This window comes from Myxocyprinus asiaticus, chromosome 3, assembly GCF_019703515.2.
Source record: "Myxocyprinus asiaticus isolate MX2 ecotype Aquarium Trade chromosome 3, UBuf_Myxa_2, whole genome shotgun sequence".
NCBI classification, from domain to species: domain Eukaryota; kingdom Metazoa; phylum Chordata; class Actinopteri; order Cypriniformes; family Catostomidae; genus Myxocyprinus; species Myxocyprinus asiaticus.
Window position 1 is genome coordinate 20,058,171 of NC_059346.1, and position 102,122 is coordinate 20,160,292.

The following is a 102,122-nucleotide window of genomic DNA, read 5'->3' on the forward strand; positions in this document are numbered from 1 at the left end:
ATTATTAATATCACCATCAAGATCACCAAACGAGTTCAAGTCTAGACTCGAGGTCCTTTCCCGATCATTTCCCCCTTTTCTCCCTTGTTATTTCCTGTCTCCCGCTTATCAAATAAAAGCAGAAAATAGCCAGAAACACACACACACACATATATATATATATATATATATATATATATATATATATATATATATATATATATATATAAAGTGATTTGAAAATGTTTCTTTTTTTTTTTCTTTATTTCAAAATGTGCTGTTGCCCACAGCCACTGACCTAGACTCAGCTTTTCCCATCCCACTATGGTTAAGGTTTGGGTATTGGTAAGAGAAACTGATAGTAGAACAGCAGTTACAGACAGCTTTTCAAGGAGCAGCAAGCAGTGGATTCAACTGAGTGAGATCAGTCCACCAAGCTATGTGTATTTAGCTGTATACAGTATACACAACATGCCCGTGACCAGTAGGAGGCTTTCCCAAGCCTTAAACACCATTTGATTCAGAAAATACATTACAGAGAGTGTATATTGAAAGGCTACAGTTGCCAAAGGTATGCAGTGTGTGTAGCCCAAGGTGGGGGCGTCAAACAAAATAACTTTCTGTCCGAGCTATACAGGCTGTCTCTTATGTGAACCATCTGAGCTTTTTACTGCCTTTAATCACCAACACTGGGTTGCACACATTTTATTTTTAGAATCACAGTTCAGTAAATATGAAGAAACATTTCTGGTTACATCAGATTGGTAAACTGATAAGTTAACTGCATTTGTGAGAAAAGGGCATTCGAGAACAAATAGAAAGACAAATGTTGTGCTTCTGCAACGTTTCTGGTTTTCCTACATTCCTCTATGCAACACAAAGTAAAAACTAATTGATAGCAACGAGACAACATAGCTACCTAGCAATTCACATTCCTAAGACAAAAGATTGACTCTTTTTCACAGTCCATACTTGTCAACTTCTTGAAGTATTGTGAAGACAGGCCAAGACCTGTAAGCACACGCCAATGAGCAGCACTGACCTAACACTGGCTGAAAAATTTTTGTCATGTTTTTTGCCTTTTATATTGTTTTCATTATTTCCTCACACCTTCTGCTTTACCATGTGAACCTCAAGCCTTTTAAACTGTCATTTAGTATTTACAATTAGGCCTTGCTACTATCAAATTTGTGGTGTTCAACATTTTAAATAATTTTCTTCCTAAAAGCAGCTAACACAAACGTGTGATGTTAATTTACTACTTGCTCAGAGTGATGTAACAAAAAAACTGTTTCTCCATATTTATTGTTAGATGATTCATTTGAATGTAATTTGACATTCTCAATGTACACTCATTGAGCACTTTATTAGGAACACCTGTACACCTACTTATTCTTGTGATAATCTAATCAGCCAAGCATGTGGCAGCAGTGCAATATATAAAATCATTCATATACGGTCAGGAGCTTCAGTTAATGTTCACATCAACCATCAGAATAGGGAAAAAATTTGATCTCTTTGATTTCGAACGGGGCATGATTGTTGGTGCCAGACAGGCTGGTTTGAGTATTTCTGTAACTGCTGATCCCCTGGTATTCTCACGCACAACAGTCTCTAGAGTTTACTCAGAATGGTGCCAAAAACAAAAAACATCCAGTGAGCAGCAGTTCTGCGGACAGAAGCACCTTGTTGATGAGAGAGGTCAACAGAGAATGGCCAGACTGGTTTGAGCTGACAGAAAGGCTACGGTAACTAAGATAATGCCTCTGTACAGTTGTAGTGAGCAGAATAGCATCTCAGAATGCACAGCTCGTCCATCCTTGAGGCGGATGGGCTACAACAGCCGAAGACCACGTTGTGAACTTTATTAGGACCATAGTGTTCCTAATAAGGTGCTAAGTGCGTGTATATTCCAAATTAAAACCTTCACTGAGTTTTCCACTATTAAAGAAATAGTTCCCCCCAAATTTTTATTCTGTAAAAGTAGTCAAACCAACTTATGCACTATATTCCATGTTTTCTGAAGCCATACAATCACTTGTAAGTCAAATCATTGATCAACTCCAGGGTTTCCAGGGTCCCCTTGATCTGGGAAAATCTCACGAGAGTCGCATTTGATGCTACTAAAGCTTCATTCACACGTGCACTGAGAAAGCGGCTTGATCTCATTCATTTTCAATGAGAGTTGGTGACTCCCGGCAACATGAGCGACAGCGACCATTGGCGATCAAGTCTTAGACTTCCGAAAGTTAAGAAAAGTTTAACTTTGTGCAGAAAAGGAGCGACTTTCAGCAGCAACTACCAATAGGAGTGAAGATGGTGTCAGTGGAGCTCACATCAAATGTCTCCTGTGAGATAAAGCCGTTGAGTGCAGGCAAGATGGAAGACAAATGAAAGTTTCTTTAAGTGATTTCAATGTTCTGTGTGATTTGTCTGTAACCACATACATAATTTTTAAAAAAGGATGCGTGGAAAAGAAATTATCAAGTTTGCAAGAGAGCAAGGAAGGACCCAAATGCATGGAGGAAAGGATATGGTCTTTATTTACAATACCAAAAAGTATAAACTGATGTTGTTCTGGGCTGCGGCCGACCAGTTGCAGGATGGCTTTCTTCAAGTCCTCGTACACCAGGAGGTTGGATGCAGTGAGTTGTTGGGCCGCGAGCTGGGCTTCCCCAGACATAGTGGCAGTAGGCAGGCCGCCCACTGGGTGCTCAGCCAGTTCCACGCTCCAGCCGTCCGCTCAAAGAGCTCAATGAAAGCCTCTGGGTCATCCTGATGTCCCATCTTCCTGAGCGTGACGTGAGGCACGGCGGCTGATGATCTGGTGTACCAAGCTCAGTAGCACCTGCCGGTCCTCTGCTTGAGCCTGAAGGACCACCCGGAACTGCTGCTCCTGTTCCATACGCAGCTCAAGCAGAGATTGACGTAGGGCTTGGTGGATGCTGGCGAGGGTCTTGAATACTTCGGCCAGTGGCGAGGACTCCATGACGGCGTTTTCTTCCTCCAATTCCTGGGTTTCGGCACCACTGTGACAGATCTCTGCTCTCTTCGTGAAGGAGAAAGCGAGGGCTGGGTAAATGTCCAATGTAAATTCCTTATTTTACACACTTTTCAGTGTAACATCAAAAGATTTGATTTTCAGCACAACATAAATGCACAGACGTCGCTTGTCTTTTTCAGCAAATTAAAAAGCATTTTTTAAAGAATTGGTAGGATCAGCTATATGCATTGTAAAGTCTATATTCTAAGCTTTAAAATTACACCTATTTTGTTTAGATCAAGCAAGTTTTTATTTTAAAAAAAACTTTTATTTTATTTTTTATTCAGGGAGTGGCCCCCACTAGCCCAGTATAAGCTCAATTCATTGAATCCTTCTAACAATAATACTGTATATTTTTAAAATATGTTAAAAAAAGTAAAAAACCATAATTACTAAAAAAAAAAAAAAAAGATCTAATGCAATATCTTGGGATAATATAAGCAACATGAGAGATTTATTATCAGTCTTAGTGGGCTGGTCATTTTTGACCAGGAACACAAAAGGTGTTAGCACAAACGAATGCAGATTAACTAGTCTAGACTACTCTTTTACCCTTTCCTTGTCTTCATACAGGTCTGATGGCTGAATATCAGGCCTACACAAACATAGGTACAGAAAGCAAGCAGATCATGCGCACATGATGTCTGATCATGTCATTATTTTCAATTAATGAAAAAAAAAACAAGTCTTAATTAATGGAAGACGGTCATTCATAAACCTGACAGATGACCACAATATAGGTTTCCATTAGCATTGTCCTAGAGAGACAGACCTATGTGGATCTAGTTACAATCTGTATCTTACACATTGGAAACCTGATGACAGTCTGCAGCTTGTGTTGGCCAGTCAAGCAAACTAATCCCCACTGAAACCTCATCCACAGATGTTAATATTTAACAAGTATTGAGAGTTTGGTTCCTCGCAAAAACAAGCATCTTTCCAGTTTTTCTCTACTACGTTTGCCAGCCACGTATTCGTACAGCTGCCTTCAGTCAAGTGTCATCTTTGAATTAAGGTAATACCTCGGAATCTATGTCTGTGTGTTATGTAGCCAGATTTGTTTATATGTTATATTCTTTAATTAGGCTGTTTAGACTGCTAACATTAAAATAATGTTAGCCTGGGAGGCTGTGCATTTCATCAGAGATCTGTCTAAACAGATATCTAACCAGTGGTGGTAAACTGCAGCATACCATACGTTTATAATTCTCATCATCTGATTATTGTATATTAGCTAGGGTGATGCTCTTAATTTTCTATTCAAGATATCTTTAAAAAATGGACAGGAGGGAACAGAATGTATTTCTCCATTTGAAAAGCTAACATTTAAGTTGAATTCACCTTATTGGGTAGTTTGCATCTTTGTCTGGTTCCAATGAGGGTAGATACTGTGGAGAAATCTTAGTGTTTTCATGTAGGTACAGTCAGCTCAGAGTGTAATCTACAAACAAACGCTGCTTCAGTGTTATCATTGTGACATATGTGCCTTGTTTCTTGCCCATTGTCAAACAAAAACAGAGATAAAGGGACTCAGTCATCATGTATGTCAATTCTGGAGCAGAAAATGTGTCCATGTCTTTCAACTTTATGGGCAGGAAGTTACGTAACCATACCGTTGCCCCGGCAGCAAAACAACGTACGTAAATAGCACACACAAGCCCCTACATCTACCTAAAATCGTAATACATCACTTCAGCCATATTTGACATTGTGTCATCGCACACAATTTTTTTTTAGATGTTGAGCAATAAAGGATTTTCCAAAACTGTGTTCAGTAGGAAGTCTTTTTCTATATGTGTGTGTGTGTGTTCATCAGGATCTATGTTTTGTTTTACCCATTAATTAAATGTTTTTTGTTGAAAAAGTTCTGTTTTTCCCATAATGTAATGTGTTTGGTTGAAAACACAGTGTTTTCTTTTGTTATCTTTAGGTGCATGGGAGACCACTGACTGTTCTAAATCTCAGGATGATCCGGTGGGCCCCACCCCAGTGGTACATTCCCATCCCATTATGTCGGCATCAGAGGAACTGCCAGGCAGTGTGCCAGACCTGAGAGAAGAGGTTCAGTGGTGTAGAACATGTAACATCCACAACACACTCCTAGATCAGTATAAAGACAGAGGTGAATTTAAAGTTGCAGATGAATCCTATTACCTTCCAAGACCTCAACATATCCTAAACCCTTAAAATTGTCTAATATTGTTCTAATATTTAGACTAACACTTATTTAATCTTAACAACTTAACAATATTAATAATACATACCTAAACGTACTTTTAACTACGATATGACTGATTTCAACTTAATCACATTTTTACATTCTGACAACAAACACAATAAACATACAATCACTACTATTTTTAATGTGTATTCATTTATTTACATAGCTTTTTCTCTCTTTTTTTCTTTTAAGAAAGAAAGTCTGGAACATTATGTTTATACCACTTCTGAAAGCATACTGTATTTGAAGAGACAGAAAAATTATGCTTGCACTTAAAGTAACTAAGTGAAAGTAATTTCTACATTTGAGTATTTACTGAAGGATAAACACAATATATAAACATGGATAATATACTGTATTTTGTCATGTAAAGGCTACTTTATATAATTTAACATTTTTATTCAGGGATATTATCCAAATATTGCAGTAAATAGTGATATAATTACGTATAGCGAAAGGCTCCTTAATATAATGCCAAATGTTTATTCAGTGGTATTGTGGAAATATGGTTAATAGTGATATAATTGTTTATTATGCTGCATAATTACTGTTCAGCTATCATCGAACTGCATGTTTAATTAAACGCCATAAATCTGTTCATGTAGATTTAAATAAAGGAATAAATAATGAAGAAAAAGATGAATGTGTTCTCTCATTGTATTTATTTCTGTAAAAAATCTTGCAAAACTGTGAGAAATAAACCAATATTACGAATTAATATAAATTATAATAAATGTAAGATTAATTTAATGAATTCATATACAACCCCAATTCCGAAAAAGTTGAGACAGCATGAAAAATGCTAATAGAAACAAAAAGGAGTGATTTGTAAATTATATTCACCCTTTGCTATATTGAAAGCACTACAACTAAACATTATATGTTTTACCTTGTGAATTTAATTGTTTTTCTGAAAATGTACAGTAATTTCAAATCAGATTGCAACACACTCCAAAAAAGTTGGGACAGTCGAGTGTTTACCACTGTGAAACATCACCATTTCTTCTAATAACACTTTTTAAGCCTCCTAGACTGAAGAAACAAGTTTGTTAAGTTTAAGAAAGTGGAATTTTCCCCCATTCATCCATTATGCAGGTCTTCAGCTGTACAATTGTATAGGGTCTTCCTTGCCATATTGTGCGCTTCATAATGCACCACACATTCTCAATTGGAGATGGTCAGGACTGCAGGCAGGCCAATCTAGCACCCGCACTCTTTACTTATTCAGTATGAATAAGTAGAGAGTGCTTAGCCAGTTTGTGGTTTGAAGTTGTCCTGCTGAAAATTCCAGGATGTCCCTGGAAAAGACAGTGCTGGATGGCAGTATATGCTGCTCCAAAATTTGTACATATCTGTCTGCATTAATGGTGCCCTCACAGATGTGCGAGTTACCCATACCATGGGCACTGACACACCCCTGGCCCATTCAGACACTGGCTTTTGGACCTGATACTGATAACAGCTTGGATGGTCCTTTTCCTCTTTGGCCGGAGAACACGACGGCTGTGTTTTTCAAAAACTATTTCAAATGTGGACTCATCGGACCAAAAAACACGGTTCCACTGTCCTACTTTACATCTAAGATGAGACTGAGCCCAGAGAAGTCAGCAGCGCTTCTGAACAGTGTTGATGTAGGGCTTCTGCTTTGCATAGTAAAGTCTTAACTTGCATCTGTGGATCTCCTGCAGTGGCAAATGGTGTTGACTAACAAAGGTTTACTAAAGTAATCCCAACCCCATGTTCATGATATCCATTACAGATGAATTATGTTTTTTTAAGACAGTGATGTCTGAGGGATCAGACATCATGCACATTCAAAAGTGGTTTTCGTCTTGCTCTTTACGCACAGAGATTTGACCATATTACTTGAATCTTTTAATTATATTGTGCACTGTAGAGGGTGAAATGCCCAAATCCTTCCAATTTGTCTTTGGGGAACATTGTTCTCAAAGTGCTGGATTATTTGCTGAAGCATCTGTTGGCAAAATGACAAGTCTCGAATGATTCTTGCTCGTGAAGGACTAGGCTGTTTTTGGAGGCTCCTTATATACTATGACATGATTGCCTCACCTCTTTAACATCTCCTGTTTCACATTGTCTTGTTATTTTAATTCGTCAAATTGTTATTAGTCTTAAATTGCCCCGTCTCAACTTTTTTGGAGTGTGTTTCAATCATCTGATTTGAAATTACTGTACATAAAAAAATAAATGAAATTCACAAGGTAAAACATAATTTAATGTGTAGTTGTAGTGTTTTCAATTTAGCAAAGGGTGAATATAATTTACACATCACTACTTTTAGTTTTTATTAGCATTTATCATACTGTCCCAACTTTTTGGGAATTGGGGTTGTCCATGAATGTTATTGTTACAAAATGCATGATTCACTCAGTTCTTCAAGTGTTCACAGACATAATACTCTGAAACTGACCTGTTTAAGAAATTATCCAATCTAACATAAAAGACATAACAGATTTTAAAGTACAACATGATCTATAACCTGGATTGTATGGATTTCCTAAACTAGAGCACACAGTTATGGCAGAAGTCCTAATACTCCTAATGATATATAAACTTTTAAAGGGAACTTAACACATTCATCTTCAAAGGATGAATACCTGTGAAAACAAAGAATCTGACTTTGGTGAAAAAACTATAGCATAAATACCCATCAGTACATTCATCACAGGCTATCCCCCATCTAGATGGGAGATATAACACTCTAATACTGATCTAGGTACAGTACTCATCAAGGTTGTGTAAAATAAGCTCTAGACTCCCCAACAGAGCTTGATGAGAGAAGTGTCACTGTAACTGCATGTTCATTTTTGAAGTTGCAGCTAAACGTGAGGTCTCATGGCTGAGAAACAGTAGACTCAAATGGAACACATTCAAACGCTGGATCGGCATAGACCGGCATCGTGATCCAAAATCCACTGGCAAAGGTAAGCTCTGGCATAGGTGGTTGTAGATACTGTGTAGAAGTGCAGATAGAAGTTCATTCTAAAAAAGATTTGCAATTTCATTCATAGCATCCAATGTGTCTTCTGTGAGTGCAAGAGTAAAAGAATGTGAGGATGAAGCTCCAATGGATGTCAAGATGTTTATCCCATATGATTCTGCCAAGCTATGCATAACCCAAGTATGTTGATACCACTCCTGATGCTTTCTTATAGGGAGCATTTTCTTTTGGTCAAGAACACAAAGTTTTTTTGTTAGGAACACAGTTTTGCACTAGTCACATGTCTGTCACTCCCTCTGTTGCCAGGAGGCATTGGGTGGTAATGGTTCTTTCATTTGATGTCATGTGTTTTTGCTCCTTCAAATCCCATTCATGACTAGACATTATCAAACATTTCCTGTTGCAAAGCTCTCACAGCCACCTTTCAAAACCCCAAATTATTGAATCTCATAAGGACAAGTCTCAACAATTCCCAGTACACACCCTGAGTCATGTTTACTTGGTGTGTCAAGTTCAGAGCAGTAAGGTGTAATGTATCATGCTTTACCCTGGTATGCAGAATGGGACAATAATCCCATGAATACCAAATTGGGCAGATCCATTTGAATTTTCATCGCCACTATGTATTTTTAGTTTATGGTTGTCACCATGCCAACAGATGACAGATGATATGATGGCAATGAAGAACAGTCATCGGGAGATGATTCAGGAACTGGAGAAGAATTTTCTCATTGCATCAAGGGAGAACCAGGTGACAAAGCTTGTTTACCACTGATCACAGTCGAACAAAAATCAAGAATGCGATGCTTTTATGGATGTTTAAGTGTATTTATGGCTGTATCAGTAAATGTGTGTCTGTGTAGGAAAGAACGGTTCTTAAAATTAGGACGTATTACCAAAATAAGCTTAACACCCTGAAGAGGATACTGGATATTTACCAGGAAAAGGTGGCCAGAAAAAATGCATACTGGGAAGAGAAGGTCAGGGTAAGTCACAGGCATCATCAACTTTTTAATACTTCCTCCAATTTCCCAAATTCTCCTCACTAAATACACTGCACACCTGATCCACAATTCAGGTTCAGGCAGGTCTAAGCAAGAGGATCAACTGCTCAGCCAGCTTCACCAGAAAGGCTATGCTGGTTGACAAGCTTTACCAGCTGAATTTTACTAGTCCAGACCAGCATTAACCAGCTGGTAAATTTATACTGGTGTAAACAGTCTTTTCAGCTGGGTGGTTCACCACAACATGGGTTTTCTTTAACTTTGCAGATGATATATGATTATATTCTGAGTAATCGTGTCATTATGATGTTGTCTGGCTATATGATCTACTTTGATTTCCTGTGTGATATTTAATTTTCCTCTGATCAGAGTCTGGAAAATCTGAATTACCAACTTCAGGAACAACACAAATTGCTTCAGGAGGGGAACCAAGAAGATTTAGCAACATGGAACAGAGAGAAGGTATAACAGTATGATAAACCTGTCAGAAAATGCAGGAGGCAGGGCCCAAATGTAGAGTTGAAAAATAAAAGGGAATATATTTAATAACAAGGGCAAAACACAAACCAAAACTCCCACAAACATAAACTACCCCAAAGGGGGAAAAGGGTAAACCAGGCTGGGGCAGAGGGAAACCAGACCGACCGGACCAAAACAGGAGTCAGGTGGGAGAAACAGAACCAACAAGGAAGACTGAAAACACAAGACTGGAAACAAGACCGATTAACAAGACCAGCGAACAGGACCGACTGGAATACATACTAGACTGGAAACAAGATGACAGCAAACACGAGGAGACTAAAATATGGAGAGAAATCAAATGGGTTAACAGGGGCCAGTTGAGGCAAATTAACTGATAATAAGCAAACGAGGAGGCGGGGTATGACGTAAGACAGAGAGACACGTGGCGATACAGAAACAAAACAAAGCCAAGACAAGACAACAAAACACCCGAATGGCATGAGCGCACATCATCAAGACAATAAGGCAATATATGCCCATGCCAACCGACAAACAAGACGAGAGAATGCGTAGCAACAGCAAACAAAGCGATGCCACGCATTTTAACACTAAACGAAACCTGAGGGAGGGAAACGCCACCCAATGCATGCAACAGGCGACAAAAACAAGACAGGACACCTGTGCAAGAGTTCGGCCACACACAAACCCGAAACCTCAGACCGAAGTGACCGAACCTCGGCACAACGTGAAGACAGCTCACGACCCGGGAACGCAACACAAACAGAGCGGGTTGCGAGAGACAGACATAGATTATTGACGCAAGTGCATGCCACCAAGATGACAAGCACAATGCACTCACGCAAATACAAGACAAAACATGGAACATGAGTTTCCGGATCCTGACACCGAAACCGAACCAGACAGAAGGGTCAGGATCCAGACACCATGCTCCGGACATGAAACACGAGACCGACCGAAGAGTGCACGGTGGGAAATCACAACTGGCCCTGTGCACTCACACAAAGACAGACAGTGAAACACAAGGCAGACATGGGACGATGATGCCACGGTCCTGTCAGACTAAAACTCAGACTGACAGAGCGGCAGGACCGTGACAAAACCAGTGTTGGGTAGTAATGGGCTACATGTAATCTAGATTATGTAATAAGATTACAAAAAGTAATTAGACTACATTACATTTTTACATTACATTTTAAATGTGTTTTGTTAAAGTACACCAAAAAATGAAAATTCTCACATCATTTACTCACCCTCAAGCCATCCCAGATGTGTATGATGTTCTTGCTTCTGCTAAACACAAAGATTTTTAGAAGAATATTTCAGCTCTGCAGTTTCATACCATGCAAGTGAATTGTAACCAGAACTTTGAAGCGGCAAAAATCACATATATGCAGCATAAACGTAATCCATAAAACTCCAGTGGTTTAATCCATGTATATTTTGGGTGAGAACAGACCAAAATGTAACTCCTTTTTCACTGTACATCTAGCCACTGCAGTCTGTTGGCACCAAGGTTATTATCGTAAACTAAAACGAAAATGAAAACTAAATGTAAAAAAAATATTTTCGTAAACCGAAATACAAATAAAAATCAACACAATTAGAAAAACTGAAACTAAACTAAAATACTTTTTCATGGCTCAAAAAAAAAAATAAAATAAAATAAAAATAATCGTAAAAAATATTTAATTTTCGTTTTTGTTGCCGTAGTTTTTTAAACCTTTAGACCCGCTATCACCTTAACATGAAGATGCCACTAGGAGGCGATAGCACTAGCAGATGGGCTATTGCCCTCATTACATTAGCAAAGCCAGAGTGGGAGGGAATGACTACAGTACATCTTGGAGAGAAGCAAAGTTGTTAGAAAACTAGGGTGACCAGAAGTCGGACCCAGTTTTACGATGTGTGTCCCGGTGTCCCGTCATTTCTCTAAAAAATCTAATAATGTCCCGGTTTCAGCTGTTAGCCTCACTGATTTTTTTTCTTTGAAATTAAAAATCCTAAACGTACTTCTTGGTATCGTGTTTGGTATCGATTGCAGAGAAGGGAAGATATTTTATTGCACTGCACAGTGATTTGATGATACTTTCATTCTATCAATCCGCAACAATCTGCTAATCTATCTGATTACCATGACAACGACTCACGTGCTTTGCGCTCTCTTATTCTCTGTCATCATCCTAATTAGAAATGAGAAATGCCCAAATGAAAATGCATGTTCAACAAGCTGAAAGATGCAGATTATTTCTTTGCACAACAAGTGAAAATGGAATTGAAATGTTTTGCTGTCACTGTAAATGTTCACTTTCCCATGGCCACAGTGTTAAATAAGAGATTGCAGGTCATATTTATACAACACTATTTGTTTTTTATAGTACAAGCACTTAAATGTGGAATTGTATTTTAACTTTTAAGTTCCAATGTTGCAAATTTTGTGTAAAAATATGTAGCTGACAAGAAATTTCAAACACTGTCAAGTCATATCATTATTACAAATGCAATATGACATCATATGGATAGAATAGGCTATATGGAATTTGTACATTTTACAAATATCTAAAATGTGGTTAAAATTGTATAAAACAATATATAATAAAATAAAATAACATTTCACATACTAAAGATGTTATATTGAATTTAGCCACATATTTTAATACAAAGTGTTATGCAAATTATATATATATATATATATATATATATATATATATATATATATATATATATATATAAAGCAATATCACACGAGCAAGAGTGTGATATGGCCCTACATCAGTGATGTGATTCGGCTGCAGGCTGAGTGCCGTAGGTAATCACCGCAGTGCTGATTTAGGGCCATATAGTGTTTTTAACGTGTATTTTGTTTTACTGTACTGGCAGAATTTTTATAGTCAAAACAAGTGAAAAAATCTACCAGTGCTGAAGAAGTAATCCAAAGTATTTAGAATATGTTACTCACCTTGAGTAATCTCTCTCTCTCTCTCTCTCTCTCTCTCTCTCTCTCTCTCTCTCTCTCTCTCTCTCTCTCTCTCTCTCTCTCTCTCTCTCTCATATATATATACAGGGTTGGGAGGATTACTTTTGAAATGTATTCCATTACAGAATACATGCTGTAAAATGTAATTTGTAATGTATTCCGTAATCTGTAGTGGAATACATTTCAAAAGTAACCCTCCCAACCTTGTATATGTATATATATACAGTACTGTGCAAAAGTCTTAGGCACATAAGATGCTTCACAAAAACATTTGTCTTAAGATGGTTATTTATATTTTCAGCTTTAGTGTGTCAAAAGGAAATATACATTTTAGACTCCCAAACATTTCTTTTGCAAATAGAATAGAATAGAAGAACAGGGAGCCCTGCAACAGATGTCATGGCCCCTACAAAACCCCCCACTGAACATCGTGTCAGTCTGAGATTACATAAAGAGACAGAAGCAATTGAGACAGCTGAAACAGACAGAAGAACTGTGGCAAATTCTCCAAAAAGCTTAGAACATCCTATCTGCCAATAACCAAGAAAAACTGTGTCCAGGTGTACCTAGGAGAATTGGTGGCAAAGGTGGTCACACCAAATATTGATTTAGCTTTTTTTTTATGTTTACTGGTCTTTGTATGACTTTAATTGATAAATTTTTTAAGACATCCTCACTATGCAACATTTTCCCCAAGTGCCTAAAACTTTTGCACAGTACTGTATATATATATATATATATATATATATATATATATATATATATATATATATGATGTATCTCAAACCCCTCAGGTGTCCCAGTTTGAGACTTTCAAAATCTGGTCACCCTATAGAAAATGCACCAGCTGTGTCTGGGACTTTAAATATGACACATTTGAACGTTTATTGGAATGCCTGTTCATTGTGTTGCCAGTGCATGATGTTAAAACAAAGAGAACAGAAACAATATAATATCCAGTAATTTATTCTCTCTCTCTCTCTCTCTCTCTCTCCCCCCCCCCCCCCCCAACACACACACAGTCTTTTCACTCATTCGGTCTTATACCGTCTATTAGTGATTTGTTTTACATTTCATTTTGAATTTGTATAGAGTTTTGTTTGATGTTCAGTTTTCAGAGTTGTGACAAGACTTACTTTCTCATGTCAAATGCACTAAAGAGGACTTTTGCTAAAGTTCAATAAAAAAAGATGCATTCTTAAATCAGAATTATGTGTTTTCTTCTACTGTAATATCAGTAATGAAATTCAGTTGGTCTTATTAAAATGAAGATTTTTAATATTATAAGTATTATTTACAAACTGTACATTTGGGTGTCCAACTATATGACCCACGTTGCACAAATGCCTGTTTTCCCCATTCTATATGTATCACTTGATATAAAAACTAAACTATAAAATATTTAAAAACTAAAACTAACAAACAAAGCGAAAACTAAACTAAATTGGAGCTCAAATTTTTAAACGAAAAAGAAATTAAAAAGAAATTAAAAATGTAGTTATATCTATTATAACCTTGGTAGGCACAGTCATGATTTCAAGCTCGATTACATTTCCTAGAGTTTGATGCATGTGCAGAGCACTAGATGGCGCTAGGAATTGTAATCGAGCTTGAAATCATGATCGCCAAGCAAACAGCAGCTGTCAAGATTTATAGTGAAAAAGGAGTTTGATATTTTGGTCTATTCTCACCCAAAACTGATTGGATTGCTTCAGAAGACATGGATTAAACCACTGGAGTTTTATGGATTAGTTTTATGCTGCGTTTATGTGCTTTTTAGAGCTTCAAAGTTCTGGTTACAATTCACTTGCGTTGTATGGACTTACTTTAAGCTCAATCGAGAGCATTTGTGGCATAATGTTGATTACCACAAAAATTGTCCCTCCTTTAAAAAAAAAAAAAAAAAAAAAAAAAGTTAATGGAAGTGAGTGGGGCCCATTTTTGGAAGGTTTAAGGCATAAATGTGAAGCTTATAATTTTTAGAGAATTAATGCACTTGCATTAATTCTCTAAGAGAAGTCAAAATTATTTGTTGTGGTAACCAACATTATATCACAAATGCTGTCGATTGAGCTTAACTTGTATTGAACACAGAATATTCCTTTTAATGACAGGCGTGCACATGGTGCTCAGTACACTTAAAACTGGATTTTCATCAAAACATGCAATATGTAATCCAAAAGTAATCAGATTAGATTACCTAAAAGTGTTATCCAAAATATTTTAGTTGTGTAATTTGTAATTAATATCAGATTACATTTCAAAATTCTACTCAGCAGTGTTTATAACACATTACTCTATGCACGAGAGACTAGTTGTAGATGCAGCACTAAATCAGTATACTGTGTCATTGGAGACTGAGGCTTTTAGTGGACTAAAAACTGATGGAAAATGTTTCCAGAACAAGATGATGGAATTGTTCTCCTCCCGATTGGACCTCCTTAACAACCACCAGGCATCAAGTAAGAGCTATATACTGTAGTTACTGTGCTTTTCAGATTATTTATGACACAAGTAAAAGATTTGAATAATTTGTAAAGTGACAATGAATCTCTGTGTCTTTGACAGCATTGCAGGAGCTGCAGTTGGCCAGGGCAGAGATGGGAAAGGTCCAGGAGATGCTGGAGGCCTCTCAGGAGAAGAACAATCCAGAACAAACCTCTGAAGGAAAGGTAGAAAGATGCTGTCATCTGGTAACTAGCTATAAGTTCTATTATTTCGTGTAGCATTGACCAGACATTAATGTTCTATGGTGATGGTGGGGAACCAGGCATGTATGATTTCTGTGAGATGACATTCTTGAATTGTGCTGTACTTCCCTGTGCCATCAGGGCTGCAGTGACTCAGATGTACCACTAGATGGCGCACAAGCTCGTCTGGAGGTTCTGAAGGATAACTTATTGAGGAGAGAGAGGGAGATCTCAATGCTTATGGAAGGAAGAGAGAGGGTGACAGATCTTGAACAATCAGCATATGCTAACCTCCTCAGTGCTGTTATACAACAGGTGCTTTTGAATAATATGTGATGCAGGGGCGTAGATTCCAGGTGTGATGGGGGGAGGTACATCTATAACATGCATTATGACAAAGAAATGTGTGATGCAGCAGTTTCCTTCAGAATAAAAGCACATGCTTATCATGTTCTACTAAAAAGAGGGAAGCCTCATTTTTTGGGCAACATGAAGTGGTGTAATTCCGAAAATGTACTGTGATACACTGATAATAAATTTCCTCCCAATAATAAAAATAAAGCAAGTACAACCCCCCATGATCCATGATCAATGGGATATGTTTGAATTCTTCACACTGTAACACCCCCTATAACTAAAGTTATAAAACCATACTCATCTGTACTACAAATTAATTTAATGCTAGCATGCTCCATATTCTGAGGATTTGATATTTCAAATTGATTGACTTGGCCATTATCTAAGCCAGTGATTTCTAACCAGGGGTACGTGTATTCCAGGGGGTACTTAAGCGGTTTCCAGGTGGTAGGCTACTTAATTTTTTTTATTAGATTTTTTACCTCTAAAACAGTACTTTTTATTACTAAAAAATATTAGGGCTGTCAATGGATTAAAATGAATTATTAAACAATTAATAGGTTTAAACATGATTATGATTTATCTCAGGATTTTTCAGTTAGTCTTTATGAAAAAAATGTGTACATTATATCCAAGTTTTATACATTTTTGTGGATGTCACTTGTAGCAGAATGTATGTACCACTTAGTGAGTCTGTTTTTCCTCCACAGTATTGAATGATTATTGAAAGTTACTTTGATAATATTAATGATTATGCTAAATGATATCCAGTATAATGAGTTAAAGGAACACATTTCTGGTTTACTGTCAATGAAAAGGTACTTGAGCATTAGTGATGGGGCTGTGGGAGTACATAAGACAAAAAAAGGTTGGGAAACTGATCTAAGCCATTCATAATTGGTATGTTACGGGCAATTTCTCTCTGTATTCCAGTCTCATCATGTTTATGCTGAGTTAGTAGAAGCTAAGCAGCAGTTTGACCAAATGGCAGAGGACAATCGAAAAACTATGACAGAGATTAAAGAAAGTCTAGAACAAACCATAGAAGAGTCCAACCAGAAGACTGATGAGGAACAAGATCATACAAAGCAGAAAATGTGAGATCATGATAATGGTTTCTATACAGTCAGAATATAACTTAAAAAAAAATAAAAAAATTCCACAACTCTGAACATATGCATCTGCTAACTGACTGACACATGTTAACTCAGGGCAGAGCCAAAGGAGGATGGTGGATCACAGGTCAGATTACTCCATCATGAAGTCATACAAGTGGCTTTGGAGTGCATCAGAGCAGGAGCTATACCCACCGTCATTGGTAAATTGGTGACTGTGTTAATGATTAATACTAGTCTCTATATGGGGGCCTGGGTAGCTCAGCGAGTATTGATGCTGACTACCACACCTGGAGTCGCGAGTTCGAATCCAGGGTGGGCTGAGTGACTCCAGCCTGATCTCCTAAGCAACCAAATTGGCCCAGTTGCTAGGGAAGGTATAGTCACATGGGGTAACCTCCTCACGGTTGCGATTAGTGGTTCTCGCTCTCAATGGGGCACGTGGTAAATTGTGTGTGGATCGTGGAGAGTAGCATGAGCCTCCACATGCTGGGAGTCTCCGCGGTGTCATGCACAACGAGCCACGTGATAAGATGTGCGGATTGACTGTCTCAGAAGTGAAGGCAACTGAGACTTGTCCTCCGCCACCTGGATTGAGGTGAGTAACCGCACCACCATGAGGACCTACTAAGTAGTGGGAATTGGGCATTCCAAATTGGGGAGAAAAAAAAAAAAAAAAAAAAAAAAAATATATATATATATATATATATATATATATATATATATATATATATATATATATATATATACTAGTCTCTATATGGATTAAAGCATGGATGTTTACTTACAATATTCAGGTTGTTCTGTTTTATTCTTAGAGTCTGACACTAATGAGGCTTGCGCAGCAGAGCTGGATGAAAGAGTCAAAGTATGTCACAAACACAAGCAGACACACATTTTACTTTGCAATAAGTCTCCCCACGGTTTTTTATGTAGTTTTTAATTTTCAGTGTCCATTCAATTAAGTTTTCAATAGTTTACACTCTGTAAGTTTAGTTTACAGTAGTCTTTTTGTGTGTGTTTTCTTGTTTCAGTTTATTTCATTTTTATTTTAGTTTTAGTTTTAAGATTTATGGTTGCCAAAGTTAAAGGAATAGTTCACCCAAAAAATGAAAATTCTCTGATCACCTTCATGCCATCCTAAATGTGTATGACTTTCTTTCTTCTGCAGAACATAAACAAAGATTTTAGAAGAATATCCATACAATGCAAGTGAATAGTGACCAAAACTTTGAAGCTCCAAAAAGCACATAAAGGCAGTGTAGAAGTAATTCATACAACTCCAGTGTTTAAATCTATATCTTCAGAAGTGATATGATAGGTGTAGGTGAGAAACAGATCAATATTTATGTCCTTTTTAACTATAAATTCTCCTCCCTGCCCAGTAGGTGGTGATATGCAAGAAGACAGTGAATCGACAAAAACAAAAGAAGAATGTGAAAGAGAAAGTGGTGATTTATAGTGAAAAAGGACTTAATTTGATCTGTTTCTCACCCCAGCTATTATATCACTTCTGAAGATGTGGATTCAACCACTGGAATCATATGGATTACTTTTATGCTGCCTTTATATGCTTTTGGAGCTTAAAAGTTTTGGTCACTATTCACTTGCATTGTATGGACCTACAGAACTGAGATATTTTTTTGAGAATCTTCATTGTGTTCTGCCGAAGAAAGAAAGTCATACACATCTGGGATTGTATGAGCATGAGTAAATGATGAGATATCTGGGTGAACTTTACCTTTTAATGCGTTAACTGACATCATTTAAATATGTTTAACAGGATTACATTTCTCAGGGCCAGCTATTGCTACCGCTATCTAGTGACATTTTCATATTTTCACTGTTTATTAAAGTCTAAAATTAACATAGGATAATTTTGATAATATTTCAATTTTGGAGTTATAAAAATATATTTTAGTTTCAGTTTTTCGATTATGTGGAAGTCAGACTGTGACATTGAAGTTTTTATTTTTATTTCAGTTGAGGAAAAGATTGAAATTATTTTCATTAAGGGCAATAACACTGCTTGATACTCACTTTCTACCTTTCTTTTTAGAAATTTGAGGAGAATGTCAGACGAAATGGATTCCTAAATGCTGAAAATGAGAAGAGTTTAGGGCAGCAGCTGTTATTACTGCAAGCTGAGGTGAGAACAGCTAAGCAAAATATATCTTTCAGTGTATAAACTAAACTGACCTAACTCAATAATCTTAAACTTCATTATTAATCCTTTTATATTAGACTAAATATATAAATATATTTAAAATATATCTAAATGTGCCACAGTGATTGTATCAAATGAAGTCTATTCATCTGATCTCATATTCCTCCTCTATCTGTTAGTTAAAGCAACTCAAAGATGAAAATAAGAAGATTATTGACAACTACACAGCTGAAAGGACCATGAGAAAGAAGTACTACAACATGATGGAGGATATGAAAGGCATAGTACATCACCCTCATATAGCTTGACAAATACGTAGAAATTAGTTAGCATCGGAACTGTTGCCAGACACAACATGAACTGGAATAGCCATTTTTGGGTATCCACAATTTAATCTGAGACTTTGGGCCAAATATCTCCAAGACTCTTGAATGGTTTCCCAGAAATTCTTTTTTCATTCTTTTTTATCAGTTGTATACAAATCCAAAAGTAATACAGATGAATGCCAAAAAAAAGGAAAATCGGCTAAGAGCATTTTAGGTTCATGCAAGGTTTTTAATGATTTTGTAAGGCTTAACATGAGAAACATTTTTAATGGATATCTGTCCACATGTAAATAAAAAAAAAGTGATGTTGTACACTTATCAAAAAGGTGTATATCGAAATTCATTAGACTTTTTAACCTATAAATAGTACATGCCTAACTTTATGTATGGTAATGTACAGGTAAGATCAGAGTGTTCTGTCGAATAAGACCGCTGACCCGCGCAGAGCAAGCAAGAAGAGGTCACATCATAGTTGCTTGTCTTGATGACTACTCTGTGATCCTGGAGACTCCTCGAGGACCTCGCGAGTTTCAGTTTGACAAAATTTTTAACTCAGACTGTACACAGGAGGAGATCTTCCTGGAGTCCAGTGGGTAAGTGTGCTATTACTGTCATACATGGGTAGTTCAGTAGTTCGTATGTTAATGCAATCTTGTGTTGAAGCAGTAAACGTATTTGGCTTACTGTCCCCGGACTTTACTTATTTAGATAATGAATCTAGAGAATAGGTGGAGATGGGGTGGAGGCGGGATGTCAGGAGGGTTGTCACAGGAAGCAGGTAAGCAGCGGCTTATATACTCCTGCTCGTGGGCTGTGATTTGTCAGATAAAAAATTAACATGCTCCTCCCGAACCTCTGTTAATTAACTCCATTTGACATGCTGTGCTCAATCTAAAACTACTTTAAAAAGTGTTATTCAGCACTATTATGCATGCAGCTTTATGACCTCATATAAAAAAAAAAAAACTTAAATGAAAATGGTCAAATACTTTAAAGAAATAGTGACCAGTTGTAGAACCAAAAACTCTCAGAAAAAGAGGTACTGTTTAAGGTACAAGTCTGTATCTCAACAAAATGTATAACTCGTTTTGGGTACATAATTCAGCCTGGTCTCATCAACATTACGTGACCATGACAACATTTTTGCAATACGAAATTACATGCCTTATTTCATGTTTGGCTGGAGTTTTCCACTGAAATGTCCAGTGGGGGGCGCCAAAAGCGAGTGAAAAGGTGTCGTAATCAGACAAGGTTTTTAAAGGTGCTGTAAGTGATTTTTACACTTATTTCAGTGAAAGATATCACTGAAATAAGTGTCATGAGGTATCTCACCAGTCTCTGTGACAGCTCTACAAAAATGAGTCCGCGGTCTCTGACGCTTTCTGCCTGTCGATCATTTTGTGCTTTCTCAAGGTGTTGTCATTGCTAAGAATTATTGAGGCTTAATGCCATATTATGATTTATTATTTGTCAGTTGCTATATGTCACTATTTCACTACTGTTGTGTTTGACAACCGTGGGAACATGTTTTGCGGTGTTTTGGAAAGAGGGTGGCCTCGTGGAAGTTAGAACGTCTAAAATTGCTTACAGCACCTTTAAAGTGAATATTAGATGGAGGTTTTAATGAGTAAAACTTACCTCCCTAATCTAAAACTTTAACCTAAACCTAACCAATAGTGATCTGAAATCAAATGAGAGGTAGACACAAAACAGATATCCTTACCCTTAACCAATACCTAAACATAAACGATAGTGTCCAAAAACAAAATAAGTTTTTATTTTCTGAAGCAGTTTTCGTCTAAGAATTTCATCTCACATGTCAGCTTGCATGCTTGACTGGTGTAAAAAAAGATGTATTTTTTGTCTCCTTAAGGGTACAACTATGTACCCAACAGTACATCCACAGTGACGGCTTTGTTCTTTAAACAGTGCAGTACAGTTTTTTTTTTGTTTGTTTTTTGTTTTTTGGAGAGTAAAGATATACACTCACTTAGAACTTTATGAGGAACACTATGGTCCTAATAAAGTGCCCGACGTGGTCTTCTGCTTTTGTAGACCATCTGCCGCAAGGTTCGAAGTGTTGAGCATTCTGAGATGCTATTCTGCTCACTACAATTGTACAGAGTGATTATATGAGTTACCATAGCCTTTCTGTGAGCTCGAACCAGTCTGGCCATTCTCTGTTGACCTCTCTCATCAACAGGAGGATAAGCATTTACTGAAATACTCCAAACCAGCCCGTCTGGCACCAACAATCATGCCATGGTCGAAATCACTGAGATCACATTATTATTTTCCCATACTGATGGTTAATGTGAACAGTAACTGAAGCTCCTGACTCATATCTGCATGATTTTATGCAATGCACTACTGCCACACGATTGGCTGATTAGAAAATCGCATGAATAAGTAGGTGTACAGGTGTTCCTAATTCTCAGTGAGTGTATCATTTCCCTAGACATTCATATAAATTTTAACCTAAAATCTTGATCTTGAATTCTGCCATCAGTTATTAACCCTCACGTTGTGCCAAACCCAAATTTCTATCTTCCGTTGGACACAAAAGGAGATGTTAGGCAGAACAACCTAACAACCTCAGTCACCATTCACTTTGATTGTATGGATAAAATATGCAATGAAAGTGAATGGAGACTGAGACTAACATACTGCCTAAAAGCTCCTTTTGTGTTCCACAGCAGAAAGAAAGTCATATGGGTAAGGAACAACATGAGGATGAGTAGATGATGACAGAAGTTTAATTTTTGGGTTAACTATCCCTTTAAGCAATGTCTTGTGAGATTTTAGCAGATTTGAAGAGATGAAGAATGCTGAATAGATGCAAATTTCCCTTAGGCTAATCCAGTGTGCAGTTGATGGCTTTAACATATGCATCTTTGCGTATGGCCATACGGGTTCGGGGAAAACCTTCACAATGGTTGGAGATAGAGATCGGAGGAACCCAGGAATCATCCCGAGAACCTTCACCAAGATCTTTGACATAATCCAAGAGAATGAGTCTAAATTTGAGTTTAAGGTATGGTATACTTTACATGTTTAATGGTAGTCTTTAAACTCTCCCCTCTAATCTTCCTTTCTTCTCTCCTTTCCTCCCCTCTTTTGTCCATCCTCAGGTTTCTGCCTACATGTTGGAGCTATACAACGACCGATTACAGGATCTCTTTGTAAGCCCCACTGAAGCATTCTGCAAGCGAATTGAAATTAAGAGGGACAGAAAGGGGCTTGTGTTTGCCCAGGGAGCAGAGATAAAGAAGGCAGCCAGCGCCGGCGAACTCTTTGCATTATTCGAGCAGGGCTGTGCAAACCGTCACATTGCAGCCACAAGTATGTGCTTAATGAAACTTCAAAGGAGTCCAGTTAAATGGTTTGGATTAATTGCTTTAATTACAGTCAGTATGAATGCTTACTAAGTACATTACGACTTGGCAGAACTGCTTTTGTAGAGACTGTTGCCAAATGTCCAAACAATTGAGGAGGTCCTTGAGTTTAGCTGTCTGTGTGGCTTCCATGAGCAAACACAGATTTAATACGGTTTCTGTGTGTCATCCATCCATCTTTCAAAAAGTTTTCCCCATAAAATGCCATAAAAATCCATTTAAGCCATGTCCCACATAGCCCATACATATTCCCCAGTGCATTTATTCAGCTAATTGTTATTAATAAAAATATAAAGTAAGTAAACTTTGTTTACTTTTTTAAATGAGACTGCAAAGTGCCTGTAGTTACAGAATCATCCCAATCTATTTTTGGGTTGTACAATTTTGCATGAGCAATCTGTGCCTTCAAAGTCAGTAATTTAGAAATATTTTTCATTTTCATTCTTCTTTTGTTAGAGATGAATGTAGAGAGTTCACGCTCTCACCTGATCATTGGCATCATGATTGAGAGCCAGAATCTAACCAATGGGAGTGTGAGTTTCGGAAAGCTCAGTCTGGTGGACCTGGCAGGAAGTGAGCGAGCAGCAAAATCAGGAGCCAAAGACGACCAGCTGAAGGTTTTATGCAGGACTTATGAACAAACAAAATACAAGCTGATTCATTCATTTAATCACTTAGATTAAGTCTTGAAACCGCTTCACCTCCAATGTTTTCTCAAATATATAATTTACATCCAATACCCCTCCTGACAAATTGTGTGTCTTTCAATTTGTGTGTTTTGTTCTAGGAGGCAAACTCTATTAACAAATCCTTGAGTGCTTTAGGAGATGTGATTTCAGCATTGTCAATGGAGCAGCCTCATGTGCCCTACCGTAACAACAAGCTGACCCAGCTCATGCAGGACTCACTGGGGGGCAATGCCAAGACCCTCATGTTCCTAAACATCTCACCCTCTGATTGCAACCTGGATGAAACTCTCACCTCACTTATGTGAGCACCAAACAACCTGAGAAAAACAATATGCACACAGTAACTCTCACACTTTTATAACAAGTCTGAAATTTTCTGTGTCCTAAGTCCTCCAAATATTCTTCTCCTCTAAATCTAAAGCAATAATCTCTTATTTCAGAGTCATTCATGAGGTCATGACTATTTAGTTTTGTTGCATAAAAGCTCCTAAATAGAGTTTTCTGCTGTTCTATTATAGGGATTATAAGATATTATATAATGAAAAGTATTTGGGCACACTAAAATGGCATTGGAAGCAGTTTGTTGAAAGTTATTTCAAAAGTAACCTTACTGATCATTTTAAAAAGTAATGTTAAAGCTAAAATTGATTAAGTTATTTCTGAGAAAATGGCTAGAATTATTTGTTTGCAGATGCACCTTAGTTATATATTTTGTTTCCAATGCAATAAAATTCACACATTTTAAATGTGACTTAGTGTCTAAAATATACTTATTGGGCCACTGTACATTGCGTTTTTCTTAACACAGCTATGCGACTCGAGTGAAAGCCATCACCAATAATGCACAGAGGAATGTGGACAACAAGGAAATTGCTCAGCTGAAAGAGGTGTGAACATCATTTGACAGAGATCACATATTTTCAGCTTGTGAACAAAAATCAACCTCATCTCTCGTTTTTCAAATATGCTCTTTTTTCACTTCACAGGTGATATTAAAACTTAAGTCAGGCCAGCCAGTGGAAGAAGAAGTCTGAGCTTCCATAACATGGGGATATGGTTTTGTTATCAATAAGGCCATATTCTTGTATTTGCATGTTTGATAAATGTAAAGCTGCAATACTTAACTTCTGCACCTCTGAATGGAATTGCAAAAATAAACACTTGTTTTCAATGAGCCTTCTAAATACGCCCCTCGACTCCTGTTGGTAAAACAAACAGTTTCCAAACTAAATAGAGCAGGCGAATGAGAGCGAGGGGACCCTGCTGACTGACACTGTCACGCAGTCAGATCTCATTGCAATAGACATGAAAGACCTGTGTTGTGATACTTTTGAGGATGATGTGGAGGTCCCTAAATTTATAGTCCTGTTTTATGTCCTGTATGTGAGAAATAAACAAATCTGAGTACACAGGGGGCAAGAAAATATCAAGAAGCACCATAAGAGGGAGGTCTCATGGGCGCCATGCGAGGGTCGGACATGTGAACGGCGAACTCTGCACACTTTGCTAGTTTTAATAATATCTGTGTCACAAACCATTGAGATTCGATACACCCTGATCCTTAATTGTTTTGGGAAGACAATATGTCAAAGAATTCAAAATCGCTTCTGAAGATATGGAGTTAACCACTGGAGTCACTTTTATCCTGCCTTTCTCTGCTTTTTGGACCTTCAAAGGTCTGGTCACCATTCACATGCATTGTATAGATTCATATATACAGAGATATTCTTCTAAAAATCTTTGTTTTCAGCAGAAGAAAGTCATACACATCTGGGATTGCATGAGGGTGAGCAAATGATGAGAGAATTTTTCATTTTGGGGTGAACTATCCCTTTAAGTGTTTCAAATAAAGTGCAAACAGATGGAATGGATTTTTTGATGGTGAAGTTTGAGAAGTTATATGGAGTATGAAGCTGGATTACTTCAACCTATATTAACCTCAGGTCCTGTGATCACCTCTCTGTCTGTCCACTCATCTGATCTCCCCTCCATCTCATGAGGAGAAAAAATCTGCCAGATTCCCTGCCGCAAAGATGCGCAGCACTTCATTATTGATGTGGACAATGGTGAGGAATTCTTTATCTTTATGGACATATCACTTCCCAAAACAGAGAGAGCAAACCACACTGGCAGCCAAGGTCACTAGCAGCTTGACAGGGTCAAGCCCTGCATCTCAAGCCTCATCTCCCTGTTCCTTCAGAGCCTCCACCATCTCCACTGTCTCTGCACAGATACACTCCTCCAGGAGACTAGAGGCACTTGAGTCCCGGGCTTCAGCTTGGAGAAGTTCTTCAGGGCATTTCTGCAGATCTTCTTGTGAAGTAACCAAGCTTCACCATACCTCTCACTAAACATCATACTGGTGACATTAGCAACTGCAGAGAAGGTGAAAAGATCAGGTCGTCCAGCGAATGCCTCTCCTTGCTATACCAAAGCCTCCTTAATTGTGGAATAGCCACTCAAAACCACCCACAACAGAACCCATCTTCATCTGGAACACATCTCCGTACTGAACCCTCAGGTTAGTTAGAGACAAATGGATATGTTCCCCCAGTTGGAGATGGTTGCCCACTAGTGGCCAGGGTCTGGGACATGGGGCAAGGAGCAGCCCGGTCCTCTCCACCAACTATGGAGAGCCAGCAAGAGCAGAGTGAAGACACAGAGGACCACAGTCATTCCAGATGTAGGCACCCTGGAGACCTTCTCAAGTAACATGGCATGGCTTACACTGCAAAAAAAAGATGAAAATGACTGCAGTAGCGGATTTTGGCGTAGGCGATATAGGCAGCTGCCTAGGGCGGCAGTGGTTTCTGGGGCAGCAGGACAGGGTACCGATTTTTTCTTTTCTTTTTTTTTCTCAGAATACAAATGAATATTTTTAGAAGAATATTTCAGCTCTCTAGGTCCATAAAATGCAAGTGAATGTTGGCCAGAATTTTGAAGCTCCTAAAAGCACATAAAGGCAGCATAAAAGTAATCCATAAGACTCCAGTGGTTAAATATATGTTTTCAGAAGTGACATGATAGATGTGGGTGAGAAACCGATCAATATTTAAGTCTCTTTTTACTCTAAATCTCCACTTAAACTTTCAGATGTGAAGGTGAAACTAAACAGGCATCAGATGCAAAAGTGGATATTTAGAGTATAAAAAGGACTTAAATATTGATCTGTTTCTCATGTTGTTGTTGTTGTTGATATTGAGGCAGGCGCCACGTTGGATCTCGCCTAGGGCACCAAGTAAGCCAGAAGCGCCACTGAATGACTGACCTATTCAGATATTAATAAGGCTATTTAAAGGTCAATGTTGCTGGGTGATTACAGGTAACCTGTTACATTTTCTGATTATTTGTCATTTCAGTTATTTTAAAATAATGCCACATTGATTAGCCGCTTATACAATACCAATTTAAATAGCTAAAGATCTTCATTATACTACACAGAGGAAAAACAAAGAATTAAACAAAAATGTAACTGTCCCATATTTTACCAGCTGTCACCCTAAAACACAAAAATATGCAGAACTGTTTTAAACATCCCATCTCTAAATAGAAAGAAAAGATACATTAAGGGGGAAAGCTTTAAGGAAAACAAGAAGCTTTACGGAAAGGCAAACTTGACAATTATTGCATGGATGTATACAATAAAGTATAGTCCTATAAAAATGCATCCAGAATTAAAATACAGTGCATCTGGAAAGTATTCACAGTGCTTCACTTTTTCCACATTTTGTTATGTTACAGCCTTATTCCAAAATGGATTAAATTCATTATTTTCCTCAAAATTCTACAAACAATACCCCATAATGACAACATGAAAGAAGTTTGTTTGAAATCTTTGCAAATGAAAAAATAAATAAATAAATCACATGTACATAAGTATTCACAGCCTTTGCTCAATACTTTGTTGAAGCACCTTTGGCACCAATTACAGCCTCAAGTCTTTTTGAGTATGATGCTACAAGCTTGGCACACCTATTTTTGGGCGGATTCTCCTATCCTTCTTTGCAAGACCTCTCAAGCTCCATCAGGTTGTACGGTGAGCATCGGTGCACAGCCATTTTCAGATCTCTCCAGAGATGTTCAATTGGGTTCAAATCTGGGCTCTGGCTGGGCCACTCAAGGACATTCACAGAGTTGTCCCGTAGCCACTCCTTTGTTATCTTGGCTGTGTACTAAGGGTCGTTGTCCTATTGGAAGATGAACCCTCATCCCAGTCTGAGGTCCAGAGCGCTCTGGAGCAGGTTTTCATCAAGGATGTCTCTGTACATTGCTGCATTCATCTTTCCCTCGATCCTGACTAGTCTCCCAGTTCCTGCCACTGAAAAACATCCCCACAGCATGATGCTGCCACCACCATGCTTCACTGTAGGGATGGTATTGGCCAGGTGATGAGCGGTGCCTGGTTTCCTCCAGACATGATGCTTGCCATTCAGGCCAAAGAGTTCAATCTTTGTTTCATCAGACCAGAGAATTTTGTTTCTCATGGTCTGAGAGTCCTCAGGTGCCTTTTGGCAAACTCCAGGTGGGCTGTCATGTGCCTTTTACTGAGGAGTGGCTTCCGTCTGGCCACTCTACCATACAGGCCTGATTGGTGGAGTGCTGCAGAGATGGTTGTTCTTCTGGAAGGTTCTCCTCTCTCCACAAAGTAATGCTGGAGCTCTGTCAGAGTGACCATCGGGTTCTTGGTCACCTCCCTGACTAAGGCCCTTCTCCCCCGATCGCTCAGTTTGGCCAGGCAGCCAGCTCTAGGAAGAGTCCTGGTGGTTCCAAACTTCTTCCATTTATGGATGATGGAGGCCACTGTGCTCATTGGGACCTTCAGTGCTGCAGAAATTTTTCTGTACCCTTCCCCAGATCTGTGCCTCGATACAATCCTGTTTCGGAGGTCTACAGACAATTCCTTGGACTTCATGGCTTGGTTTGTGCCCTGACATGCACTGTTAACTGTGGGAACTTATATAGACAGGTGTGTGCCTTTCCAAATCATGTCCAATCAACTGAATTTACTACAGGTGGACTCCAATCAAGTTGTAGAAACAACTCAAGGATGATCAGTGTCATGGCAAAGGCTGTGAATACTTATGTACATGTGATTTATTTTATTTTTTTCGTTTTTATTTTTAATAAATTTGCAAAGATTTCAAACACATTTCTTTCATGTTGTCATTATGGGGTATTGTTTGTAGAATTTTGAGGAAAATAATTAATTTAATCCATTTTGGAATAAGGCTGTAACATAACAAAATGTGGAAAAAGTGAAGCGCTGTGAATACTTTCCGGACGCACTGTAGATAGAACTGAACAAAAAGACAAAAAATGTAATATCTTATCAAGTGTTGTGTACGACAGCACCTGTAGTAGCCTACAATTTTCAGATAAACTGACTCTTAATGTGCGCAGGAGCTCACGACCTACCGAGTGTCAGAACTCGCACCGTGTACGCCCGGCCATGTTACTTACCAAGATCTGATCTAATGTTGTAAATTGACAAGCATGAATGTACTGCATGGATGTAAGCCAAAGAAATAAAAAATATACTAATGAAATAAGAAATGTCATAAAGAAAAATTTTATCTTATAAAAGAAAAATAATGTGCTTATTTCCACAGATGGCAGTGTCCTAAAACTAAATTTTCTGAAAACCAACAGCGTATTCAAATCGAGGAATCAAGAGTAAGCTGTTTCGATTAGAAATAAAAAGTAAATGCTTATATGATTGCTTAATCCACTTTTATTGTCAATGCAAAAAAATGTATATGGCATGTGCATTGCTAACTTCAGCAGACAACTGTCAAGGAGGGAAAAACATAAAATAAAATAAAGTAAAATTAAATACAAAATAAATTCAAATAAAATCAAACCTTTTACTTTATGGTTTTTCTCAATCGCTTTGGCTCAATTCGATATTTTTTTTTTTTTTTTCAAAACAATAAGTTTTCTGAACAATTAGTTTCTTGTTCACACCAGATTTTAATTTCTTATTCATTTAAGCAAATTGCATGTGTTTTGGCATATGTGTGTAAAAGAGTAAGTACAATTGTCTACAATTTGCACAATAACTAAATGCACATGGCTTGCTGATCAAAACTGATAAGCTGATTCTCAGTGAAATTGTCATACGTTTCACAACTTTTACAGTTTTTCTCAATTGATTTGGCACATTTACTGAAACAAATTTACAATTGTCAAAGCTCTAAGTACAATCCTCACATCATTCAGCACACCACTCTATGTGAACTGCAAATGGTGATTACTCAATCAAAAGAATTTACTCATGTTTCAATTGTAAATAAATCCATCAATGAATAAATCATTGTCATCAAAACAAAAGGTTCCTTCATCATTGCTTAGACCAAGACAGTCAAAATGCAAAGACATCATGTCAAATGACAGTGTACTCTGAAAGTGTGATAGTTAGATACCCACTATGTAATATTGTCCAATTGCTAACATTGTATATGTAGGTAGCTGAATAGTATTGATGTCAAAAAGTCATGGCACACACTATACTTTCAACAAAACATTTATTCAAACATTTCTCATCATTGGATGTACATACTTTACAGCCAACCGAAAATACATAAAGAAAGCTTGTACAGAAAAAAATATATACAACAGCAAAATTCAGGAACTTACAATATGTGCAAGAAAAAAGAAAATATGCTGCAAGTTTATCAACCTCATGGGTCTTCCAATCTCTCCTCTCTGTCTGGCCACAACATTTCATCTACATCACACCTGATATCCTCCCTTGCAATGCAACGAGGGAAAAATCTTTTGTCATTAAGCAGCCACCCCCTACAGCAATCTGCTGTGAAATCCTCACAAACAGCATCCATTGCACCCGGTAAGGACAACTGGTCATGAGGACGGTGATCATAGACCTTCCATCTCCATGCAGAAAAGAGCTCCTCAATGGGATTTAAGAATGGGGAGTAGCCTATGGTGGGAGAAACTCCATCAAAAAACATGGATGGGCAACAAACCATTCCCTGACTGTATTTGAACAATGGAAACTTATGTTGTCTCAGACTATAACACACGTTGGCAAGTCATTTTTTACCAACCCCCTCTCATTCTCAGGAATGAGATCCCTATAAAGAGTTTCCAGGAAATTGAGGAGACGTTGTGTGTTATAGGGCCCAAGGATGGGAATGTGGCTGAGTACACCATTCCCACATATGGCAGCACACATTGTAATGTTCCCTCCACGCTGGCCTGGCACATCAACAGTGGCTTGTTGACCAATAATATTACGGCCACATCTCCTGACTTTGATCAAGTTGAATCCTGCCTTATTAACATGCACAAAAATGTGTGGGGATTCATCAGCCTCCAGCTCCATCACTCTGTAAAATATAATAAAGCAATTTAGCAATTTAGGAAATAATTTACAGTAGATATTGTAAATCGTACAGTTACACTTATCCCACATTGTGTAACATATTCTGCATATACAGTTTGTACTTGTCAGTACTGAAAGATAAGGAGATTACAGCACTGTGTAGTGTACAATGATGAATACTTACCTGTACTTACATTGCTCTAAATTGTGAGGAAATTGAATTGTTTCCCATCTAGCCTAAGTCTATCCATCTGACAACTATTACAACAATACTACATAACTATTATGTATCTAATATATGTGTGACATGTTATTGTGATTGTTGGTTGTTCTGTTTAGCATGTAGAGATTTACACAATGAACATGTGTAAAATTGCATTTGAGAGTAATATCATTCAATAGCAAATGAATGCAAACTATTTTGATCTGCAAGGCTTACTCAATGCATTTTGTGCCAAAGCAATTATAAATAACCATAGTCATGTGAACAAATGACCTAATGTTCATATTGTTAGTCATATAGTTTGACGAAGTTTAATAGTCATTCGACGATTATGCCAAAGCGATTGAGAAAAACTGTAAACAATCTTTCATCGTGTAAGCCATCACATGCAAAATTATCCATTCAGTTACCAAAATCTGTCGGACATACATGTATATTCCATAAATATCAGTGACATGGAATGTTTGTGATGTCTGCTAAATCTCTGGCCAGACCAACAATAGCGACAGGATGTCCACCAAGAATATGGGAACTTGTAGTATTACGTATTGTGAGGAGGTACAATTGATTGTTTTTTACAGAACTCCCACAGGTTTTTTCATTGTTGCGTTTTTAATTTTCTTTTATTTTTATTTTTATTTTTTGCATGGATGTCATTTTGTGACAATTTTCTGTTCACAATAAATGACTTTAAATGTAAGAAATGTGTAAAAAAGGTCATGCAAATGTATATTTTCTGTTTACATGCAACACGTTGCTACAAAAATACATTTACTGTATACATACAAATGTTCACATCCTTTTTCTGTGTACTGCAGTATTGTACAGACTTTTCCTAGTAAACTTTTACCTACTGTTGAAATCAGCATCTAAAAAGCTCAGTGTAATACACAATAGCATTCAGCTAGACAAAACTGACATTCTTGTATAGTACAGTAAGCAGTTAGTGTCAACAAAAAGGTAAAACAAAAATGAAATTTGTATCTAACAAATATTTCCAGAGTTGACTGCCATGGTGAAAAAACATCTAAACATTTTGACCAGTACGGCTCACACGATGACAAAAAAACTTCTCATTTTGATGGCCTTGGCCAATTTACTTACACAATAACTAGGTTTTGAAACATGAATTAAATGTTTTGGGTGAGGTACTACATTTTGCAGACATGCAATAGAGAAATTAGCCAAAGTAATTGAGAAAAACTGTAATATATGGAATGGATTACATGAATAAACCACCACAGATGTGTTCAACAAAATACTTTTTATTACAGTAATATAGAGAACATACAAATACATTAAACATAATAACTACAGAGCCTCCTCAGACTGTGATTTATTTATTTATTTATTTTTTTGACAAGTAACTTTAAAAAAAAACATTGTAATATGTAATATGACTGAATCGGCCTGACTTCATTAGGTTACACCAATGAAAATCATTTTAAGGGTTAGATCAAGATAAGGATCAAACTCCTTAACTGCATTTTTTAAATGTTTACAGAGAACAATCAAATTTGGTTTGGGTTCCATATGTAATGTACAAATGAAATGATTGTGATCAGTGTGCATAATAAGTGTGTGTGTGTGTGTGTGTGTGTGTGTGTGTGTGTGTGTCTACACACATTCTTCAATAACTATCTTCGTGGTGGAGGTCCATCTCTCCCTCTTCCTGTCCCTTGACCCGGTGGAGGTCTACGGCCATTACCTGGGAGAGGCCCGGGTGGCCTGGGACCAGGTGGGCGAGTCACTGGTGCCCGGGGATTTGCCGCAGCCAAAGACACATCCTTCTGAACACGTACCCCTTTCCCACTGGCTGCAGCACCGGGTTTTCCTGTCACCTTAGGTGATTTTCTGGGCTGTCCAGCTGGTTTCTCTGCAATAAAAATAAAGAGTTTATCTAAGGAACATAAATTTCTTTCTGAATGAAGACAGCTGCACACTCTTATCAAGTTTAAAGATAAAAAATGTGTTACAAGAGTGGTTCCTTTTCCAAAAAGACTCCTACAATGTTGGTGTGGTAGGATCACTACCAGTACGGGTTCCCCTATTAATATGAATATTATTAATATAATATGTAATATTACATATTACAAATTGTACTGTTACAATATTCTTCAAGTGTACAAGAACAGGAGAGACACAGCAAAGTCATGGCTAATTAAACTAGATATTTAGCCCACTAACCAGTCTCCTCAGCCGGTGGAGGTGGAATCAGAGACTTGTTGGGCAGAAGATCCTCCAGGTCTTTGATTACCTGGTTGGTACTGTCCTTGTTGTTCCTCCTGTTCTTCTCCTCATCTCTTTGCTAAATGATAAGTGAAAAAAAAAACAACTGACACTGTTGATGTCAAACCACTTTATCAGAATTTACAAAGAAGTTTACCAACCATTTGCATTTTCCGCTTTAAGTCCATGTTAGCATTCTGATATGCTTTGGACACAGCATTCAGGTAATAAATAGCCAACCTGTCAGGGAGCAGATAAATAGATAAGACAGACAGACAGAGAGACAGAGAGATAGATAGATAGATAGATAGATAGATAGATAGATAGATAGATAGATTTGTTAATTAAGCAAGTAAATCATCCAACATTTTACCTATAAGTAAAGGTAAAAGTTAAGTGATAACTCACACCATGAGCAATACTACAGAAATGATGAGGCCTGGATTGGACGCATAACTTAATATGTCTCCCATAAAGGCAGGCAAGTCTTTCTCTACAGTCTCTATGATCACATCATACATCTTTTCTTTTCCACTGTGGACATAAATATTTCATTCACAAAGGGTCACATCTTTTCTTATTATATATTGCTCTGGACATTGGTGATGCGTAGGAAAAATGAGAATGAACAATGCTTGTGTGTGTGCGGGTGTTGCCTGAATGGTCCACAGTCAAAGGACGGTGACAGGGTCATGATAGAGTAGACCACAGGCATGAGACTCATGAAGAGGACGAGGAGGAGCAGTCCCATGTAGAAGTTACTAGAACGTGAGGCTTTAAACACTCTCTCATGTGGAACATTACAGGCCATCACTGCCCAACACTGGTAATACATGGAGCTCAACAAACGTAACACATTAATGCCCACCAGACCAGGGGCGTAGAACGCACCCATCCTGAAACACACACCCATTTCTATCATGTTGGGTATTTTCCATTGACTTCAATTATTTTCATGCTAAGCCTGAGCTAATCATGTTTACCGCACCACTGAATGACATCATTACACTATCAATGACTTAGATACTGCCTTTTCACTCTCATGATTTTCTTACCAGATCATTCCCTGGTTGAATATGAGCCCAAGTACGTTACCACTAACGTCAAACTCTGCATAAGATGGCTGCAGAAACACAAACATGCACACACATGCGGATAAATATCTGTATGCACTAAGAACAACCGTAAAAGATGTCACAGTAAAAGATACATTTCGCTGTCTCTCTTTCTTTCTCTCTCTCTCTCTCTCTCTCTCTCTCTCTCTCTCTCTGTAATTAAGTGCCCTGAATGGTGTAATGTGTCTCTCTGTGTCTCTGGTTGTAAAGCAGCCCTATCGCCTATCCTGCCACCTCTCATCTTGTTCAGTTGACCTTGGATGAGTGAGTAGTATGTTACTGATATCGAGTGACAAGAAAATGAGGACGAGAGGCCATAGCCATATAGAGCACAGTCATTCCTCAGCATAAAAATCTCTTTTTGTAAATATACCTTATACCGTTTCCTTATTACAAGTTCCTGTTCTCTACCTTGTTCTTGATGTGGACATCTTAGCATTGCTAAACTAAAATGTGTGATTAGATGAGGTCATCCTGTTTTGAATCAGCAAGTTTCCACAGTGATCTTTAACATAAGAAACAGGAGCAATAGCAGGGTGTGAGGATGAACTTACAAATCCGGCTTCCAAGTCCCAACACCAGCAATAGTTGAGGAATCGCACTATCACGGCCTGTAAGAAGTCCCCAATAAGAATAGTCAGATATGTCACCTGAATATCGGATACTGTGAGCTTCACAAACTCCTATGATTAAAATAAACAGTGAGACAATTACATTTTAAGCACATGAATGAAAATCACTGGCTGTTGCAACAGTTTTGAAAGGCTGACAGTGTGAACACCCACTTGGCCAAATGTGGGTAATTTTGCACAGTGGTGAGTAAAGTTGCCTAACTGCCAGTGCCAGACACTGTGGCAGGTGAACGTCTCGGATTGACATTTGACAAGAAATACCAAATTAAATGTTTTTCAGATTAGCTCAAACCATCTCAGGGGTTGTTCTGAGTTTAGTCCATGCTGTGGCTGGTAGGCTAAAAAGTTGATTTCATACCCTGATTGTGATTGATATTGAAAATGGTGGTGATATTGGTGATGATAGAACTTACAATGCCAACTGCTGTCTCTCAGCAGGGCCCCCTGATGACATCAGCAGGGGCGATGTCTGGAGGGGGAATGTTTTCTGTAACATTGTGCTGTAAGGTGTAGTTGGCGTAGTATTCATTAAGAGCCCAGATGGTTTCGTTTCTGATCACTTTTTCGTTTTCCAGCTGTGAACATAATTTTATATAATACCAGAGAAATGATTCACATGAAATGTACCAGGATTGGTAGGTAAACTAAGGGCACATCCCAAAACTCTTCATTCAAGTAATATCACCTTTTTCTTATATTCATGAACACAGCTACACCATCTGTAGAGAACAATCTAGTTATACCTTAGCATTGACCTCATCAAACAGCGCAAACAAGAAAGTGTAGAGGTTGCCCAGAAAAAGGGCAAAGATTCTAGCCAGCTGCCACTTCAGTGCGATTTGGGGGTGATAGTCTTCTAGCTCTGCTATAACCTCAAATAGAGGTGGACATACCAAGCCCAACAGTGACATGACAATTTCAACCTGATGGGCGGAGAAAACATGGTTTTAAAACTTTTATAAATATAAAACATTCTTCCATCTTGAGGACATCTCATCATTATTTGGCTCTTACTGCTCAAATTTAAAGGGTAAAACTCTGTCATCATTTACTAACTCATATGTTGTTCCAAACCTGTATGACTTTATTTCTTCTGAGGAAAAAAAAAGGAGATATTAGTAAAAATGTTAGTGATTGACAGCCTCAGTTCCCTTCCACTTTCCTTGTATGGAAAAAGGCCAGTGTTCACTTTCTTCAAAATTTCAACTCTTGTGTTCTACAGAAGAAATATCATGCAGGGTTGGAACAACAAAAAGGTGAATAATTGACAATAGATCAATTTTTTGTTTTTGTTTTTTTTGTTTGTTTTTTTTTTTTGGTTGAACTATCAATTTAAATAAAAACAGACACAATTTAAAGGTAACTTTAAAGGGCACCTCATTTTTTTGAAGCCATGTCAATTCATTCCTGTCCTTTTTGGCAAAATCTTAAGATCTTCTGACCACAGCATAGATTAGGTATCCACTCCCACCTAAGCAGCACAGGATTAGAACGTTGGCTAAGACACATAGAAACCTGCACAGGTGAATGTTCTCATCCTTTAGGTTTTCCTGCTCATCCACTATAGATTCCTGGGAAAATAAAAAGAGAAAACTCTGAACTTTTCCACCTTTTTAAGTTCAGCCAATAAGATTAAACTTTATCAAGGAAGCCTTGATTTGATCAATCTGGTTGTACAGATAAGACGACTCTTTGACTCTGTCATATGGTATATCAAAGGCAGAATCCATGATGTTGTCTTTAACCTTGAAGCTTGTGGTGATGGAGGCATACTTGTTGTCAGCTGTCTCAGGGTTTCCTATAAGGAAATCCCAGCTCGTGAACAGCTTCCAGCAAAATGTGAAGGAACCTTCCTCTGCTCCATCTCCTCCCTCATTGGCATTTCTTGCCATTCTAAGAGAAGAAAGCAGGTGATTTGTTAAAGGGATAGATAACCCAAAAAATGAACTTGCTTGGGGGGGGGAAACATGCCTGAACATGAGACACTGAACAAGCTTCTCTCATGAACATACAACAAATGTAAAAATCTTCACTGCAAAATGAATTTTGGGTTGTTTCTCACCTAAACCTATTGTACAGTATGCCTATAAAAGACTTGCAGTATGATGCACAAGCTGCATGGACTACTTTTATGATGCTTTTTGGTGCTTTTAAGCTTGAAAGTTGTTCATTTAAAGATATTTATGAAAATGTTTCCATTTGTGATTCCCATAAAAAAGAAATTCATATGGGTTTGGAATGACATGTGTAAGAGTAAATTATGATCAGAAATTTGATTTGGGGGTGAATTATTTTATTAAGAAAAGGAAATTAGCCATTAAGTCCACACCATCAACAGCAAAGAGCTCTATGTCATTTGGAAAACATAATCATAGAGGGTTACTTTATCAAGTACAAAAGGTTTTCCTATCGTCATTAGACTCATGTTCTGATAACCACCATCAGACTGTAGCCAAATATCCCAACACCAACCAACAGATATGACTGGGGTAGCCGGAACTGCAGGAAACCAATGGTTCGCTGATCATTGTAGTAACCATAAAATAGAATGGAGTATGTGCAATAACCCTGTAAAAAAAAAAATAATAATAATACAATTTTAAAAGATGCAATCCACATGAATCAATAGTAACCTCACAGATGTTTGACATAGAAGCCAATAGATTGCTATGAGATAAATAATAACTGAAATCCTAACTCCAAACTCAAACAAGACAGAGAAGTCCATGGCACTGTCCTGCTCTGCTCTAGGGACTGTTTTTCTGGGTTGGGACCCATAAGGCATGCCCATCAGAACCTCCAGAGAGAGGGAAAATATTTTTAAAATGTACACTCACATGAGATTTACTTCAGTCAAATGTAGTGGCCTAAAGTTTAGACAAAGATTTTTTATTCTATGTAATGAACGTTGCAAGACCCTATTAAGGAGGGCTTCAGCCGCCCTAAAATTTACCTCAATCCCCTTAAAAATCTGTAACTCTGCAATCAGCCCACAAATCATCGACAGCCGCAGCACTATTTTGAAGCCCAAGACTGCTTTGGTGGCTCCCTTAAACTTAAAACTTCTGCAGTGAGGAGGAAAAAACAATCTGCCAAAATGACTCATTATCTACTTCCTCCACAATGTGATGTCACACTGTGATAGATATTTGCATCTGACCGCCTCCATACAACACATCAAAGCCCGCTCAGTAGCGTTGAGCAGTAGTGATGGGTCGTTCATGAAAGATTCGTTCATTTTGAATTAATCTTTTATGTGACTCAGAAGAACGAGTAGTCTCAGAGGGTGATTCGTTCATTTTGTGTTGACCGCGCATGAGCATTGCGCAACCTCTAAAACCACATAGGCGCTGTACAGGAAACAGAAATTATTAAATCACCTCTCGAGTATTCTGGTCCGAGTCATTCGTTCTTTTGTCACGTGACAGCTGTATACGCTATGCACTCACGTGACAAAAGAACGAACGACTCGGTCAAGAAGATTCCAGAGGTGAACTAATCATTTGTTTCTCATAATTTGTCCTTGGCTGCATTATCAATTTTTCCTTATTCGGACTATAATCAAAGTTTGCGTAAGTAGACGTGTTGGGGGGATTTGGCTATTGAAAATGTAACATTTGAATTTAATTCTGCTCAAATGAATGAAATGAACTAAATGACTTGCAAAAAGATTCGTTCATTTTGCTGAACAAGACTCAAAGATTCAAGTCAATAAAATGATCCGATCTTCCCATCACTACTGAGCAGTGAGATGGCAAGAAGAAAGCAGGTCAGTCAAAAGTGGGCATTTACTGTCAAGTCTTAAAGGAGAAGCAGCACCAATACCAAGCCTTTCTGACAGAGGGTCAGAATGAGGGTGGAAAATGTGCACAACACTTACTAATATTCTAAGTAAACCTTAAGGATCATTTCAAATTAATAAAAAAGGCATGTCATGACCCCTTTAAGGATTTTATCACATCTTACCTTAATAACAACAAGTCCAAACATGAATCCAAAGAGTACTAGGTTTAGTCCTTACATCCATCGAAGGAAAATTAAATAAGAGGCAACAGATGACCCAAAGTGACCTGTGAGAAAGAAACAGATGAGAGGACTGTCCTACATCTATATAAGTAATCTTGATAAATAGATAATTGAATATAGAGATTAACTGACTATCAACTTCTTTTATCCTACTCTCCCAGGGAATGCAGGCCATCTTGAAGTTTTCAAAGTCTCTGTTGAACTTGATTAATTTCTGGAAAACAAGGAATGAATTATGGCTAAGTTAGGAACAGTAAGAGTTTAAAATGGTCATTAAGTGAAACACATCATTATGGAATAGGGTTGTACCTTGGTTATCATGACTTTGAATGCATAGAGTCTCTTCCCTTTTCCTTTGCCTAATGCCCCTTCAAACTCCTCAACAAACTCCTGGGCTTCTCTAACAGTTAATATAAATTGAGAATTGTATTAAAGGTACAGTTCACCCAAAAATGAAAACTTAAAGAATGTCAACCTCACCATTCACTTTCATTGTATGGCAAAAAGATGCAATGAAAGCGAATGGTGACTGTGGCTAAAAATCTGCCTAATATTTTTTTTGTGTGTGTTCAGTAGAAAAAATTATGTCATATGGGTTTGTAACAACATGAGGGTGAGTGAATGATGGGATTTTATTTTTGGGTGTATCCTTTTTACAGAAATGAACTCAGCTTTAATTGACTGCATTCTCACTTGTATGCATGGGCTTATTAACTTTCCCTTTAAATCCACATGGAGAGGATTCTTAAACATAATTTTCTAACAACTACAGCAACTGAATTGCAGTGTAATTTATGTAAACCTCCAAAACATTTTATTATAACCTGTAGTAGGTCATATCAACAGCTGTGCAGTGCTTTGGTAGACCTTTTGACCATGGCACTTTGTACAAGTGACCTCTGAAAGCAACTATGCCCAAACATGCATGCCCTCAAGCAGAAACATCAGCATGTATGAAACAGTGTGAAGCTCATCAAATTGTAACATACCTCTCACCTCTACCAGAGGTTACCCCTCCAGAACTCCCCTAGAAGCTTTGCCAAATGTGTGTGATCTTTGTCTGGGACACAGTTTCTTTCCCTACAACACCAGTGCCCAGGCTACTGTTGCTTTCTTGGGTAGTGTGTCTGTCTCTACCAACTTCGTAGGGCAAATGCCCAAACTCTTACCCAGACTGGTCTATTCCACGGGGCAGTCTGAGGTAAAGGTTCAGGCGGAGGCCACTGGGCAATGAATGCACTGGCATAGTCCCTGTGTCAAGTGTTTTATCGCAAAGTACAATCAGATGCATTTTGGATGATGGAGATTCCTGTGGGACATCTTTTTAGTGAGTATTAGGCTTTCTGTGATTATATTTAAATTTAAAGTTAGAGTTCACCCAAAAATGAAAATTCCAACATCATTTACTCACCCTCATATTGTTCCAAACCCGTATTACTTACTTTCTTTCTTTTGTGGAACACAAGAGGAGATGTTAAGCAGAATGTTAGGGACTGACAGCCTCAGTCACTATTCACTTTCATTGCATTTTTTTTTTTTTTCTTCATTTAATGAAAGTGGATGGCAACTGAGGCTGTCATTTTGCCAAACATCTCCTTTTGTGTTCCATAGGGGGAAACATTTTTAACTCAGCTTTGGAACAACCAGCATGATCACACAAGAAATTGACATGTTTTTAAAAGTCCATGTGCCCTGAAATCAACCCCATTCTGCCAAATTACTGACAAGTGCCATACCCCATCATACATGAACACATTTCCTTCTAGCAGTACTGATACAAGTTGTGCGAGAAACTTTCAAGACAAAGGTTCTGGTCCAATGGGAGCCACGAAGTAATTGCATTCACATAAACAATGGTGAGCGCAATGCGAAGATTGCATTTTTGCTTTAAAATTAAATTTTTTGATTTTAGGTTTAGGGTTTGTGTTAGGGATAGAGTTAATAAAATATGTATTTCTGTTGACTGCATTATATCATTTACAACAAAAAAATTAGGGCTGTGAATCAATTAATTTTTTTTTTTAACTAATTAATCGCACAGATTTCTACATGGTACATTAAAACAAACATTAAATATAATCAGAAATGTACTTGCAAGAATTTGGTTAGTCAACATTTATTTTAATTATTAAATATAAATATGTTTAAATGTTGTTGTTTTTTTTTTGTTTTTTTTTTGCGGGTTGAGTTAATTAGACTTTTTTAATAATAGGATCAAATGGGCAGATTCAATTCATATCGAGCTTTATTGGCAAGATAAACAAGTGTACATTGTCAGTGCATTATTAGACACTATACATACTGATACAAAACAAATTCAGTGCTGAAGTCTCAAAACTATTATTTTCTCTAGCTGCCATTCAGTCTCTATCAAGCAAACGATGGGTTGCTCTCGCTCAGCTTCGCTTTTGACACTGGTTCAGATGACAGTGAGTGAGCGTTTTCAGGTGATACGAAGAGATGTGGTAGCTTACCCGTATCTCTCCCACACCTGGCTCACCACTTGCGGGTGAAGTTTCCATTCTCCATACAGTACATCTGCTCCCATGTTAATTATGCCCGGAACATGTGTCTTGCGTAATTAATAAGTGTGAGGTGCTCCACAGAAGGCACACAATCAGTTTCTGTGCTAGAATGTGCAGTCGAGTCGAGCGTGTACCTCCTGAAAATTTATTTATGGCAATTTTAGCCAGAGGAAGTGGGGGAAAACATTAGTGAATTGTCAGGAAGTGAAAAAAACAGATACTACATTAATTGCTTTAATTTTTAAAATGCCTTAAACAGTTAACCTTTTCATGAGTAGGGTCTAAATTCCTCTGCAGTGCCCCCTGGAGTGAGTTATTTTTGCATGTGTCACTGCACAGCCGGTAAAGGGGGGCAGAGTGTAGACGAGTATTTATTTTATTTTTTTTATTTCTTGTTATAAAAGCAAATTCTGTATATAATATAGTAAACATGTGAACAAATGAGTTATGTCTGCTGTACTGTTTTTGTTTTATTTATTTAGTTTTTATAGCTGTAAAAAACAAATGAACAAATAATATAAGCAGTCCGGTTTGGGCAGTTGAAGATCTCGTTTGATGTATTGACTGTGCATATAAGAGCTGTACATTTTTTATTGTGGTACTTTGGTGACGAGTTGGATGTATATATTTAAATTAAAATTATTCTGTGGTTTAAAAGACTGTATGAGTAACTGTTTGAGTGAAAATAAATAGCAGACACTTGACCAGCGCAGCCTGTGTCAGCACGAAAGCCAATTTGAATCTGGCAGCTTGTAACGTAACTGGCTGTTGCAGAAACACATATGTGTGACGCTACTCTTTGGGGCCCAGTTAATAACACATATGTGTGACGGTACGTATGAAAGGGTTAACTATTAATCGCAGAAATTAGGGTGTTAAATTTCCCAGCCCTACTTAAAATACAACATGCTTTTGGTACCACTCTACTGACATTTCACCCAAAAAACTGGAGCTCTTCCATATTCCACCACTAGGGGCAGTGTTTCAAATTTAAGCACAGGCCGATTTCGGCAGCAAAACTTTCCAATATTTTCGAGGTTGAATTTCACCTCTTTAAAAACAATACAGCATACCAGCTGTCATTCAAACTACTTTCAGACACATGCTTTCTCAAAAAACATCTATTTTTCAAAACCAGGAATATGTAGCCAGTAACAGCACCTTTAAACCTCAGTTTAAAGTGCATCAAGAGATGTGAAGATTTAAGAAAGCAGCAGCACAGCAACCTGTAAGCTTTAATGAGGCAAAAAACAAACAAACAAGAAACTCATGCTTAACAAACAAACATCAGTTGGCAAACACTACCTCTTGGTGTTTGCCAACAGAAGAGCCGATAGTATCATAAACACAGATTGAGAGAACAATGAGTGGAGGGAAATCCTTTTTACTTTAGGCACTTGAGTCTCCTCTTCATGCACCAGGGTTTGTTCCGAAGTGTTGCGATCAGCTTTTTCTTCTCCTCCACCTCCTCTTTTAGTCGTGCCATATCTCCCTCAGACATAGACTCGTCATCTAAATTGCTGTCAGAGGATGAACTGCTGTAGAACAAAGCCGTCAGAGACCCCAGAGTCAGCAGTCCATAAAGTCCAGTTTAACAGTAAAGTCCACAAGGATATTGGTGTTGTTTTGGTGCATAAGAATTCTAGTCAGCAAGATGATAATGATAAGCAATTCCAGATCATCAGTTGGAAGGCAAAGAATGAAAAAAAAAAAAAAAGAAATGTCTTAACCAAAAACGCATAACTTCTGGCAAAATAGTGTATTGCATTGTTTGTTGGAGTGGGGGGAAAATGTCTGCCTCTATAATATTTTTTTTTCAAAGATCATTAAATCAATCTGTCAATCAATCAATCTATCAGTACTATACACACTATAGTCAAAAGTATGTGGACACACAAACACCCATATTTGCTTATTGAGCATTTAATTTCAAAATCCTGGGCATTCATAGGGAGTTGGTCCTCCATAACAGCTTCCTCTCTTTTGGGAAGTTTTTCCACTAGATGTTAGAACATGGCTGTGGGGATTTGCTCTCATTCAGACACTACAGAGCATCAGTGAGCTCATGCACAGATGTTGGGTGGAGGGGTCTGGCTCTCAGTCAGCATTCCAATTCATCCCAAAGGGGATGTCCACATACTTTGGGGCATGTAGTGTATATATTACAAACATACAGTATATACAGTACGTATCACTTACATATCGACAATCACAGCATATCTTTTGCAGATGCTTAGAACTAGAGAATACTGCACCTGCTCTGTTTGCCTTTGTTCTTTTTCCTATCCTTATCATTCTTTTCCTTTTCTTTCCCTCCTTTGCCAGCTGCTTTGCCATTCCCTTTCTTCTCCTTGTTATACTCCTCCTCTTTGTGCTTCTTACTTTCTCCTTTTTTCCCTCCTTTTCTTGTATTTCCCTTCTCCTCTTCGCTCTCGTCTTCTGAGTCGTCTGTCTTGGCAGCCCTCTTTTTCACACTAATTGCTTTCGTTCTTCTGCCTTTCCGCTCTTCCTCACTCTCCTCATTTTCCTCCTTCTTCTTCCTGCTTTTCCTTTTCCGTGGTGCCTCCTCTTCCTCACTATCCTCACTATCTGCCGGCTTGGCTTTCTTTCCCCGAGCTACAGGCTTTGGTTTCCTCCTGCTTTTTGCTCTTTTATTTGAATCCACTGGAATGATATAAGAAATGTGTATATATTGACAAAATACTTAAAGGGATAATTCACCCAAAAATGTAACTTCTGTTGTCATTTACTTATCATGTCGTGGCAAACCTGCATGATTTTCTTTCTGCCGTAGAACACAAAAGGAGATGTTAGGCAGAATATTACAGACTGACAGCCTCAATGGTCATCATTTACTTTATTTGTATGGAAAAAGATTAAATTAAAGTGAGTGGTGACTGAGGCTGTGTGTCCATAATGTTCTGCCTTACATCTCTCTATGTGTTCTATAGAAGAAAAAAAAATCATAAGGTTTGGAACGACATGAGGGTGAGAAAATTATAAAAATATTTTCAGTTTTGGGTAAACTATCCCTAAAGAATAATTTGAAGGATTATGTAAAACTGCGTACATGACATAAATTTATGAATTCACAAAAAATATTTTAAAATATTTTTCAAGACTTACCCTCACTTCCACTATCAAATTCTGCATCACATTCTATCCCAACTGTAACACAGACACATACACTTTACTAAAAAAAAACATATTTCACAATAACTCTGTTTGTTGTTGCATAATAGCCTCTTTTTCCACACCTGTCTGATTTTTTATTAGAGCTAACTGCATTTTATGGCATATATTTCACACACTTTGTTTGCTTTGTTCACTGAAAAAATAAAAAACATTGTATAATACATATAATCGTGCCACTTAAGGGCCATTATTCAAACACTGACTCAACAAAACCAGTGTACACAATAGAAAATATATATGTGCTTTTCAGGATTAAAATAGTAAGCAAAACCAACTGTTATAATATAGCTAAATGGTGAATAACTTAAGCAGTAATGATTAGTTCCTTATTTCATCCACATGTAGATATGAAACTACTTGGCACAGTTCACTAATCCACTTGAAATTCTCCCAACAATACACAACTTGAATTAAAACGCATCAGAATGATTCTTGTCTGACATTAGAATCTACTTACCATCATCCATGGTTATTTTAATGTCATTTGTTTTGCGTGGCATTTTGCTGGGTTGAGTTGTCCTGTTTTTCAAACTTGTGAGGCATCTAGAGCTGATGATGATACACCCTGACTGTCAGATGGGTCTTTGTAACAGGTGCTCCACTCTTAAAAAAGGCATCAAATATCTCCTTGACTATGGTGAATTGTAGTCAATATCTACAGCCCTGCTGTGAGAGCCAGTAAACAAAACACCAGTATAACGTATGGGGCAGATAAAATAATAAAATAATCAGAGAACAATCAAAGTACCTTTCCAAAAGAACGTGATCCCTAAAAACACAAATAAGCCACAGCTTCCAATGTACTAAGCTACTTCATTAATTAATGGGTTACTTTACTATTTTCACAGCTGGAAGCCAATAATCTCATGGGCACTTCCTGTATATGCCAAATAAAATAATGTGTCAATACTATAATGATGATTTACAGAAAGTGAGCTGAACTAACTTAAAATGCTCTCATTATACCTTCATGACAAATTGATCATATTTAGTTCATGTTAGTTCATAGTGCATTAACTAATGTCAACATATACAACTTTTGATTTTTAAAATGTATAACTATATTTTAAAATTAACATTAACTTTATAGTGGTTCCACCTTATTTTAGGTGTCTATAACTTATTATGTAAATATGTGTTGTTGCATTGTACTTACATTTAGAGTACCTGCATTTAATTACACCTGTAGTTACACTGTTAACCTTACCCCTAATCCTAAACCTAACCCTACCCCAACCCTGAACCTAAACCCTAACCCTTACCCCAACCCTAAACCTACCTGTACCTAAACCTCAGTAGCAGCAAATGTGAATCTTGTGAGAATTTTGCAGAACAACATGTAGTTACTCAATAAGTTCATTGCATTGTATGTATTTTAATGTTAGCGCATAGTAGTTAAAGACATTTATTATTAGGTGGGACCAGTGCTGTTAACTGATGTTAAATGGAACCTTGTTGTAAAGTGTTACCAAAATGTTCAATAGCATCTCATTTAGCTGAAAAAATAAGTAAATGAAATAACTGCAGGACTAATTGCAGAGCTCTAATCACATATGTATATAAAATCTAAATGATGTTTCTTGAAATAGGGCTATGTAAACTTAAATGTGGATACAGTATAACCCCTAAATAACTCAGTGAGAATTTGACTGTAAAATAATATGTAATGCTGATCAAATCATTCTTTATTGAAGTTTAGTACATTTTGACATAGTTGGTAAACATTAAATGCTTAATAATTTCATTTTGGACCTTAGTAGATGAGCTAATCTGTTTAGCAAGCAAATAGGATTGAGCTATGGAGTTACATCTGTCTTTATCTTCAATAATACAAATATTTAATCTATTTGTCTAATGAATTTGCAGCTATTGTGTGTAAATGATGAGGCATGATGTCATCAGAAAGTTCAGGAACATCGTAGGACACTAACCTCCTTGTTCTGACACAGCACCCGAATGCCATTAATCGATTTGTGTTAATTATGTACAAGAGGTCTACTACTAACATCCAGTAACAACTACATTCACACAGATCAGATGTCCACCACATTAAACAGGTTTCTTTGTGGCGGCAGCAGGTCAACCTCATTCAGGTTCACAAGGTACACAGTAAACGCAAAAAGTTCAGCTATTAAAAGTATTGATTTAATTAATGAAATTATTAATCAATACTGTTATATGTTATAATCAATTAATGCTATCTGCATTCTTGATGTTTCAGCAGAATCAGGCCTTCAGAGCATTCAGAGCAGTAGCTTCAATTAACTATGGCTCCCTAAATGAACAAATAAACAAAATCTCCAATGTCCACTATAAATAGTTAATGAAGTGTGCCCATAAATTATGAATGCCCATTTGCAATGTCAGTGAAACTTATGTGCCGATTCTCTAATAAATAATCGTCAAGATTTTGTGTAACTGAAACCAGGATACCATAACATTCTTAGAATTGTAAGACATCTGCTCCATCTTAAGAGGAGACACTCAAAGGATATTTTTCAATGTTGTAATAATCTTCTAGTGGGTCTGAAACAAATGCCCTTACATAAATGGTACACGGATTTGAGAATACAGTACAGTACAGTGCATGAATATATTGTGGGCCTCCTAACATGCTGATCAGGATCAAGTTTTTATGAATTTGAGAACAGGTAAACAATTAAATGCAGAGGATATTATGATGGGCTATCTACTACAGACAATTTCATTTCATGGCGTTGGGTAAATGATGCATTTTTTATGGCAGGGAATTCGAAGAAATGTCATATAGAAGGCAGGGAAACTTCGATTTATTTAATAAAAAATGGGGCAGCTATTTGGCATTTTTGGAAGGCTCTCGGGGAGGGGAAGTGGAGAGAGATGTGTAGTTTTAAATGTGTGGTTTTTTTATTTTTATACATATATATATATATATATATATATATATATATATATATATATATATATATATATATATATATATATATATGTTTTGTTTTGTTTTTTTGTTTGTTTTTTGTATTGTGTGTATTCTCAAATTTCACCACAGGGATATTTGTTAAGGGTCAGGTTGGGGTTGGGGGTTGGGGATTGGGAGGGGGAAAGGTAATAATGGGGGTATATATTATGAAACAGAAAAGCAAACATATATACACCGAATGGGGGTTCGGTGTATATATGTTTGCTTTTTTGTTTCATTTGTCTGAATCAATAAAAAGTGTTCATCGGAAAAAAATGATGCATTATGTAGCTTCTTATCCTTTCTTATTAGGGCTTGGGCCATATACTGAAACAGAAACTTTCTATCTTAAGGGAGTTAGTTCTCCCAAAAATGAAATTTCTGTCATCATTACCTCACACTCGTAGCACCAGAATGGTGACTGAGGCTAACAGACTGCATAACATCTCCTTTTGTGTTCTGTGGAAGAAGGAAAGTCAAATAGGTTTAGAATCAAACTTGAGGGTGAGTAAATGATGACAGAATTGTCATTTTTGCATGAAGTATCCCTTTAAGACCAAGGTTAAGTTTTGACAATAAGATTCTAGAGTTACAGTACGATGTTTCTGTAATACATCCCCAGAATGCTATGTAGAATGCATGGAGGGTGCAAGTGTTCTGTTGGTGAGAGAATGTGAGAGCCTGACTCTCAGAAAAACATGCATAATATTCAAACAAATTCTCATTTATGTATCCCTCATTTTAATATCTAAAAGCTACATTTGGCAAATCAATCGAGCAAACATTTTTAAAACTGTCTAAGGCAATAAATATATAAAACATGCATCAAAGTATGAAACAAATGACACAAATCAAGAAATAGTTTGGCCCTAGATTGGCCTATGTGTAACAAGAGCAGTCATTTCTCTTTCACAGAGATAAGAGTTCAATCAATCTAAAGTTACATAGCCACTGAGCCCTTGAGCCTCATTGAGACATGCAAGACAAGCAGGGCAGTGTGGACCTGGGCATAGGATTTGTATTGTATCACATTATCAGCAAGAAACAAAAATGGTCATATATATGCCTAATTTTTTGCATCCAACAAACAGTACAAACAGCAGGAGGCTCTAATATTTACATCTCCTGCTGTAGCCCTACACTTAGACAACTGTCTAAAGAAAATCTGAAAGGAAATTGCATGGGAAAGCTATGGTATTTATCTTCGGTTTGAGTGAGAGTTTCTCTGTGGTTGCTGTGGGTGTCCTGGAAGATGTCCAGATAATGTGTGGCCCCGGGATTCATGCGGTCTGGTATTTGGGTGGGTAGAGGAGATGCCTTGAGCATGCGGACCCTGTGATGGGTGAATAAAGCGACCATTCTGTCCAGCCTGTCTATGATGCCCTGTTTCATTTAAGCTACTGTTCTCTTCATTCATTCCTGAGAAGGGGGATTTGTAGAAAAAAGACAGAGACAGAGGGAATAAACAAATTCCGATAATAAGCTAGCAGGGACAGACTGTTGTTAGCAGACTTAATCAGTGTCTCGGAATTAGTTTGATAGATATTTAAAGGGATGTTTTTATTAGTCTGTAGCCACTTGTTGTCCAAACAGCATATTAACTCTTAAAAAATTATGTAAGGTTTTCCTGCATTTGTTCCAAGTCACTGTCTAGTGTCCTGATTGATAGAAGCTGTGACCCGTTCTCTATGCTCTCACCCAAATCAGAGGTAGTGTTGCTGCGTTGTTCTCCTGCATTCCTTGCCTGCTCCAAATCACTGGCTGCCTTCAAGGCTGCAAGTTTATTCTTCTTCTTGTTTTCTTCATTTTGCTGTAAATACAATATTATATCATTTAGAAAACATTATAAATGAACCATATATTGTAAAACTTTAATAAATTAAGTTTAAATACATATTTTTGTAAAGTGAATACATGTGAAATAAAAACATAGAACCTTTAACACACTTTTTATATTTTAAAACATTATTTAGAGTTGTTTTTAAGCCAAGGTTGCTGCTTCCATCTTGTGGAGTGTTTACATTATGTAATTTGCTCATAGACTCCTTTGAGGATAGTTCACCCAATTTACTCGCCCTCATGTTATTCCAAACCCATGTGACTTAATTTCTTCTTTAAAACACAAAAGGAGATGTAAGGCAGCGTGTTAGCCTCAGTCACCATTCGTTTTCACTGTATGGAAAAAGATATAATGAAAGTGAATGGGGACCGAGGCTAACATTCTGCCTAACATCTCCTTTTGTGTTCCAGGGAAGAAAGTCATACAAATCTGAAACAAGATGAGGGTTAGAAAATAATGACAGAAGTTCCATTTTTGGGCTAACTGTTCTTTTAACGTTTGACATTTTTAATACCCAACTTACTGTTTGAAGTTTCTTTTTCAGCTCCATGTTTACCCGTTTGTATGTTTTAGAAGTGGACTGCAGATAATATATTGCAAGACTAAAATTATAGAAAAAGATTTGTCAGAACATTCATGCATATTCATAAATAGAAAACTCATGTGGACGCACTAAAACACACTTACACTAAGAGCAGAAGGAAAGACAGGACCAGTCCGGGGTTCGAGGCATAACTGAACACTTTCCCGAACCATGGAGGAAAGTCTGACTCCAGAGTTTCCTGAATCACATCAAACATTCGGGTTTTCCCACTGCAGGAATAGTAAAATATAAGTAAATGATGTATGTAAATGTTTTATTGCTTTATTTATTTCTACATTTTATCATTGTTAAACTTTCTGGGGAAGAGTAAAGGATGCGAGAATTTTTTTTCTACTTGCTCTCTGCTGACGTCTAGTGGTAAAATAAACCATTACATGACTTGCCGTGGCACCTTGGCAATCCCTTCAATTACTGTATCTTTTCACACGCTTGTTAATAAGCTTTTTTGTGTGATAGAAATACAGGTACCAGGTCCAACTACTCTCAAGTTAGTTATCTGATTCTTTTCCTCCAATATGTTCCATTAGAACCTCCTACAGAGTGATGTGCTTTAACCACTTTGCATCCTCTGAAATTTTATTTAATGCTACATTAAAGGGATACTTCACCCAGAAATGAAAATTCTCTCATCATTTACTTATCCTCATGCCATGCCAGATGTGTATGACTTTCTTTCTTCTGCTGAACACAAACGAAGATTTTTAGAAGCACATCTCGGCTCTGTAGGTCCATACAGTGCAAGTGAATGGTGACCAGACCTTTTAAGCTCCAACAATTACATAAAGGCAGCATAAAATCAATCCATACAGAAGAAAGAAAGTCATACACATCTGGGATGGCATGAGGGTGAGTAAATGATGAGAGAATTTAAATTTTTGCGTGAACTATCCCTTTAAATTACTTAGTTCTGGATATCATTTCAGATTGTTATTACGCTAGACAAGATCCCTAATCCCCATGCTTCTCCCTAATTCAGACACTTTCTCTCAGAACCTGAAGGGTCCGCAGTCAAATGAGGGGGGGATGGAGACAATGGTGTATATCGCAGGCAGGGTAGAAAGGAAGAGGATGACCAACAGCATGGCCATGTAGAAGTTATTGGAGCCTGAAGCTTTGAAGACCCGTTCTTGGGGCACATTACAGCACATCACCGCCCAGCACTGCAGGTACATGGACACATGCAGCCGTAGCAGATTTAATGCTGGAAGGCATGGAGCATAGAACGCCCCCATCCTAAAACAAACACACACGCATTGACAAAGATATGGTGAAATATGAATGGTAAAGCCTACCTACTGTACTTTATTCTGAAAGGGAGACAACATGCCTTCTAATATGAAAACCGTCTTACCAGATCATCCCCTGGTTAAAGATCAGCCCCAGAACATTCCCACTGACGTCAAACTCTGAATAGGATGGCTAATCAAGAAAGCACACTACAGTTAGGAATGAGAGGGAATCCCTGCTACTAATGTCTGTATGCATTGTAGATACTCACAAAGCCATACTCCAGATCCCAACACCAACAATTGTTCAGGAAACGCACCAGTACAGCACGGAAAAAATCCCCAATCAGCAGAGTAATGTAAGTTGTCATTGTATCAGAAATGATGAGACGCACAAACTCCTGTAGACATGGAGGTATATGAGTTTAACTGTTATCAAATCTCTAATGATTTGAAGCAATGCAACACTCAGGATTTTTGCTGCTTTTTAAATGTACATAATTAAAATGAACTAAAGTTATATAATTCTAGAACATTTTGTCACAACTTGATTTCATTGCGTTCTATCTATTTACATTTGTAAGATGGAAGTTTTCTTAATCCATTTGAGTTAGGACTACATGAATACTTGTGTGGTGTTAATGTAGCATTGATGAAACTGGCAGGGGATTTCAATTTCCCAGCATGCTTTGCATGGAACTCGATAGCCAGAGTAAATGTTAAAATTAAGTGTTATTTTATGTGTTGTTGTGCAAGATGAATATAAAGGGGGATACTTGTTAGTGTTTAATGTTTTGTTCAGTTAAGATTTAGAAGAGTTTCTATTACGTTGGAGTTTTGAGGGTTACCATTACGGTGAAGAGTGGAGCTTGAGAGAATCAATGAGGACAGGTACATGTCACACATGATATTGATTGCTTGCTTCATTGAGTAATTACTGTGCTAACCATAGCATGGTATCTGCATTGCATTACACTCTATAGTGCTTCCAACCAGCATATATTTAGCATGCTAACATTGTTTTTCACAAGTTAATACATAAAGAAATGAAAGGGATTTATTTGAGTTACATTGACATGTCTATTTTTGTTGGGTTTACCCAATTCAACTAGGTTCTTTCTACACAAAGTGTTTGTATTGAAATTACATAGTAATTTTAAGTTAAGAAATCTCATTTCAAACATGTGAAACCACTGTCCATGACTGAAGTTCAGCAAAAGAGCTATTTTTTGGTGTGCTTCATAATATATCTATGCACATGACATTCATACTCTTTAGTATTCATATACAATAATGAGACAAAGACCTAGTTTTAATTTGAGCCTGTACATTTTATTAATAGTCACTCTACCCGCACCATAGAGTAGCTTAAAGTGGCTGTCAGTAATTATTTCAATACATTCTTATTACACATCTTAATGTGCAAAGGCTATTATTAAGCCATTGTAGGTTGATTTTCTGTAAGTGTAAACACTGTGGCACTATCAAATTACTCTGTTTGAGTGACCCAACATTGCATCATTGGCTAAACAAATGATGTCAATTTGGAGCAAGACTACCTGTTTGTCCATACAATGAAAGACAGGGGGAGTGTTTGAGAAAACTGTTTGGAAACAGTTGTTTTTGCAATTCTGTCTGGTGCTACTAATGATGCAGAAATTAAATAACACTACAGCTTTAACACAAAGCATACCATTTTTTCTTCAAGCATGCCAGCCTGTGTAGGTGGGCTCCCCCTGTTGTATTTGGTTCCTTCCATGGTTTCTTCCTTATCTTTCCTAAACATCTTAGGAGGTCTTTCCTTGCTGCCAATGCTTTTGGCTTGCTTACTAGCCTGGGTTTATTAGGGACTATTATTTTCTTTGTAAAGCTGCTTTGGAAGGATTTGTATTGTTAAAAGCTTTATACAAATAAATTGAAATAGTAATTAACCAAACATCCTCTGTACCTGTCCCACCATTGTCTCCCAACAAGGCCCTCTGGGAACATCAGCAGGGTGCACTGTGATTGGAGAAGCAGTTGAGTTGTCTGGTAAAGTCCCATTGTAAAGATTAGCCTGCCAGATTGTCATATTCCTCTTCACAATCTCTTCCTCTGCCCTCTTCAAAACACAATATGCAACACAGTGATGTCAGAATTAGTAGGAGAAATTACCTTAATTTATTTGGTACAGATTAGATGGCCCAAGGGAAGCTTTTGACAAAGCTGCTGTAGAATGATAGAAATCATTACACTCTGTACTTCACAAAGACTGAAGAAGGAATTGTGAGCACTTTAGTTTTGTGTTAAATGATAGCTGTACCTTTAGTTGGATGGCATCCATGAGAGCGATGATGAATGTATAGAGGTTCCCCAGGAAGAGGGCAAAGATGCGGCCCAGCTGCCACTGAAGGGCAATGCGTGGATGATAGTTCTCTAAAGTGCTTATTACATCGAACAGCATCGGACAGAACATTCCTAACAGTGACATCACCATGTTCACCTGCAGATATGTACACACATAAAAACAGGGTTCCTACAGTTCCTACAGGAATTTTAAAATGGTGATTTCCAGCTCAGGAAAATTCATGGAAATATAAATGTACATTTATTAAATATAAAATTTAAATCTAAAGTAATATATACTGTATATACTTAAGCATAAAGTAAATATCTATGTTTTGTTATACTCAGATCTCTCTCTCTCTCTCTCTCTCTCTATATATATACTTTGTTTAGATTATATATATTATTTTAGATTTAGATATTTATATTTAAGATTTATATTTAATCGACTAGAAATTGAATCAAATATAATACAAAGTACTAGTGTAAAATGAATAGAGGCCTTTAAAACAGAAAAAGATGCAATCCTTATCCAGTAATTACAAACAACTGGAAAAGTCATGTAAATTAATTGGTTAAAAGGTGACCCTACATAAAACATGGAGTGGCTTATGTAAATTCTGTTTCACTGATTAAAAGATACATTGAAGAAATAACAACTTCATTACCACTGTTACATAACTTCTAACCTCATTCCTCTCCCACCATCCGTAGTTCTCCAGTCCCTGCAGAGCAAATTTCTGAGACCTGCGCACCACAAAGTAGATCAAGTACCCGCTCCCCGCCAGACAGCACAGCACCAGGAAGTTGGCCAGCACTCTAAGGAATCTTGTCAGGTGAATGTTGTCATCTTTTCTGCTCTCTTGCTCCTCCACAATGGCCTCCTGTTAAAGTGCTGAATTTATAATAAGGCTAGGAGAGGCTAGATTGAAGCCACTGTCAGAGAAAAACACACCTTGAAGCTTGTGGTGATGGAAGCAAACTTGTTGTCTGCTGTCTCAGGATTTCCAATGAGGTAGTCCCAGCTAGTAAACGTCTTCCAGCTGAAATTAAAACTGGTGTCGTCTCCGCCACCTTCTTCATTGGCATTGCGTGCCATACTGTTGGGTATCAGTGAGGAAACCAACTCAGAAATGGTTTGTTCTCATGGACACACTCAGTAGAGGAGACTAGGGCTAGTTTCACACAGGGTAGTTGTCACAAGGGCTGTATCTCAGTAACGATAATTGGAGTCAAAATTCTAATTGTGCAAATGTGTCTTGTAGAGGCTTTGTATGTAAGTTTAGCATTTAGCAGATGTTTTTATCTAAAGTCACTTCCAAGTGAGGAGCATAACATGCAATTTGTCATACAAATGTCAACAATATTTGAAAATGTTTCATGAATCATTTCGTGCATCACAATTGTTTAAAAAAATTTGAAAAGCCTATAATAGACAGTAGATTTAAAAAGAGGTGAAGATGTTGTTTTGATTGGTCGATGGGAAAACGTGTGTCTCCCAATGTTCACATGAAACCTACCCCACTGGCTTAATGGCAGGTTCCATTGTGACAACTTACCCCATAAAGTGAGACAACATGTCCCACTGTTGGGGCATGTTGTCACAAAAGGTCACTGTGTGTTCAATGAACTGTATCTTTTTCCTGGACATAAACAGTGAAAATATTTAAAGGAATATTCCGGGTTCAGTTCACATTAAGCACAATCGATAGCATTTGTGGCATAATGTTGATTACCACAAAAATTAATTTCACTTGTCCCTTATTTTCTTTAAAAAAAAAAGGCAAAATTGAAATTACAGTGAGGCATTTACAATGGGAGTCAATGGGGCCAATTTTTGCAGGGTTTAAAGGCAGAAATGTTAAGCTTATAATTTTATAAAAGCACTTACATTCATTCTTCTGATAAAACTTGTGTATTATTTGAGCTATAAAGTTGTTTAAATCATAATTTTTTATGTAGTTTTAGGGTTTAAGGGCTTACAGCATTACATCATCATAGCAACAAAGTTGTACAATTGGTTATAACTTTACACAGAAAAGGTAAGTAAGTGACTTTATCACATTAAAATCATGTTATAACGCATATTGTTAACGTCTTGTGGCTATACTTTTGAAACAGTGAGTAATTTAACATTTACAGATTGGCCCCATTCACTTCCATTGCAAGTGCCTCACTGTAACCCAGATTTTTGCTTTTGTTAAATAAAAGGAGGGACGAGTTGAAATTCATTTCTGTGGTAGTCAACATTATGCCACAAATGCTGTCGACTAAGCTTAACTTGTATTGAACCTGGAATATTCCTTTAATTGCTTTTTTGTATCCAAGACTTTAAGGTGTATGGCTATGCAGAAATTGACAGTCAAAAATAAGCCTACTCTGAAAAATATTCTCTGGAGTAATAAAGTGTGATAACCAGCCCTAGTCTCCCCTATATATTAATGTTTATGATATGGACATGAAGACTATTAAGGCTAAACATGTCACTATACAATAGACTGTCATTACTCACGTCCTGATTACCACCATGTAGCTATAAGCCACTGTGCCCACCCCAACCAGAAAATATGACAGGGGCATGCGAAACTTGAGCCACCCAATTGCCCGTTGGTTGTTGTAATAGCCATAGAAGAGTACAGAGTACTTTGCATAGCCCTGGGGGGGAAAAAAACATTGTCTTAACTAATGATGTACCGATGTAATCAATGATGTACTGTATATAAGATAAATACTATATGTTTGCTCATATATAGAGGCTTCACCCCAAAGTCCCATAAGACTGCAAAATTCATGGCACTGGCCTCTTCCTCTCTGGGCACTGTCTTCCTGGCTATACTGCCATATGGTTTCCCCATCAGAGCCTGGAAAGTGAGAAAGAAAGCAAAATGATTCTTGTATCTCATTGTTTGTCTTGAAGAAAAATAAGATCATGATAAAGGGAAAATGTTACATGTGGTATTGCATTATTAATGTTGGATGTTATTTAAAACTTTGCTGGATCCAATATATTTTTCACCTCTGGAACCATCACTAGCCCAAACGTCAGTCCAAATAGAATCATATTGATGCCGTACATCCACCTCAAAAATATGAAGTAGGATGCAACTGATGAGCCAAAATGACCTATAAAAGGACATAAAAAAGGAGTTAGAATAAAACTAGGAGAAAGAAGGAAGATCAAAATGAGAGAGGTCACACTTTCTATTTCCTTTATCTTCATCTCCCACGGGATGCAGGCAGTCTTGAAGTTCTCAAAGTCACGCTGAAACTTCATCCATTTCTGACAATCAGAGCAATAAAGAAAAATGATGGCCTCTCTGAAGCTGCAGAGGGAGCTATTCAGCTCCATCACTTTCATAATGACTCCCACCTTCATCATCATGACCTTGTAGGCGTAGAGTTTCCTGCCTTTGCCCTTCCCCAGAGCACCTTCATATTTCTCCACAAACTCTTGTGATTCTCTAAGACAAAACAAAACTTTGTAATACTGCCATTTTGAAGGCTGAGGTGTATGTGCAAAAACATCAGTGACTGAACATACTTGAGAATAACTAGTTTTTTCCTCATTGGCCAGGGCTTTCCTTTCAGAGTGGCGATGAGCTTTTTTTTGTCGTCTACTGCTTCTTTTAACTTTTCCAGCTCTTCTGGAGTCAGACACCCCAAAACTCCTACTATCTCCTTGTCCTTATCATCCTTTGACTCTGAATCAGAGTCTGATTCAGACTCTGATTTAGACTCAGACTCTGAGCTGGGGATAAAATGGATGCAAATCAGTGTCAGAAATTTACTTTACTGGATTCGACAATTTACACAAATTGTAGACCAATTTCTAAATTGCCATTTCTCTCAAAAGTTTTGAAGAAAGTTGTTCACCTTCAACTGCAGACGTTTTTGGTTAAGAATGCTCTTTTTGAGGTCATTCAGTCTGGGTTTAGAGTGCACCACAGCACAGAATCTGCACTTTTAAAAGTTCTTAACAATATTTTGATAACTGTGGACTCTGCATTTAGACCTTAGTGCAGCATTCGATACCATTGATCATGGTATCATCATAGCCTGACATGAACAGTCTGTAGGGATCCAAGGAACATGTTGTAAACTGGTCCAATTTGAGCAATAGAAGCTTTTCAGTTACTCTTGGTGAATTTTCATCTTCCACTACCTTTCTTAACTGTGGGATCCCCCAAGGCTCTATTCTTGGACCTATTCTGTTTTCATTATACATGCTTCCCATTGGGTCTATTTTTAACAAGCATGGAGTGTATTTTCATTTTTTACGCAGATGATACTTAAATCTATCTGCAATTGAAAAATAAAAATAATGCAATAGATCCTCTTCTGGCTTGCCTGGAGGAATAAAAAACTTGGATGTCTTTAAATTTTTTACTTTTAAATGAAAGTAAAACTGAGATTGTTGTGTTTGGGATGGACTACACTCTTGAAATTGAATACATAGACTATCATTTAATTGTAGCTAGACTCTTGACAGGTACTCGCTAGACTCTTGACAGGTACTCACAAACGAGACTGCATCACTCCAATATTAGCCTCTCTTTATTGCCTGCCGGTCCGTTATAGAATTCATTTTAAGGTTTTACAGTTTGTTTTTCAATCATTAAATGAGCGTCGTCCTATCTTTCCGACATCTTGCACATACATAAGCCACCTAGATCTCTTAAGACTTAAGATTAAAGGATTTTAACTGTCCCAAGGTCCAGACTTAAGCAGAGGGGTGACTGCTCCTTCGCAGTAGTGGCTGCGGTAGAGATCTGGAATAGTTTTCCGCTGCATATTAGAACAGCTCCAACATTGTTATCTTTTAAACCTAGATTAAAAACCCATCTTTTCACCCAGGCTTTTAGCTAAACCATGGGTTTGTTTGTCCCCCTGTGTATTTTGTTGATTTATGTATTAGTATTTATGCTTGTTAATACTTTCTATGTCTTTTTATCTGTTTATTAGTGTACAGCACATTGGTCAACTGTCCATTGTTTTTAATTCTACTTTATGAATAAATTGCCTTGCCTTGCCTTATTATTGCACTGTAAACCCTAATAAGTTAGCAGAACTAAAAACGTTTGAACTCCCAATGTTAAGTTTATAGAACTTTCAGATTTTAATTGTGTACTACACATGCATGTGAGTTACTCTTAACTTAACTCTTAAGAAAAAAAATGAGGAATTCATTACAGAGGCAACTAAAGCTAGTAAAAACATACGTAGTCTCAGGCTTCTTTCTATTCTTTTTCTTTTCCTTCTCCTTCAAGGGCACATCATGACAATCCTTCTGTTTTGACTTCCTATTATTTTCATTCTCATCCTCCTTTTTAACACGTTTCTTTGTCTTTTTCTTCACTTCCTTCTCCGTCTCATCCACCTGTTTTAGTGTCTTGGTTCTTTCATTTTTAATGTTCTTTTTCTCTTTGCTGCATTCTTCCTCAACCTCCTCAACATCTTCATCCTTTCTTCTGTGCCGTTTTCCATGTTTCTTACTCTCTTTTCTCTCTTTCACAGTTTTTTTGTGTTTTTCATGCTTCTCAGTTCTTCTATTGGCTGACCTCGTTTCAGAAGCTCTCCTCCTGCTGACCTTGCCATTCTTCTCTCTCCTCCTTTTGCCCTCTCGTGTCATCTGCTTCTTCTTCTCTCCCTCTGAATTGTCCTCCACCTCCACATAGTAAAGGCTGAACTCATTGTTTTTCCCTACAAAAATGCTTATATATGAGTTGTTGACATGTCAAGCATTGTTCTGCAGTGTGAAATACTTCTAAAACTACTTTAAAATATACAATATTTATATACATATAAAAAACATACAATATGACTTATAATTTTCTAACATACTGTATTATTATGGACATGGAATATTTGTACTTAAAAAAATAAATTTTTCACATGCATGACAATCTACAAAAGCTAAAAGGTGATTCAAAATAAAATTTTGACCAGTTACAGCACCTTACAAATATCACATTTATATATTATCTTATTTTATAATGTAATATAAAATAAGTATATATATTTTCCCTTATACATACATGTAAATTGTAACCTAAAATGTTTATATTAAAGTAAATTAGGTTCATATCCATGTTATTCGTCAGCTACCCTTTTTACCATTTAAATACCAGTTGGCAAAACATTACAACCTACCTTCATCCACCTCAATGCTAACTGTAAGGGCAAACAAAACCAAAATAGTCATAAAAGGGTCACATAATACATTGTGAAGTCCTGAAAGGTCAGACATAAAAGGTTCCCAGCAGCTGTTTAGCATCCACAGTGTAACCAGACCGGTGCTGACCGGGTCATGACATGCTTAGTTGTGTTGTACAATAGACACAATGGTGCTTTTCATCTTTAGTGTCAGTGCAAACTGTCCTCTAACAGGGGTCAAAGGGTAAAACAGTTTAAGTATTGGTCAAAGCACATACACACTCAAACAAAGTTTAATTTATATTTGCTGCATGACCACCTTGGCATTGAACACAGCTGAAATATATGATTAGGTCATTATTGTTTTTTTTATTATTATTGTTTAGAAAATCTAAATTCCCATTTAGGCATATGGCATAAATTCCCTTTCAAGTGAATAACCAATTCAAATTATTTTATCAAAATCACACAATCATTACCAGATTTATAAATATAGAGGCAGATAGAAAAGTACAATGTGGCTAAGCTTCTTTTACTTACAAACAAGGTATAATAATAATAATGATAATATTAATAATAACTACAAATTTATTATTAATTCAACTGACGCTGAAGAAGATACAATAATAAATGCATCAAAGTAACGAAAGATGCAAAAAACATTTAAGAAATAAATCCACAGATAGAAAGCAATAATCATCACATTTACCGTCACTTTCAGAGGCGATGAGTTTCTGTCGTGGCATCCTCCTACCAAGTGGCCTTAACTCTGTGCAGTGTGTGTGTGTGTGTGTGTGTATGTGTGTGTGTGTGTGTGTGTGTGTGTGTGTGTGTGTGTGTGTGTGTGTGTGTGTGTGTTTGATGATGCAGCAGTGGACCATGCCCTGGCTGAACAGAGGCTGACAGGTGATGAGTACCGTGCATGAAGAGTTCACTTTTTACTACCATTCAGCAACCTCAACCAGGAACAATAACCAGTCGAAACTCTAGAGCCTCTCAATTTCACCCCTTTCAATTATTCAACAGAGATTTATGATTTATGGGGTTACACGGTACCAAGCCAAAATAGAGGATGATGGTCTAATGACTGGCTATAGAAAGCGTAAAGGAGAGAATAGGAGATTAGTGCCGCAGGGTAACCAGGGTCAGTGTGTGCTGCACTTTCACTTCTAGTGCAAAAGTCACCCAAGCACCTTTCCAGGAAATGGTGCAATCATCATAAAATCAGAGCAAAGGAGATATTAGATATGCTGAGAGCATAAAACATGGACGTTTTGAAAGGATTTAACATGGAAAGACAAAAACAAAGAACATGCCAGTACTGTACATCTCAGATCATTTTGATACCTTACAGTATATCTGGCACATTCAGAGGCAAAGCTGCCATACTATAAAGACTAAAAACAGAAAGTCTGGAAGTGTCTCGGGAGAAATTAATGAAAAAAGATAGATATAAAAATCAATGAGATTTTTATATATATGCCTGAGGTGTCCTGTGGGGATGTGCTCTACAGAACAGAAGAGAAGAGAAATGGGTTAGATATTAGAGGTGTGGGAAATGAGTACATTCAGGTCTACAAATAGATATTAACATGCTGCCATTTACTGTATAGGCAAATTAATCTAATCTCATCAAGAATGCCTATCTTCACTTTTATGCATAAATATATAATGTTCTAGGTAATGTTCTACGAGACATTAAAAAACAATAACATTAAGATGAACATAAAAATATAAGATATATTTTTAAGGCACTCAATCGATTACAGTTTTTTACTGAATTAATTACATGACTGACCAGTGAATTTTAACTTTTGCATTTACACATTTAGACATTTGCTGTATGAAAGACACAGCGTAAACACATTTGCCCTGTGAAAAAGTGCGGGGGACGAACTTTGGTTTTATTGAAAGTGAGGGGAACATGTCGCCCATATCCCCTGCGTATTCTACGCCCATGCCTGAGATGTTATTAACATCATGTTACTAAGACAAGGAGGTGGTGTTAGCCTATTGATTAAGGCTTTTGGACACTAAAACTGATCCCTACTTGGGATCAACCTGTAAATAGAAGAGTTTAAGAGAGAACTGTCGATGAGATCATCATTCCGGGCTTAAAATAGGCATTTAACTTCAAGCTCCTCCAGAGATTTCTCCAATTGCTCTTTGCGATCAATGTAAGAGAAATGTTCTTCCACTTTCAATTCCTCCAATTATTAGTCTAAGTTATTAGATACATAGATCTAGCAGATAAAACCACTGAAGTTTTTAATAGACAATTGCAAAACATTTAAATTAAAGTTGAATCATCTTACTCACCTGAGGAGGAAATATGTAAATAGCTTTTAATTCAAAACATCATGCTGTGTAATTTAGGAGCTACATTTTTAAGGGTATGATTATTGACCTGTTTGACTTCATAGGATAGCTAACAAAGAAGTGATGTACCTCCAGAGCACTGAAAGTGAATTCAAAAGTCCTGTTCATCACTTTTGGAGCCCCAGGGAATTCCCTCATTGCAACCAAGTGTCCTTGCGCATCCTGACCACCTGATGTCACCAAAGAGCAACTTTTGAGGCTGTTCTGCTAAAATGATTAAGTAGTCCAATTCAGATGATGTCAGGCTACATTGAATTTAAAATGTTTTAGCCATTTCTGTGGTCATCTCTCCTTACAGCACATTTCGCAGTGTGCATGGAAGATTGTCTCAATGCCTGTGTGTTGTCCCATGGGCTTGAGAGTCTATCTCTGTATTTCCACAGTGGTGTGCCGGCCTACAGAGAGCGAGATTGTTTTCAGCGGCTAAGTTTAGCAGCACCATTTGGGGATTCCATCTTCTGAGAACTGAGATGGAACGTAACTGTATTCTAAGCATGTCTCCTTTCCCTCCCTCATTCTCTCACACACTGGCACACCTCTGTTCAGCTGGAAGGACAAAATTAACCGGAAAAGTTCAGTTTTAGCTCCTCATTACTATTGGTATCGTATACATCAGGCCTACAGTTCATTGAAAAATAACAATTCTGCTACCATTTACTCACCACATGTCATTCCAAAACCAGTCAACTTTTTTCCATGGAATAGGGATGGGCGATACCACTTATTTTCTTTTCGATCCGATACCAAGTACTTTAGGCCAATACCGATACCTCTAATAAACTGAATTTTTACGAATTCTTTGGATGAAATTAGTAACTTAAATTATTACTTACATTTTTATATATATTTATAGGCCTAAGCAGAAAATCATTAGGCTGCTTTGTTTACCCTTTAAAAATTAGTTAGTATAAGCCACATATAAAACCTCAAAATTAACCATAGATATTATTATATGGTTACTATTACTAAAACCAAGTTACAATATGGATACTACAGTAATGCTGTAGTAAAACCATGGTTAATTGTATCAAAGCCTTGGTTACTGCCAAAAAGAAAAAAACATGGTTACTACAGTCGTGGTTACTACTCATGGCTAATACAATATTACTACAGTAAATGCATGTGTAGTTTTCATGAGGGTATCATTTATTAACGAGGATTACAGATCATTATCAATGTTTTAACAACTCTGAATTTAAATAAGCCTGTAAAAATGGTCAAACAAGCCCATTATAATACATCATGTTTAGGTTTGTCATTGACTAACTCTAAAAGCTAACTCCAGATGCTGTTTTTCTGTCATTACCTCAGGAAAGCACTGCTACCTCTTTAAACGAGCGCTATGACTGAAAGGGTGAGCACTGTCTGTGACTGCTGGTGTATTTTAGCTTTTCTGCACGTCAAGATGAGCAGAAGAAAAAAATAGTTCCGGTGCCATGCAACAATTCACTCATGTAATTCTTTTTTTCCACTTAGAAGCTTATGAGGTGCATCAATATTCATGTTATCTAAATAATAAAATCAGAATCGATATTTTTATGTGAGGATCGATATCCTTGATACCACATCAGTATCGAAAGTATCGATACTTTAGTATCGGTCCACCCATCCCTACCATGGAACACAAAAGGCACTGATCACTCTTTTCAACCGAACAGAATGAATGGAGGATTATCAACATCATGTTAACAGCACCAAAGCAGTAAAAGCAGCATTTCATTTTTTCAGAACTTTCAGTCCTTTATAACCAGTTCAAAGTAACTCTAACGCAATTAGTTCCAGGGAGATGAAGAATTACTATTTAACAGTAGAGGTGACTGAAACCTATGAGCTTTCAGGCTTTTGCAAAATATCTCTCAGTGAGTCACATTTGCAACATCTCATCTTTAATGCTGTCATCAGAGCTGCCCTCAGGTAATTGTGTGAGCTGATGACTGAGCTGTGAGTCACGTTCCATTACTCTGAAGAATCCTATAGTCAGGATATTTAATACACTCTGGGTGGATGAAAGTTGTATTTATAGAAGGGCTGGTGCCATATTACTCTCACGTTTTTATTCAGGCTGTATTCTCAGTACTGCCCGTGCTGGAAAAGTGGGACGGTTTGGCTGGAAGGTATTTTAGGATCATTCATTGCCATTTTGCACTCTTCTATCCAGTACTGTATGTTTGTTCTTTGCTCATAGTGGGGAAAAAACACATGTGACAGAGACATTTCAAAACGGATCTGTGATTAAATCTACATTAGTTTACTTGTCTAGACAAACTAGGATGAACTGAATAGAACTTTCTGGTGTTACATAATTCATGTTAGTCTACACTGTGATAAAGTATTATCTTCATCCATAGTTCTCCTGAATGAATTGTACTGTAATAAGCCATTCATTTCCTTTTGTTTTAGGCATATTTAACAAAAAATTTTTGATGTTACAGAATGTTTTGGGGTGTCTGGTAGAATTCAGAATTCAGGTAAAGGCAACACTTTATATATATATACATACAGGTATATATATATATATACAGTAGATATATATATATATATATATATATATATATATATATATATATATATATATATATATATACATACACATTATATATTTAAGCAATATCATACGAGCAAGAGTGCTGTATTGCCCTATATCAGATTTGGCCACAGGCATGAGGCCTCAGGCTGAGCCATGCTGATTTAGGGCCATACAGAACAATTGCAAGTGTGATATTGCTTATATACAACAGTTCAACAAACAAGTAAATAAAAAAAGAAATATTAGGAAAAACTAAGGACTGTCACAAAAAATGCAGTTGTGCATGGAACTACTTTCTTACACAATGGATCAGAATCTGTCGCTAGTTCAAAAGATGCGCACAAGCCTAAATGTCACTTTAGAACTAGTAACGATGGCTTGGGCTGTTTCTAACAAGTTACTGTAGAAACAAGAATATGTGTGTGTGTGTGTGTGTGTGTGTGTGCACGTGTGTGTGTGTGTGTGTGCGTGCGTATGCGTTTGAGAGAGGGAGAGAGAGAGAGAGAGAGAGAGAGAGAGAGAGAGAGAGAGAGATTGAGCATGTGCGATTACCTGCGTTTGTCGCGACTCTCAAGCAGAGATGCTGTAATGTGTTAGTCAGCTTGCTGAAGATAATGTAATTTTGGTCAAATGTATCCTACTTTCTCTGTGGAAAATTGCCATCCGAGCAGGGGTATTCGTTCCTATTTCGCGATTGCCAGTGCGCAAGAGTCATTCACTATAGAAACCGTTCTCTCTGCCACCATATTGAATCTTCTCCAATGTGGAAACTCTGGTAAAAGGTAAGTGCCTTGAGTTTGTGTAATAACTCGGTCTGTTGTGTGCTGTGATATGTCTTAATGCTGAAGCTGTAGTGTAGTAGAAATCCAAGCAATCATGGAGTGAGAGACAATGCCGATGACTTCAAAGAAACCGCTCGCTGACGCTGACTGACAAGCTCAACTCGCTCATAACAAAAAAAAAAAAAAAAGTCAAATACATCCTATTTTCTCTGTGTAAAAATAAACGTCTGAGCGGAGTCCACCTGAGTATTTTGCGGTAGCTGGCGCACAAGAGTCATTCACTATAGAAACCGTTCTCTCCTCCGCCATGTCAATTACATCTCTTCACAATGCAGAAACTTCGATATTAGCAAAGCGACTTGAGTATGTTTTTGATTTTTCCATTTGTTGTGTCTCTCAACTGTGATAAACCTTAATGCTGATGCTGTTAGTATTTCCCAGCTATATTGTTGTATTAGTAATCTGAGCGATCATGGAGTGAGAGACAATGGTAATGACTTCAAAGAAACCGCTCGCTGACTGACGTCCACCGACTCGACACACGTCAAACTTTACTGGCTCATAAGACATAAAAAAACATTTTTGTCTCCACCTGCTGGCTAAAATCTAATGTCACAGGAAAAAATTAAAAGACAGACACCTAGCTGTTTTACACATCTGCGCTGTGCTGCTCTCACACTTTGGTTTAGAACACCACGAACAGAAGCGGAGTGATACAAACAGTGAAGTGTCTGAGAGCTGATGGTGTGAGACATCAGTACTCATGGAACATATCTCGTCCAATCAGATTTGAGGACCAGAACTAACTGTGTGTGTGTGTGTGTGTGTGTGTGTGTGTGTGTGTGTGTATAGTGTCTAACCAAAATCAAAATACTCATTAAAAAGTTAGGATAATACTGTATTTTGTTGAGTAATTGAAAAAAATCTCTCATAAGGATGATGAGAGTGGGCTGAAATAGAGAGGGAGAGTGCTTCCATGAGTGAAAGCATACTTGAAACAACAAGGGCATGCAGAAGCTGTCAAAATAAAATAGGAGAACTGATGGGTGGATGAGAGCAAGTCACATGTTCAGACCTTTGAAAACATGTGATCCTAGAAACTTTGGAAGCCTTGTTTAAACTTGTTTAAAATATACTTTAAAACTTGTGCTGAACAACACTATATACAGTACATAGAGGTACAGTACATTGGGGGCTTATCTATCAGCCTACTATAGTTTCTGTTAATTATAACTTGTATTAGGCTTAAATTACTATAAAGTAAAATGAAGGAAAAATCAATCAATCCTCTCATTCACTTTGACATGTCCTTAAAAGAATAGTTTACCCCAAAATGTAAATTCTATCATCATTTAATCACCCTCATGCCATCCCAGATGTGTATGACTTTCTTTCTTCTGCTTAACACAAAAACTATTTTTAGAAGAATATCTCAGCTCTGTATGTCCATACAATGCAAGCAAATGGTGACCAAAACTTGAAAGCTCCGAAAAGCACAAAAAGGCAGCATAAAAGTAATCGATAATACTCCAGTGGTTTGATCCTTGTCTTCTGAAGATATCCAATCGGTTTTGTGTGAACAGACCAAACTATAACTCCCTTTTCAATATAAATATTGACATCAGCAGTCTATTGGTGATCATAATCGACTACATTTCTTAGCATCATATAGCGCACTGTGCATGCATCAAGCACTAGGAAGTGTAATCAAGCTAGAAATCATGAACGTGCCTTGAGACAGTAATGGCGAGATTTACAGAATTTTTATTTATTTATTTTTTTACATTTTGGTCTGTTCTCACCCAAAAACATTTGGATTCCTTCTGAAGACATGGATAAAACCACTGGAGTCATATGGATTACTTTTATGCTTTATGCGCTTTTTTACCTTCAAAGATTTGGTCACCATTCACTTGCATTGTATGGACCTACAGAGCTGAAATATTCTTCTAAAAAGATTTGTTTGTTTTCTGCAGAAGAATGTCATACACACCTGGATGACATGAGTGTGAGTAAATGATGAGAGAATTTTCATTTTTGGGTGAAATATTCCTTTAAAAGGACAGTTTAACCAAAAATGAAAATTCTGTCATAATTTTCTCACCCTTAGGTTGTTCCAAGCCATATGACTTTCCTTTTTCCGAGGAACAGCAATGGACATGACAGCCTGAATGACAGGTAGAATAACAGCCTCAGTCACTGTTCACTTCCTTTGTATGGAAAAAGGAGCAATGAAAGTGAAAAGTGACCAGGAGTAACATATAGCCTAACATATAATTTTGTTTTAAGAGTTTGGAACAACAAGAGGGTGAGTAAATTATGAAAGTATTTTCATTTTTGGTTGAAAGGTGAAGTCGGACACTTAAGCTTAACCATCTTTATCATTATGTACTATATATATTCTATCATTACTAAAATACAGCATCAAGTTCATCCTAAAGTAGTATGGGATAACACAATAAGAACTTCAGTAGTTCTGAAATAATTTCATATTTTAAAGCACCAATGACAAATGATCAGAAAGTGTTCCACTTTCCCTGGATTCACCCTAGTATCTCTTGTCTACCATAATATGAACAAACTGGCTAATCTAACTGATCCATTTACCACTGGAAGAAAGGTATCCAAATCGCATGCAAAAATACTTCTTGACTACCATTTAACAGGCCCAGAAACAGTAGCTGCATGAGGAATGTATCCTCTAATGTGCATAAATAATGACAATGTACCCACAGTTCTTGAACAAGAACTGTCAACAGAATGTCAACTGCTTTCCAGTGAATTAATAAGTTCTGTGAGTTCACCAAAGATATGCATGCATATAAGGCAGCATTTATTGCACACATTTTACTTGTGAAGAGGGTGGCTTGCCGTGATCTATAAATTGCAATAAATATGCAAACATTACATGATGATTATTTAAAGACTAACTCTAAAAGCAAATGGTGTTTGCTTCATTCTCACACGTGTGACATGGGCGGGGAAGTCTACTTAGCAACAACACACCATCAGGCATCAGAATATAAATGCAAAACATGCCACAGCTTAGCCATTTACTTGTATAGCATGTTTGCATACACAACAACACAAGTGTGACAAACTAATTCAGGCAGGTTTATTTCCCATAAATTTGCTGTTTTCAAACTTGTCCCCTCCTCCACCTCAAATCCTTCGAAAACAACCAGACAGCTTTTGCCTTTGCTTGTGTGCAAAGTCACCCTCAGGACACACTGAGCTGAGTAAACACCACCGAAAGGAATCCCTCTCGTGTTAGCTTAAAGGCTCATGGGTTTGTAAAGTTCACGTGAGAGGGAGCTGACTGAAACTATATATGTAGTGAAAACACATGAGAGCAGTCAGCATATCCAGGCAAAGATGAGACAAAATGAAAAGAACTTGGTATGGAAACATCTCAAGAGTTCCAGAATGGACAATGACTACAGTCAAAGGCACAGATAGCATGGGTGGAGGTTTAGAGTGCCAATAAACACCAAAGGTTTTAGTGAAAAATATGCTTAAAGGAATAGTTCACCAAAAATGAAAATTGTATCATCATTTACATTGTACAATGTACAATGCCATCCCAGATGTATATGACTTTCCCTATTCTACTGAACACAAACAAAGATTTTTAGAAGAATATCTCAGGTCTGTAAATCCAGACAATGTAAGTGAATGGGTACCAACATTTTGAAGCTCCAAAAAGCACATAAAGGCAGCATAAATGTAATCCATACAACTCCAGTGGTTAAATCTATATCTTCAGAAGTGATATGATAGATGTGGGTGAGAAATGGATCAATATTTAAGTCCTTTTTTACTATAAATTCTCCTCCCTGCCCAGTAGGTGGCGATATGCACGAATAATGTGAATCGCCAAAAACAAAAGGAGAAAAATGTGAAAGTGAAAGTGGAGATTGATAGTAATAAATTACTTAAATATTGAGCTGTTTCTCACCCACACTGATCATATCTCTTCTGAAGATATATATTTAACCCCTGGGGTCTTATGGATCAATTTTATGCTGACTTTGTGTGCTTTTGTAGCTTCAAAGTTTTGGTACCCATTCACTTGCATAGTGAGGACCTACAAAACTGTACTATTCTTATAAAAATCTTAATTTGTGTTCAGCAGAAGAAAGAAAGTCACACAAATCTGGGATGGCATGAGGGTGAGTAAATGATGAGAGAATTTTCATTTTTTTTGCGGTGAACTATTCCTTTAAGATTCAGTTCCATAAACCTTTTGACTTTGTCGGTGTCTACAAGTCTTGGAAGACTAGGAAGCATCAGGAGGGGATGATTTCGTCATCAGTGTAGGTGGCAAACCCAGGGCAAACCTAAAGAGGATTGTGCCATCTTTGACCAACACGCCCCGCCCCATAGCGTCGAATGACCAATGAAGACCTGTCTCTCTGCAACGACGCAATCGGCCACTCCCCTTACTAAAGAAGGAAACAAACAGAGTGAACGAAGAGAGAGAGAAAGAGAGAGCGAACGCTCGGAAAGGGACGGGAGAGGAATTCACTTATTTACATCACGGACACAAAGCCTCGGAAGGAAGACAAACTCCTATTCAAAAGAGTTCCTGTCCTTTAACCTACATTAATCGCTCGTTTATATTTTGAAAGGTAAGCGTTTACACGAACGTTTTATTTCATTTTTTCCCGGACGATTATCTCGAGATCTTTGACGCTGTTCTCATGGAAAGACTGACTGACCCCGAAAAAAGGGAACGATTACCGATTCAGGATGTGTATTACACCCGGTTAAAGCGTTCGCTTGGATCTCTAACCTTCTAGGTATGAGGGTTATTCGACAGTTTAGACGTTAAGGTTGAGCATTGTTCGACGGGTGGGTCCCTAAAAAAAAAAAAAAAAACATAAAAAAAAACCCAAAGTGGCCCAAGTTGTCAGCAAAACCTTCATGAACATCACAAGCCCCAGAACGTGCCTCGCCTAGGCACAAAACACACACGGACGACGCCAACTCTCTCTCATTTTATCATCGATTAAAAGTCGCTTTACCTATCAGAGGTTATCTTTTTTCTTTACATCGTTTTTAATTTCATTTTCCATCCGTGGCTTTTGAAACAGACACCCAATGGGAGTATTTTGTATTGTGCTACTGGTTGTTTATTGTTCGATCCGTGCCGTTTTAATTCAACGAAATGCTTTTTAGTCATTTGCATTTTCACGATTTTATCACACTGGCTGGCTGGCAAGTAACTCGGACAAACAAACAGCTGGCTAAGCCAGTTGGCTTTTTGATTCGGGCTTGTTCAAAGGGCAGATTGTCTGTCTGGAAAGGAAATCCTGGAGCAAATGGACAAAGAAAGAAATTAAACAAAGCTATCGCAGCTCTTGTGCTATATAATCGCGACGTTTGCGTTTGGATGTGTCATGATGTTGTGATCTTATGTTATTTCTGGCTTTTAGTTTACCGTTTTGGTGTATTATATCCTCTAAAACGAAAGCAGGTTCGTTAATGAGATTCGGTAGAGGTAGGTTTGCTGTCCTACTTATTGTAGACAGTATTTTTGGGAATCATGGTCGTGTGCTTATGATGCCTAAAAATGCTGTCTAGGTGGACAGCTCACCAGGTTTTGAGACACAGCCACTCTGTCTCTTTTTTTTTTTTTTTTTTTTTTTTTTTATCATGTAGACATTTAATGACTTGGACTGCTCTGTTGAATGCTGGTTTAAAGTCATGTTTCATGGCTGTTAACCACCAGCATTGACTAGCACATGACTGTTAATGTGTCTTAATGAATGTGTAATGTGGCTATTGATCCATATGTGTTTGTCAGCTGGTTTATGTGCCTTCACTCGCATGGGTGAACACGTGAATTATCAGAATTATCCCTAACAGTTTTTTTTTTACCTTTTTTTTTTCTCCTTAAACCTGGGTTCATACACTGAAGAAAAATAAAACGATTCGTTGGCTCAACAACCATAAAGTAAGAAAATAAATAGCTTCTACTCAGAAAGGTACATATTTGTAATATTTTTAGCTTCACTTAATTTGCATTAATGTGTTTAACGCAAAATATTAATTATAAAGTGAACTTCGGGTGATACATAAAGTAAAAGAATATTTGTGAGTGATTGACTTTTGAGCCAATTAAATTAGGTGGAAAAAATAGTATGAAAGTTCATTTGAAACAATGTGCAGTTAGTTTATTAAATTGTAACCGTGTGACAAACCTTTTATAAGTAAATAAAGTTGAATGAACTGATACATTTTGTGTATATCTAACAAAGGTTTATGCTGACATAAAGTAGCCACAAGTTGAATTTACTTAAAAAGTGTGATGCAAAAATGTAACATGTATTTTAAGTAAATCTAACACATCTTTTTTTTTTCCAGTGTATGATTAATAGCAACTTCCCTGCTGAAAAACAAAAACAGACAAAACCAGCCTAAGTTGGTTGGCTGGTCTTAGCTGATCAGTTGGCTGGTTTTAGAGCTTTTTTAGGGGGGCAAATTTCAGGCTAGGATACCAGCTAGCCTCCCTGCTAAAAAAAAAAAAAAAAAAAAAAAAAGCTAAGCACCATCTTTGCTAGACTGGGTGACCTTCTTAAACAAACTAAGACCATCCAAACAGCTTTGGCTGGTTTAAGTTGTTTTAGCTACTGGAAACGTCTCACTTGAAATCATGTCTGATACCCCCACCTGATTTGTTAGTCATGGTTATGTGGGAGTGCTTGGGTTGTGTTGTTTTTATATATAGCCTTCATTTAATTTCATTTGTGCTATGTAGTCAAGTGATATCTAGACAGATGAAATAGAAGCCAATTCAGTTCAGTTTGGATGTGGATATGAATAGATTCAGCAGAACTCGATATCAGTTCAGTCAGTCGGTTGACTTCATTGTAATTACACTCTCCTGATAAGGGTGGTTGAGGCTGTCTCTTCTTTTTGCCTGAGATAAAACAAGGCCTTTTAATTATAGGTATAGTTCCGGTGTATCCATGCTTAGAGACTCTGCAAGTTTAAAACACTGTGCTTTAAAACAATGATCTCCTCTACTCTGTTTGTGCATACACAAATGAGCAATGCTGTCAGTGTTAACCAAATCCAATTCTTTGTGATATATCAGCGATGGCCCAAGAGACGAACCAGAGCCCCGTGCCTATGCTGTGTACCACAGGCTGTGGTTTCTATGGCAACCCTAGGACTAATGGCATGTGCTCGGTGTGCTATAAGGAGCACCTGAACAGACAGCAGAGCAGTGATCGTAGTCCCATGAGCCCTCTGGGTAAGTCGAACTGAAAGATTAACTTGTTTGTTTAACCTGCTGTTTAGAGCTCTCTGTTGTTACTAACCACACAAACAACATGGTTATGCTATGGCATAAGGGCTCTCATTCATAACACCTCTTGTAGATGGTGACACTAGTAGTAGCTACAGCAATAACAAACCGTGGTTACGACTTATAAGGCCTGTCATACCGACAGTAATATCATGTTATTTAGAGATTTCAGAGTTGTTTTAGAGGTTAATCTTTTCTTGGTGTCTCTAAAGACAAGGTTGGATCTTTTTAATTATGGTCCCAAAAAATCATTGTTTCCTACTTGTTTTGTGGGCAGCACTGTTTAGTTTTATGGGTCTTTGTATACTGCAGCACAGCTGCACCTGTGCACTGTTTGTACTTGTTTCTTTGTGTTCTGTTGGACCAGCTGGCAGCCCTTCAGCGGAGGCCTCGGCTATACAGAGACTAGAAGCCAGCATAAACAAATCAGAACCCTCACCTGCACCCAGCACAGATAGCATGAGAGAGTGAGTACTTTATGTGCATGTGTTTGTTGTGGCACACCAGAATGAAATGGAATTAATTTTATAGTCAGGTACATGAAGTTTGAGTAGTCTTCTGTGTTTTAAGGAAGGCCAGTGTGTGTTACTTTGGCTGACACCCTACCTGTTTTGTTTTCTCAGAAGTATTTCTTCAACTTCCTTACCAGTAACGCAACAAATGACAGAAATGAGTATTTCTAGAGAGGAGAAGGCTCTGTCTCCGAAAGCTGAGGCTGTTGAACCAGGTAACTAGTAATTCTTTAACTTAACTGGTAGAGAATGTCGCTAGTAATGCCAAAGTCATGAGTCTGATTACAAGAAAACACCATACTGATATAAAATATACTTTGAATGCTCTGTATGTCACTTTAGATACAAAAAACTGTCTGCTGAATGTGCAAATGTAATTACTATATCAACATAATTCAGAATTACATAATTCAATGTCTGAACTAGGGCTGAAAATTACGAATATTTCGATAATCGATTAATCTTTGGTTATTTGTTTGAATCAATTAGTCAGATAGAAAATGCAAAAAAATAAATAAATTCTCAAGTCATTAATAAAAAAATATAATTTGTATGCTATACATTGTTTAAAAAAGGTTTAAAATATAAATGTTAAAATACAAATTACATAGAGTTTTTTTTGTTGTTTTTTTTTTTAACTGTCAACTGTTTGAAAGGAGCAGGATAATTAAAACCACAATCTAAGTGTTTACTGGTAGGAGGATGAAAGATCTACAGGAACACACACATTTCCTCTGAACATACAACACACTAATGTTATGTCTTGATTCTATAATTATAAGGGACTTGGTACAGTAAGTGTTCTTATTAAAAATAATTAGCATTTTATGTAGAATTTCAATTAAGGTACACCAAAAACCCTAATTAGTTGACTGTACTCATTTGAGTAAACTCGTTCCCTTAATTGAATTGAGTAGTGGCGTCTCTGAAACATATGTAATTAAGTTCTATTAACTTGTTGTTTGTATAGAATAAATACGTTGAGTTAACTAGATTTTCTCCAAAGAAATGCAAATATACTTGCACTTTAACTGCACATGCACAAAGAGTATTAGAGGGTCAACAGGGTCCAACTTGACCAAATGGACACTGATCACCCTATAATGGTGACATCACACAAAACAACTATTTGCAACAAAACAACATAGTACTACAGAAGAGCTACAACCTTTATAAAGTCTTTATTACAACTATTTAAATGCCCCAATAACTTCCCTTTGACCAATTTTGGCATTTTGGGCATTCCCTATAGCCTCAATTTTGTTCTCAAAAGTTTGAGAATTAACACTTAAAATCTTAAGTCCATAGATTTGAAAGGTAATTAAGTTCAATGAACTATAATGTTTGAGTTATGAACCTAAAACCTGACATTTTCAAGTAATACTTAAGACAACTTGATATTTCCAGTAATGACAACTTTAGGGTTTTCAGTGTAACATTTAAACCTTTCCAACTAATTGATATTGAAATTCGTTGTTGATGATTGTCATAATAGATTGTTGTCGCTTTTATTGATTAGTCTGAACTTCTAATTTTGTAAGACAATTTTACTAAAATGGAGCTTGGTATTGTACATTTGATTGCTTTGTGTTTAAATATGCCTTATGAAATAAAACATACCCATTGTCAGCTGAGACCTAAGAACAAGCAGAACTGTCTCTCAGCCTGCTCTGTTTTCATTTAGGTTGTTTACAGATTACAGTCTTAATTTCATGCAGTGTTAGGAACCTCAGTATGACAGAAATTGGGACTCTGGGGTTTGTGGCAGAGCTTATTTTGGGAACAGCCCTGTAAAATTGCGACCATACTCATTTTGCTTTAAACCCCTAAAATCAGTCTGCCTCAAACTGCTTCCAGAATCCACCACGCAACCCCACTCTTTCAAACGCTAAAGCACTTACACATACCATTGTGCAGACAGCTGTGTTTTTGAAAATAATTTTTCTCTCCATTTTTCCCACAGTTGTAACACAGCCCACCTCGTCCTACTCCCTGGTCCCTGTTGCCCAGGGCACTGATGAGGGCAAGAGCCCAGATTCCTCCAAACCCAAGAAAAATAGATGCTTTACCTGCCGTAAGAGAGTCGGCCTAACAGGTGAGATTAATGCATTATCATACACTGGTCATTCTGTGATATATTTGTGTCTGAGTAAGCTAGAGTGCGAGTCTTAACTTCTCTGTTGTTTTACAGGTTTTGACTGTCGATGTGGTAATCTGTTCTGTGGAATTCACCGGTACTCAGACAAGCACAATTGCACATATGATTACAAGTCAGAAGCTGCTGCTAAGATCCGCAAGGAGAACCCTGTAGTGGTGGCCGATAAGATCCAGAGAATATAAGCTATTCCCTCTATCTCTGAGAGGGACTGATCAGAACACTGGTAGATAAAATGGACGACTTGAAAAACGGACTTGTGTTTTTCTATCACCGTGAGAAGAAAAGTGAGCTATACCATCAGAGGCTCATGCATGAACGATCTTACAAATTTGTTTTTGTAATAGGTATTAATTTCTTTCCGTTTTGCTTTTTTTTTTTTTTTTCTCTCTCTGTGGTGTTTTTATGCTAGTTATTCTTCTAAATTATTTCGTTTCCAAAGCTTAGGAAATTTTTTCATGAAATTGTATCTTTTTGTTTTGCCTGTTCCCACCCTCGCTCAATGGGAGTGGTGGCCACTCTGTGCCAAAATATGGCAGTTTCTGAGGCAGCCTTGTGTAAGTAGTGTTCAGCCTTTGACTTATTATCATTTATAACTTTGGATTTCCAAGCGATGCATCAAAGCTTGACCTGACTATCTACCTGATGTGTGCTGCATGTGTCGGTCTGTCAAACTGCAGTTTGTATTTTTGAAAAAAGTTTGTCATCATGGTCTGTTCTAAAAAAAAAATCAGTGGGATTACACAAGGGAGAAATTATAATGTGGGGTCACCCGATTATCAATGCCATTTAGCATTATTTCAGAATGTGAACTTACTACTGTGACGTCACACCCTTTCCTTGTTGTTGAATGGAAGGTTGAGATTCATCAAATGTCATTTGTTTTTATTCCTCTGTTTAGGCTATTCTGTTCCCACATTCTATAACCATTAAGCCCTAGGTATACTTCCAATTTGACGTGAACGCTCAGCATCTGCGTACATCGAACACAAGCCTGTCAAAGTATACTCCATATTACTGTGCATGCATACACAGGCATTTGGCCCATGCGCGCTACAACTGCTGTGAGGCATTGGACTTTCTCTTCAGGAGTTTAGACCCATAAAGATGTCTCTCTATCTCCTGACCTCCTCACACATGCACTCTTGACTTCCACATCCACTGTTGTTGTTTTTACCTTCATCTCCTGATGTTTAGTGGGGATTACATCTTCTAGCGCTTGTTTGTGACAGCATTGGCTCAAATGTTAGTCTTGCCACCTTGTGGACCCATTTATCGGTGGAAATAAATCCAGGCGCATGCGCATTCTGCACGGTGAAAAATCGGGCTGCGTGCTTTCAGTGCTCGAGAACTCTGCTGATGACGAGATTTGCGTCACGTGTCGGGTCTGCGTCTGACCGAAGTATACTTTGGGCTATAACCTCCACTCTGTCACGACCATGTTTTAGAGCTTTGATCATGTCTACGGTTGCAGGGCCTTGTGCTCATTGTTAACAGTACTAAGAGATCTGGGAGTTTGTGATTTTTATTTTTGTTCATTTTGTGTATTTAGTCAGACTGTGAGATGATACAGTCTGAGTGTATTTGTGTGCAATGGGGAATTTAGCATACAGCCCTTCGTGCTGTCAAAGTCATGCAGGCCCTCCTTAGACAGTGCATTTGCAACACCGCAATAGTATAAGCATTATGTCAGACCTGAGTCTGTGAAATGTTATTTTTGTTCTTTTGAAATGCACCCACAATGCACCGGTCTCCTTTTGTGTGTCTGCATATGTTAATTGAGCGATTCTGAGTGCATGTATTGTAAATAATGTCTTTTTCTCTGTAGGGAGTAAGGTTTTCCTTAAAAGACATGTATCTGTTGAGAGTATGTACCTGTTTGAGGTTTAATTTCAGCCATTAGTTATATGCAAATTTGTATGGAAAAAAAATACGTTTGTTTATATTTATGTATTGCATTTAATCATTTTACCTGGCATTAAAGAAAAGTTGTATTGTAAATAAAAATATACAGAGAGAAAATATACAGCCATGCTGTTCTGTTCAGTTCTGTAGCCTTTAGGGCAAATATCTCAACACGTGGCTATAAATACCATACAGATGTCACATAATTAAGTGTTATTCAGTGAGCATAACCAACAAAGTTATGAGTGAGGCCCAAACTGTACCTTCCTGCACATTGACTGGCTGCCTCTGAATAATTTTTCAGATGTCGCTTGTCTTGCACACCTGTCCCTGCTGCGGACACTTAAGACACCCTGTCTTTGCAGCAAGCAGCTGCCCTGACAACCTTTGCCTCCTCTGTACTCGTTACAAGCCAGATTTGACAATCACTGTCTGACTTTGCAACAGCTGGAGAGGTGTGTGTGTGTGTGTGTGTGTTTCCATAAGGCATGAAAACAGGTGCTGTAGTCCCACAGTATCACCTCTGTCACACTCATTCAAACCCACAGGAAAGCACTTTATCAAAATATACTCTTCCTTTTTCGGAAAAGTTTGTCTGTTCCTATGAAGAAAATCTAGTTGTTTCATTGTCTAGCACCATCTATTCATTTTGCGTTATTGTTAGACTCTGACTAGTCAGCATCTGCGGCTCACTCTGAGTGTTTGTACAGAGGGGGCTGGGCGTTAAGCCGATCTGTGTGGATGACATCACAATGACGGGTGGTGACAGATGCTGAGGTCAGATGACTACACCACTGTGTAGACACAGGCGTCATGGGAGGAGGGGCTAACTGAGGAAACAAAGAGGTTATATCGGAATTTTCAGTGTACTTTCAGGTATGGTTGAGCAGGGAGGTGAAATATGTTCACAACAATGGCAACAACATAGTTTAGGACTTTGTATAAGAGATCACAAGCAAAAGTACATTATATAAGCCAGTGACCTGTGGCTGAAACACAGCTGGTGGCAGAATTAAGGAGAATGTAGGACTCATTGAGCGGGGAGCAGATGGGTTCTCACACAGCATGTACTGCCCACGTTAATCCTTGTTGTGCAAGTCAGAGACTGTAAATTGGCTTCTCTGTCTGGAGTTCAGCTGAGGAGAAGAGGGACAGACTTGAAACTGGGAGACAAAGGAGCTTAAGAGAAAAAGTTTAGAATAAAAGCAAGTATGGGGCTTGTGCTGAAAAGAATGAGATGTGAATGGGCATCATTGTCATGACAAGGAAAATTTAGGGGTTTAGAAAAAGTTTTGAGAGAGGACAAAATCGGGGTGGGTGAAGAAAATGTAGATTTGGCTAGTTGAGAACATGTCCACAAACTTCTATTTAAACATCAAGATTTTATGTTAGAGGAATAGTTCACCCAAAAATTAAAATTCTGTCTTCATGTACTCACCCTCATGTCATTCAAAACCCGTATGACTTTATTATTCGGAACATAAAAGGAGATGTTTTAATAGATATACCAGTCCATCTTTTCAATGGGAGATGATAGTGACTAAAGCTTAAAGTGACCAAAGCTTAAAGCTTTAAATTACTTGAAAGCTTAAAGGTGCTATATGTAATATATTTACTGTACTAAATCATAAAATGACCATAATATGTCATTAGAGAATTAGGAAACATGCTAAGTTGAAATAATGGCTTCTCTGATAACAATGCTACAGCCAGTATATTCTACTTTAAAGTTTCCATTCCGGGCCGAATTTCTGTTTATGTTTTGGCCTGTGTGATCCCGCCCACTGCCCACTCACCAATAGTATTTCAACACCACTGGGTTGCCAGATTTGAACAAGTTTGCAGGCAAACAACACTACGTGCTGCAGCCATGGAAGCCAGCAAACAAACTGGATCAGAGATAACAGATTCCACCCGACCTAAAAAGCCTAGCCATCCATCTAAAAACCACCATGACCAGAGGCATAGTAAAACAAGGATAAATATTTGAGATGCCTTTGGAAGATGGAGACAGCTTAAAGCCCAGAAATCCTTTAAAACGGATGCTGAGTTGGCAAATTTTCTCCTTAACAGGTACACATTGATAAATCTAATTTATCTCGGCTACTAGTAGGGATGGACATTTTGAGTTAATTCAACATTTGAGTACTCGCATTCATACTCTGTGTTTCATGTGCAGCCTGGTTTCAAGGCAGCGAGACACAGCCGGTGAAGTGATCCCGACTAATGTGGTGGAGCGGACGGGCCACGGCTGTATACTACCTCGGCAACAACCAGCGTGACAGAAAAATACGACAGAAACCACAAGCTTAACTCAAAATTGACTCAAATTACGAATACGATTACTCTATAAGTTTAATGAATACTGACGTCCAAATCGAGTAACGTTACTCATGCCCATCCCTAACTACAGTACTTGCTACAATTTTTATCTATCTAATCTAATGTAAACCTTACATCCGTTTTAGAAGAGTTTATTGTACTTTGTGACTGAATCAATTAATGTGGCAATCCGCATGAGCTTCGAGTCTGGGGCGGGGCAGACAACTCTCCAATATTTTGAATTTAGACTGCAGTACCCATTTCAAAGGCTTGTTGTCAATCTTACATATAGCACCTTTAAAAAGGACCCAAAAGTAGTCCATGCGACTTGTATGTCATATTACAAGTCAATTTGTTTACAGTAAAAAACAACCCAAAATCAAAAGCATTTTTTGGGTGAAAATCTTGATATCTATTGTGCATTAATGAGTGCATAAGAGAAGCTCATTTACAGTGGTATGCCTGTTAACGTGAAAACTTGTATTGCTTTGGGCACTAAACAATGCAAGTTCAATGCAGCTATTCCTTTAAAATGTATGTACATCTGTTTCAATGAAAATTTATATTTTAAGATGCTGTAATTTGTCACCGTTGTTTTCCATAACTTTAATCAGCCTTTTGCTTTTTTACAGTGAAATAGTCTTGCGGTGTAACAAATTCATTTTGGTAACACTTTGTTAAGGGTTTATAAGTCATTAACAAATGCATCATAAATCACTGATATGCAGTTATAACAATATGAATAAAAAGGCGACTTTCATGCTATTGTTGCCAAATAGTGAGTGTTTTAACTTACATGGTATAAATGCTAACTTAGAAGTCATAGAAAGCATGCACATCCAAACAATATAATGAATACAGGTGCATGACCAAAAACATACGTCCACAAAAACTCCAGGAAATAAATGCTAACTTATTCATGCTTATATTAATCAAAATCATAAAATGCCCCAAATAATGATTTATGACACAATGCATCAAAAATAGATTATTATAGTGAGATTAAAAGGAGCGATTATGTCACTCGTGTCACGTTGATGTCAAAAGTAAGGTGCTACTCCGAGTGGTGTCCTTTGCAAAAACATTTTTCAGGTCTTCATGTTCATGCACAGTATATATCATATAATAAAGCCGCTATGTACATAGGTACATGTTGGCAACTTCTTCATATATGTCCAATGTACATTAAGGTACATTTTCATAGGCTACTACTATTGAATAAGTGTTATTAAGCATTTATAACAGCTGAGAAAATGGCTCACTATTTGGCAGGTATTGCCTGAAAGTCATGCATGTTGTTATAACTGTATATCAGTGATTTATAATGCATTTGCAAATTATGTATTAGTTATTTATGAAACCCTTTATAAACCCTTAACAAAGGGAATATTAATATAAAGTGTTACCTGAATTTTTAAAAAGTACAAATATTCTGAGAGGTCTTTCTCTTAATATGAGGTCATAAAAATGAAAATGTATGACAATTCTACAAGAACCTAAGTATAGCATGTCACACTACAGGACACACCACTTCTTGAAATTTTTATGTCAGCTATCCATTTACATTTATTCATTTAGTAGACACTTTAATCGGTGGCATCTTAGAAGTGAGGAATCAAAATGAAACAAACAAAACGATTCATCAAAAGGAGACAATAACATTAGAATTGAATGGGACACCAGAAATGAATGGGGATGTAAGGTACAGAGATATCTAGTGTAGAACGAATTTAAAGAGAATCACTGACCTGTCACCAATCCTAACCAGATTATGACAGAATGCACTGAACTAGGCAAGTGAGTTCACACACTCTCGACCTGACAATTCCACACACAAACAAGCACTCCAATCCAATACAATTCTCAGAACAAGTGATTCATAGAACACTCCAAAGGTACACATTTCTTCTCACGTTCTCAACATTTCGTCAAGAAAATGTGCTGTTCCTTGCTGTGTTTTTGTGTGTACTAAGCTTTTGTCCCTTGAGGCGTAGTCAGGAAGATTGTAATCAGTTAACAGTAGAGTAAAACCACCCTGGAACTTGTTTAAGAACTGGGTATGTATGTGGTTTACAAAGCTGCTTGTGTTCTTCAGGGTAGATCAGAGAGGCAGTTAATTGACTCAGATTACATAGAAAAATGGGATTATGACAGATATGGGAACTTTACAGACTCACTGAATGTCACTCAATGAAGAGTGAACTATCAGATTAAGAGTTTGTATGTCTGAAATTCTGTTCTAAATGACATTCAAGTAAATCAGTTTTTTAAATGTTTGTGTGCCCATCACAAATATTTGTTTGTGTGCGTTTGTGCCTTGTTTGGTCTAACCAGGAAACTCCTAGCCAGTGTAATCCAGCTCTGGCTGATTCAGCAGTTCTGTAAGAGCTAAAGAGAGAGAAAGAGAAAGGAAGAGGAATGGCAGGAAGGGGGCGGGATTCAGAAGGGCATTATGATGTCACTACTTTGAGACTCAGTTCCAGGCTCACCTCATTCACATGCTCCCACCGCCTCTGTGTGTGAGACTCCGCCCCCTCACATGTGCTTTACTCATGTCTCTGTCTCTTTCACAGTGCATTTGTCTCTCTCCCAGCTTTGTGCCTCTTTGTCTTTCACTCCCATGTTCATACATTCTCCCTCACTTCTGCCTGCTCTCTACGTCTGCCTTCTCTCTCTCTACGAAACATACTCTATGATATTTGCTTGCTCTCTGTGTTTCAAGCCCTTGGGCTAACTGCAAGAGCAGACAGTTTCCCTTGTCACTGCATTTACATTGTACTGAAGGTGCTTACAGTGAAGATAGAAAGAGCCATATTGACATCATTAGTATCTTGAATTAAAACAAAAACAGTTTAGTTGTCTTTTTCTGTGAAACAGCAATATAGATTATTGGGTTCTGTATTCATGACAAACAGTGACAAACTGAGCACATTATTCATTGTACAGACTATTATAGGGTATTTTCCCCTCTGAGAGTGCAGTTGTAAGACCAGGTCTCTCCTTAAGCAATATTTTTGTAAACAACAGCCTATCTCCTCTTCTCTCACATCTAAATATACATGTACTAAGCACATGACTTGTGATTCTTGATGAGGTCTGAGCATTGTGGTATAGCGTGACTTGCTTGCTCACTTTGGTAAACAGTGGGCTCAGATATTACTTATCAAAAACACAAGACAGATCTGCCTGTCAAAGAGTGCAATGTGGTTTGTGTTTAAACATTTAGCTAGCCAAAGTGAGATGTAACTGACAAAATCTCCCTTTTGGGAATTTTGGGGAAGTTCTCATTTGAATATATAGTATATATACTGTATATACACACTGATGAGCCAAAACATTATGACTTCTCACAGGTAAAGCGAATAACGTTGATCATCTCTTAACAAGGCCAAGGGGTCAAGGTCTGGGTAGATTAGATGGTAAGCAAACAATAATTTCTCATAGTCAACGTGTTGAATGCAGGAGAAATGGGCAGGAGTAAAGACCTGAGTGAATTTAACACGGGTCAAATTGTTATGGCCAGACGACTGGGTCAGAGCATCTCTGAAACGGGGAGACTTGTGGGGTGCTCCCGGTTAGCAGTGGTGAGTACCTACCGACTGTGGACCGAGGAGGGACAAGCCACAAGCCGGCAACAGGGTGTTGGGCGCATTGATGCGCATAAGCAACAAAGGCCATCCTGTCTGGTCCGAACTGTCAGAAGGTCTACTGTGGCAAAAGGATCAGAAAATTTTAATTACTGTTACGTGAGGAATGTGTCACAACACACAGTGTATCGCACCCTGCTGAGTATGGGGCTGCGTAGCCGCAGACCAGTCAGAGTGCCCACGATGACCTCTGTCCACTGTCGAAAGCGCATACAATGGGCATGCAAGCATAGGTACTGGACCATGGAGCAGTGGCAGAAGATTGCCTGGTCCAATGAGTCCCATTTTCTTTTACATCACGTGGAAGGCTGTGTACATGTGTGCCATTTACCTGGAGAAATGATGGAACCAGGATGAACTGTGGGAAGACGACAAGCTGGTGGAGGGAGTGTGATGCTCTGGGCAATGTTCTTCTGGGAATCCCTGGGTCATGTGGACGTCAATTTGACACGTGCCACCTACCTAAACATCATTGCAGACCAAGTATACCCCTTTAATGGCAATGGTATTCCCTGATGGCAGTGGTCTCTTTCAGCAGGATAATGCACCCTGCCACACTGCACACATTGTTCGGGAATGGTTTGAGGAACATGACGAAGTGTTCAAGGTGTTGCCCTGACCTCGTAATTCTCCAGATCTCAATCCGATTGAGCATCTGTGGGATGTGCTGGACCAACAAGTCCAATCCAAAGCGGCTCCACCTTGTAACTTACAGGACTTGAAGGATCTGCTGCGAATGTCTTGGTGCCAAATACCACAAGACACTTTCAGGGGTCTTGTAGAGTCCATTCCTCAGTGGGTCGGCACTGTTTTGGCGGTACGCGGAGGACCAACAGCATATTAGGCAGGTGGTCATAATGATTTGGCTCATCAATTTACATTTTATATATATATATATATATATATATATATATATATATATATATATGATAGATAGATAGATAGATAGATAGATAGATAGATATAGATATATATAGATATATATATATAGTTAGTTAGGGTTAGTCTCTACAGTAATTGTAAAAGTAAAAGTTAAAAGTATTAGGGATAATTTAACAGTTCATAGTAATCTACAACAAAACTATCACAACAAAAAATGATGTAAATATATGAATATGTAAAAATGTAAAATTATCACATTTATATTTTTATGAAAATATTAGCCAAATATGATTTATAATCAGATTATAATCAGCTAATCAGATTTTATGGTTTTAGCGTGATTTAATGCAATTAATGCATCATTACCCTGAATTGTCAGGCAGTAGACTTTTGATTTTTGTGTTTGTTAATTTGGACTAACCCTGACACCAAGTGGCATGATGCAGCATCATTCAAACGCGATTGTTTTCAGTTACTGATGCCACTGGCTATTATTAATTTAATCCTTGAGTAAATGATAAATACAAGGGCAGTTACTGACAGTAAGTGAGTAGTATTCGGGTTGTCATGTGATCATGAGGGGATCGCCATGCAGAATAACACAGCTTTCATAAGGTTACTGATATGACTGGAGTCTTCATCTCATTTGAGTGGTTATGATTGTATACATATGTTTCAAAATTACTAATTTCATCTGGAATAAAATATGTTTAATGAGGAAAAAAAAATTACAGAATGCAGCTTTAAGTTTTTCACTATTTGTAATCACCCATTTTCAGTTCATTTAAGTAGTGCTGCAGTATGACTGTTGTATAATATATATAGGGGACTGATATTAAACTGATAAAACTGAACTGCAAAAAAGCTTATTAATATAAAAAAAGGTAGACAGACCAAAACTAACAAAATCAGGATGACAGTAACATTAAAAACATTTATTTTTTTATTTCCAATGACAATTATTTTATGATTAAAAATGTATTAGCTTAATATAAAATATTATAAGTGCTATATTTGTACAATTTAACAAATGTTGTCCATGATCAAATTAACTAGTAAACAGAAGACAATAATTGAGAAAACAACAACTATTTGAGCATTCAACAAATTTTATCATCTTTCACATTTAAAGCAAGATGCTTTCTAAAGCAAATATTTATCAAGACACTAACTAAATAATAAAAATGTATAAGTATCATTAATGTCTCCATCCTCATTTGCTAATTACAGCTTTTCGTGAGTAGGAACCTAAACATCAATATTAACACCAGCCTTAATATATTATATTTGTGGTGACAATAATGTCCAGACTTGATTCAAGAAAGACTCGATGTATCCGAAACTATGTATCCGAAACTATGTATCCGAAAATGGAACCGCTTGTCTTCCAGCAACATAGACTTCAGTAATATTTCGATCATCACCTTTAAAAGAAATGTAGATAGGGCTTTAGATAAAAGGTAGACAAAGGATTAGTAAATGGACAGATATTAAGATTCTGAATGAAAGGGTATGTATTGGTTCAAAAAATCAACTTACCCAAATTCAAAAACTTCTCCAAAATGAGCTGGTAAAAAAAAAACAACAACATGAAACAATATATTAGTTGTGCTTTTCTTAGTCATTTCTACATATCAAAGTATTTTATTTTTTATTTTATTTATTTTATTCATTATTTATTGATTTGCAACAAGAGCTGTGCTTTTGTCTGACCATACTCTAATAATACAAGACCAATCATGTTTTCTCCTAATATCAATGAGATAAAATGCCAATGGCAGAAATGTTTATTATGAATCATTTTTATATCAGTCCTGGTCTCTGAATTCAAGATTTCTCAGTATTTCTTCATTAGAGAGAAAAAAAAAAGGACGAGTAGGAGTAAAAGATCAAACCTTGGGGCCATCTCCAGGAAACAAATCGATCGGCCCACCAGGAACGCAAACATTCACTCTCAGGGCATCAAAGTCCTTCCCGACCACAAAGTTTCCTATCTGATCATCCAATGAAAGGGCTACAGGGAGTGGACAAATTAATAAATTAAAAAATAAAATAAAATCTGGTTAGACTAGCTTAGGTTTTTGAAAGCGTACAAAAATGGTTGTAAATCAGCCAGACTGAATTTAAATTATTAGAAATGTATCCTACCCTCACTACCACCAAGTGTAGCCAGTCTAAAAACCTCTTCAAAGGTTAGAGTCTGATGCTGAGGGTCCTGGATGGTCAGGGCTTTAGATGTGTCCAGAGTTCTTCGCATTGCATCCAGTATGGATGGAGAGTATCCTCCTGCAACATCTACAGATGGCCCAGACAAAATAATAAAATGGAAAATCAATACACACAAGATAAGATGATACAGCTGGTGTGTGGTGAGCGTACTGGCACACTATGGCTGCCATCGCAACATCCAGATGGATGCTGCACACTGGTGGTGGTTGAGGAGAGTCCCTGTTCACCGTGTAAAGCATTTTGAGTGTAGTATCAGAAAATCGCTATATAAATGCAACATTCATTCATATACATTTCAACTGTTTCAATACAGTTACTCTAGTGAGTAAGTATAATATTCCTATAATTCAGAAAAACCTCACCTGTCCCCAAACCCAATTTCACTTTGTGGTTCAAAACATTGCGCACATTCAGTAAACCACTACAAATCCTGAGAGGGATAAAAAGCGATCACAAATTAAAGAAATATACACTCATTGAGCACACTATTAGGAACACCTGTACACCAACTTATTCATGTGATTATCTAATCAGCCAATCATGTGGCAGCAGTGCAATGCATAAAATCATGCAGATACGGGTCAGAAGCTTCAGTTAATGTTCACATCAACCATCAGAATGGGGAAAAAATGTGATCTCAGTGATTTCAACCATGGCATGATTATTGGTGCCAGACAGGCTGGTTTGAGTATTTCTGTAACTGCTGATCTCCTGGGATTTTCATGCACAACAGTCTCTAGAGTTCACTCAGAATGGTGCCAAAAACAAAAAACATCCAGTGAGCGGCAGTTCTGCGGACGAAACGTCTTGTTGATGAGAGAGGTCATTGGAGAATGGCCTGACTGGTTTGAGCTGACAGAAAGGCTACGGTAAATCAGATAACTACTCTGTACAATTGTAGTGAGCAGAATAGCATCTTAGAATGCACAACACGTCGAACCTTGAGGCAGATGGGCTACAACAGCAAAAGACCACATCTGGCACTTTATTAGGACCATAGTGTTCCTAATAAAGTGCTCAGTGAGTGTATATAACATATGCTTAAGAATGCATTATAGGACTATGAATATTCATGTTAATACTAAAAGTCAATTGAGATTGAGGTGCTCACAAATGTTACTGTTAGGACAGTGAGAGATAGCAGATCCTCTTTCGTGGAAGATCTTCAGTTCTTCATCAGTTAGGTGACAGCCATGGGCCATTACAGTCTGCAACAGTCCCACAACTATTGTTACCATCATCATCATCATCATCATCATCATCATCATCATTGCAGTTGTCATCAACTGCAGATAAGTGTACGTGCTTTCAAAAGTAGATTAAGGTGATGAAAACCTCAATTTAACAAAATCTCAAAGAAAACTTTTTTTTTTTGCGAAGTTTCAATATAACAATTGGAATAGAAAAGAACAAGTGGAGATACCTTATATAATCAAAAGTAATTGATTATATAATAATTAAGTAAATAAATAAAGGAATTGACAGTTTAACACCACCAACTCTAGAAGCATGTGGCAGGGAATTAACATCATCACGGACTTTAAAGGAAATAAAAACTCCGCCATGAACACCGCTGCATCTCTCCCGGATGAGCTAAATACATTTTATGCTCGTTTTGAGGGACATAACACCACCCTCGCGGAGAGAGCTCTCACGGCCGAAGCTACAGAGGTTAGTTCACTCTCCGTCTCTGTAGCGGATGTAACCCGATCCTTCCGACGGATGAATATCCGCAAAGCTGCGGGTCCAGACGGCATTCCGGGCCGCGTCATCAGAGCGTGCGTGAACCAACTGGCTGGTGTTTTTACGGACATTTTCAACCTTTCCCTCTCTTTGTCTGTAGTCCCCACATGCTTCAAAACATCCACCATTGTGCCTGTTCCAAAGCAATCCAAAATCACTTGCTTAAATGACTGGCGTCCTGTTGCTCTGACCCCCATCATCAGCAAATGCTTTGAAAGACTAATCAGAGATTACATCTGCTCTGTGCTGCCTCTCTCACTAGACCCATTGCAGTTTGCTTACCGCAACAACCGCTCCACTGATGATGCCATTGCATCTACACTACACACTGCTCTCTCCCACCTGGAAAAAAGAACACTTATGTGAGAATGCTGTTTGTAGACTACAGCTCAGCATTCAACACCATAGTGCCCTCCAAGCTTGATGAGAAACTCCGGGCTCTGGGCATAAACAGCTCGCTGTGCAGCTGGACCCTGGACTTCCTGTCAAGCAGACGCCAGGTGGTTAGAATAGGCAGCAACATCTCCTCATCACTGACCCTCAACACTGGAGCCCCACAGGGCTGTGTTCTCAGCCCACTCTTGTATTCTCTGTACACACATGACTGTGTGGCAACACATAGCTCCATTGCCATCATTAAGTTTGCTGATGACACGACGGTGGTAGGTCTGATCACTGACAATGATGAAACAGCCTACAGAGAGGAGGTGCACACTCTGACACACTGGTGTCAGGAGCACAACCTCTCCCTCAACGTCAGTAAGACAAAGGAGCTTGTGGTGGACTTCAGAAGAAAAGACAGAGAGCACAGTCCCATCACCATCAATGGAGCACCAGAGGAGAGAGTCAGCAGCTTCAAGTTCCTGGGTGTCCACATCACTGAGGAACTCACATGGTCTGTCCACACTGAAGTCGTTGTGAAGAAGGCTCATCAGTGCCTCTTCTTCCTGAGACGGCTGAGGAAGTTTGGAATGAACCGTCACATCCTCACACGGTTCTACACCTGCACTGTAGAGAGCATCCTGACTGGCTGTATCTCCGCCTGGTATGCAATAGCACCGCCCACAAACGCAAAGCACTGCAAAGGGTGGTGCGAACTGCCAGACACATCATCGGAGGTGAGCTTCCCTCCCTCCAGGACATATATTCCAGGCGGTGTGTGAAAAAAGCTCGGAGGATCATCAGAGACTCCAGCCACCCGAGCCATGGGCTGTTCTCACTGCTACCATCAGCCAGGCGGTATCGCAGCATCAGGACCCGCACCAGCCGACTTCATGATAGCTTCTTCCCCCAAGCAATCAGACTTTTGAACTCTTGATCTCCAACGATCAAAATTCATCAGCACTGCACTTTTACTCTTACTCTTATATCTCACACCGGACTTTCATAAATTATATTATTATTATATTATATTCTCTCTTAACAACTTTCTATCAACCGACAGCCTGAATGTCAATACAGTACAATACAACCTACTGTACATTCTATATATACTATACATACTTTTTTTATTGAATAATGTGTATCTATATTGTGTGTATTGTATACTGTACAATGTATGTTATTATTTGTATATTGTGTTGTGTGTAATTATGCGTAAATTTGACTTTAAATTGTGTTGTGTTACTCTGAGGTTTATTGTAAATTGGTATATGTCTCATCACTGTCACGACTGCTATGTTGCTCGGAACTGCACCCAGGAATTTCACACACCATTGCACTTGTGTATATGGTTGTGTGACAATAAAAGTGATTTGATTTGATTTGATTTATACTTTTCCAAAATAGACCATTTTAAATTTTTCCTTTTTTTTTTTTATTTATTTTTGTTTGTTTGTTTTCTCTCTCTCTCTCTCTCTCTCTCTCTCTCTCTCTGTAGAAGATGAATGCAAAAAAAAAAAAAAAAAAAAAAATTCAACATAGGACTGTTACTAAACTCCTCTTAATTAATCAACTAGGTACAAAAGGCTGTGCTATCCACAGTTTTCCTGACCTAACACTGGGCGGCAGCATAATGATTCTGATTGTCGCTGGAGTGTTTTCTGGTTCCAACCTCCATAAGACACTTTGGCTGTGTCTCGTTTGGAAGGATGCGTCCTCCGGAGGTTGCTTTTGTCGGCCGCATACGTCATCGAGGCTGTCTCGTTTCAGAAAAGCGAGTAGGACACTTCGAATGCAGCCTTCGAATGCGACCTTCTTTCACGGGCATTCGGAGGATGCACGAGGTGTATCCTTCGTGGGCACTCACAACCCACAATTCTTTGCTTCAACGGAAATGTCTAAAAAACTATTACGCCAATTTGCCCGTAAATATGATGTTCAAACGCAAGGAATGTTAATTCCCAAGTTGAAGTACCTCAGTAGATGGGTGCAGAGTATATAATATCTATAATTATATTAATATATAATTAAAATAAAGTATTTGACTAAAACTACACCTGTAAAATCTATTTTCTTTTCTCTTTACATCATTACAACTCTCCTAAATTTTACCTCACACATTGCCTTCCAAAGGGAATTTGTTCCTTCTTACTCAAAGCGCTCGCGCTTGTTAAAGAACGGCGTGCTGTCATAGCAACCATGTTACGTTCGTTTAAACGAGATTTGAATAAAGGAGGACGCTCGGTATACCTCAGCCCTCAAAGGACCCGTCCTACCTATCATGCAGCCTTCCAAACGATACACAGCCAATGTTAAAATTACAGAGCAATCCAGATGGAGAACAACAACCATTTGAAGTGTTAGTTGGAGTAAAAATGAGTTCAGGCTCAACTTGTGAAGTTGGCTCCCCTGGAAACAGAAAACTAGAATTATTTTACTATTATTGCGGAGACAACGCAACATTGTCCATTATCTCTCCCAGTTTTCATAAATAAACAAAATGAGATTTTTGCAGTCGGAAATAATGGTAAAATATAATTATTCTTTGCTTCTTTCAATTGTGATTGTTGGCACTACTAAATTACTGACATTAAAGACGTGTTTATCTTAGAACTGTCCTGTTGCTGCAGGGTTAATTAAAATCCATTAAGTTAATATGCACATAGTTTTGTTGAAAGAATTGAGGGCCCTCCCTCAATATCTTTAAATATGCAGGCAATGCTGATAAACAATAGTGACTACAGAGAAAACAATATATTAGAACATATGGTAGTCTTTAGTTTGTGTTACGTCTTATTTATATTCGCTGACACAATTCAAACTCTAATGTAACTATCCTCGGTTATCACTACCCATTTGAATTTCCTTAAACTTAACTTTGTATCAACACTATGAAGCCACATGTTTTTTACTGGACAATTTTTTTAATTTTGTAATATGCTATACATCACATTTCCCGCTAAAAACAAACGCAGATGTGAGCGAAAACACTGGAGACCGGAAAACGAAATCAGGCCTCCGTTATAAATTGTGGAACACTTCCGTTTTCAGGAAAAGGTGAATATTGTGAATATAGGCTGAAAGGCATTGTTAGGCACGACACGAAGTGTCACAATGTGGCACAACCTCGAGTGCCTTATTGCTTTTATAAAATGTTTATCACATAATAAAGTCAAGTCATTTTTATTTTTTATAGCACTTTTTACAACACACATCGTTTCAAAGCAGCTTTACAGAAAATTATGCTGTAACAGAAAATTATGCTGCAATGTCTGTAGTGTCTTAAAGTCCTAATTGGGCAGTTTAAATGAAAATGAAAAATATTAAGTGCACAAATGTTTATTAAAATGTTAATTTTAAATCATTAAAGACATTCTTCTCCAAGAAGCTATGCAGTTTTCTTGACTAACCACTGGATGGCACCATGATGATTGTAATTGCTGCTGGACTGTTTTCTAGTTCCGGTCTCCATAAGAAACATTTAAAAATGCGTTCAGGCTCATCTTATGCAGTTGTTGGCTGTCATTACAACTTGAAGTAGTAAATGATATAAATTACTAACCGTAACTAACCTTGGCTCATAGCTTCACGTTATCCACCCACTCCTTGAACTTTGATGGGAGAGGCACTGTCGAAAGACCCTCATTGCGGCTCTTTAAAGTATCGGCACAATGGATCAACATGTTTTTTTGTTTTGTTTTTTATTTTTTACAAATTTAATATGCTAAACATCACATTATCCACTAAGTATATATGCAAGTGAAAACACTGGAGACCGGAAAATGAAACAGGTGTTGGTTATGAATCGTGGAACACTTCTGCTTTCAGGAAAAAAGATGAATAGTCCTTAACAGTAAACAGAACCTTGCTATGCAACAAGAATAATAGTCAGCTATGGGTGCGGTGCTGTGTACAATATAAATCGTAGTGGTGAAGAAGTCATAGCTGTATTTATCATGAATAAAGCACAGATATTGACCAATCCGCATCCAGGACCGGAACTATCTATTTTATATTTTTCAGTAAAACCGTGAATTTCAGACACTGGACAGGTTTGTGTGTCGAAGCACAGTGTGATGTCTGTGAAAAAGTACAGATGAAGTCAGAAGTTTACATACACCTTAGCCAAATACATATAAACTCAGTTTTTCACAATTATTGACATTTAGTCGTAGAAAACATTCCCTGTTTTAGGTCAGTTAGGATCACTACTTTATTTTAAGAATGTGAAATGTCAGAATAATAATAGAGAGTATGATTTATTTCAGCTTTTATTTCTTTCATCACATTCCCAGTGGGTCAGAAGTTTACATACACTTTGTTAGTATTTTTTTAGCATTGTTTAACTTGGGTCAAACATTTTGGTTAGCCTTCCATAAGCTTCTCACAATAAGTTGCTGGAATTTTGGCCCATTCCCCCAGACAGAACTGGTGTAACTGAGTCAGGTTTGTAGGCCTCCTTGCTCGCACACACTTGTTTAGTTCTGTCCACACATTTTCTATCGGACTGAGATCAGGGCTTTGTGATGGCCACTCCAATACCTTGACTTTGTTGTCCATAAGCCATTTTGCCACAACTTTGGAGGTATGCTTGGGGTCATTTTCCATTTGGAAGACCCATTTGTGACCAAGCTTTAACTTCCTGGCTGATGTCTTGAGATGTTGTTTCAATATAGCCACATCATTTTCCTTCCTCATGATGCCATCTATTTTGTGAAGTGCACCAGTCCCTCCTGCAGCAAAGCACCCCACAACATGATGCTGCCACCGCCATGCTTCACGGTTGGGATGGTGTTCTTTGGCTTGCAAGTCTCACCCTTTTTCCTCCAAACATAACAATGGTCATTATGGCCAGTTCAATTTTTGTTTCATCAGACCAGAGGACATTTCTTCAAAAAGTAAGATCTTTGTCCCCATGTGCACTTGCAAATTGAAGTCTGGCTTTTTATGGTGGTTTATGGAGCAGTGGCTTCTTCCTTGCTGAGCAGCCTTTCAGGTTATGTTGATATAGGACTCGTTTTAATGTGGATATTGATACTTGTCTACCTGTTTTCTCCAGCATCTTCACAAGGTCCTTAGCTGTTGTTCTGGGATTGATTCTTACTTTTTGCACCAAACTACGCTCAAGTCTAGGAGACAGAATGAGTCTCCTTCCTGAGCAGTATGATGGCTGTATGGCCCTTTTTAAGGTAGGCCTTAAAATACATCCACAGGCACACCTTCAAATGACTCCAATTATCCTATCAGAAGCTAATTGCTTCAAGGCTTGACGTCATTTTCTGGAATTTTCCAAGCTGCTTACAGGCACAGTTAACTTAGTGTATGTAAACTTCTGACCCACTGGAATTGTGATACAGTCAGTTAAAAGTGAAACAATCTGTCTGTAAAATCTTGTTGCACTTTAATCTGTCTTGAATACTACTATTCTGATGCTAGTGAAACTTTGTAATACAGCACTTTTCGTACCACTGTCTCCTTAAGATGATTTGCTTACAGTGTATTTCTCTTTTGTAAGTCGCTTTGGATAAAAGCGTCTGCCAAATGAATAAATGTAAATGTAAAATGTAAATGTCTGTAAACAATTGTTGGAAAAATTACTTGTGTCACGCACAAAGTAGATGTCCTAAACAACATGCCAAAACTATAGTTTGCTAATATTAAATCTGTTGAGTGGTTAAAAAATGAGTTTTAATGACTTCAACCTAAGTGTATGTAAACTTCTGACTTCAACTGTAAGTATATTTCCTACTTTTTGTTGTCCTGAATGCTTTTGTAAATCACATGTCTCATAAATCAGGGAGAAATTGCAATTAGGATTTGCACTTGGTCCTAGTTTAGTGAGGAAGAGCATCCTCTGCAGAGACCGTCAGTTCAAGGTATGCCTCTTTTGCTAACAAATGACAATGCACTCTATTGTACTGAACAAAGAATTTTGATATTTCAAAGCACATGACTTAAAACTTCTCATGGAAGCTCTCTACATCCATAGGGCTCATGACACCAAACCAAAATAGTGAGTAGACCTTCCATAACATTTTAGTCCATGTAATTTTTCAGAGCATGTTCTACATTTATGCACACAAATGTACTTTATTGACAACCAACTGCATATACCTTTGTTTCTTCCATGCTCACGCTTCATTGCTTTTAGTACAAATGTGGTTTAACCTCCTGAGACCCCCATGTCCACATGTGTGGACATTACGTTTTGGCTACGCTATAGGCTATGCATAATTTAATTTAATTTAAACTGATTGATCTCAGTTCAGGAGACTCTAGGCAGTCATTAAAGGGTGAAATGTTCAACGCACCGAGTCATGTGACAAAACAGCATGGCGCTGATCTTAGCTGAGTTTGTCTTTGGAAGAAGCGGCAACAAAACTACATCTGGTAAGAAACCTCATTATGTTTTTACATAAAAACCTGTTTGAGTCAAAAGAGTAGAGTCTCTAGTTTCATCCGATATGCCATTTAAAAAATGTCATTGATTTATCACGAAATGGCACGCTGTTAAACACAATGACCATGAACGTGGAGTACAGGCTCATTTTCCTTTAAATATTATATATTCACTGTGCATTATCACACTGAGAATCAATGGATGCATCCAAAAGCTGGAAAATTTTGCTTTCAGAAGCTGTATGCAGTGTTAGGATGAAAATAAGGTGCATTTCTTACTGTTCTCACACCAGTGCCGACAGACAGCACACTGGAGGTTAAGTCATTCCCTAATTAGAGAGCAAGGAAGCATCCTATATCATATGCAGCCAAGTGCATTCAATCCTAACATCCGGTCAAAAGTTCAGTTTCAGTGTCGGTGTGGGGAAGATTTAAATAAACAGTAACAATAAATATTTCACCCATCCCATTACACAACCTTAGCACCTTCAGGCAATTAGACTCTGACTTGGACACTGTGTTGCTTTGTTAAAGCTATAGACATGTTGTAACAACTCATAAATGCGTTAGTTCTCATTTTCATACATTAAAATGTATGTAAATGAGTGATATGTTTCTGTAACACAGTCGTATGTGTCTTTATGAAAATAAACCGGCCTAGATACATGTATCATCAGTTTCCATCAATATAGTCAATTCTCAAGTACCACTCACCTTCTCTGTGAGCAGGTTATGCTTGAGGTAAACATCAGTGTAGGATTTGCAATCTGGGAACAATTTCTTCACAAGCTCCACCTCCTTTTTGTTCTCACTTATGTGACTCTGTAGGTTTAGTGAGAAATACATGATATTTTTGTGATTTTCTTGTATGTTCAGTTGATAAATTCATATGATCAAATTTTAATTTTTCATGTCAGTATTCATCCTATGAATTATGCCAGAGTAGAGATATAAAGGTATTGTTCACCCAAAAATTAACATTCTTTTATTTACTCACCCTCATGTTGTTACAAACACCTATGACTTTCTTTCCTCCATGGAACACAAAATGAGATGTTAGACAGAATGTTAGCATAAGTCACCATTCACTTTCATTGTATATATATATATATATATATATATATATATATATATATATATATATATATATATATATAGATGCAATGAAAGTGAATGGTGATAGAGGTTAACATTCTGCTTAAAATTATTTTTGTTCCACGGAAGAATGTCATACTGTTTTGGAACAACATGAGGGTGAGTAAATGATGATAGAATTGTCATTATTGCATGAACTATCCCTTTAACAACTACCAATTATGGGAATTTCAGTTTATAACACAATTCTTTTTAAAAAGGGGAAAAAATAATCAATTATAAAAGGCACATACACTAAGCATATACAGTATATTTGTTAATATACAAGCAGAATATAAACTTCCAATTGAAGGACAATAGCAAATGCATAAAGCTTAGCCATAGTTAATTACTGCTGATGACAATCGCTACAAGGAGATTTCTGAACATCTGTACTAAAGTCTGTACTATAATAGTCAAACAAAAACAATTATTCATACCATGTTTCAATCTTCTGTAATGAGAACAATGCCATAATCCACTTGAATGCTAATTAAATGTTCTTCAACCCATTGTAAATCACAGCTGAATAAGTTGACTTTAATGTGTGCTCAGAAATAGGACAAACCTGAATATGAAGCTTGTTATTGGCGATTGCACCCAATGCACTGAGCAATGAAGCAGAACAGGAGGGAGCAAATCGAGGAGTGACCACAGGCTTAACATTCGTGTACTATAAGAAATATTTCACAATTGTTCTTAGTGCATATGCATATAACCTGAAAGAGTTTAAATGTACTCAACACCAACCTAAATCAGCATAACAACAAACAACATTGGCAATTACAATACACAATGTTTAAAAAAAAAAAAAAGAAAAAAGAAAAAAAAAAGACAGTCACTTATCTTATGGTTGTGAAAAGAGCTAGAACTAAGTGTATTGGTGTAAGCTCTGTAAAAAACTGTCAATTATTGAGAGGACAGATTCTCAGAGAAGTCACAAACAGAGCAGAACCACGCTGCTTTGAGTTTTCCGAGGTACAAAACATGTATTTATTTACCTCCTTTTTGAGAAGCTCTATGACAAAACTGCAAAAGACATGAAAGCAGGAGAAAAATATTTTGTGAGGAAACCTAAAAAATGTGCCTCATGTGGTAACATTTAATAATTGCTTTTATTTGAGTCAAAAATGTTATTAAATCTGACTACATCAACCTGACAAATTAGGTTATACCAACAAAACTATTTTTTATAGGTTAGATCAAGTAGGAATAGTCCCTTAAGTGCAGGTTACCACTTTTTCTGTCTGCGCTAAAAAAAAAAATTTTTTTTAATTTTTTAATGTGCTTCATGTGGTAACATCTAAATTAAATATTATTTAACATCACTGAATCAACCTGAGTGCATTAAGTTACACACACACACACACAAAAATAATAATAATACTAATAATGTTAATGGTTAGATCAGGTAGAAAAAAACTCTTTAAAGTAACAGTTGCAGGTTTCCACTTTTTACAGTGTAATATAATACTAAAATATTATGTACTGTACACAACAGTACAAAAAAGAATGCACAAATATAATCAGGGTTTCTCCAAGCATCTTAATATTGTTAATCAGTTAGTGTTCTGATAATTTATTGTATGCTACAATAGCAGTCTTTCGGTACATGACTGGTGGTCTTAAGTGAGCAATCAACACATTATTTGTTCCTCTGGGTCAAATAGAGTATTTACACCATCTTCCTCATCCAATGTATAAAACATACCGATCTGTCTCCTCTATACATTCATTTGAGCTTTCTTTATATTGCGGAACTGCAGGATTGTCGTCCATGCAAACTTTGCCCACTAAAGCTCTCTGTCCGAACTTATCTGATGAAAAAAAGAGAGAAAAAATGCTGTGAATCACAATTTTAGAAGTCAAAAATCAATGATTAATTTATAAACACTGTTATCCTGTAAGATAATGATTATGAAACACAGTGAATACAGTATAAGTAATAGTAAAGCTTGGTAGATCAGTGTAGCTTATTACATAAGAATAAAAAAAGCAAACATAAACACATGCAGTTACTCAACAGATAGGCAGAAACAAGAGCCGGACAAGATAGCAAAAAGCGAGATAAACTCCAAAGGTTAACACAAGGATGCTGAGCTGTATTTGCTTGTGCTTGCCAGTGAATATTCAAACAGCTCAGAATGTGTGTGTGTTTACTTGTATGTATGCTTTACCTGCAAGCTCTCCAAGCAAAATGGAAGCATCAGTGTGTATTGTGGCAAAGTAACAAGCAGTAGTGGTGCCATTCTTTAAAGTTCTTCTCTATAGTGCCAAACAGTGCACCAAAACAGAAAAGAGTACATTAATTAGACAATTTAGCAAGTTTATGACCAGTTTTCATTTCTTAACAAGGCAATATGTTTATTCAGATTTGTCTATTCCATTCAACTCACCACAACTTTAGTGTAGACATTGTTGGCAAAGTCCAGGTCTTTATATTTGGCTTCCACAGGGAAAGTGTAAGTGCTGAGCCACTCTAGTAAAGGCAGATCTAAGGCAGTGCCAGTGTAGCTATACTGAGATGCATGGATGTGTGTATCAACCATTCCTGGCATAAGGAACTCACTGAGCAGCAAAATTAACCAAGTTAAGAGCCAGAGGTGCAAAAACCATATATGCAATGTATGCTTATAAGGAAACGACCAAAAAATAAAACTTTGTTGCCATGGCGACGTAACGACGTAAACCCTGAAAAAACAACCTTATAGCTCAAATAATACACTCGTTTTAACAGAAGAATTAATGTAAGTGCTTTTATAAAATTATATTCCTTTTCATTTATGCCTTTAAACCCTCAAAAAATTGGCCCCATTCACTTCAGTCGCAATAGCCTCACTGTAACCTCAATCTTTCCTTTTTTTAGAGAAAAAGAGGGATGCGACAAAATGATTTTTTGTGATAATCAACATTATGCCACAAATGCTGTCAATTGAGCTTAACCCTTTTAGCTCTGAAGGTGTTTTTAAAGATTTCCTGTTTCAGTGTCATGCCCAAAATTAAAGGCTTTTAACTTCACAAAAAAATCAAAGAGTGTTAATTTGTTTGGTACCATTTTAAAGAAAAATGTTCAATTTTTTTTAATTATTATATAGATTATGATACACTATAAGACACTCTGAAAAATTGCTGAAAAACCACACACAAAAAAAAAAGAAAGAAAAAAAATACTTTTTTCTTCTTATTATTTTTCTGATTTTACATTATATATCTCGGGGTATAAATAAGGTAGCTCCGAAAAACTGATTTTGTTTAGTTGCCAATCATGTCACCTGTAACTGAGTAAAAGTTTGTGCTGATCCGACAAAACAATCAAAAGTTGTAGCATTACAAAAATTATTCATCTTAGTGTCCAAAAATGTCTCCAAGTGTCCAAAAGCCTCCTCAAACAAATAAAACATAATAATTGTCTCATTCAGTTCCATTCTGTGATATCTGAGCCATCATTGAGCCTGTTTCTGCACCATCTCCTGGTGGCCGTTTGCAATTAGAGTGAACGATCCTCTCTGCTCAAATATGGATGACTTCCACCTCTTGTTGTAGCGATCTGAATCCTAATACCATTGGTTTAGCATTCCATGATGCTGAACAATGTACTACATCAGTTCCGATGAAGTCATCTGATCAAGGAATGCTAATGTGTCTTCAGCCAGATAGTACATTATGTGGTGTGTGCACTTTGTGCTTCGTGTTGATTATCTAATGAGCTATGCATCTGATTACATTGTACTGATTACTCTTTTTAATGGGAATCCCCTCCTTTAAGTAATGGTATGTGATATTTTATGTTCTGTTTATTTTTCATTAAGTTATAACACAGCTTATAATCAACACTTGTTTACACATAGCTATTTGATCAGTTTGATGTTTTTACTGATTACAATAATATGTACAGTGGAAAATTATTAATAAATTATCAAAACGGAACTCTTCTGATTTGTCTGCAAATTTCAAAGCACTTGTTTAGTTTTGGTCATAATGCCCACATGCATTGTAAAGTACAGCTTCTAAGCTTTAAAAACGATACCTATTTTGCATTGGTCAAGACTGTAGTTATTAATATTCTGATAATAACTGTTTTCTCAGCAGGCCGCAGGCGAGCTTAAAGTGTTAACTTGTACTGAACCCAGAATATTCATGAAACACTAAACTACATTTTCTGAGATGTTACCAGATTTGTGTTACACATGATAGAAGACAAAGTATCCATTATTTTTTTATTATTAACTTTAAGACGAAATTGGTTAATTTAGGGATTTTGTGCGCTATTTTCGTCTTCCGGGTTTAAAATCAACATCGAATCAATGTCACACGATGTGACATGTACCTGTACTATAGCACAAGTGTCTCATAAATATTAATTAGACTGCATGGCCTTATACTATGAGAATGGGCTGTCTCATGATTATTCATTAAACCACGTAACCAGCGCTTCAAACTCTCAAGAGCCTCGGTGTCAGTTGACAGAGTTGATAGTTCCCACAACTGTCCATGCCCAGTTGAGTTGCATTTTTCAAAATGGTTGTGAGGTGGACTTGAGCTGAAAGAGGGCTGTTTCATGACCCTTTAAGATACAAGGGCCATCACTGGGATGGTACCCTCACTGGAATGGACCTTTTTGGGCTTGTAACCTTTATAACTTGTTTATAAATAATGTTTTGGGTACAAATTTATAACTCTGCATAATTGTGTTGCGTACCTTTTAAGCTACATTCATATGTTTTGTTCCTCTGTGAACAAAAATGTACCTGCACAGTGCTGAATGGTTCTTCTGAATCTAAAGCAACTGTCCCCAACCTGATCAGACTTATGTAACACTACATAATATGTAACACTCAGAAATCTATAGATACTCACTGTTGTTCAAGTTGTTTTATTTCTGCAGTTTCAAACCCCCATATGTTTGAGAGGCTGACCACATCTGGCTCTTTTTCAATAAAGGCAATCTGCTCACAGAAAGAAAAAGATTCAATAATCAATCGAAATAAAAAAAAAAAAAAACACTGACTGTAATGAAAATACGTTTCCAACAAACCTTCCCCTCATTGTCGACTCCTAAGACACAGTTCTGTAGTATTTCTACAGCCGCACTTGTTGTGGAGTGCGCAAATGTCCCACTGAAGACGTGCGTAATGTGCGTGGTTGTCTCGTTCCGGCTCATTATTGGCACAAAATCTCAAACTTAAGTTCTCTGATCTGATCTTATAGATGCCACGAGCCGGTTATAACTGCATTGCTAGGTGGTGTACAGTCATTAACCGGTAATCATTGCAACAGCTTTACTGCGTCACAGCGGCTGTCCAATCAAATTTTTAAACAGCGTTTCCTTCTAATTACAGTACAACTAATGAAAAACAGAATACCACATAATAGACAGCAACCTCAGTCATCTCTCAGAAATGTTTAGTAAGATGTCATTGCAGTCCAAATTGCCAAAAGAGCAATTTAATCTGTCATATTAGAAAGCTTAAGTTTGGTTTGATGAATGGATGTAAGAAATCAAGCGCAAATGAAAGAACATGATGAAATTCCCTAGAGGAATTGAGACTGATTGTTTCTTAGAGATTACACCAAAATGTTTCCCTTTGTAAGCATCATTTAAAGGAATAGTTCACCCAAAAATGAAAATTCTTTAATCATTCACCCTCATGCCATCCCAGATGTGTATGATTTTCTTTAATCTGATGAACACTAATTTTTAGAAAAATATCTCAGCTCTGTAGGTCCATTCAACCAGACATTTAAAGCTCCAAACATCAAATAAAGGCCACATAAAAGTAATCCATATGACTCCAGTGGTTAAATCCTTACCTTCAGAAGCAATATGATAGGTGTTGTTGAGAAACAGAATACGTAAATCCTTTTTTACCATAAATCTCCACTTTCACTTTTAAAATGTGAAAGAATTTAAAATATGATAATCATAAAATGCAGAAGAATTGGTTTTAATACATTTGATCAACCTTCATAACAATTCTAATTCTCTTTTTGTTGTCTATCAGAGTATATATAATTCTGCAAATGATCGT

At 37.4% G+C, this 102,122-nt stretch overlaps 7 protein-coding genes and 1 long non-coding RNA gene across 10 annotated transcripts; 4 read left to right on the top strand and 4 right to left on the bottom strand.

Moving 5' to 3' along the window:
- Window positions 1-3,987: 3,987 nt before the first annotated feature.
- Window positions 3,988-5,365, top strand: LOC127430052 (uncharacterized). Its single transcript, XR_007895404.1, has 3 exons — window positions 3,988-4,037; window positions 4,541-4,658; window positions 4,953-5,365. It is a non-coding gene; the product is annotated as an uncharacterized LOC127430052 (long non-coding RNA).
- Window positions 5,366-6,002: 637 nt separating this feature from the next.
- On the top strand, window positions 6,003-19,918 carry LOC127417743 (uncharacterized). The gene is made up of 14 exons (XM_051657941.1): window positions 6,003-8,188; window positions 8,276-8,385; window positions 8,864-8,956; window positions 9,069-9,191; window positions 9,579-9,671; window positions 15,068-15,128; window positions 15,235-15,338; window positions 15,498-15,671; window positions 16,647-16,810; window positions 16,925-17,031; window positions 17,647-17,696; window positions 18,888-18,977; window positions 19,175-19,274; window positions 19,722-19,918. The coding sequence occupies exons 1-14, from the start codon at window positions 8,062-8,064 to the stop codon at window positions 19,916-19,918; spliced, it is 1,593 nt and encodes a 530-aa protein (XP_051513901.1). The 5' UTR covers window positions 6,003-8,061.
- On the top strand, window positions 19,641-24,576 carry si:dkey-96l17.6 (uncharacterized). 2 transcript variants are annotated; one of them, XM_051679479.1, is made up of 7 exons: window positions 19,641-19,914; window positions 22,175-22,355; window positions 22,453-22,663; window positions 23,173-23,333; window positions 23,504-23,706; window positions 24,214-24,292; window positions 24,392-24,576. In XM_051679479.1, the coding sequence occupies exons 2-7, from the start codon at window positions 22,254-22,256 to the stop codon at window positions 24,437-24,439; spliced, it is 804 nt and encodes a 267-aa protein (XP_051535439.1). In that variant the 5' UTR covers window positions 19,641-19,914; window positions 22,175-22,253; the 3' UTR covers window positions 24,440-24,576. The 2 variants fall into 2 exon arrangements, with proteins under 2 accessions (XP_051535439.1, XP_051535430.1); XM_051679470.1 differs by lacking the exon at window positions 19,641-19,914 and having other exon boundaries at window positions 20,203-22,355.
- An 822-nt stretch (window positions 24,577-25,398) lies between these two features.
- LOC127417751 (cytochrome P450 1A1) lies at window positions 25,399-30,750 on the bottom strand. The gene is given in 4 exon segments (XM_051657955.1): window positions 25,399-25,688; window positions 25,691-25,875; window positions 25,877-26,031; window positions 30,469-30,750. Coding segments are annotated over 4 exon segments (912 nt in total).
- A 1,548-nt stretch (window positions 30,751-32,298) lies between these two features.
- tmc2b (transmembrane channel-like 2b) lies at window positions 32,299-45,162 on the bottom strand. Its single transcript, XM_051657963.1, is given in 20 exon segments — window positions 32,299-32,849; window positions 33,161-33,281; window positions 33,364-33,442; window positions 33,611-33,736; window positions 33,859-34,098; window positions 34,258-34,325; window positions 34,872-35,000; window positions 35,363-35,524; window positions 35,693-35,872; window positions 36,326-36,520; window positions 36,695-36,842; window positions 37,375-37,517; window positions 37,648-37,746; window positions 38,916-39,019; window positions 39,108-39,189; window positions 39,285-39,375; window positions 42,889-43,038; window positions 43,756-44,164; window positions 44,627-44,668; window positions 45,153-45,162. Coding segments are annotated over 20 exon segments (2,817 nt in total). The 3' UTR covers window positions 32,299-32,610.
- A 3,140-nt stretch (window positions 45,163-48,302) lies between these two features.
- tmc1 (transmembrane channel-like 1) lies at window positions 48,303-60,729 on the bottom strand. The gene is given in 22 exon segments (XM_051669412.1): window positions 48,303-48,950; window positions 49,032-49,052; window positions 49,332-49,443; window positions 49,997-50,075; window positions 50,161-50,286; window positions 51,071-51,310; window positions 51,429-51,496; window positions 51,576-51,704; window positions 53,252-53,404; window positions 53,606-53,785; window positions 54,318-54,512; window positions 54,584-54,728; window positions 56,141-56,283; window positions 56,391-56,489; window positions 56,645-56,751; window positions 56,827-56,908; window positions 56,999-57,089; window positions 57,170-57,376; window positions 58,848-59,328; window positions 59,779-59,799; window positions 60,491-60,683; window positions 60,685-60,729. Coding segments are annotated over 22 exon segments (3,036 nt in total). The 3' UTR covers window positions 48,303-48,831.
- A 9,211-nt stretch (window positions 60,730-69,940) lies between these two features.
- LOC127427034 (AN1-type zinc finger protein 5-like) lies at window positions 69,941-77,475 on the top strand. 2 transcript variants are annotated; one of them, XM_051674350.1, is made up of 6 exons: window positions 69,941-70,271; window positions 72,572-72,730; window positions 73,152-73,251; window positions 73,408-73,511; window positions 75,260-75,391; window positions 75,488-77,475. In XM_051674350.1, the coding sequence occupies exons 2-6, from the start codon at window positions 72,574-72,576 to the stop codon at window positions 75,634-75,636; spliced, it is 642 nt and encodes a 213-aa protein (XP_051530310.1). In that variant the 5' UTR covers window positions 69,941-70,271; window positions 72,572-72,573; the 3' UTR covers window positions 75,637-77,475. The 2 variants fall into 2 exon arrangements, with proteins under 2 accessions (XP_051530310.1, XP_051530301.1); XM_051674341.1 differs by having other exon boundaries at window positions 69,941-70,100.
- Window positions 77,476-85,186: 7,711 nt separating this feature from the next.
- LOC127424148 (guanine deaminase-like) lies at window positions 85,187-101,279 on the bottom strand. The gene is made up of 14 exons (XM_051669092.1): window positions 101,129-101,279; window positions 100,951-101,039; window positions 98,490-98,661; window positions 98,271-98,358; window positions 97,805-97,910; window positions 97,095-97,122; window positions 96,662-96,766; window positions 95,674-95,781; window positions 87,544-87,644; window positions 86,799-86,866; window positions 86,356-86,502; window positions 86,103-86,221; window positions 85,747-85,774; window positions 85,187-85,631 (listed from the first exon to the last, which is right to left on the bottom strand). Exons 1-14 carry the CDS (start codon window positions 101,252-101,254, stop codon window positions 85,564-85,566), a joined length of 1,353 nt encoding a protein of 450 aa, XP_051525052.1. The 5' UTR covers window positions 101,255-101,279; the 3' UTR covers window positions 85,187-85,563.
- Window positions 101,280-102,122: the final 843 nt, after the last annotated feature.

Bases quoted from the DNA above. Each gene is read 5' to 3' on its own strand.
- LOC127427034 (XM_051674350.1), top strand. From the start codon at position 72,574: ATGGCCCAAGAGACGAACCAGAGCCCCGTGCCTATGCTGTGTACCACA. The intron at 72,731-73,151 runs GTAAGTCGAACT...CTGTTGGACCAG, and splicing joins TAGTCCCATGAGCCCTCTGG to CTGGCAGCCCTTCAGCGGAG. The intron at 75,392-75,487 runs GTGAGATTAATG...GTTGTTTTACAG, and splicing joins TAAGAGAGTCGGCCTAACAG to GTTTTGACTGTCGATGTGGT.
- si:dkey-96l17.6 (XM_051679470.1), top strand. From the start codon at position 22,158: ATGCAAATTTCCCTTAGGCTAATCCAGTGTGCAGTTGATGGCTTTAAC. The intron at 22,664-23,172 runs GTATGTGCTTAA...TTCTTTTGTTAG, and splicing joins CCGTCACATTGCAGCCACAA to AGATGAATGTAGAGAGTTCA. The intron at 24,293-24,391 runs GTGTGAACATCA...TTCACTTCACAG, and splicing joins AAATTGCTCAGCTGAAAGAG to GTGATATTAAAACTTAAGTC.
- LOC127417743 (XM_051657941.1), top strand. From the start codon at position 8,062: ATGTTCATTTTTGAAGTTGCAGCTAAACGTGAGGTCTCATGGCTGAGA. The intron at 9,192-9,578 runs GTAAGTCACAGG...TCCTCTGATCAG, and splicing joins ACTGGGAAGAGAAGGTCAGG to AGTCTGGAAAATCTGAATTA. The intron at 16,811-16,924 runs GTGAGATCATGA...ATGTTAACTCAG, and splicing joins GATCATACAAAGCAGAAAAT to GGCAGAGCCAAAGGAGGATG.
- LOC127424148 (XM_051669092.1), bottom strand. From the start codon at position 101,254: ATGAGCCGGAACGAGACAACCACGCACATTACGCACGTCTTCAGTGGG. The intron at 98,662-100,950 runs GTGAGTATCTAT...TTTGCTGCTCAG, and splicing joins ATAAAACAACTTGAACAACA to TGAGTTCCTTATGCCAGGAA. The intron at 97,911-98,270 runs GTAAAGCATACA...TTTTTTCATCAG, and splicing joins TTTGCTTGGAGAGCTTGCAG to ATAAGTTCGGACAGAGAGCT.